The sequence below is a fragment of the Notamacropus eugenii genome, chromosome 6 (assembly GCF_028372415.1).
Source record: "Notamacropus eugenii isolate mMacEug1 chromosome 6, mMacEug1.pri_v2, whole genome shotgun sequence".
NCBI classification, from domain to species: Eukaryota; Metazoa; Chordata; class Mammalia; order Diprotodontia; family Macropodidae; genus Notamacropus; species Notamacropus eugenii.
In genome coordinates, this window is record NC_092877.1 from 304,674,919 (window position 1) to 304,819,097 (window position 144,179).

The 144,179-nt window shown below is 37.8% G+C and overlaps 4 protein-coding genes across 11 annotated transcripts; 1 reads left to right on the forward strand and 3 right to left on the reverse strand.

Moving 5' to 3' along the window:
* Positions 1 to 14,937: 14,937 nt before the first annotated feature.
* Positions 14,938 to 24,527, reverse strand: LOC140512375 (uncharacterized). Its single transcript, XM_072621513.1, has 3 exons — positions 24,464 to 24,527; positions 22,274 to 23,813; positions 14,938 to 20,849 (listed from the first exon to the last, which is right to left on the reverse strand). Exons 1-3 carry the CDS (start codon positions 24,525 to 24,527, stop codon positions 20,840 to 20,842), a joined length of 1,614 nt encoding a protein of 537 aa, XP_072477614.1. The 3' UTR covers positions 14,938 to 20,839.
* Positions 23,201 to 105,289, forward strand: CREB1 (cAMP responsive element binding protein 1). 5 transcript variants are annotated; one of them, XR_011968863.1, is made up of 9 exons: positions 23,201 to 23,333; positions 45,949 to 46,069; positions 49,169 to 49,315; positions 61,479 to 61,579; positions 64,570 to 64,712; positions 69,003 to 69,185; positions 71,210 to 71,360; positions 98,914 to 99,372; positions 102,594 to 105,289. XR_011968863.1 is itself a non-coding variant. In XM_072617397.1 (8 exons), exons 2-8 carry the CDS (start codon positions 45,956 to 45,958, stop codon positions 99,056 to 99,058), a joined length of 984 nt encoding a protein of 327 aa, XP_072473498.1. In that variant the 5' UTR covers positions 23,201 to 23,333; positions 45,949 to 45,955; the 3' UTR covers positions 99,059 to 105,289. The 5 variants fall into 5 exon arrangements, 3 of the variants coding, with proteins under 3 accessions (XP_072473498.1, XP_072473499.1, XP_072473500.1); XR_011968865.1 differs by lacking the exon at positions 102,594 to 105,289 and adding an exon at positions 97,643 to 97,769 and having other exon boundaries at positions 98,914 to 98,946; XM_072617397.1 differs by having other exon boundaries at positions 98,914 to 105,289.
* A 15,053-nt stretch (positions 105,290 to 120,342) lies between these two features.
* LOC140509661 (uncharacterized) lies at positions 120,343 to 123,244 on the reverse strand. Its single transcript, XM_072617400.1, has 2 exons — positions 122,744 to 123,244; positions 120,343 to 122,301 (listed from the first exon to the last, which is right to left on the reverse strand). Exon 2 carries the CDS (start codon positions 122,264 to 122,266, stop codon positions 121,268 to 121,270), a length of 999 nt encoding a protein of 332 aa, XP_072473501.1. The 5' UTR covers positions 122,267 to 122,301; positions 122,744 to 123,244; the 3' UTR covers positions 120,343 to 121,267.
* A 99-nt stretch (positions 123,245 to 123,343) lies between these two features.
* Positions 123,344 to 131,815, reverse strand: METTL21A (methyltransferase 21A, HSPA lysine). 4 transcript variants are annotated; one of them, XM_072617401.1, is made up of 4 exons: positions 131,500 to 131,815; positions 129,655 to 129,834; positions 129,152 to 129,263; positions 123,344 to 124,639 (listed from the first exon to the last, which is right to left on the reverse strand). In XM_072617401.1, the coding sequence occupies exons 2-4, from the start codon at positions 129,796 to 129,798 to the stop codon at positions 124,242 to 124,244; spliced, it is 654 nt and encodes a 217-aa protein (XP_072473502.1). In that variant the 5' UTR covers positions 129,799 to 129,834; positions 131,500 to 131,815; the 3' UTR covers positions 123,344 to 124,241. The 4 variants fall into 4 exon arrangements, with proteins under 4 accessions (XP_072473502.1, XP_072473505.1, XP_072473504.1 ...); XM_072617404.1 differs by having other exon boundaries at positions 129,655 to 129,907; positions 131,500 to 131,710; XM_072617403.1 differs by lacking the exon at positions 131,500 to 131,815 and adding an exon at positions 130,785 to 131,309 and having other exon boundaries at positions 129,655 to 129,907.
* Between the last annotated feature and the right edge of the window lie 12,364 nt (positions 131,816 to 144,179).

The following is a 144,179-nucleotide window of genomic DNA, read 5'->3' on the forward strand; positions in this document are numbered from 1 at the left end:
AACTCTTGAGACTTTTCTCAGTATTTGGGTAGGTGGAGGGATTGTACACACACACACACACACACACACACACACACACACACACATACATAGAGAGTAGAGGTTGAGTTGAATAAGAAGAGATGATATCCACAAAAAAAATAAAATAAAATAAAATAAAAATTAAGAGGTGAGGGAGGAAAATACTGGGAGGAGAAAGGGAGAAATGGAATGGGGCAGGCTATAACTCATAAAAGAAATTTAAAAAATCTTGTTCACTGGAGGAGAAAAGGGAGAAGGAGAGAGGGTAAAAGTGAAGCTTACTCTTCACATATGGCTTAAGGAGGAAATAACATGCTCACTAAATTTGGTATGAAAATCTATCTTATACTACAGGAAAGTAGGGGAGGAGGGGACAAGTATGGTAAGGGGAATGACAGAAGGGAGGGCAAATGGGAGAAGGTAGTAACTAGAAATAAACACTTTTGAGAAGGGACAAGGTCAAATGAGGGAATAAAATATAAGGGGGAATAGAGTAGGATAGAGGGCAATTTAGTTATTATTACACAACATGATTATTATGGAAGTCTTTTGCAAAACAACACATATTTAGTCTGTATTGAATTGCTTGCCTTCTCAGTGAGGATGGGTAGGGAGGGGGGGAGGGAACTTGGAATTCAAAGTATCAGAAACAAATGTTGAGAATTATTATTGCATATAACCAGGAAATAAGAAACACAGGGAATGGGGTAAAGAAATTTATCTTGCCCTACAAGAAAAGAGAGAAGATGGGGATAAGGGAAGAGTGGGGTGTGATAGAAGGGAGGGTACACTGAGGGAAGGGGTAATCAGAATGCAAGGTATTTAGGGGGTGGGGGAGGGGAGAGATGGGAAGGAAAATTGGACATGTTAAAAAGTGATGTAAAAGCAGTTAGTATTAAAACAATTGACTGAATTAATTACTGAGACTAAATCAGAGACATCCTTAGTTTGGGGAAAAGAATTTCAGTCTAAGTTTCCTGGAGGCAGGTAACCTTGGGTAAAATTTGGCATTGATGGAAAAGTTAAGGTTTTAATGGTAAATTTGTTTATGATTGTTATTTAATCAGGAACTAGAACATGTATAGAAAGGCATATAAGCCACTTAAGACTTGCCTCAAAAGATGTTCCTTAGCCAATGTGAAATTATAGTAATCTGAAACCTGGTTATTGGAACTTGCTATTTTTTTTTTAATTTAACTTTTAACATTTATTTTCACAACATTTTGGGTTACAAATTTTCTCCCCTTTTATCCCCTCCCCCCCCAAACCCAAGCATTCTAACTGCCCCTGTGACCAATCTGCTCTCTCTTCTATCCTCCCTCTCTGCCTTTGTCTCCATCTTCTCTTTTGTCCTGTAGGGCCAGATAGCTTTCTTGACCCCTTAACCTGTATTTCTTGTTACCCAGTGGTAAGAACATTACATTTGATCCTAAAACTTTGAGTTCCAACTTCTTTAGCTCCCTCCCTCCCCACCCCTTCCCTTTGGAAGGCATGCAATTCAATATAGGCCAAATCTGTGTAGTTTTGCAAAAGATTTCCATACTTGTTGTGTTGTATAGGACTAATTATATTTCCCTCCATCCTATCCTGACCCCCATTACTTCTATTCTCTTATGATCCTTTCCCTCCCCATGAGTGTTGACCTCGGATTGCATTCTCCTCCCCATGCCCTCCCCTCCATCCTCCCCCCCACCCTGCTTGTGCCCCTGTCCCCCACTCTCCTGTATTATGAGATAGGTTTTCCTATCAAAATGAGTGTGCATTTTATTCTTTCCTCTAGTGGAATGTGATGAGAGTAGACCTCATGTTTTTCTCTTGCCTCCCCTCTTTATCCCTCCACTAGTAAGTCTTTTGCTTGCCTCTTTTATGAGAGATAATTTGCCCCATTCAACTTCTCCCTTTCTCCTCCCAATATTTCTCTCTCACTGCTTGATTTTAATTTTTTTTTTTAAGATATGATCCCATCCTCTTCAATTCACTCTGTGCACTCTGTTTCTATGTATGTGTGCGTGTGTGCATGTGTGTGTGTGTGTACTCCCACCCAGTACCCAGATACTGAAATGTTTCAAGAGTTACAAATATTGTCTTTCCATGTAGGAATGTAAACAGTTCAACTTTAGTAAGTCCCTTATGACTTCTCTTTGCTGTTCACCTTTTCATGGTTCTCCTCACTCTTGCGTTAGAAAAGTCAAATTTTCGTTTCAGCTCTGGTCTTTTCATCAAGAAAATTTGAAAATCCTCTATTTCATTGAAAGACCATTTTTTCTCCTGAAGTATTATACTCAGTTTTGCTGGGTAGGTGATTCTTGGTTTTAGTCCTAGTTCCTTTGACTTCTGGAATATCCTATTCCATTCCCTTCGATCCCTTAATGTAGAGGGTGCTAGATCTTGTGTTATCCTGATTGTATTTCCACAATACTTGAATTGTTTCTTTCTAGCTGCTTGCAATATTTTCTCTTTCACCTGGGAATTCTGGAATTTGGCCACAATGTTCCTAGGAGTTTCTCTTTTTGGATCTCTTTCATGCGGTGTTCTGTGGATTCCTTGAATATTTATTTTGCCCTCTGGTTCTAGAATCTCAGGGCAGTTTTCCTTGATAATTTCATGGAAGATGATGTCTAGGCTCTTCTCTTGATCATGGTTTTCAGGTAGTCCCAGAATTTTTACATTGTCTCTCCTGATTCTATTTTCCAGGTCAGTTGCTTTTCCAATAAGATATTTCACATTATCTTCCATTTTTCGAATCTTCACACTATGTTCTGTGATATCTGTCTTTCTCATAAAATCATTAGCCTCCATCTGTACCATTCCAGTTTTGAAAGATCTATTTTCTTCAGTGAGCTTTTGAATCTCCTTTTCCATTTGGCTAATTCTGCTTTTGAAAGCATTCTTCTCCTCATTGGCCTTTTGAACCTCTTTTGCCAATTGAGTTAGGCTAGTTTTCAAGGTGTTAATTTCTTCAACATTTTTTTGGTTCTCCTTTAGCAGGGAGCTGATCTGCCTTTCATGCTTCTCTTTCATCCCTCTCATTTCTCTTCCCAGTTTTTCCTCCACCTCTCCAACTTGACTTTCAAAATTCTTTTTGAGTTCTTCCATGGCCTGAGCCCATTGGGTGGGCTGGGACACAGAATCCTTGATTTCTGTGTCTTTGCTTGATGGTAAGCATTGTTCTTCCTCGTCAGAAAGGAAGGGAGGAGGTGTCTTTTCTCTGAGAAAGTACCCTTCAATAGTTTTATTTCTTTTCCCTTTTCTGGGCATTCTCCCCAGCCAGTGGCTTGACCTCTGAATATTCTCCTCACACCCACCTCGCCTCCTGGTCCTCCCAGCCAGCGTTTGAGGACTGAGATTCAAATGCTGCTTCCCGCCTTAGGGCTTTTGGCGGGGGCAGGGCTGCTATTCAGTGTGAGAATTAAGTTCAGATGGTCAGGTCGGGGCAGGGCCGCCTCTCAGGCCCAGTTCCCTCAGGGGGTTTATGCACAGACCTTCCACAATGGATCCAGGCTCCCGCCCGCTTGGGGAGCCCCTGTCTGCAGCCGCCTCTCAGCTTCTATCTCCCGGGGGGCCCCGAGCCATGGGGGCACCCCACTCCCCTCTCAACCCGCCAAAGAGACTCTCTCACCGACCCTCGTCACCTGTGGGTGGGGGGCTTGTGCCGCCGCTGGAGATCCCGTCCCTAAAGCCTGCTCGGATCTGTACCTCTCGGAGCCGCGGCCGCCGCAGATCCGGGCTGGGCTCCGCGTCTGCAGCGCGATGGACCTTTTGCGAGAGGTTTGCAGGTCCCTCTGTGGGTGGAGGTACCCGCGTGGCCGCAGGATATCTCGATCCCGTAGCCCGTTAGGATCTTTTCCTCACGGTGTCGCGGCCGCTGCAGGGCTGCACTCAGTTCCCAGTCCCGGCGCCCAGTCCACAGTGCGAAGGACCCCCCGCGAGAGGTTTGCAGGTCTCTCCGGAACAGAAATCTCCCTCGCTCCAATATTCCGTGGCATCTGGGTGCAGAATTCACCGTGGGTTGGTCCCCTCTAGCCGTTCTGTGGGTTGTGAGTTCGGAGCTATGTGTATGTGCGCCTTTCTACTCCGCCATCTTGGCTCCGCCCTGGAACTTGCTATTTTAAGATGCTATGGAACTATTAACTGACTGTTCTTCTGAGTCTAACCCCAGGTATGGATAGCATGAAAGGGTCTGAGCCTCCAATCCATGATGCCAGTAAGCCTGTAAGATGCTGGTATGAACTGAAAATGGTGATCTCATGGGAAGGGTGGGAGAGCAGCTGTTCAGCCTGGGCTAATGTAGGATTCTGCTGACTCAATTTCCCCACTGACACTTGGCAGGCTTTAAGCCTGACTGAATGCAAGTTGACAATCTACTCCTGCCTGGAATTGACATGAAGTTGGGGAGATATAGTTTCCCTTCAGTGTCCCTACTCTTAGTGGCAATTTCCTATAGTCAAAAGGTCTATAAGCTTAATACGGTAGAAGAACATCCGAGATTAAGTGTAAAATTAAGCTATTAGGTTTAGGACTTTAGACCAACAATAATAAGTTAGGGTCCTTTAATTCTCAGTAATAGTGAAGAGACAATTAGGTCAAGGGCTTTTGAAGTTAGCATACATAGTTATTATTTGTGTCTCAGTTGGTTAATGTTAAAAAAAAAATTTGTTTGTGGTCTACATTGTAAATGCTTTAAAAGAAGTATCCCCTGACCAAAAGTTGGAATTGTTTTATGTGATATGAACTGTATTAAAAATTAAAAATTAAAAAAAAAACTATGGAGTCTGAATGCAGACCGAAGCATAATATTTGCTCTCCCTCTTTTTTTTTTGTTTCTTCTTTCTCATGGTTTCTTTCATTGGTCCTAATTCTTCTTTACATATTCCAGGCAGGAGTAGATTGTCAACTTGCATTCAGTCAGGCTGCCAGGTGTCAGTGGGGAAATGTCTCAGTAGCCAAAGAGCCTGTAATGTACCCTGTGGTTAACTGATCAGAACCAGGTAGATGTCTGCATACTCTCCACTCTCCCTCCAAGTCATTTCCATGGCATGGCATCACAAATTTCCCAGAGACAGGGTCCCTACAGGCTCTACTGAATCCCAACTTCACAGAAAAAATCCCAGATTCAGTCAAAAGGTCACACTTGAGGACCTAGATGGCCACATGTGGCCTCAAGGTTGCAGGTTCGTCACCCCTGACCTGAACCCTAACCCTAACCCTAACCCTAAATGCATGCACCTGGAAAGATAGGTTGAAGGCAGATTGTGAAGTACTTCAAATGCCAAAAAGAAGAATTTGCATCTTATACTATAAACAATGGAGAGCCACTGAAGCTTCTTGGGCATGAGACTGGCATGGTGAGACTTATGAAAGGTGAGACTCAGGGCCTAAAATGAAACACATGTGGACAGGAATATTGGGGCAAGGGGGAAGTGAGGGAAGAGTTGAAATGGAAAGACAGCTTTGGGTTCCAATCACCAGTTCCACTTTTAATAACTATACAACCCTAGACAAACATTTAATCTCTCTGAGTCTCAGTTTCTTTATCTGTAAAATGAGAAGGTTGGGCTAGATAATCTCTTAAATTCTTTCAGTTCTAAATCTTAGTCCAACCATCACTGGATATGATGGTCTTTAGATCACTATAGGAAGAGGAAGGGGAAAGAGGGATCCACATATCCCTTCAAAGAAACCACACATAAAATTGGCATGCTCTATCCTACTATACTACCTCTCTATTACTTGGTGCAGAGATTTCTGGATTACTTTTGCCTTCACTCTAGGAAATTCACTAAGATAAAAAAGTTATATCTTTATAGGAAGGAACTAAGTTCTGTTTCAGCTATATCTAGTCAGTCTCCTTTGTCTGATATCATAAGCAGGCAGATACTAAGTATTTAGTCATGAATCAAATAGGATTATAAGCATGCTGTATGGAAATTTCCAGAAAATATCAGAGTGAAGGATGTTAGGCCTTTACAACCTGTCTCCAACCAGCCTTTACAGCCTTATTATACATTCTTCCCTGGCACACACTCTGTTTGTCACACTAGCCTTTGAGTTATTTCTCATACAGAACATTCCATCTTCTACCACTTTGTACGTTTTCACTAATTGTCCCCCAGATCTGAAATTCACTTCTTCCTTACCTCCTTCTCTCAGAATCCCTAGTTTCCTTTAAAACTCAGTTGAAAGGCCATTTTCAAAGGAAGTTCCTAGAACTTCCAGCTCACTCCCACCAAAATTACCCCTGAAATCATTTTTCATCTACCCTACCTATATGGTCCTTGTACTTAGTTATTTACAGTCTCCTCTACTAGAATGGGAGGTCCTTGTGGGCAGGGCTTATTTTTACCTTTAATTCTATCCCTAGCACTTTGCCTGACACATAGAAAGTGTTTAATAAATGCTTTTTGATTAATGGTGAAAGATTCGGCATTGTAAGGTTTTTTTTTTGCCATTCTTTGTACAGGTATACCCAAGCAACGCATTAAGACTGAAATTAAATTTGTCAAAATTCTGTATTGTCAACAATTCTGTCTCAAAATATTGTAGTTACTTTTCAAAGCTAAAGTGCTCTGTTTCTTCTTCTAAATTACTAATTCCTTCAGGAAAGATACCACCTTTTTTTATTTCTTCATATTCATTAAGTGCATTTTGTTGACTAACTTCATAGAGTTAAAATCATCATAATTATGGATTTATGTGGGGCAAGTCAAAATGCTACTGTAGTTATATGTCAGGGTTTGTGATTGTCTAAAATATCTGGAATTTATGGGTGTTCCTGGTCTCACTCCAGAAACTGGGGGAACTTGGAAAAGCCTCCTTGAAGAAGGCTACGTTAGAGATGAGTACTGAAGGTAACCAGGGAAGCCAATAGGCAGAGGAAGGAGGGAGTATAGACAGGCATAGACAACCCTGCAAAGGCATGGAGAGAGAACTGCCAACTAGGCCAGAGTAGCTGTTTTATAAAGTGTGTAAGGCAGAATAAAGTGTAAGACAATTGGAAAGATAGGAGGGGATCAGGTTGTGAAGGGCTTTCAGTGCCAGAGTATTTTATATTAGATCATAGAAGTAACAAGGAACCACTGGAGTTTATTAAATGAGAGAATGACATGGATAGATCTAGACTTTAGGAAAATCCCTTTAGCAGGTGAGTGGAAGATTAGATTAAAATGGAGAAAGATAAGTCAGTCAGACCAAATAGAAAGTTATTTCAATAATCCAGGTAAGAGCATGTTGAGGGTAGGGTACAGTCAAGATGACAGATTGGAGGCAACCCAGCTGAACCCACTCAACATTCTCCTCTAAACAACTTTAGAATAATTTCTCAAATGAAATTTTGGAGCAGCAGAGTCAATAAATGGTCAGGGTGAGACATTTTTCCAGCTTAAGAAAACTTAGGAGGTTGGCAAGAAAAGTTTGTGACACTGGGGTGGAAGCCTGTCCAGAGCCCACATAGGTGCTGGCAGCAACAGCTTCAGCAGCTCTCAGCCCAAAGATGATAAGGGGCTCAGACAACTGTTCAGGAAAGAGATTACAGGGGACCGTTTGCTGGCACTGATTGACAACTCAATTTCCCATATGCAGTTCTCAGTTCTAGGGTAGGGTCTCAGTTTCAGGGCAGATAGAAGTAAACGTAGTAGTCACAAGGAAGCAGGGAACTTGGTCACAATTTGAAGACAAAAAGAGCACTAGTGCTTGTGGCTGCAGGAAAACCAAGGGCTCTTCCTGAGTACAGATCATCACACAGATCAGGAGAACAGGGACCACACCTCTCCCTGTATTACACCACCCTGAAAGCACCAAAAATTTGAAGAGCCCCCAGATCTAGGTCTGAAAATAGAAGCATAAACAAACCTAAAGCTTGGGACAATGTCTTATCATCCCTAGGTGAATAGAGCTCAACTTTAACATAAAGTTCAAAGTCAAGAAATAGGCTAGAAAAATGAGCAAACAACAACAAAAATGAGAATCTGACCATAAAAAAAACTATGATGGTGGCAGGGAAGACCAAGATATACACCCAGAAGAAAGCAACAATGTGAAAACAGCTACAAACAAAACCTCAAGGAAAAATACTAATTGACCCAAGTCCAACAAGAAGAGAGATAAGAGTAATAGAGGGAAAATTGGAAAAAGAAATGAGAGTGATACAAGCAAACTATGAAAAGAGAATTAACAGCTTGGTAAAAGAGAGACAAAAAAAAAATTATTGAAGAAAATCACACCTTAAAAAAAAGAATTGGCCTAATGGTAAAAGGGGCACAAAAGTTCGCTGAAGAAAAGAACTCTTTAAAAAGCAAAATAGGCCAAATGGAAAAGAAGGTAAAAATTTCACTGAAGAAGAAAACTCCTTAAAAAACAGAACTGGCCAAACAGAAAATAAAGGTACAAAATCTTGCTGGGGAAAATAGTTGCTTAAAAATTAGACTTGGGCAAGTGGAAGCTAATGATTCCATGAGACACCAAGAAATAGTAAAAACAAAGTCAAAAGAATGAAAAAAATAGAAGAAAAAATGAAACATCTCAACAGAAAAAGAACTGCCCTGGAAAATACATCAAGGAAGATTAATTTAATATTCAAATAAAAAAACTAAGCATAATATTTCAAGAAATTATCAAGAAAAACTGCCCCAAATATCTGAGATACAAAGAGTAAAATAGAAATTTAAAGAATCCACAGATCACCCCCCTGAGACTCCAAAACAAAAAATCTCTGGAATTATATAGCCAAATTCCAGAACTCCTAGGTCAAAAAGAAAATACTTTAAGCAGCTGGGAGGAGAGGGGCAGAAGATAGTTCAGAAAAACATGGCAAGACCTATATAAATTGATACAAAGTGAAGTGAGGAGAATCAGTATATCATTGTGCACAGTTAACACTTGGCTACTCAGATCAATACGATGATCCAAAACTATTCCAAAGGATTCATGATAAAAAAAAAAAATTGCTATCCACCTCCAGAGAGATAATTGATTAACTGAGTGCAAATTGAAGTATAATTTTTCACTTTATTTTTCTTGCTTTTAAAAAATATGACTAACATGGAAATGTGGTTTGTATGGTTTCATATATATATAATTGATATATTGGTTGCCTTCTCAGTGGATGGGAGAGGAGTGGAAGAAGAGGTTAGAAGGAGGGAGAGAATTTGGTACTCAAAATTTTAAAAGAATGCTTAAAATAAATAATAAATTTTTAAAATTTTGTAAAAGGAGATGATGGCCTAAACTAGGGTGGTGATATAAGTAGAGAAAATGGGATATAGACAAGATATGCTGCAAATGTAGGCAGAAGATTTGACAAGGAAATGGCTATATGTGGTGAATAAAAGAGAGGAGTCAAGAGTGACACCAAGATTGCCAATCTGAGTACTGAGAGAACAGTAGTGTCCTTGACAGTAATAGAGAAAGTTTGGAAGAGAGGGTTTGTGTAGAAAGAAAATCACTTCTGTTTTTGGACACTCTTGAGTTAGAGATGCTTACAGAGACTAGATTCAGTTAGGACTAAAAATTTTCTGATCTAGAAATAGAATCAAAAAGTCTGCAAAATTAAAAAAAACTACTAGTCCCTACAAAGGAAAATGTGTCTGCCTTCAAGTTATGTTGATAAGAAAAGATTTCCTGAAATGAACCTTTTCAGCAGTGAACACATAAAATACACCAACACATGGGATAAATTATTGCAATTTCCAACAGGCTCCTTAGAAAACTAGCTTATCAAACAAAGCACACAAGAATTCATCTGTCAGGTTCTGATTTCTCACTAGAAAAATACATACTAAGAGACTGGAAATCGTGTTATTAAACTTTTCAATTATTCTTGTTCTCACTTATAGCCCAGGAAGACATAGAGATAAAAGACTCTAGAACAGACCTGCACAACCTGGGGCCTGGACTGCTTGCGGAAGGTCAAAGGATTTCAAGCTGCCAGTGAAAAATACAGAAGAAAACATCCTTTGTATGTAGAGGAAATCCTTTGGCCTGCTGGTCCCAGGTTGTACAGGCCTGCTCTAGACCATCCCCCCTTCCCACTCCCTCAAAGAAATTTCTAAGACACTTTTATATCAGAGGAGATAAAACACATGTGTGCGTATGTATGTATGCATATGTGTGTATATTTAAAGATTAGCATCCAGAGACAGAAGTCACACCCATCTGACGAGTTAACCACACTTTATCTGGTTTTACTCTGATCATAATAACTCATATTTGTGTCTAGAATGGTGTCACTAGTAAATGTTTTAACATTTGGCTCTCCTCTAAAAAAAATTACATAGAAAATATTTTAAGTTTAATCTGAATTATTAGCATTTTTCCATAACTTTTTTGTCTAGAGATAATCAATAAAATAGTAAAGCAAGCCCTGATTTGTAACTTTTTTTCAACTTCAGATACAAAGAGAAAAGAAGAAAACCAGAAACTGAAATACAGAGTAAGAAGTGGTATAGTACCACTAACAGTGCCTTCAGGTGACATTCAGTTGCCTATTTGTAAAGTAAGAAGAGATGAGAAAGGAACCAGACCAAGAAGGGAAAGCTATAGAAGATATTAAGGGAGAAGAATAGACCTTGATAAGGACATGTCATGAAGTATATTGGGAAGCATGTTAAGAGACTGGATCTTCTCTCCTAATAGGACATTTGCTTAGGGTTCCCAAAGCTACTTCTTCCCAGGCCCCTGAAGGTCAAGTTTTCCCTCCCCCCCCCATCACCCATCCCAGGCCTGGTATTCAGAACTGGGGAAAGTGAAAAAAAAAGAGGATGGCCAAGCATTAGCTAGGTATTGGGGAGGGACGTAGGCAGAGGCTTCAGAGACTGTTTTATGACCCCCAAAGAAATGGGACTCATCCCCCTCCAGGCAAAGTCCCAAACACATCCCACATCTGATTAGGTCACAGACTGCCTTTTTCTGGGTTCATTTCCTGCTTTTTGTTTTCATCCTTGCTCATAGATAAGCAAGCAGTGATCACAATATGGACATGTCTATTGCTGGAGACAATTCTTTGAATTTAAGAGGTGTGCAGATTCTAGAGCCTTTGGTCAGTCAGTTGTCAGCAGGGGGAGTTTCTGAACCAAAGAAGGTAACCACTGACAGAGGGAGGAGCTTAACTCCCTAAGCATGATTGACAAAAAATATGAACCTGGAGGGAATTATCTGGACCACACATTCTTGGATAGGCATATAAAATGCCTATTCAACAGTCCCGCAAATTGTATCATGTCTTGATGTTTTAAGTATCAACCTGTCAGGAGAGAATAAACAGTTATGTTACTGTATCCTGTTTTAAGTCTTTTGCCAATGTATTGGGTCCTGGGTCCTGTACATGTCAAGCATCTCTTTTGCATAGAGGAAATAAACAGCTGTTCTATACCTGGTCTACATTGTACATCGAGTACCTTTTTATACTTCCTCTTTTGGGGAACCTCAGACATAAGCCTGAAACTTAAGTTTTAGGTAATTTTCCCCTGAAGTTCCAGGATGAGGGTGTAAACTAATGACTGAAAGAAAGAGCCTGATGCTTCTTAAGGTTGTAGGATCATTGATTTAGACATGGCAAAGGCCTTATAGGACACTGGGTCTAGCCCTATTAATTTACTGATGATGAAATTGAGGCTCTCCGAGGTTAAAAGACTTTTCTACCATCACCCAACTAGTAAATATCTGAGATAAAATGTTAATTCAATTCTTTGCTCCAAGTCCAGCACTCTATGCTCCGTTCCACACTATCAGTTTACCATTTTTTAGATGGTCAGGCTCTACCAAGAATGAACTTGGTCCCTGCGTGTGGAAAACAACTGAGAGGAGTCCCTTAGTGGAAAGGAAGAGGGCATAGCGCTCCAGTAACTCCATGGGGAGGACTTCAATTCAATCCTCCCATGCACACAAGACACACACATAAAAATACTTATGAATGGAAACTGAATGCTGTTCTATAAAATTAAGAATGGGCAAGACAGAAGCTAGAAGGCAGTGTGTCTGGCCCCAATAAATATAATGTCCAGCCTATGGCTAGTCTTAACTGATTGGAAGTATCTATACCAATATGGTCTATCACAATCGTAAAATGTTATATATCCTATACTACTATTAACAGAATTTTACTGAGGCAGTCACTAACATGGGAATGCTCAGAGCTATACAAAGCAGATGTACAGATGGGAGTGCCAGTAATCAAGCAGTAGTTTAATCCTTTTCAGAATGAGGAATGCTCTCTAAAGTGAGGTAAAAGCACAGTTTACATACATAAATCAACAGGTAGGGAAGGGGGTTGGGGAAGGTAGATTACAAATAATCACCTCGTAGGACCTGAGTGGTTTCTCATGACAAGCTCATGAGTCCACAATACAACAATTCTGGAGTCAAGTCTTTGGGGTTTGTGACCAACCCTACCACCCCCAGAGTTCTGTGATAGGAACAGGTTCTACAATCTTTGATTCACTTCAGGTAAGGTATGCAGGCACAAGAATGCAGTGATAGTGGAGTGTTGTTAAGGGTTTGATTGATCATTTCAAGCTGCATTATAAGCCTGACTCCCAACTCAGAGAGGAAGTTCTTGAAAAATCTAAATTATTAGTACGTTCATTACACATATCATATCAATTATGAAAATCACAATTCCCTTCATACCACATATAATGATTTCTGTTTATCATAAACCACCTCTTTCTCTCTCTGGTCCAGTCTCAATAAGAATTCTGAACATAGAAGTAGCAGAGACTTGGGTTCAAATAAAACCTCTCCCATTTAATATGAACAAGTCAGTTAACCACTTAACCTCAGTCTCCTTATCTGTAAAATGACAATGATAATACTCATAGTACTTATCTCACAGAGTTAGGACATAGGATAAAGATAAAAACAAATTGACATGTATACGTACATAATAAAAATATAGAAATATTATACATATATCCAGTTATGTCATGTATATTCTTTATATATACAAAGAGTGTCCCAAAAAATTTAGTGCAGTTTTGTGTCTTAGTGGCTTAAGACTATACTAAGACTTCTAGAACATTCTATCACATATACAATTAGGTCCTGATTGGTATGAATAATGAATACCCAAAAGTGGCCACATGTATTCAGATGTGCTCTGTTTGAAGTTATAATTATGTAGAATCTGGTCAATGGAAAAATGCAATACAAATTCATAAATTGACTGCTTCAGGAAATTAGGGAACAATATGTAGTACTTTAAAGTCTGCAAAATGATCCTGTATTTATCCACATATCAGTTTGTTGGAGTTTTTTTTTCATTCTGGACTTGTAATTTCATTAGTGAAAGGAACTTCTGGCGAGGAAACGCCATCTAAGGATGTGGACTCACAACTATGTTACAAGTGAAAGTGCTGAGGAGATACCTGGGGCACTGAGAGGTTCAGAGATTTGCCCAGGGTCAGTATGTGTTAGAGTTGAGACTTGAATCCAGAGATGTTTGATATGGGGACTAGATTTCTAATCATTAAATCATACTACCTCTCATGTCAGTCATTATCACTATTATTACTAAATCTCTAAGGCCCTGGGGGGCCACTCAGAAAAATAAAAGAGGAATGATTATTTACATGGCATCTCTACAAATACTTTTAGGGTTCCCAGTGGTGCCTCAGATATTATTACATATTAACTCCTCTTCCCCAGAACTGGATGTTCTAGTTTCCCTTTTACCTGTATTGAATATAGAAAATCAAGCAATAGAATCAGTAGATAGTCATCTGACCCTTCCCAGCCACCCACGTAGATGTTCTGGAAACTAATAGACAATGACCAGCCCTGCTTCTGGCACTTAGAAAGGACCTAGAAGCATACCTATCCCATGAAGTATACCCTACCACCCCCACACTTGCCCTGAAGTAAATCACTAGAAATTGTCCAAATTGTCTTCACCTTTGCAACAGAAATCGAATAACCTGCTCCCCCCACCCCCACCTCCCCACCCCCGCACACACACACTTGTTTGCCCACCTCTTAATGAAACTAGCGGTCAAGGAATTTAGTTTTGCTTTGGGATATGGGGTAAATTGTCAACTAGATAGGGAATGACATAATTAATTAATTTCCCTTAAGTGGTGATCATTTCACTAGGCCTATGATAGCCTGATTTCTTACATTCATCCCTAGCAAAGTTCTACTGTTCCTAAACTCTCTTTCATTCCGCTCTTCATTTATCATTTCATTCCATTCTTAAAACCAGATGATGTAGTGCCAAAAGGAAGAGTCCTATCTGTCAAAGATATTGCTATAAAGGGCTCAATAGTTTTACCCCTTCTGGAAGGAGTAACCTGCCTAAAATTAGGTACAAGGCTAGTTATAGTAGATGATTAACCAAATTAGACAGTTAACAATCAACAACTAGACTGTGAATTGACAGAGTTTGGCCATCTACCTGTGTTTCTCAATCCGACTTTCCCTTTTCTCTCCCTCTCTCTTTGTAGATTGGTCTGAGTCCATTGTTTCCTAAACATCATCATCATCATGCCCTCCATAAAAACTTTACTTAGAACAACTATAAATGTCATCTTTCATTATGCTTATGTCATTCCAATCATTTATTGCCAGCTAAGTGATCAAATGAAATGCTTTCATATAGACCTTCCAGGTTCCAGGGGCATATCTAATTGTGCAAAGTACCAAACAAAGTGATATGAATTCTATCTGTCCTAGGTAAAGGTTGATTTTCAAAATTTCAATTTACTTTTCCTGTAATGCTCACTACTTTCATTGATAACCCTCTCAGTAAGCTGGCTAGAAACCTTAACTATCCAGAAAGGTGCCCATGATAGTAGAAATAGCAACCAATAAGGTCAACCTTCCCACTAGGGAACTAGAGCAATAATAGTGACCATCTTAAAAAAAATTCCAAGTGGCATTGTCTGTGTTTTGTAAATACAGGAGAAAAAGAGAACACTCCTATAATCTGGGCTGTGCTAATAAAATACTTTATTACCTACCATGTGATGAGCCCTGTGAAGGATATAGAATAAAAAATTACTCCTGCCTTCAAGAAGCTTACAATGTAATTGGCAAAACCAATGTAAACAAATAAACCAATGCAAACAAAAAAAGGAGTGAAATGGACAAGATGGTATATAATCAAATGCCAGATTGTTTGGTCCAGATTATGAATGTTATAAGAATATAGAGAAAGGAAGATCAATGGGAAAACTTATGGTGATAAGAGGAAGACATAGAGTAAGGGAGGTTTGATCTGGGTAGCATTTCAATAGGTAGAAAGAAAAAAGGAAGGGTATTCTAAGTAAGAATGGACAAAGGTACTGAAGAAAGAATGAATGCCATATTTGTGGGACAGTGGACAAGCTGGCCTGAGTAGAAGTGTTAAGGAAATCAGATGGCATGGAGAGTAAAAGATAGAAAGTTAGCCTCAGAGTCAGGCAAACTCAAGTTCTACAGCTTCATCTGACATACTAGCTACATTATCATAGGAAAGTCTTTTATCCTTCCTGTGCCCAAGGCATCTCTCAAAAGCTTTGAGGTATAGACAGCTGCTAATTTTCATCAGTAAGAGGAGAGTTTTCTTTCGGGAATTTTCCTACACAGATGAAATCACAGGTCTGGACAACTGACAGAAAGTGATTTGAACATAGTATATCTTTTTTAATACCAATATTCTTCTGATGATATTGTACGGTTGAGCCATGGAAAATTAGAGTCTCTGCAGAACTGAATTTGAAAATCACCCATAGGCAAAGGTATGCTGGAGTCAGCACAAGCCATCTCATGAGAACCAATTGTTAAAAATTCAGTGTGAGCATTTATACCTCAGAAATCAGCACCTATGAATCAAGGCTTCTTTTATCTTTGATTTTTAGATTTAAGAAAAATGTTAACAAGGCAGGTTAAACTTATAATTGCATCCTACACACATTTGGGAGTAGGGGGGAGAGATCTAGTTGTTAAACATTTGCCAGCATACTCCTGCCCACAGAACAATGGTATATGATGGGTATAAACAGGTTGCAATATATTACAAAGAAAGAAATAGAAGAAGTGGAGTAGAGGAGGCAAGAATAATAAGAAAAAAATCATACTGTAGAAGTTGGTCAAATGATAAGCCAGAAAGTGTGTATATTCTATGGCTATCTCCACAGATATTGGGAGAAATACATGAAAACCCTAGCACATTGGATCAATGCCCTGTGGTGAATTTATAGTAAGATATGGAGGAGTCATACAAGATGAATACACACCATGGTACAATTGGAGGAAATACCCACATTAATAAGATTATCAATCCAATGGAATATTTGATTTTGAATTTGATAAATAGCTGATCAATAGTTTTCCCAAATTTTTTTCTTAAAAGAATTATGGACTTGACAAAAATCAACAAACATGAACATTTCCATATACAAAAATCAACGAAAGGAGAATACATGTAATAAACTTTGGGTTTACTCTCTCAACTCCCACAAGCAGACTGGGTTCCAGAGTAAAGGCAGTGCTCCCATCAGAGTTCTAAGGGTAAACCCTAAGGATTGGGGGGTATCCTTCTCTGACACTAAGGATCATGAGCCCCCATCCAGCGTATGCTCCTTAGTTAATTTTCCCCCAAGGAGTTGGAATACTTGGACTGGAGCTCAAGCCACAACAAGCCTGGAGCCAGGATTCTAGGCTGGATGTTGCTGGGACCACAGCAGAGAACCCCTGAGAAGCCAGAGGACTTGGAACCTGGTGGGAACAAATTTAGGCATTGAGTAAAACTGTCAACGTAACTAATTTCCCTCCCATCCCCAGATTGGAGGAGGATTATGAATCTCTAAGTGTTGGGGTTGTATGTTTGTTTTTGCTATACCTTTGAAGTAAATATTCCATTGTGAGTGCTAAGCTGATTGTTAAATGGTTAAATGAAACTGGAGTGCAAGGAATCCCTAAAATCAGTCAAAAATCATTTAGTATGTGCCAGGCACTGTACTTAGATGGAGACACAATACAAGCAAAAAGGAAAACAGTCCATGGCCTCAAGTTGCTTATAATCTAATAGGGGAAGGCAATACACAAAAGAAGCCTGAAGAGGGAAAAGGGGAAATCAGAGGTTATAAGGTTGCAGTGACATTATATTCACTGAGTTGCAACCAAGCAGAGCAGCTGATAGTAAATGAAGTTAGCTGGAAAATTCTGAGTCCTCAAAAATGGGAGCCCTTGGTTCATTGCTCCACCTTTCAGACTTCCAACCAGAGAGGAAAGGCAATTGAGCATGCTAAGATATTGTATATCAAAGCTGAATCAATTTTAGGTGATAATTGAGGTGAAATTTTAGATGATAAATTTATCCTGGTAGAAGCATGGAACTGGAATACAGGGGATCCCTAAATTTGGGGGAATATCAATGATGGGGGCTTAAGCCAGTGGCAGAGAGAGACTAGACAGCCCTATACACCTTGAGAAGGGTATGTGTGTGATTTGTAACATACTTGGCATTTGAGCAGGGTGGGGTAGGATAAACACTGTTGCATATATATTAAATACTGTAGTACCAACATTGCCTTGCTTGTTTGTATTGCCTAAACTTTCTTCTGAACTCTTCTGAGTATTTTTAATGTTTCATTTATATTTTTCTTTATTTCTTTGCATCTCTGCAACTACCCACCACTCACTCCAACCCTCTCTCTAAATAATAAAACCCTCTATTGTAACAAATAAACATGGTCAAACAAAATAATGATCAATGATTGTTGATGAAGCTGGTACCATGATGAAAACAGTTAAGAAAGGTTAAGAGGATGCAAAATGAATTGAGGGCTGAGGACAGTTCTGGAGTCAGAAAGGCAAGGTGGGAGAGTACCAGTGGGAGAAAAAGACAGCTATCAGATGTTTGAAAGGAAAAACTGACTGGGATGTGGTGATTCACTGCACATAAGAAATGGAGGATGAGTCAGTGACCCCTCAGAGGTTTCAAGTCTACGTGTCTGGGATGATGATGACACAGAAAGGAAAACTGGGGGAAGTGGTGAGATCAATTTTGAATATATTGGATTTGAAATGTGGTTGAGACATCCAAGAAAAAAAGAGGTCATAGGGACTTGGAGATGGGACCTAGAGTTCAGGTGGGAAAGAAGAGATCTGAAGATAGGTTTTTGGAAGTGACCAGTATTGAAAGAATAATTGAAACCATGAACTTGGATAAGCTCTTAACCAGTCAACAAGCATTTAAGTGCTTGGTATCAGGCATCAGGGATACAATAGATCAATCAACAAGCATTTATTAAGAGTTTACTTTCCAGTACCTTCCCAGTCACCAATGGAGTGAAACAGGGCTGTGTGCTTGCTCCCATGCTTTTTAGCATGATGTTTTCAGCCATGCTGACAAATGCTTTCAATGAGGCATCAAAGTCAACTACCATACTCATGGTAAGTTCTTCAATTTGAAAAGGTTACAGGCCAAGACCAAAGTGGAGGGAGTGTTGGTGCATGATTTTCTGTTTGCAGATGATTGTGCACTCAATGCAGCCTCTGAAGCTGAGATGCAAGAAAGTATGGATCAATTCTCTGCTGCCTGTGCTCATTTTGGCTTAATAATTAACACCAGGAAAACACAGGTGCTCCATCAGCCACCACCACACCATCCATACGTGGAACCATCAGTTACAACAAATGGAGAAGTTTTGAATGCTGTGGATAAGTTCATTTACCTTGGTAGTGTACTTTCCAGGGATGTACACATTGACAGTGAGGTTGATGCACACATTGCCAGAGCTAGCTCAGCGTTTGGGAGGCTCCAAAAAAAGGTTTGGGAGAGAAGAGGTATTAGACAGACTACCAAATTGAAGGTCTACAGAGCCATTGTGCTGACCTCATTATTATATGCTAGTGAAACATAAACAGTCTACCAGCACCATGCCAGGAAACTGAATCGCTTCCATTTGAACTGTCTTAGGAAGACTCTGAGGATCACCTGGTGGGATAAGGTACCAGACACTGAAGTCCTTGCTCGAGCTGAACTGCCAAGCATTCAAACTATGCTCCAGAGAGTGCAACTCCGATGGACTGGCCACATTGTTTGAATGTAAAATATATGCTTGCCTAAAAGACTATTTTATGGAGAACTTGCATTTGGCAGGTGATCATATAGTGGCCAGAAGAAATGATACAAGGACACTCTCAAGAACTTTGGATTTGACTGTGCAACATAGGAGACACTGGCACAGGACCAGTCAGCATGGTGTGCCCATATAAGAAAAGGTGCTGTACTCTTTGAACAAAGCAGAATTGAGACAGTACAAAGTAAACACAGGATGCGCAAATTTGGGATATCCACCCCAAATATTCAAATGGACTATCTGTGCCCAACCTGTGGTAGAGCATTCCAAGCTCGTATTGGTCTGATCAGCCACAGTTTGACACACTGAAATTTCACTTTATCATGGTGATGTCATTTTGGTCCTCTTCAAAGGCGAGGGACAACAACCATTAAGAGTTTACTATGTACCTGGTGGTCCATGCCCTTAGGAGCCTACATATTATTGGGGCAGAGATGAGAGAACAAGTATATACAAAATATACGTATGCATGTACATGTGCATACACGTGCATACACATGCACATACGTGTACATAGAAAGCACAAATATCAATCATTTTGGGGAAAGCAGTAGCAATAAGGAGGATCAGGAAAGGCTTCATGTAGAAAGTGGTACATGGGCTGAACGTCCAAGGAAAAAAGATTCTAAGAGGCAGAGATGAGGGGAAAAAATGCATTCTACTCTTAGGAAGATAGTCTAGCAAAAGCTGTTGATGGAGTGTTGTGTGGAAGGAACAATAAAAACAGCCAGTTTCGCTGGTCTGTAGAATGTGAGAAAGTGAATAATATATAAGGTTGGAAGGGTAAGTTGGGGACTGGTTGTAAAAGCATTTAAAACAGCAGAGAGGAGTCTATATTTGATCCTAGAAGAAATAGCTGTTAGTGTTTACTCGGTAGGGATTAACATGGTCTAGAAAAACCACTACAACAGTAGCTGAGTTTAGGACAGAATGGAGTGGGAGTGGGAAGACTCTTGAGACAGGAAGACCACTCTCAGAAGAGAGTGTAAAGAGGAGAGCAAAGGACCAAGGATTTTAAGGACAATCACAGAAGGCTGAAGGAAGCCTTCCTTCAATACAAATGAATGAGTAGTGTGGTTGAAGAACTAGGGAGAGAACTAGGAATGCATAATCTTAGAAGCCAAGAGGGAGAACTTCAGCATTTTCAACGTCAAATGCCTTCAAGGAGAGTAATTGAGAAAAGGCCATTAGAGTTAACAAAAAGGTCTTTGAGAATAATTTCCATAGAATGGTAAGGATAAAAAGGAGGAGGAGAAAAGAGAATAGGGTGGCAAGAACAGTTTTAGGGAAGTTGGTAGAGGGGGGAGCTGGTGAGAAGCAAATAGGTATAGAGAGGGTGAACCATTCCTTAGAAATGTTTTGACTAGGCAAGAATGCAAAGTACTCTTAGGGACACCCTCATTACACAACTAATCAATTAACAAGCATTTATTAAGAACCTACAACACCAGAGACACTGTATAGTTCTGGAAATATAACTAGCATTTACATAGCACTTTGAGGTTTGCAAAGGGCTCTACAAACATTATGTTGTTTGATTCTCACCAATTTGGGGGTAGAAGCTATTCTTATCCCCATTTTACAGATGAGGAAACTGAGGCTGAGACTAAGTCCTTTGCCTTGGGTCACACAGCTAGTTCATTAAGTGTCAAAGCCATAGTTGAACTCACGCCTTCCAGATTCAGCACTGGGTTTGACGAGGTTTAGGGGTGCTGCAGACCCCAAAATACCAACATGCGAGGTCCTGCTCAAATGAATTCAATTTAAGCCATCCTAAAGCCAAAGAAAAACAAAGTTTATTAAAGATTAGTCATATTGGGTTGATTCTTAAAGAGTCTAAGCATTTGTAACGTTTGTATTCCCAAGTGGGCCAGATAGAATCCCAGCTAGACAGAGTCTGAGCTGGATTGAGTCTGTGTGCCTTCATGGAGGAGAGCCAGAACTTATATACAGAAAGTCCATAGGAAAGATCTAGAGGTGGTCTAGTGGTCTGGGAGGAGAGTCTAAGGGGGATCTTGATAGAATTGGGGTAACTAGTGACATAATCCAGGGTGGGAAAGAGCTGGAAGCAATTGGCAAGTACCAGACAATGCAGGGCTTGGGTGGGAAGTAGGTGGGGCAATCAAGAAGTAACAGCAGATCTGAGTATGAAAGGCCAGGTTAAAGGAGGAGATTCAAGGAGGTTCCTAGAGTCAATACCCCATCAGGTTCACTGCACAACCTTGCTGCCTCAGAAGTAAAAGTGAAACTGTTTCCTGACTAAAGAAGTTTACATTGTTCCCATGTACAAATACAAGTATATATGTGAAATATGAGCTCCAAAGCCCATTGTATGGAATTCTCCTCTTTGTGGAAGGTCAATATCCTACACTTTTGTGAAGTTAGAAAGGGTAGCTTATCTGTTGAGATCTTCTGGCTTCCAGCTTCAAGAGAAAAGATGAACAATGCCCATCACACTTCAGGTTGCTGAAGGAAGAAAAAAGCTCTGGGGAAGAAGCCTACTTGCACAACCCGGTCATGTCCTGTATTCAACATTTGCTACACTTAAAGACTTCATGGAATCTCCTTTAGGAAATCTAGGACTCTTTCTTCTGGTTGAGCTGTCACGCTCCCCAATGGGAGAGATCCTTTAATCTGGATTATTTGGTATATATTTTCATATGAATAGTTTTTCTGACTTATGTTTTGTTATGAACTTGGATAAATGGATCTTTGCAACTTGTGTTCATGGTGCAACAAGTATTTGGAAGGAAGTCAAGCCCTTGGATGTGAAGTTTAGGGCTTTCCCCCTTAAGAAATAGCTATGAGTCTAAAAACTATGTTCCCTAGTCTTACAATATTTAAGGAAGCAGGTAGGCTATCACTGTAGCTGTCTGTAGGAGAACAGCAGTGTTGGCCAACCTCTGAGTGCAACCTCCTCCGGGCGGGAAGTGAAGCATCCCTTTGAGAAGCGTGGAAGCTGGAGAATGGAGCTAAGTGTATGCTGGTCTCCTTTACACACACACACACACACACACACACACACACACACACTCCGATAAATATGGGAGTCGGCCATTCTACATAAAGAATTTACCCAAAATGAATATTAGGTAATTTTGGGAGCCTAGTTATGAGCAGCATGAATTCCAGTTTTAAAGGAAAGCAGGGATTTCAAGTGGGGGGAGAGAAAGAGCCTTTGACCTGTTGAAGATTACCTCGGGAAATCACCCTCACAGTGAAGCAAGGCATCTGGATCAGCTACGATAACAAGAACAGCAAAGTAGAAGCCAGGGGTCAGCCGTTCAAAAAGTATTATTAAGCCAACTTCTAAATACTCTGAAGTTGGACCATCACCAGTACCGGGTCCAAGACACGCTGGTGGCTCACCCCGGGTCAATCCGGGCCGGCCAACAAAGCAGGCTTTCCGTTTCAGACAGGGCTCAGCAGATTGCCCACGACGAACGCCGGGACGTGGGGGTGGGGAATGTGGGGTGAAATCTACCAGGTTCACCACGTGTGGATTTCGCGGGGGAGGGGTAAGCACGTGTCTGGGAGGATGAGGACCCACCCCGATGCCCCCAAAGCACCGGCACCCCATTCCTGCGGCTGCCAGCGCAGCTCGGCATTCGAACGTTCCCGGGGTACGGCGGCCAGCTCCGTTTCCACGTGGAGAGACGTGTGTCCCTCCGCCGGGGTCAGTTGGCCAGAACTGCCCTAGAGTCCGCCGATTTTCCTCGTAGGAAGGAGAGAAGTGGGTAGGGTAGAGTTGCCTTAATAAGCCATAGCCCCGGAGGAATTCCCCCTTTCTACCGTTTTCTCGGGCCGCCAGGTGACAAACAAACGCTTCTTCCCTTCCCCTGCAAGCTGAGCCCCACGGGGTTAGCGCGGTAAATGCCGCAGCCACCTTCCCGCCTCCCCTCCCCCGTCGAAGCCTCTTCGTCGGGCCCGGGGGTTTCCGAAGCCGCTCGGCAAGTTCCGCCTCCGGAGCCGCGAGGCGGGGCCGCTCGGGCGTCTCCGGCCGAGTTCGGGCGTTTCCGTGCGCGGCCGCCGCTGCGCACTCGGCACTGGGCGGCGCTGGCTGGCTCCCTGGCTGCGGCTCCTCAGTCGGCGGCGGCTGCTGCTGCCTGTGGCCCGGGCGGCTGGGAGAAGCGGAGTGTTGGTGAGTGACGCGGCGGAGGTGTAGTTTGACGCGGTGTGTTACGTGGGGGAGAGAATAAAACTCCAGCGAGATCCGGGCCGCGAACGAAAGCAGTGACGGAGGAGCCAGTACCACCGGTAAGAGGAGCAGGAGGAGGAGGCAGGAGCCCGAGAGAGCCGGGGGGACGGAGGGGGGACGGGGAGGCGCCGGACACCCGCGCTCGCGGCCTTCCCCTCGCAGGAGGGGCCGCGCTAAAGATGGAGCCTCCGCCCGAGCCCGACCACATCGCCGCCGCTCTCGGCGAACAAAGAATAATGGCGGCGGACTGGAGCCAGCGGCGGCCGGGGCGGCAGCGACTCTGCCTGCAGCCAGCGGCGGCGCTCCTGGCGGGGGGCACCGGGGAGGGGCGCGGCGGGGGAGGGGGCGGCGGGAGCGGGACCCCCGCAGCCCGGCGGCCCCGGAGGGGTGCGGGGCGCCCGCGGCGGGGAGGAAGGAATGTGCGGGAAACCACCGCCACCCGCCCCCCCGCGGAGCCCCCCTCCCCCGCTCCCCTCCCCTCCCCCACGGCCACCCCCCGTACGCTCCCCACCAGGTCCTCCTCCCGCACCGCCGGGTCACTGGCCAAGAAGCGCTTTCAGGCCCCGGGAGTTTTTGTTGTTTTTATCCTTATTAATTTGAGGAGTGAGGAAAAGGAAGTTTTCGGGGCAGAAAGTGTTGGTGAAAGTGTTTGCTTCCTGAAAAACCCCTCTGCCAGGCCAGGTTCGGGGGGCAGGGGGGTGTTTGCAAAAAAAAGGCAACGTTTAACCTGCTGTCTCTCTGCTCTTTTGTGCAATAAAGTTCCAAACCAAAGGCACTTTTCGTATCGTATTTTTATTGCTGCTCTTTTCTCCTCACCCCGTGTCCAGCCGTCCCCTTCGGGAAAATTGTGAAGATTTTTTTCCTGCGCAGTTGTGATGAGGGTTAATGTTGCAGTTCGTTTTGGTTGACTTTCCCTCCTTTTTAAGAAGAGGGTTGGGGGGGAACTCCCCGGTGTGCGCTGACCCAAGTCTGTCTGTCTCGTTCTCTTTTTTTTTTTTTTTTAAACAACCAGGAAAGTCTTTTTTAGTTGTTAAAAAAAACTATTTTGTAAAAGGGAAGCCAAGGCTCGTAGGGCAGTTTCGAATTTAACCCTTTTTGAGGTAAAAAGTCACTTAAACCGTTTCATTCTGAAACTTGTCTTTTCCAAAAAAACATTTTTCTGAGTCTTTTTGGGATCGATGAACATCACCTTGTAAAGCGTTCTGTATCCTCGGATCTCTCCTTTCCACATTCCCCTGACCCCCCACATTCATGTTCGTGACAGAATTTAACTGTCAAAAGTGGAAGCAATTTAGCAAAGCCCCATAATTGTATGGTGGGGTTTTTTTTTTTAAGGTATTTATTTCCCTCTATGGCACGGTAGTCTTCATCGTGGAGTAAAAAAGCAACTTTTGTTTACATATTTTTGTTTCTCTTGATTTCTGGCAGGAAAAATGTCTTAAGTTCATTGGCTATCGGAAAAAAGACTTTTTTTTTAAACTTTGAGTATAATCTGTTTCAATCACCTGTATTTCTTCACAGCATTAAAGTGGGATTTCGGGTGAGAGTATTTGCAAGCTAACCTGTTTTCAATTTAGAATATTTCTGACCGACTGAAATTAAAATTTTTCTACATGCACCTTAGTTTCTTGATTTAAAATTGTCCTCCTTAGACTTACTGATCTAGCAAAAAAAAATGTATCCCTAAGTCTTTATAATTTGAAGAAACTATCAAACTTGAGGAAAGGTATTTTATTTTTCAAGATAAAATTACGTTCTTTATCCATTGATATAATTGGTGAGCATTGTCATCTGTAGCTAACATTCTAGACTTCATGGAAGTTGTGGTAATCACCTAATCCCGGAGCCTCAGTTTGCTAATCTATAAGTAAAGCAGGTACCGATCTCACAGGGCTGTTGTGAGAACCAAAGGAGAGCGTGTGTCAGCGCTTTTTAAATCTGAATGCTGCTTGAAAATCAGACTTTTTTACGGGACAGCTAGGCAATCCTCCTCCAGGATCACTCACACATGTACATACATATACACATATATGTGTATGTTTAAAACTTCATGTTCTCCCTTTGCCATCTTTGGGACAATTTATTTCAGTATTGGTTTTATTAACAGGAAACTTGATGAGGAAACTGCTCATAAAACACAGTGTAATAAACATTGTACCAGCCTGACCAGCAAATGTTAATATTTTTCCCCTTGTAAAAACTGAGGAAAGACTCATGTGTAAGCATTTTATTGCTCTTAGATTATTTTCTTGTAGTCCCAACCTAGAGTAATATGTAAATTCTTAATTTGAAGTTCTTGGGATTGTCTGAATAATATTTGAATGCACTTATGGTGCTACATTGAAATGATTTAAGTATCCTCCACAGTGTCTATTTTTAAACAATAATTTCTACCTATTGAATGGAGCAAAGCAAGTGTACTATAAGCATAAAAGAGGGGAAGTGTTCTAATTGGAATGATCCCAATGGCAAATTAATTTAAAGCTTTATTTAGTTTATGCCTTAGGGTTTTCCAATAGTTGGTTTTTGTGTGTATTTTTGTTTGTTTTTAATCTAGATTTAGAGATAACATATGGTGGGGAATTGTGTCAGTGTAACCTAAATAAAATTTAGTAATAATGTGATAATCAACTTAGGTAGACAATTTTAATTTTACTATTGGGATAATTCATATGTTGCGAATGGCGGGGTGACATTCTTCATCTCTACTTGATTCTGCAATCTTTCTGGTATGTCAGTTCTGATTAATTCTGAATATTGTGAAATGTCATAGACCCTTTGAATAGGTAGAGAACAGTAACTTTTTAGTTTTCTTAAACAAGTATGCATTATTTCTGTTTTTGCTTTGATAAACCACAACTACAGAAAAAAGTACATTTCATCTTTTCATATCCTAGTTGTAATTTCAGGTTGGAGCATTTATCTCCTTCATACTAAGCTAAAATTGAGTCCTTTGTAATTTTATGTGTAACATGTATCATTGTATGTACACATCCAGCCAACCATGCATGTGTATATTCTTGGGAAATGACTTGTTTGCACATTTGAAACAACAGTTCAATTATTTGAAGGTAAGATTCAGATCTATTATGTACACCTGCCTAATGAATGAAAAAATGTTGTTTTTTTTCCTGCTCTCATAGTGGGCCTGTTACAGTTAGTTGTTTACCCCAAGAAAACAAAATTAGGAACCTAACTTTCTAAAGCTTTTACTTAAACAGCAAAGGGATTCATACATGTTATGTACATATACATCTGGATTTTTAGGCATGATACCTTGTGAAAGGATGAGAGGACTTTTCCTTAAAAACTTTGAACTGATGTAAATCAATTGATTTTCTGAATTAAAAGAAACCTTACTTTCCACAGAAAAATTAATAAAATTGTTGTGGATAAACATGGGAAGTTTGGAGTATCACCATTTTTCATTCAAATTCATACAGAACTGTTTTCCCAAACTAGTTAATATTTTTGGTTGATCTGCTTTTTCTGTGGGATTTTTCTCTTTTGCTGTTACACAGAACACAACTTCTGTAAGTGGTAAGAAATAGTCATAAAAGTTCCTCAAACTTATTTTCTCAGCATTTTTATGTTTAGTGATCATTCTTCAAATGGCCTTTGCATGCCAGATTTTTTGATGATGTACCAATGTTTGTGTGGGTTTCAGAAAGATATTAGTGTGGTTTTCAACTTTGGTTCCCAAACAGACTGAAATTTTAACTTCTTTTGATATGTAAAACTCTACTGTATACAGTTTTTTCATCCAAGTATTTATTTTGGAAATCCATCTATGTCATATGACTCAAGAAACAAAAACCATTTATTCATGTTATACTTCAGCAATCCTGTGAACATTTTTTTTAATCCAAGGTGTCAGATACTTATAGTGCTATCTTTTGGATCCATTATTTCCTTTCTGAGTTTAGTAACGATTTTTATGAATAACATAATCAAGAAAAATGTATTATGTTTCCAGTTCTAAAATGATTTTCAATATGTGTAGTAGAAAGTGCTGAATTTGTCAGGAGACCTGAATCAAATGTCAACTCTTACACTTTGTTGCTATGTGACCATGAGCAAGTCACATGGAACTCTCTAGGGCCTTAATTTACTTATTTGTAAAATAGATTGGGTTAAATGTCTCTTTTCAGCTATAAGCCCTGTGATCCTTTAAGTGCAACTACCTTAATGCTGGGTCATTTGTACATGAAATTACATATGTTGAAAATTCATATTTTTAGTTTTATACCTATTTTTGCTTTAGCTAACAGTCTCTTATGTGATTTTTATTGTTTAAAACAATATCCTATACTAAAGGTGATTTTTTTTTTTGAGCACATTGTAATTTTTGCCCTTTGTAACAAATCTGCAAGCACAAGCATTTTTATAGGCTTTCTGATATATTTAAATGTTTTTTTCACTAGTGAGAGCAGCCTTGGGCTTCCTTTGGCAGGTGGTGGAGTTGTTTTCATTTAACTTATAAAGGGGACTTTGCTTGGTTATCTTGATAAGATGAATCAGTCAAAATTTGTTTACTAAGCACCTGCTACCTGCCAGATAAGATAACAGATTAGAATATAAAAGCTAGACAATTCCCCTAAGAAGCTTAACATGGGCAATCCTGTTTCCTGTTTTCCTTCATACTTTCATCACCATAGATTCACAATATTAGTTTTTGCCTACCCATTTCCTAAAGTATAGTTGTGTAACGATTGTTAATCTATGACATTGGTGCCACATAGCAACATAAGTAAAATATTGAAAATATTCCTCCTTCATCCTAGTATTTTACTTTTTTTCTTTTTGCTTCTGCCAGCCACTTTTAGGTACCAATGTAGCAGTGACATTGATGCTTAGTGTTAGAAACTGACCCAGTTTTAAAAGAACTAGTCTCTCTTTTGTTTTATGTAAATTTAATGGTATTTAATTGAACAGTCCAGTAAAAGTGCTATGCTTTATATTTTAGGCAGGGAGAAATCACCTAGTAGAAACATTAACACTTGGTTTTCTTCTTTTTGAACATCATTATTCCATAATACATTTTAGAAATTCAGGTAGTATCTTTTATCAGTGTCCATCTTGGATGGAGAAATAAAATAAAATAAGCGATGCTGGATCATAAGTGAGAGTAAGGACACCTAATTTTTTTTTTTTAAAGGCAATTGCTGTTAAGTGACAACCAGGATCACACATCTAGTAAGTGTCTAGGGCCAAATATAAACTCATGTCCTCCTGGCTCCAGGGCCAGTGCTGTATCTACTACTCTGCCACCTAAGTGCCCAAGGATACCTACTTAAAAAAACAACAACAACAAATTTTCAAGATCTTAAATTCAGTAGTCAGAACTATCTCAACCGTTAACCTGAAAATGAAGCCATTTGTCACCATTTTTTATAATCAGATTCTAGGTGGTGGTGTGTGTGTCTTTAGGACCAGGAAATAATAACAGTAGGCTAAGCAATTTACACATTAGAGGGCATAGTAGTCAACTGAAAAGAAAAGGCTAATAAAAGAGACTGATTAAATTATTTTTTAAGTCTTAGGAAGGAAACTTTCACCAAGTTTTGAAAGTTGCTACCAAAGGTAAAAATGAAACTCTTCCTTAAAAGCTCCAAAAATCACTGGTTGAACACAAGAGTAGTACTTTGTATTTGTGTAATCCTTTTGTTTTAAAAATGGGAAAAGGAGCACAAGTCAGCAAAACTAATCCACACAGCAGCCAAGTGTGACCTAAGGTACCATATTAAACACCCCATGAGTCCCTAATAATTTTAAAGCCACTTTTTGCATTTCATTTGATCTTCACTATAGTAAAGTAAGACAAGCCAATATTTTTCCCTGTCATAAATTGTTTTTTTTAATGGGCTCAGGAGAGGTGAAAGGATGTGCCAGAGGCCAATACTCTATGTAGTGGTAGAGCTCTACTATGCATTTCAGCAGTTTTATTTGATGAGTTAGTGATGTGCCTATTTGTTAGTGTTTGACTTTAACTGTGACATTTAGCTCTAGCTAAAAATAGTTTGATCTAGACTGAAGTAATTGTTCTTACCTGTTAATATTGGTAATGTGCCACTAGAGATTTAAAAAGATGCATTTTAAGTTGTTTAATAATAATTCACATTTATACAGTGTTTTAGTTATTTTAAACTATTCATAGTCATGCTGAAAGGCATTGTTCATTCAGGTCTACTGTACTCCTAAATGAACACTACTTTCAAATAAGTAACAATTATTTCTAGGAGCAGTCTGACCTAATGGAAAGAATACCAGACTTGGCATTAGGAACAACAGCTAGGGTTGAGTCTCCCTTTTGATATTTACTAGCTCTGTGACCAAGGATAAGTTCCTCAACCTCTTTAAGCCTCAGACAATTCTCCACAGTGTCGAAATTGTAGGCTTAGGTGTGATGTAGTGGAAAAAGAATGGATTTGAGTCAAGGACTGGGGCCCAGATTCTCTTATTCTTACCTTCCATCTCCTGCTATTGGTATTGTCTGGAGGAAGGCAGGAGGTATCCACAGCTTACCTCCCTCCCCCCTCAGAGAAGACTTCTACTTCTACTTCCTGCTCCATCTATCTGATCTGTAGCCTCAAGTGAGAAGAGTAACCTTCTATCTCCTGCTGCATGTGGCCTAGTGCAGAGGTGGCATGGCCTGGGGCTTGACTTCCATCAGCACTGGTGAGGGACAGCTTCTCCCTCATGCTAGTGTGATGTCCTATTCCTGCAGTGAGGAAATCTAGATTCAAAGAGGAGTGACGTTTCTGACCTGGAGCCTTCTACCTCCTGCTACAGCAAAGACATTGGGAAGCAAGGTTTCATTCTGCTGCACCATCTTCTCCCTGCTCTTTAGTCTTCAGAGGGAAGTGAATCCCATCTTATTGTATACCTTCTGTCTGGTACCTGTGTCTCTTGCCTGATCTTCATTTTCCTCTCGGAAGAAGGGCGGTGCTACTCAATGTTTAACCTATACTTGGTCATAACCCACACACCCCAGTAATATTGAATCCAAACGTTTTTCCCCACCATCCAATTGCTTATTCCCCTCCACTCTTTCACTTATTTTCCATCTCTCCCTTGCCTGGATCTTTACCTACTGCCTACAAACATGCCTATGTCTGTCTCAGAAAACCCTCACTTAATCCTTCTAATGTCTCTTATGCCCTTTGTGGCTAAACTTCCTTGAGAAGACCATTTACAATAGGTGCCTCCTTTTTCAGAAACAATTGTGTCCTCCCTTCTAACGTGAAAAGGTAAGACCAACCATTGATGACCGTTTTTGCTGCTGCAGCATTACAAATTACACAGAGCCAGGCCTGATGGTGCAATGCCTGTAATTCCTCCTGCTGGTGGAAACTAAAGCTGGTGGATCTTTTGAACTCAAGAGTCTAAGCTTCAGTAAGACTCAACCAATCAGTTGTCCCCACTAAATTTGAAATGGTGAATCCCTAGGGGTGGGAAAAGGTGGGGACAACTTCCAAGTGGCCTAAGGAGGGATGGATTAGCCCAGGTCCAGGGACCAATCAGAGTAAGTTAAGACCTGTCAGTAACCCTTGCACTTTCAGGCTATAGGAGGACCTAGAATAGAACCACACATGCAAATAACATAGACCACTAGTGAGATCTTGTGTTTCAGTATCTGCCTTCTGGGGCCAAGACTGGCAGTAACAGTTAATCAAAGTGCCATTTTGATTTACATTATATATATAATAAGATGTAAGCTTCTTGAGGGCAAGGACTACTTCATTTTTGTCTTTGTATGTCCAGTTACTGGCACACATAGGTGTTTAATAATTAGTCATTTTGCAGATTTTGCCTCATTGTTTATGCATGTTTTCCTTGTCTTCATACATGTCTTCCTATAGAGGCATTTAGAGCTAATGGGATAAGGAATAAATATATTTTTAGAGGGAAAACCTGTTTTAAGAATAAAGGTATTAGGATAGCCATTTTATTGACTCTTAAATCAGTCTTTATTCTGCCATCTACAGACCAACTCTGCTACATGGTATGGTGGAAAGAGAACGGACTCTGGAGTCAGAGAACCTGAACTCAAATCCCAGTTACATTTATATACTTAGATGTGCCCTCATGAAACTTGTAGGGTACATCTTGCCATAGAACCTATAACATTGTTTCATTTTTGTATGTTGCTATATAGTTTTACAGTGTTTTCTGTACAAAAATCATATGAAGTAGCAATAAGCAAGCATTTAAATTCAAGGCTCAGTGCCTTTAAGTGCTAGGGATACAATGACAATGAAAAATTTTCTTCATTTTTTTCTCAAGGAGCTTACATTCTAATGGGAGAAACAACGTCTATATTTGTGTGTGTGCGTGTGTACATACAGACATGCGACAAATGCAAGTGCTATTATTCCCATTTTAATGACCAGGAGATAGAATTTAGAACTGGAAAAAGGGTTGTTGGAGTTTAGGTTTCTTAGTCCATGAACTACTAAGTGGCTAGTCATAGCTAGTGGACCTGGGACTATAGTTAATATATAGTACAAAAGTCTAAACAAAGTTACTCTGGTTTTGTAAATTGTTCTGTCACGATAACTGTTTTATGTGAGTTTTTGTATCCTGCTACTTTGTTAAAATTATTGTTTCAACCAGCTTTTTAGTTGAATCTCTAGGATTTTCCAAGTATGTCATCATATCTGCAAAAAGAGAGTTTTGTTACCTCACTTGTCCGTTCTGATTCCTTAAGTTTCTTTTTCTTCTCTTAATGCTATTGCTAGTATTTTTAGTACAGTATTGAACAATATTGGTAATAATGGGCATCCTGGTTTCACTCCTGATCTTACTAGGAAGATTTCTAAATTATCCCATTACACATAGTGCTGTTGGTTTTAGGTAGATGCTTCTTAACATTTTAAGGGGGGGAAAGAACTTATACCTATTCCTTCAAGTATTTTTAATAGGAATGAATGTTGTGTTTTATCAAAAGCCTTTTCTGCATCTATTGATATAATCATGATTTTTGTTACTTTTATTGACACAATCAGAATAACTGGTAGAGGCTGGTAGTTAACATTTAAAAGTTCATTTACTATATATACATTACTATAAACTAGTAAAAAAATGCTTTGAGCTGGCAGAATTGTTACCACTTACTTGGAAAACACTTAGGGTAATAATCTTTAATGTAATAAATTGCTAAGTCAGGTCTGATACTCGTAAGTTTCTGATATATGCGTAGGATAATGAAGACATGCATATGCATTTCAGTTCAAAATTTCATAACATTGGATTAGAATAGTTTTTTTTTTACTTCAAAAACTAAACGTATTTGCCATAATGTCTGTATGCATTTAAGTTTCATTTCAGATTGGTTTAGGAAAGTATTATCATACCCTTTATGATATGCAGTGCAAAAGTTAAATGGTCTTCTCTGTTTGAATGGAAATTTTCTCTACTTTCTGCTTTATTAACTTAGCATTATCTTTATCTATGAAATGTGAGCAATATTACAGTTAATAAAATAGTGAAAGGTAAGCTACCAGGAACCCCTTTGTACATTAAAAGGAAGAGTTCTTCATTTCTTGATTGTCAGGAATATAGATTTGACAATGTTCTTGTACTCCAGCATTTTTTTTCACTTAATTTTCCCATGTCACTTTCCCACCCTTCTACCCCCATACTTTATTAACAGTTAAGAATATATAGAAAAAAATAAATTATTTGTGTAGATTAACTTTATGGGTTATCTATGGCCAATTCTCTTTTAAATTGACTCTTTCCTCCCCATACTAAGTATGCTCTTGGGCCATTTCCTCTTTCTATTCAACATGCACTTAGGCAAAGACAACTATACTATTAAGATAATTAGTAAGGTAAATTAGTAAACTTTTAATAATATTATCTGTTCTTTCAGATTGTTGGAGGCAATACAGAAACCCCTACAGCCAGGTAAAAACCCACAGTTTTTAGTTCTGGCTAAAGCACAAGTAACTTTGACTTTATACAAGGCACTTAATAATTACTGTGTTTTCTTATCTTTAAAATGGAAGTTATAAGATGTGTTATAAATAAAATCATTGACACAGTGGAAAGAACACAACTGAAGTTTAAACTGAGTTTTTATCCCAGCTATATCACTTTCTGTGTGACCCTGGGCAAGTCTCTCATCTTTTTGTAATCATTATGACTTAAACTCTTTTACACAATAGATGAAACATGTACAAACAGTTTTTCAAATTATCTTCTCTTCTTTCCTTATGCTTCCATGGCCCCTATTTTTTATTCAGTGCCCCCCAATTACACTCAAGGCTGCCACCCCACTGAATTTGTCCAGTGCTGGGAGGCAGTGGGGGGGGGGGAGCAGTGATTTCCCACTTTGGGAATCTTGTGATCTAGTCCAATTCTTTCATTTTACAAGTGAGGAAACTGAGACCCAAAGACAGGTAAGAAGATTTATCCACAGTTATCAAATTTAATTAATGGCAGTTCTGAGATTAAATCCAAACCTCTTGATTCTCAGTCTAGTTGGTTTTTTTGCCATCTAGTGGCGTTTCTTGACCCAGTGCCTTTCTAATATATTTCCTTTGGAACAAATTATAGGTTTCAGAATATAATAAGAATCTTAATTCAGTCCAAAATTATAAATTTCTGGTGATAATTAAGAATCCCAATATATCACAAAATATGCTATTCCAAAAATTTTTGGAATTAAATCCAAGCAAATATCAAATTAAATTTTCAGTGATTATTTTATGCCATTCTACACATACAGTAAACTAGAGTTATGAACTGTTACCTTGTGGGATCAGGTTTTTGTTTTTCAACCTATTACAAGCATAAATAATGGATAAAAAACCAATTGGATGCTGTTTTCCCTAGAGCATTCCAATTTTTTTCATACAGTAGAGTTGCTTTGTGATTTATCTCATGATAAACAATTTCCCTACTCCATTCCTTGCTTTATCTTAATTTATTTTATCCCAGACCTAACTTTAGGAGAGAGATAGCTAGATTTGTTATTTTGATTTAAATGGAAGGTTTAGGTATACACAAAGCAAACCTTGCTTCAATGTCAACGATGCTTTTGTCTTGATGAGAATAGCTGAAGTTATTCTAGTTGTTGACCAGAGAGCCTCTAGCATGTTCCTTCAGTGTTTGTGGTGTACTGTGAATGCACTCAGATCTTCAGTTTATACATATTAGCTTAACATCTTGTCTATGTACTTGGGACTTGCACCTGCTGTAAATGTTCTATCTGGCTTTTGGAATAATGAATGATAATAGAACCAAGATCCTGGAGCTAATATATTAATATTGAACTCATGCTCTTCAACTTTGCCCGATTGGTGAATGAGGAGTATTTTTCAGTATGGTTAGATGGTGAGCTGAAGAAAGGCAACAACAAAACAAGTACAGGAAAAAGCCAGAGATCTTTCTGATTGCATTTAACTTTCCCCGAGGTTATAATTCATTACTCAGAATTACCTACTGTACTGTCCTAGAGAAAGATGTTTTTCATGAACTTGGATTTTTAGAGAGTCTATGAAATAGAACTGACTGGATGCCCCCTGTTTGTTCCCTACCTTCAAACTAAAAATACTGAGTCATGCAGCATGTCTTTTAACAGCTCTTGGGGCAGAAGCTGGGGTATTTGCTTGATCACAGTGCTTAAACTTGGAAATTTACAAAAACCTATAAAATTTTCATAACAATATGAATTAATTCTCCTTCAAAGTATTTGCATGTCAATATTTCATTATGAACAGAATGTTTTCAGCTTCCACATGATATAATTTATGGGTAGCTACAATGGATAATAAATATTGATAAAAATAATGAAAATGTTGGGAGTTCAAAGATGAGCATATGCCTTGATCTTAGAAAGTAAGAAGGACACTTGGTAACATAATACAGTAACACACTTGTTGGTAGTTCTTGCTTTATAGACTTTACAACTCTCACTCTTTACATAGAGATAAAGTTGTAAAGGACAGAGAATTGAGTCCAACTGAATCACAGAGAGATTGTAACTTGCTCAGAGTTACACAACTATTAATCTAAGGCAAGATTCTTTCTAACCAAAGTCTACCTGACTCAGAATCCACTGCTCTGTTCTTGATGCTTTGTTCAGTTACTAAATATCTACTAGGTGGTATATGCCAGGGCTATTACGGAAATAAGTAAGATAAAGCCCTTCTCCTCAGAACTTGTCACATACATTTTAAAGAACAGCAGGCCCTAAACCCAGATTTATGAGATTGTTGCTGTCAGTAGGCTTTTCTAGCCATTGCATTATGAAGAGTACCAACCATCTTTTCCATAGCTCCTATGTGAGAAAACCTACTCAGACCAGATGTTCACTCATCCTCATGCTATAAGAGTAATACTACTTTTCTAGTTCCTGCAGTGTTTCTTTCCCTTTCCCCCTCTGCTCCATCCAAGAATAATCATAGCTCCCATTTATATGATTCTTTAAGATTTACAGTTTCTTCAAAACACCATGAAATATTATAAGTATTTGCCCTGCTTCTTGAGAAAGGAAACTAAGGCTAAAAAAGGTGACATGATTTGCCCTTAATGACCCAGCTGCTAAGTACCAGTATAGGTCTCCCCTAATTCCAAGTCTATACTGTCTCCACTTAGTGAAATCCCACTCCTTTCAGAGTCTAGCTCAAATTCCACCTATGTGAAGTCTTCCCCAACCACTGAAGCCAAAAGTGATTTTTGTCAACTATGAACTCTTAGAGCACTTATTGACTGTTATTTTATAGTGTACTTGATGATACAAGGCAGTAAATGATATCTTATCCTTAGTATAGCTTTGCTCCCAACTAAATCAGAAACCGCCTGAACAAGTCTATTTATTTACTTCCATGGAATCTAGCATACTACCTTGTGAGCCTAGTATTTGCTCCATATAAATCCTAATGACTGAACTGCTTCAATCAGTTGTTCTCCAACTGTAATTATTTTACTTGTATCATCAGCAAGCATCATTTTAGTATGCTAAAGGCCCGTAAGGAAATCTTTAGCTTTATCTTAATAAACATTTAAGTTAATGTTGTTTGCACAGACCTTGTTTTATTTTATTTGTTATGTGTTAACCATCACTCTTTCTAAAAGATAATGGCTTTCATATAGCAAGTTTGAAAAGCGTTTTGCATCTACTTTCTCATTCAGCAAATGCTGGAGTGAGTTGACCTCCATGGTAATAAATAAATAAATAAAAGGTTGGTGTTTATTTTACTTTGGTATTCTTTCTTAGAGTTGAGGAAACCAGGGCTCAGAAAGGTCAAGTGATTTGCCCAAAGTTACAAAGATAATTAATAGTGGCAGAACACACATTGAGACCTAATAACTTCAGGTCTGATGCTGCCCTAACAGCAGTGGTTCCCCATCTTTTTTAGGATGTGTATCCAATTTATACAATTTCAGAGCTCCTCACATGATAATATTACTGTCAGTAATATCTGTTGCCTAGTGAATTGCCTATTCTGAATTAATGATTTAAAATTGTTTCTGTATCCTAAATACAAGAGCATCTATTTGCATTTCAAAGATAGTAAAATATTCATGACTCCCACATGGGGAATCCCCAGTACTATACTAGACAGACCCTTCTCTAAAAAGAGAACATGCTACCAGGTGGATGATTAAAAAAAAAAGTGGTTAGTGAATAAAAATTAATAAAAAAGTTCAATTTCATTTTAAGATTTACTTTGGATATACATTTTAAAATATTAAAGATTTTTTGAGTTTGATTTAAAAAATCAGATTGCTGGTACTTCTAGGATTACCATCTCAAGTCAAAATCTGTAAAAGCAGGATAAAGCAAATGATAATGATGCCCTTTTCTTTTGCTTTGGGGGTTTTGTGACGTATTTTTTAGTAATTCAGAATTTGTTTATCCAAAAGTTTATCCCCCCTATATCATTTTAGGTGATTTGTTCTATTGTTAGGTATATTCTTCATTTTATAGATTAGCAAATGAAGGCTCAGAAAGATTAAATGATTTTTTTTAATACCTTAAACACCAATAATTAGTAGAGATAGGATTCAAATTCAGGTCTCTCCTGCCTTTTGTTGTTGTACTCTTTCCTTTATACTGACTATGATTTCCCTATATAGTAGGTAAATAAGGTCAAACCAGGCTATTCCATTTGGGGCACCACAGCTTACAAAGCAGGACATTGCAAACCTGGACAACAGCCTGGAAAAGACAATTGGAACTAGGAGGAGCCTCAGCTTTATGCCATATAAAGATTGGTGGAAGACTTAGGGGAGACACATCTGTTTATTTTAAAGGAATATTATGTAGAAAACAGACTTTGCTGTTTGTTTTCTCTAGGCCGAATGAGGGGTAGTGGGTGAAAATTCTAAATAGACAAACTTAGGTTTGTTGTATCTGAGGAATGAACTATTTTAAGAATGAAAGGATACCCATCATTGGAAGTCTTCAGACAAAGGCTTTTTTTTTTTTTTTTAAACAACTTATTGGGTATGTTGTTGTAGTGGAGTGTCTCAGTTATGGGTTGGACTAGATGGCCTCTGAACTTCATTTTTAACTGAAATTGTGATGATTCAGAATTTATTTTTTATGGTTTCATAGATTGAAAGTTTGGAAGACCCATAGGAGCTATTTAGTCCAGTCCTCTCAGTTTACATATTTAGGAAACTGGACCCCCAAAACAGTTATGTTTTGCCCCACTACCCTGCTCTTTGGTAAGAGCATCTGAGGTTGACTCATATCTCTAGTATTTTCCAGCTTTGTGATCTTGGGTATTACTGTGCTTCCTCTGCCACATCCTTTCCAACAGTTAACACTTTTCTTTTTTTATTTTCTTTGCTGGTGTTTTGGGTGGGAGGTAGGACCTTGTTATTTCATTTTTTTAAAATTAATTTTTTTCTTTACTCAGCATTTTTTTAAAAAAAGTTTGAGTTCCAAATTGTCTTTCTCCTACCCCTTCCCTACCCTTTAAGAAGATAAGCAATGTGATATCAATTATACATGTGAAATCATGCAAAACATTTTCATATTATCTGTTTTTAAAAAAATGAATAACTTACAATTTAATTTGCACTTTGGAGTTTGTCATTTCTCTTTTTGGAGATGTTAGTAGCCTTTTTCATCATGCATTCTTCCAAATTGTCTTGGATCATTGTACTGGTGCAAGTAAGTAAGTGTTTCACAGTTGATCATCATTATAATATTCCTGTTACTATGTACAGTGATCTCTGCTCATTTCACTCTGCATCAGTTCAAGGTTTCCCAAGTTTTCCTGAAACTATACTTTTCATTTCTTGCAGCAAATAGTATTTCTTCACAATCATAAACTACAGCTTGTTCAAACATTAGACAATTGATTGGCATCCCTTCAACTTCTAAATCTTTGCCACCACAAAAGGATTTGTTAAAAGTATTTTTGTACATACAGGTACTTTTCCTTCCTCTTTAATCTCTTTTGGATACAGACCTAGTTGTGGTATTGCTTGGTCACTGTTTCATAGCCCTTTGGGCATAGTTCCAAATTGTTCTCCAGTTTAAAACACCAACAGTTCATTGGTGTCACTATTTTTCTACATCCCTCTAGTATTTGTTACTTTCATTTTCTGTTATGTTTCCCAGTCTGATAGATCTGAGGTAGTTCCTTATGTTTTAATTTAGAGCGATTTAGAGCTTTTTTCATGATTATAAATAGCTTTAGTTTCTTTTGAAAACTGCCTTTTCATATCCTTTGACTATCAATTGAGGAATGGCTCTTGTTTTTATCAGTTTGACTCAGTTCCCTGTATATTTGAGAAACGAGACTCTATCAGAGAAACTTAATGAAAAAAAATTCCCATTTCCTGCTTTACTTTTAATCTTGGCTGCATTGGTTTTATTTGTGCCTTTAAGAATTTGGATGGCCTGTTATTTGGTGCCATTATGTTCAGTATTGATATTGCTTCATTGTCCATGGGACCTTGTAGCATAATGTAGTTTTCCTTGATTATCTTTTTTAATTAGGTCTGTTTTTGCTGCCCCTTCCTTTTTTACCTCAACTGAAACATAATTGATTGTGCTCCAGCCCCTTATTTTAACTCTTTCTGTTTAAAGTGTGTTTCTTTAAACAACATATTGTTGGATTCTGGTTTCTAATCCATTCTATCTGCTTCCATTTATGGGTAAGTTCATTCCATTCACATTTACAGTTATGGTTACTGTGTTCCTTGGTTATTTTTATTGCATTTATCTTATTAGTACTTTAGGATATTTTTTCCCTAGGGATGCTGATAGCTTTGTTTTCTTCTGAAAATTTCCTTTTCATATCCTATAATCACTATCTATGGGGAAATGATCCTTTTTCTTATATATATATATATTTGGCATAATTGTTTTTCTACCAAGTCTTTGTTATATAAAAAGAATCAGTAAACATTTTTATTTTTCATTTTCACCATTCATTTCTACAAGATTTTGAGTTCCATGTTTTCTCCCCATCTCTCCTCTCCCCCACCCCAAGACACTGTGCATTCTGATTACCCCTTCCCCCAATCTGCCCTCCCTTCTATCCCTCCCTTCCCTTATCCCCATCTCTTCTATTTTCTTGTAGGGCAAGATAGGTTTCTATACCACATTACCTGTATTTCTTATTTCCCAGTTGCATGTAAAAACATTTTTAACATTCGTTTTTAAAACTTTGAGTTCCAACTTCTCTCCCTTCCTCTCTCCCCATCCATCCCCACTGAGAAGGCAAGCAATGTAATATAGATCATACATGTGTAGCTATGCAGAAGACTTCCATAAAAGTCATGTTGTGAAAGACTAACTATATTTCCCTCCATCCTATCCTGCCCCTCATTTATTCTGTTCACCCTTTGGACCTTGTTGCTCCCCAAAAGTGTTTACTTTTAATTACCCCCTCCTCCCATTTGCTCTCCCTTCTACCATCACCCCACACCCCACTTATCCCCCTCTCCCCTACCTTCATGTAGTGTAAGATGGATTTTCATATCAAATTGAGTGTGTATGTTATTCCCTCCTTAAGCCAGACATGATGGAGAATAAGCTTCACTTCTTTCCTCTCATCTCCCCCTTTTCCCCTCCATTGAAAAAGCTTTTTGTTGCTCTTTTATGAGAGATAATTTGCCCCATTCCATTTCTCCCTTTCTTCTCCCAAATACATTCCTCTTTCACCCCTTAATTTTATTATTTTAGATATCATCCCTTCCTATTCAACTCATCCTGTGCCCTTTATATGTATCTAATTCCTCCAACTACCCAAATCCTGAGAAGAGTCCCAAGAGTTACAAATATTATCTTTCCATGTAAGAATGTAAACAGTTCAGCTTTAGAAAGTCCTTTATGGTTTCTCTTTGCTGTTTACCTTTTCATGATTCTCTTGATTCTTGTATTTGAAAGTCAAATTTTCTATTCAGATCTGGTCTTTTCCTCAAGAATCCTTGAAAGTCTGTTATTTGATTGAATGACCATTTTTTCCCCTGAAGTATTATACTCAGCTTTGCTGGGTAGGTGATTCTTGGTTTTAATCCTAACTCCTTTGACTTCTGGAATATCATATTCCAAGCGCTTCGATCCCTTAATGTTGAAGCTTGTAGATCTTGTGTTATTCTGATTGTATTTTCACAATACTCAAATTGTTTCTTTCTGGCTGCTTGCAATATTTTCTCCTTGACCTGGTAACTCTGGAATTTGGCTACAATATTCCTAGGAGTTTTTCTTTTCAGATATCTTTCAGGAGATGATCAGTGGATTCTTTCAGTATTTATTTAAATTGTCTGTTCTAGATCTGTTTTCCAGGTCTGATTCTTTTTTCAGTTTTTGCTCATTTCTCCAGCTCTTTATTTGTCTTTTGAGCTCTTTGTCAAGGGAGTTCTCTGCTTCCAGTGGGGGGGGGGGGGGGGTACTGTCAGCTGCTGGATCCCCCCACAATCTGTGGGCCTAGAGCTCCAGAAACAGTGGCTGCAGCTGATGCTGCTGTGGCTGCCACAGGTTCCTCCCTGCCCTGGGGCTGGGGCCTGACCACTCCACTCTCCTGTACTGGTCCCACAGGCTTTTCCCACTGACCTTCCAGTTTATCCTCAGCATTTTGGGGTCATGAAGTCTGGAAACCACCGCAGGTGTGGGAGATTCACTCTTCCCAAGACCTACTCAGGTCCCCTCTGTGCACCCATGGCCCACACTGCTCCCAGCATAATGCAATAGACACTTGCCAGCGACCTTCCTGGATGTCTTGGGCTTGAAATTGCTTCACTCCGTCATTTTCTGGGTTCTGCAGCTCCAGAATTTGTTTAGAGACATTTTTTACAGGTATTTGACTGGATTTGGCGGGAATGCTCTAGAAAGGCCATGCTGTTACTCTGCCACCTTGGCTCCACCTCAATAAACATTTATTAAGCACCTCCTATGTGCCAGGCAAAGTTTATATAAATAGCTCCTTAAGAATTATTTTTAATGTTATTCCCCTTCAACTAATTATTAAGCAGATGCTTAATAGGCATTAAGAATAGGTATTCTTCAAGGCATTGAGCTATCAAATATTGACAACACAAGCATTTTAAAGCCCTCAAGGAGATCATATTCTATTTATAATACAGCATCAATATAGATAAATATAAGTGTAGGGAATGAAAAGGAAAGGAGATCTTAACAGCTTTAGGAATATTTGAAGAGGTAGAGCATAATATTAGCTGAGGGAAATAGTGGCTAGGATCATGAAAGATTTCACAAGGGAAGGGACACCATAAGGATTTTGAAAAACAAAACCATTCATTTGAGGAAGAAAGTAGGAAGAGGACAGATGTAACTGATACCTGAATGAGTGTAGAGAGGAATGAGACAGCAAATTGAGTTCAGGAAAACAGCTAGTAGTGCAGTTTGTCCAGAACACGGAGTACATGAACTGAAATAAGATGAAGTGAGGCTAGAGATACAGGTTGGAGTTATAGTGGGGTCAGGAATTTGTGTTTTCTTGTAGAGGCAATATGGAATTACTGCAGATTTTTTGATCAGTGGAATGAGTTGGTTTGACTCTGCCTTTTATTAGTATATTTTAGTAATGACTCATTATCTGTTATTGTGTGTGAAAATGCCACTCATTATGAGTACGTTATTCATTTGGGATGTTTTTTCAGTGTGGTGGATATGAAAATGTGCTGACTTGTCTGTACTTATGGTCTTAGATGTGGATGTGTGTGTGCTTGTGTGTGATCCACATTTGTTAGATAGTGTGGTGCAGATGTGGAGGCAACTTTGATTGTGAAACTGTTTTTTATCTTAGTCCCATGTTCTCACCAAATGAACTAAGTAACCAACAAAAAATAGAATAGTGAAAACTCTAAAATACTTAAAGGTTTTTTTTAACAAATAGAAGTGGGACTGCTTTTTTTCTATTCAAGGCTCCTAAATAGAAAATTCAGATTTGATTTTCCTGTCAATAAGAGGTGATAAAGACTGAGAGGTCGCATAATTCATTTGAAAAGGCATTGCTACTATTTAAAAATGTGTGTATCCTAAATAAGTTGGAATGTAGAATCAGTAAATACATACACATATTACATTTACTCTTTTGCTGAGATACACCTTAGTAAATATTTCTCACATCTATTAATATGTTTCATTTTCATAAGTATTAGGAAAGTAGGAAAAATACATATACCTAAAATAACAAGGAATATTTGATTTAGTCATTCTGTGCTAACTAAGTACTTTACTATATTTAGAAGGGAATTTTAAAATGTTATGGTTTCTTTCCTTAAAAATCTTACCAGAAACCTAGGCAAGTCACTTAATGACTTAGTACCCTAACACAACTCTTAAGAGTACTAGTTGCTTCAGAGAAGCGCCTAAGAGACAGTCAGCAAACCCACATTCCAGTTCTGACTAGCTAAGTGACCTTGGACAAATCACATAATCTCTCAAGGCAACTTTCTCTTTGCCAACACTGACTATAAATTACACAGTTAAATACTGACCAGAATGGAGAGAGGTTTTCCTCATTTGAGAGTACCTATATTATTGACATGACAGGTTCAGTGCCCCCCAAATAAGTAACAAAATAAAAAAAACCTAGCCTGTGTAAAACTTATTTGTGAATGTATGTCAGATGCAAGGATTTGTGATGACAGTGTACTACAAGTCAAATAGTATTTCAGTAATGATTGCCTATAAAAACACCTGGTTAATAAGCCATCAGAGTTACAGTTTGAAATTTATTCTTAATGCTTTTAATTTCTTCAGTGTTGGAGGTGAAATGAGGTGTTCTTGGTTGACTTATGATTCATTTTACTCTCAAAATACTTATTCATTCCTATAAGTAGAAATATTTCTACTTCCATTTTAATTAGTTGTCATAAAATGTTACTTCCATTGCTAGAAAAAGATATCTTTAAGATAAGTAAGTATAATACTGAAGAGCAAGCAGTACATTGTAGTGATGTAAAGTGCTAAGCAAAATTATTTAGTTACTAATTCATAGATATATAATTGGGAGTGATCATTTCGTGCCATTTTCTCTTAGCTTTAGTTTCTTCATCTATAAAATGGAGATAATAACCACACTCACAGGATTCATTGTGAAAACCAAGTGTTGTCATGCACATAAAAAAGTACTTTGCAAATGTTAAAGCACTACTAAGCATCAGCTGTTAGAAATACCTGGAAAAGAGACAATCCTTCCTTAGAAAGAGAGAGGGATTGTTTCATTCTAGGCATGGTGTTTCCCTTATGTGCACAGTACCTGATATAAGATGGGCTTTTAGTAAATGTTGGTGAAGTGATTGGTTGTTACTCATTAGATCTACTTCAGGTCTGAAATAAATTTGAATTAACATAGCGTTTTGGGTATATATTGTACCTGAATTTCAACAGGACTTATGAGCAAATCACTTAGGATATTATGTGAATTCCTAAGCAGGTTGAAAACTCAAAGCATATTTATTAATATTTGTTCATTTAAATTGAAATACACAAGTGAGTTATCAACTGAGTCTTTAGTCCTGGACCATTTATATTATAGATAATTTGAATAAAGACACATAAGCCATGCTTTTCACATTTGAAGGTTACACAAAGCTGAAGCAATAAATTGGAATGTGGAATCAAGATTCAGAAAAATCCCTGGAATGATAGAGTGAAATCAACAAAGCATTACTTAAATTAGGATATATATAAATTCTTTTTCTTAGGTTCCAAAAATTAGTTGTACAAATACAGGATTTGGAAAATGGTTTGAGATCACTTCTTGTGGGAAAAACTTGAGGATCTTAGTTGACTATAAGCTACGCTATATATATGGAATATAGTGTGGTATAACTGCCTAAAAAACTGATACCTTGTTAAGCAATATCAACGGAAGTTTGCTGTTCATATCAAAGGAGGCTATAGTCCCCCTGAATTCCACACTGGTCTAACTAGGTCTTAAATAATTTATGCAGTTGTAAGACCCCCGTTTTAAGAGGAACCAATAACAAAAAGCAAAATGCTTGTGGCATTTTTCAGAAAAAGATTGCCAGTGGTGTAATGGCAGTTGGAAAAGACCTAAATTTGGAGTCAGAAGAACTGGGTTTAAGCCCAGGCTTAGCCATTTTACTAACCGTGAGCTAGGCAAGTCACTTATCAGATTCCAAGTTTCAGAATTGTGAGGGAAACACTTTATAAAATTTTATAATACATAATATGCTAGATTTAGTAAGATCCTTGAGTGTAAGAACCATTGTTTTTCATCTTTCAGCACAGTGCCTTAAATGTGTAGATGGTTAATAATTGAATTGAATTTGTTAGATGTTATATGAGGAATAGTTATAAGAGAGGGAAATGATACCTGTAATAATAGTCTTCAAATATTTTCTCATAAAAAAGAAAAATTAGATTTATTTTGTGTAACTATAGAAAAAAGAATGTGGCTCATGGGATGAGGGAGGGAGGAGTTACAATAAGCAGATTTTTGACTTGGTATAAAGAAAAACTTTACAGTAATCAAAACTGTCCAAAAAAACAGAATGAGTGGATCTTGTTACTGAATTTTTCTCATCAGCAGATTGTTTAAGCAGGAGCTATGTAATCAATCATCTGGCCAGAGATGTTTGTAGATGGTATTCCTGCATTTGGTGGGAGATAGTAGATTGGACATCTAGGGTCCTTTAAACCCTCTGACTTGCCCATCCTATTCCTTCTCTGTCTCCTACCACTGCTTCTAGGCATTGAATTCCCTCCTTCAAATGACATCAGTCATGGCACCCAGATTCTTACACACTCTCATTCATGGCCTTGTGCCCTTTCCATCCCTTATGAGAGCTCTGTCTACTACTTAGTCTCCTTCCCCCCACCCCATCCCACCTGCTTCACACCTCATCAAAATATTTTCTACGCTTCAGCTCCAAGATGAGGAATGAAGGAAGAGAGTTTCTTCTGCTATCTAGGACTAGCAGGAAAATTGTATTCCTAGCATCCCTATTTCTGAGTTACAACTCCAAACCTATTTTTATATAACAGTAATTAGAAACTACATAGTACTTTTGCAATGTTTCATAAAGTAGGTTTTTTGAGATAGCTGGGAACCTAAACACAATTATTAGCCTCGTTAGGCAGAACTCTAAACAACTTTTCACAAATGTTTTTTGAAAGACAATCCATTCATAAATCAGGAAATGCTTATAGAACCATTAAAAAGACACATCAATATTTAAGAATATATTTTACTGTGATTATAGGTACTAAATGACCATGGAATCTAGTGCAGAGACCCAACAGAGTGGCGATGCAGCTGTAACGGAGGCAGAAAATCAACAGATGGCTGTACAGACACAACCACAGATTGCAACATTAGCACAGGTATAAGATAATTTTGGAATTTTTATTAAGCTGTATAATTTAAATATGTTTTGGATTAAAAGAAAATAAAATTTTTAATGTAGTGACATACCTGGACTGAATGGAAAAACATGAAATTTTAAAAATTATTTCCTTTAGATAGGCATAATTCTTGTAAACAACTGTTCATAAAGCAAAACTGAAAAGTACCCATTGTTATACAAAGTTTAATAATTCTACAGTTACAATTTTTAAATATTCTTTTTTTTTTCCTAATATTTATAAAATGCTGTATTCTTTAGAGGAAAATGCTATTCTTTTTTCATAGTGCTCATTTCTCTGGAGTACTATTTGTATATAACCCAGAAGACAGAACAAAATAATAAGGAACGTCATTATTTTATTCGAACAAGTAAGTTTCCAAGATAGTAGTTTCATACCTTTTGTCTACAAACAGAAAATAATACAATATGGTAGATAGTGGAGTAGTTTATAGTAGAAAGACTTACATTAAATTTCATTTCTGATAGTAGTCTAGGTTATCATGGACATGACATTTATTTAGTTCATGTGAACCATAGTTTCCTTGTTGGTATGATGATGATGATGATACAGTTAGCATTTGTATAGTATTTTACGGTTTGCAGAGCACTTTTACCAGTAATATCTCACTTGATCCTCACAACAACCCTAGGAAGTAGATGCTGGTATTATCATCTTTTTTACAGGAAGGAAATAGAGGTGGTCATAAGTTAAGTAACTTGCCAAGGGTCACACAGTGAGTCTGAAACTGGATTTGTCCTCAGGTGTTCTGGATTCCAGTTCTGTCACTACCTACTGTACCATCCAGCTGCCTCTGATAATCACTATATAGTATCTGCCTTATATAATTGTTAAGAGATTTGGATAAGGGAGTGGACATAAAACATTTTGCAGACTTGAAGCACTGTATAAGTTAATCATTATTAAAACACATTTTAACTTAGTAAATGTAAGTGGCATATGAATAAAGGGCCAGCCTTGGAGTCAGAAGTTCAAGGGGTAATGTATTCTTACTACATACCTCTTCTGTGTACTGACTGGCTGTGACCCTGAGTGAGGCACTTAAACTTGCAGTGCCCTAAGCAGTAATGTAAGCCTGGAAGTTGCAAACACTTGCCCTTTCATGTAGGTAGGAATTTCTTCAGCTTCTGTTGGGGGGGTGAGGGGAGTTTAGTTGTTACATAGCAGTTAACTCACAAGTCAAGACCAAAAAATAATCCTCTATAAAGTATTGTCTTTTTTTTAACTTCCTTCAAGCCATTTGTATTTGCCATTCTATCTATGAAATTATATTTTCATAGGCCTGTTAATATATAGTCATTATGTTTTCCCCAAATTTAAAGTGTCACCTTTTTCATTCACCCCTCGAAGTTCTTAAACTTATGTATTCTGTTGACATCATTTTCTCCTTATGTTTCTCATCACTGTTATTCTTTAATATCAAGAAAAAAAGCTATTAATGATCTTTTGATCATTATTTATACATATAAAGAGACTTTAATATAAACTCATGAATAGAGATACATGAAAAGCATTATGTCTAGGCTGAAATTCACCCATTTCCATTGTAGCTCTGTGTGTTTTAGCAAGTTACTCTCTAAAACCAAGTAAAAAGAAGAATCTTGTAATTGTATGTTAGTCCCAGACTAACAAAGAACTTTTAACATGAGTTTATTCCCTCCCTGTCTGCTGATCTACAAGGGAGCAATATTGGACTCATTTGTAATAAAAAAAAATTTTATATTAACTAAATGATTAAAAATTTATTGAAGTTACATATATGACATATAATAAATCTTTTGTTGTAAATTTGTTTTAGAAACATTTAACCTCTGTTTGAGAGTAACTTTGTTTCTTACAACTTTTAAAAATAATTTTTAATAATATAAAAAATTTGTTTTTATATTTCAATTACTTGTTAACATTGTCATTGGAGATGTCATTTTTAAGCTAAACCCAAAGTTTGGAACTGTGCAAAGTGCTTCATTTTGTTCCTGCAGCATCTGCTGTAGGATCAAATAATAGAAAAAGAAGAAACAAGTATATTTAGTAATTCTTTAAAAAATTACATTCCATAACTTTCCTTACATGTAGTAAAGTATTTCCCAATTGATGTCATATTCTCATTGTTGAAAATAATGGTAGTTTTGAAAATGAAAGGTACAGAAGAAAGAGTTTTAAAGTTAGAAAAACTGGTTTTAAGACTTACTGATCTTTTCCACTTCTGTGGTCCAAAGAAAATAACTTACTCTTGGTAAAACAAAGATATTAGTACTTGGCACTTACAAGCTCAGGAGTTGTTGTGAAGATAGTACACAATCAGAATTTCCAAGTTGGAAGTAATCTTTAAAGGCCATCTTGTTCAAACCATTCCTGAAAAAAGAATTCCCTTTGAGTCATATCTGATAGGGAGTAATCCATTCTTTGATGACCTTCAGCAAAAGAGATCCAAGGTAGCATATTCATTCCACCTTTGTACAGCTCTTATTATTAGGAGATTATTCTTTACATCAAGCTTGAATTAATTTCTTTACAACTTCTATCCATTGTTCCTATTCCTGCCCTCTGTGGTCAAAAAGAACATTTCTGATTCCTCTTCCATGTGACAACCCTTCAAATACTGTTTCCCTTAATTTTCTTCTCCAGCCTAAACATCTCCAGTCTGTTCAACTATTCTTCATATGTCATAAACTTGAGCCCCTTCTTTGTCCGGTTCTTCGTTTTACTGCTACCCTTTTTAACGCTGGAGTCCGAATTAAACAGTTTTCCAGCAGTGCTTTAAGCAGAACAGAATACAAGAGAATAACATTCATTCATTCAGTAAACATTTATGAAGGACTTTGTTAAGTGCTATGTAATAAGCACTGGGCTAAGACATTGGTCACTGCCACTTATAATGTAGTCTGTAATTAGCTTTTTTTACTTCTGTATCATACTGTTGGCTTATTGAACCTGTAAAATTCACTGAAATCCCTAAATTTTGTCACATGAACTGCTATCTAATAAAGTGCTACATGATTTTGAGCTACTGTTATTAGCCGTAATGTATCTGTTGTAACATTTTCTCCATTTTTGTAGGTTTCTATGCCAGCAGCTCATGCAACTTCATCTGCTCCAACAGTGACCTTAGTGCAGCTCCCTAATGGGCAAACTGTTCAAGTCCATGGAGTTATTCAGGCAGCCCAGCCATCAGTTATTCAGTCTCCACAAGTCCAAACTGTTCAGGTATGCATATTTCAATCTGCAAATGTATAAGCTGCACACAACCTTACTGGTCTCTTTTTCTTTTAAAAACAGAATTAGTGATAAATACAAACTTACCAAAAAAAAATTGGTAGTGTGGTTTTCTCTTGGAGTAAACGCTTGTTTCCTGTTGGCCAACATCTATTATCTTGTACCTAACATACTTTCCAAGTAATGTAGAGATAGAATCAGACCAGGCATTTCATCATTCAACATGTGGCTTGGTTAAGGTATTGAAGAGACAGTTATTATGGTATTAAGTTTTGATGCTAACTTTGACTGACTTCAGCCCCTCCTGTAAGTGAAATGCCCTTGCTGCAATTAGAAGGGATAGCAGAAAAACAAGTTGTCTAAGAATGAGAATCTCAGGGACCATGCTCATAGATATCTAATTAGGTTGAGTATTTAACATCCTTACAAGATGCTTAAAAAAAAAAAGTACTGTTGAATACCCATCAACTGAGGAAATGGCTGAACAAGTTGTAGTATATGGTGGTGATAGAATATTGTTGTACAATATTGTACAGATGAACAAGATGCTCTGAGAAGAAACCTGGTAATACTTACGTGAACTGATACAAAGGAAAATGAACAGAACCAGGAGAACATTGTACATAGTACCAGCAGTATTGTACGATGATCAGCTGCAAATAATCTATCCGTTCTCAGCAATACAATGATTTTTAAGACAATTGACAATGACTTACAAATGAAAAACGCCAACCACCTCCAGAGAAAGAACTGATGGAGTACGAATGCAGATCAAAGCATATTTTTTTTAAACTTGATTTCCATTTGTGTGTTTTGTCTGTTTTCTTTCACAAAATTACTAATATGGAAATGCTTTGCATGACATAACAGGTAATGATCTATATCAAATTGCCTTCTGAAGGAGGGAGGGAGAATTTGCACCTTTAATTTTAAAAAACATGTAAAAAATTGTTTTTCCATGTAATTGGGAGGGAATAAATAATAAAGAGAAGTATTAGCAAAACACACACAAAAAAATTTTTAAGTACTATTATGGCCTCTCAGACTTAAAACACTTTAGCCCTTCCAAGTGCAGCACTGCTTTAATATCATTGATTTAAGTATAAAAATGAGCCAAAAAGAAAACAATGAAAATGATTTTGAAAGATAAGGTTCTGGATGAAGATATTAGAGGTCAGATGCTGTGAAGACTCTTCTCATTGATATATCACTAATATTATCTTTTTGAAACAATAAAAACATTAAAAATAGAAAACAATGAACAGCATCACAAAAATAAATGAAATTGACTATATTTTAAACATACAGGAGAGGACTAATAATGACTCACATGAAGCCATTTCACAGTTGATTATCTTTGTGCAGCCAGGACATAAAGTGATTAGAGAAAAAGTCAAAATCTATAGCAAGTGAATATGAAGCTACTGATGCTCCATCTGATCTGTTTTATGGTGGTGACACGTGAAAGTGACTAAGGTAAAGATATTAACTTTGATTATCACTATTTTTTAAGGAATCTCAGCCAGTATGAAATGGTTGCTCAAATGAGGAGACCAAAAAAGCCCAGTTACTCGCCAAGCAGTTATATTTTGCCTAAGCAGAGATGTAGCAACCAAAATCAACACTAGCTTAGAGTATAAAGTCATTTGCAAAACATTACCAAGGAGGAGAAAGGAAAATTATAAACAGTATCATCACATGAAACAGCAAGAAATTGTCAAATAAATTCAAAGAAAGTTTTATGTAAGTGCTGTCTAAGCTAAATATTTACAGGGAACATTTGCATATGAAAGTAAAGGATCTAAGATGCCTATCTGAATTAGAGGTACAGACTTCACAGTTCCCACATAACGTACTCCTGATGAAATTTACACTATACTGAATATTAAGAAACTACAGTCAATGACTTCTTCCACTCTAAAATAGCATAAAATGTCAGCCAGAAAGACTCCTATGAGCAGGATAAGATTATCATGATCATAAGAAAGAGTGCCACTGGCAAAACCAGTCCCTATGTAGGCTAATAAGCCCTGTTTCCCAACGTGATCAGTACCACAGAAACCTATAACACTGTCCAGAGGCATCCCCTGAGAAAGCTCCAGGTTGGAGACCTTAGCTACCCCAAAGAGTGGTGGCTCATTGACTGGGAAAACCCAAGCATCTAGGGGTTTGGTGGTTTCTGGTACTCTATCCTGCAATACCATAGAGGGCTCTGCAGATCCAGCACTCTGAATCTCAAAGATCATAAGGACCTAACTCTAGAAAGTAGAAGTCAGCACAAAAACCCCAGGGGACCCAGGGCATCATCATTTCAAAATGTAAAGGTAGAGAAATGAAAAAATCAAGAAAATACCTGCCATTGTAAAAAAAAAAAATTGTAGAAATAAAGATCTCTCAAAAGGAGTGTGTAACTATTTAACAACTGCAAGCAATAATGCAGAAGAAAAGGTGGTTTTTCTACAAGGACTATCTGAACACCTAGAAGGAATTGAAAAACTTAGAAGCAGAATAAAGAGCTTTGAAGAGAAAGTGGTAAGCCTTACCCAAGTGACCACCTACCTTAAAACTAAAGTAGACCGAACAGAAAACAGTGATTTCATAGGACAAAAATAAGAACATAGTCAAAAGATTAAAGAATAGAAGCAAATATAAACATACCTGACATCAAAAACAGCCAACCTGGAAAACAGATCAAGGAGAGATATTTAAAAAGTCATTTAGCTCCCCCAAAACCATCCTTTCCTCTCATCCCCAACCATGCCAACCCTCAACTAAAAACCAAGAGAAATTTTAAAAGGGTAAGGAGGGGGGTAACAACCTTATAACAAATAAGCATAGTCAGTCAAGCAAAATGAATATACACAGTGGCCTTGTCCAAAAAATGTATGTTTCCTTCTGCATCTTGAGTACACTGGCAAAAAGGATGAGAGAATGAAATAAAGTGTGATTGAGAATATCTTAAAATCATGGTTATAAATCTTTAAATGGTTTGGGAAGATTTCCGGCATAGCAGATGTGTTCTTGATATAGGTTCTATAGAATGATATAGGCAAGAAATATTCCGAATGAGAGGCAACAGATGGATTGTGATGTATACTTATAGAAGGAGTATATATACTGATGAGATTGTGGTTTTATTAAAGTAAATATGGTGATGAATAATACTACAAGTGTAGAACACTTTACAGTGTTAGCCTAGTAACTATAGAAGAGAGGAAGAAAAAGAGCAGGTGAAGTTGTTTTCTGGTTACGTTACAGTATCATTTATTACTAGTTTGTGTAAACAACAAATCTACAGGGAAGATCTGTGAAAATCAGATCTTCAGGTCAGGTATTACACTGGATATTTGTGATGTTGTACCAGTGGAGGGAAGTATAATGCCAGTGAGATCCAAAATCTGCTGAAATAATAATTTGCCTCTTGAAGAAAGACAACCCATTCCACTGTATAAATGCACCTAACTTCAATGTTAAATATATAGCATGTCATGCAATGATTTTATTATCCGCATATAGAATAAACTAAAATTTTATTTTTAAATGAAACACCTTGGTGGAATAATTATAAAGTCATAAATTGAATTAAAGAGCCCTTTGGGACGGACACAGGCTAATAAAGTATCAGGGATAGCAAAAGGTAGTTATAAGCAAAAATTTGATTAAGGCTGTCACCTTTAGACACCTTAAGAGACTATATGAAAATCATAAAGTAAAATTGTCCTGATAGCATAGAACTGGAGTGCAAAATAGAATTGTAAGAATCCACCAGCCACCTCCTGAAAACAATCCCAAAATGAAAACTCCTAGAAATAAGATAGCCAAAATCCAGAACTCCCATATCAAGAAGAAAATTCTGTGAGCAGCTAGAAAGAATTCAAATACCATGGACCTATAGTCAGATCACAAAAGATTTAGTATCTACCATAATAAAAGAGCAGAGGATCTGGAATATGATATTCCAGAATGCAGAAGAGCTATGATTTCAACCAAGTATACCTACCCAGCAGAACTAAATGTAATCCTGCAGGGGGTAGAAATGGATGTTTAATGAAATAGAGGACTTCCAAGCATTCCTGGTGAAAAGAGCAGAACTAAATAGAAAATCTGAAATTCAAACACAAGACTCAAAGAGAAGCTTAAATAGGTAACCTGGAATGAAAATTATGAGAAACTTACTAAATATTAAAATGGTTTTACATTTTTATATGGGAGGGTGATGCATGTCACTCTTAAAAACTTTATCATTATTAAGATAGGTATGAGTCTGTTATATTGGGATGATCTCAAAAAAAAGAATGAAAGGCTGAGGAAAAAAGATGTATTGGGAGAGGAAGAATGGGGAGAATTTTCTCACATGAAAGAGGTGCACAAGGAAGAGTTTTTACATTGGAGAGAAAAATGAGGGGGAGCAGGCAGCACTTGAACCTCACTCGAATCTAAAGAATCCATCTACACATATAGCAGGTTATAGATATTTTATCTTATCCAACAGAGAAGTACAAGGAGCTAAAAGGGGGAGGGAATACAAGGGATAGGTAAATTAAAGAAGTCAGTGATCAAAAGATAAAGATAAACAGATTTTTTAAAGTGGAGGACAAGGTTAATAAAAAAAAAAATAGGAGAGGATAGAGAAAAATACACAGTTAGCAATCGTAACTGAATTTGAATGGAATTGACTCACCCATAAAAGCCAAGAAAATAGTAGAATGGATTAGAAACCAAGATCCAGTAATATGTTGTTGACTGAAGATACACTTGAAGATACACTTGAAACAGAAAAGCATACACAGAATTAGATAAGGGACTGAAGTAGAATCTAGTATGCTTCAATTGAAGTTAAAGAAAAAAATAGTAGGGGTAGCAATCATCTCAAAGAAGAAACAAAACTAGACTTAATTAAAAAAGGTAAACAGAGAAGTTAAATTTTGCTAAAATGTACCATAGGCTGTGTCATGACACATAAAATGTGTCAAGACTAAACATGCAACAAATAACATAGCATCCACATTCTTGCAGGAAAAGTTAAATGAATTACAGGAGGAAATAGATACTAAAACTATACTGGTGAGGGACTTGGATAATCTAACCATAGAAGAAGTAAGAAAGAAATCAAGGAGATAAATAGAATTTTAGAAAAGTTAGATAGGATACAACTCTGGGAAAAAATGAGTGGGAATAGGAAGGAGTATACACCTTTTTTTCATGTGTCACCCTCACAAAAACTATTAGGATATGAAAACTTCACAAACAAATGCAGAAATATTAAATACACCCTTTGGGGGCCATAAAGCAATAAAAATTACATTTAATAAAGGACCTTAGAAGCATAGACTAAAAGTTAATTGGAAAGTAAATAATCCTAAAGAATGAGTGAGTCAGAACAAATCACAGAAACAGTTATTTCATTAAAGATGATGGCAATAATGAGACAGCATAACAGAATTTGTTGTGGAATATCGCTGCAGCCAAGGCAGTATGAAAGGAGAAATTTGTATCTCTAGATACTTAGTAAGAGAGAGTAGATCAATGAATTAGGCATTTGACTAAGAAAATTAGAAAAAGAAGAAAAAAACCCCATCTAAACCCTCGAAGAAAAATCTTGGAAATCAAAGAAAAGATGAATAAAATTTGAAAGTTTTAAAAAAAGTTGAATAAAACTAGGAACTGGTTTTGTGGGGGTAAAAAGACAAAAAAGTAAACCATTAATTTTATTTTTAATAATAAGAAAAATTACCAGTATCTAAAATGAAAAGGTTGATTGCACCATCAATGAAGATGAAATTAAAGCACTTATTAGGAATTATTTTGCCTACTTAAATGCCAATAAAACTGACAATCTAATTGAAGTGGGTGAATATTTATAAAAGTACTAATTACCCAGTTTAACAGAAGAGCAAACAAAATACTTAAATATCTTAGAAAAACAAATTGAGCAACCATCAATGAGTTCACTAAGAAAAGATCCCCAGGACTAAATGGACTTACAAGTAAATACTACCAAATGTTTGTGGAACAGCTAATTCCAATACTATATAAACTATTTGAAAAAATAGGTGAAGAAATTTCCACTAAATTTCTACCAAATTCTTTTTATGATGCAAATATGATTTTGATAACCTAAACCAGGGAGAGCAAAAACAGAAAACTATAACCCAGTTTGCCTAATGAATGTAGTGAATATTAGTACAAGGAAATAAAACATTAAAATTTAAAAATATTAATTATGAGTATTAAAATATTAGCAAAAAGATTACAGCAGTATATCACAAAGATCATATACTGTAAATAAGTGATGATATTTATATCAGGAATGCAGGCCTGATTGAATATTAGGAAAACTTTCAGCATAATTGGCCAATATTAATAACAGAAACAACAAAAGTAATGTTTATATTAGTAGATGAGAAAAAGTTTTTGACAAAATATCACATCCAATCCTATTTTTAAAAAAAACACTAGAAAGTATAGGAATGAATGGAGATTTTCTTAAAATGATGAATATGATATTTCTACCATTATCTGTAATGGAGATAAAGAAAAAGCCTTTCTAGTTAGATCAGATTGAAACAAGACTGTCTATTATCACCATTATTGCGCAATATTACATTAGAAATATTGTCACTCATAAGACAAGAAAAAGAAATTGAAGGAATAAAAATAGTCATTGAAGGAATAAAACTTAATACTCTTGGCAGATGATACGATGAGAACTCTACATGAATGGAAAATCTTTTTTTTTTCTTGTGAGTAGCTCTTTTACTTCTATTATGATCTTTGCTATGAAGAACAAATATTCATTTAGAACTTATTGTGAAATATGGTGTAAGGTATTGATCTATGCTTAATTTCTACCAGACTTCTTTACAGTTTTCCCAAAAGGTTTTTATCTAAAAAGGAGATTTTCCCTAATTTATGTTTTCCATTTAAAAAACTGGGTTCCTGAGTTCCATTGTTTCTGATTCTCTTTTGTGTAGTCTATTCCATTCATCTATTTCTGTATTCTTAACTAATAACGGATGGTTTTGATAATTGCTGCTTTATAGTTTGAGCTCTGGAAGAGCTATTCCCTTTTTCTCCCTAAATCTTTTCATAATTTCCCCTACTATTCTAGATCTTTTACTTTGCCAAATGAATTTTGTTATCATTTGACCCAGTTCTGTAAACTATTCCCTTAGTACTTTGATTTGTATAGTATTAAAAGAGTTAATTCAGCTTGTCAGTATTATCATTTTTGATATATTGGTATGGCCTAGCCATGAGCAGTGAATGGAAAATCTTAACGAGAACCCTAAGAGAATTCAGCTAAACTAACTGAAGTAATTAATGACTTCAGTGAAATTACAGGATAAAAAATAAATCCACTTCACTGTTTCTGTGTATTACCAACAAAGTTCAGCTGCAAAAGATAGAAAAATTCCATGTAAAACAACTACACACAGTATAAAATATTTGGGAGTCTACCCACCAAGAGGCAGAAACTCCATAAACACAATTAGAAAACACTTCATACAAATAGAGATATAAAAAACTGGAGAAATAGTAATTACTCATGGGCAGATGGAACCAATATAATAAAAATGACAGTACTACCCTAAATTATTTACTTACTCAGTACCATCCCATTCAGACTACCAAAGAAGTATTTTATAGAGCTAGAAAAAGTAAATTTTTAAAAATTCCTCTGGAGAAACAAAAGGTCAAGAATATCATGGCCGTCAATTAAAAAAAAAAGTAAAGGAAGGTGATCTAGCAATACCAGTTCTCAAACTATGCTACAAAATACTAACCATCAAGGCAGTCTGGTACTGGATAAGAAATAGGGTGGTTGAGCAATGTAATAAATCAAGTGTACAATATACAGAAGTAAGTAACAATAGTAATCTGGTGTTTGAGAAACCCAAAGATCCAAACTATTTTCCTGAGAACTCACCATTTGATAAGAAGTGCTGGGAAAACTAGAAAGCAGTTTGGTAGAAACTAGCCATAGACCAACATCTCATACCGTATAAGCTCAAAATGGGTATATGGTTTAGACATAAATGGGGAGATAGCATAAGCAAATTAGGGAACATGGGGGGGAAATTACCTAGCAAATCTATGGATAAGAGAAGAAAAAGTTTATAACCAAATAAGAGATAGGGTCATGGGAGATAAAATGGGTAATTTTGATTACATGAAGTTTTTGTTCAAACAAAACCAAATGCAGCCAAAATTAGAAGAAAAGCAGGAAACTGGGAGGGAAGAATAGAATTTATAGCAAGTATTTACAAAGTTCTTATTTCTCATATATATAGAGAACTGAGTAAAATTTATAAAAATAGGAGCTGTTCTCCAAATTGATAAGTAATCAAAGGATATGAACAGGCAGTCTAAAGAAGAAAAAAAATCAGTTATCAGTAGTCATATACTGATTAGAAAAATGCAAATTAAAACCACTTTGATGTACTGTTTCACAACTATCAGAATGATTAATATGACAAAAAGAAAATGATGAATTCTGGGGTTGATGTGGAAAAGTAGGTACACTAATATATAATATGTTGGGAGAGCTTTGAATAGGTCCAGCTGTTGTAGAGAATAATTAAGAACTATGCCCAACAGACTAAAACACGTATGTATGTATACCCTTTGACCTAGCAATACTACCCCAAAGAGATCAAAAAAAGGTTAAAAAAGACCCATTTGTACAAAAATACTTATAGCATCATTTTTTGTAGTGGCAAAGATTTGAAAATTGGGGGGATGCCCATCAGTGGGGAATGACAGAACAAGTTGTAATGGATTATTATTGTGATATAAGAAATAATGGAGATAGTTTGAGGAAAAAACAGGAAAGACATATATAAATTGACAGAAAGTGAAGTGAACAGATCTAAGAGAGCATTGTACTAAGTAACAGCAATATTATAACAATAAACAACTGTGAAAGACTTAAGCTATTCTGATCAGTTCAGTAAACCACAATAATTCCCAAAGGCTTCTGATGAAAAAATGCTACCCACCTCCAGAAAGGTGGATAGAACTCAAGTACAACTCAAAGTATATTTTTATTTTGCTTCCCACCCTCACAGAAATGGCTAATGTGGAAATGTTTTGCATGATTTCATAGTAGGTATATTTCTTGCCTTCCAGTGAGGAGTGGGAAGATACTGAGGGAAATGAGTAAAGGTAGAGAATTTGAAACTAAAGAAAAAAAAGAGAGATTTTTCATTTTGTTTTTTAAAAAAATTAAATGAGACCGGACAAGGTAACAAACATTTGTAATCCCTGCTAATTAGGGAGGCTGAGGCTGGTAGAGCTCATCTGTATTCAAATATCTAAGAATTTCAAAGGAGGCCCAGTCAAATGTCAACTTTTATTCTAATGTGATGGCTGTATTTAAAATTGTGTCTTAAGAGAGTACATTCTTGAAAAGTTGACTTCAGGGCAAATTTCTGTGAAGAAATAAAAATTAAATTGATGTACCATATTATGTGGGTGGAGAACATCCTCTACATCCCTGACTTGATTTGATCAGACTTTGGAGTAATGATGCATGGTTTAATGTCAAGGCCGGCCAGGGAATAATTTTCCCTCGTTAAGGTCAAGGTTTAATCTCTGCACATTAGATTTAAGGATGAAGTATTGAAGATCTCAGTGGGTAGTTTAACCAACATTTTAGAAGTCAGGTTTTTTGTTTTGTTCTTAAAGCAAAAATATCAAACTATTGACCCCTTCCAATATTTACAGTGAAGTAAATACTATACATTTGTATAACATTCCAATGACTACGAAGTCTTGTTTTTGCATGACTTCTGTGGGGCTAAGTGACCCAAATACTAAAAAGACTGGTCCTACACGTTTAAGGAATAGTTTACGATAAAGAAGAAAAAACAGGCATGGTAATAGTATTGAATACTACAAAACATAGGTGAGTGTACTTAACTGCTTATGCTCATGCTCACAAAAAGAGTTCTAGCAAGTGGGAATATTATTACATGATTAAGAGCAGACTTTTTGGTTAATAAAACAAAATGAGACACCTCCACTTTCCAAAATGGAAAGTCATCTTCTTCTCTTTGGAAATCAAGGCCAAAATGGTTCTATTTTTAACTTTACCTAAACATTCAGATAAGTTCTAGCAGCATTTAACCCATGCTTCTGGCCTAAAAGTAAGCACTTTCAAAGAAGGCAACATAAATAAGCAAGATCTTGGACTCAACTCAAGGCAACAGTCTAATGTAGCAAGGTTGGTTTACCTCAGCTCAGTCCTGGAGCTTGCTGAGTTGCTTCTTTCCTCTCATTCCTATAACTCTGCCCTCTTCACCTGCTTCTCCTTCACCTACCCTTACCAGCTTTCCGTCATCCACATAGAACTTGGAATTGAAATATTTGTAAGTACTTGGCATATTGAAGTACAGCCTACAGTGTTCTCTAAACCAGGCAGGACTAGCCAAGCCAAAGTTCCAACCTTGCCATTTACTTCATGCTGCCTATGAAATATGGCAACAAACCTTACACTCTCACAGCCTCATTTTCCTCTTTTGTAAAATGGAAAAAATCTCTGATACACCAGCCTCAGAAAGGTGTTATATAGATTTACAATGTGTATAGAAGCTGTTTTTTCAACTATTACATAAAATTTAAGAATCACTGGCTTCTAGTTCTGTGCCTAATAATACATTTCTGACTTTGGACAAGTCGCCTTTTTTCCAGGACCTCAGTTTCCTCATCTCTAAAGTAAAAGAATGGTACCAAATGGCTCTTAAAGTCCCTTCAGCTTTAGACCTAGATTCTAGTATGCGTCCTTTTCCACTAAAGCCCCATTCCTAATGTATCGTCTTGTTGTGAAGATAATTGTAGATTTTAGATAATACATCACTAGAGCGTTAAGTTTTGCCAGGCTGGAAAGGCTTGGCATATAAGCTCAGTGATAGGCTATACCTACTTCAAGGACAAGCTTAGTAGATTTGGAGAGGCTTTCCCCCATATTGGCTGGTGAGCGTTGAATTTTTGGCCACTGCAGTTTTTAAAGAACATTTTACAAAAGAGTTGTGATCTACGTTGGTGGAGGGGGTGCCTCCATTACCAAAATCATAGATCCTTTGAAGTATTGGAGTTGAAATATTATTTATCACAAATTGAGTTTACTTGCTAAGACTAATTTCCAGAGTATAACATGACTATTCCTCTTTTCATCAGCAGCTGTCAATGTCCATTAGTACATAGTATAGTTCCCGTTACAAATAAGAGTGTTTTATGTGATAAATAGACATTATGATCAGGTATAGAGTTGTACCTTATTTTATTCTATTTATTGATTTAAATGAAATTGAAAGTTTAAATTTTAAAAAGCATTTGTTAAACTTTGTGCCCAGAACTCTGCCCAGAGCTTAGAATACAAATACAAAAACAAGCATGCCCTCAAGAAGATTGCATTCTGATAAAGGGAGACAACATATATAAGAGAAGTGTTGTCCAAAGATGGGTATTTTGGTTTGAAAAGTTCCAGGCATTATGAATGGAGCTATAGGAGAGTAGATCGACATGCCCTTTCTAGTAGCACTGGCAGGATTAATTTTATTACAGTTCAAGAACTAGACATCTATCTTGGAGGTGAAGAGGTAGGTTACGCGTATACATGGTAACTGGCAAGAAGAGCTTTGAAAGTCAGATGAAACAGGGCTTGTAGCTTGATTGGGTAGAACTGGCCTCTTGACATACTCACCAATCAGAACAGTGGAGGTCTCTCCTCCCCTCGAACCTCCCTGGGAGTTCTAGAGCTAGAAAAAGTCTACTGTCTAAAGGATGGTCTTGGTGGCCAGAAAGTAAAATATGAACAGATAATAAAAATCAATCCATTTGTAAAATCGTGTAATTTAGAGCTAAAAGGAATCATAGCTTCAAGAGCCTTTCATTTTACAGATGAGGAAACTGAAGCACCCAAAGTTAAGTGATTAGTCTACTCAAGATTAACTTCCTTCTTTTGTTTCAGTATGAAAGTTGAATTTAGGTAAACTTTTAACAAATTGTGTTTGCCCTCTACATGGTGAAGGGACTGAGACCAAAGAAGTCAGGGTTAATCTTTTTCATGAAACCCTTTTTTCCATCTGAAACCTGTTGCTTACATGTAAAACAGTTCAATTGAAGTGGTACCTTTTTTGTTTCCTTTTAGATTTCTACCATTGCAGAGAGTGAAGATTCACAGGAATCAGTAGATAGTGTCACAGATTCTCAAAAAAGAAGAGAAATTCTTTCAAGGCGGCCCTCGTACAGGTACAGAAATTCAAACGAGTTATTAAATCTCTACTGTATATAAGATGTTGTGTTTAGAGTTTTTGTGTTAGGAAATTACATACAACCTCAGCTCTTTGGGAGTTTATGTTCTCCTGAAAATAATGGACACCATCTTTAGAATTAAAGGCTTAGGAATGAAGACTTTGAGTTCAGTTAGTAGCAGAGCAGTTCAGGACTCCTTTTACAAAACTACTTTACTATACAAATACTACTTCAGGCCCAGGCCCCTGGTGACCTTTGATCTTCGAGGATCACCCTTGCTCAAATCATAAAAGAAGGAAAGTTGCACAGATTCCCTTGCTAAAATTGACAGTGGTGATAACCTTTCTGCTTTTTTGTTTTTGTTTTCTGTTGTGTAGGGGATAGATCTAGACCTCATGTTTTCAGCCTGAAAAAACCCCAGTGGAGAAATTTTCTCTACCATTGTTGATGAACATCATTTATTCAACTTAGAATCTTAGAGAGTTGTCCAGGTCACTGAGAGGTTAAGTGACTTGCCTCTGGTCACGCAACTGTTATGTGTCAGTGACAGAATTTGACTCCAAAACCGACTCTGTCTGCTATGCCATATTGCTTCTCATTACCCTATCTAATGTTATTGGTCATCTCATTTGTGTGCGATTCTCTGTGCTCTTTTGAGGAACTGGAGAATAACTGGTGCACCTTATTTGTAATTTGCCCAAAGGCAGATTAGTTCAGTTCATTTCTTCAGAACCAAATTCAGGTTCCTCAGTGTATATTTATAAACCAATATTGAAGCCTTCAGGAATTTTGCTTAACTTAATTCATTCTCTTCTTCAACTGGGTGTATTGTTTACCAATTTGTGGTCAGTCTCATTTTTCGTTTCCTGTATGATATATCAGCTTAGCATTATAACTTAAATTTTTATGCATCTCTTAAGGCCAGGTTATGCTGTATTTTTTAACATGAAGCATATTAAAATGGGCAATGAGATCAAGTTGTACGTATTTTTTCTCTCTAGCAATAATATTTACTTTAAACTACAAATTCTTTACCACCCCATTCTCTCTTTAATTTTTCTTAAATCTGGTTTTTCAACAAACTTTGAAGAACTTTGAACAAAGTTTCTTTCTCAAAGATCATATTGTCAAATCTAATGGCTATTTCTGAGGCTTTATTCTGCTCTCAGGCTATCAACTACATCTATTTTCTTAGAACTTTTTTTCTAAACAAAATATTATATTTGGAGTTAAAGATCCTGAGTTAAATCTCAGCTGTTTTTTTTATTCTGACTTTGTGGTCCTCAGTTTCTTAGTCTTTAAAAAGGTTCAGGGTTATATATACCCATGGCAGCTAGATAGATAGAGTATGCGACCTGGAGCCAGGAAAACTCAATTTTCTGAGTTCAAATCCAGCTTCAGACACTTACTAGCTATTTGGCCCTGGGCAAGTCATTTAAGTCTGTTTGCTTCAGTGTCCTCATCTATAAAATTGCTGGAGATCTTTGCCAAGAAAACCCTAAATGGGGTCAAGAAGAGTCAAGCGCAGCTGAGAAACAACTTAACAACAAGTATAAATTCAGTAACTTCATACGTACCTTTCAGTCCTAAATCTTCTGTCCTGCCTGAATTCCGTGCCTGTACTAACCTACTTCTCTTATCTTTCTAGTTGCTTTTGCTTTTTCTCTAGCTTATTGTTCCTCTTGCTTGGACGTTCCATAAGGTTTATCCACCATTGTTGTTCAGTTGCTCAGTCCTGTCCAACTCTCCATGACCTCATGAACCATAGCAAGCCAGACCCTTTTATCCTCCTCTATCTCTTCAAGTCTGTCCAAGTTCATGTTCATTGTTTCCATGATACTACCTATCCTTTTCATCCTCTGCCATCCCCTTTTCCTTTTGCCTTCAGTCTTTCCTAACATGAGAGTCGTTTTATTTGTCCAGAATATTTCAGCTTCAGTATTTGACCTTCCAGTGAATAGCCTCAATTAATTGCTATAAGTATTGACTGATTTGACCTCCTTCCTATCCAAGGGACTCTCAAAAGTCTTCTCCAGCACCACAATTCAAAATCATCAATTCTTCAGTGCTCAATTTGCCTTATAGTCCAACTCTCACAGCTATACATTGCTATTGAAAAGACCATAACTTTGACTGTATGGACCTTTGTTGACAAGGTGATATCTCTGCTCTAGTATGCTTTCCAGATTTACCACAGCTTTCTTTCCAAGGAGCAAGCGTCTTTTTATTTCAGGGCTGCAAGTTACCATCTGCAGTGACCTTTGAGCCCAAGAACTTCCATTTCTTTTCCTTCTGTTTTCCAGGAAATGATGGGACCAGTTGCCAGAATCTTAGTGTTTTTTAATGTTAAGCTTCAAGCCAGCCTTTACGCTGTCCTCTTTAAACCTCATCAAGAGGCTTTTTAATTTCTCTTTACTTTCTGAAATATGTTTTTTCATGACTCCAGGCCCAGTGTTCTATCCATTGTGCAACCTGCCTGCCATCATTTATTTTCCATATGTTCTCATCCTCAGAAAACTCATTGCTTTTGGCTTCCCCTGTCAATAATTATAAATTTGTCACCATTCAGCATGTAACTTTTAAAACAATGCTGCTTGTCTGTGCTCCCCTTTGGTCTTTTTGTTGTGTTTGCATTTTTTTACACAACAGAGCCAGTATTAGAACCCAGGTCTTTTAACTTCAAAACCAGGACTCTTTCCACTGCATCAGGATGTCTCCTCACAGTAGTTTACTTTGTGACACAAACTATATGAGACCTTTTTCCTTTGATCTAGAATTTGTGTATTAACTCTTAACAATTTTTTTCGGAGTTTTTTGTAATATGCATTATTTAGTTAGTAAATCTCCAGATTCCCAAATTTGTAGTCAGTCATGACTACTAGTAACTTTTTGTTATTCTCTGAACTTTCTTTTTTGTTACCTTGTGTTTATCTAGGGCACTTTGTTTTACTTTTATGTTGATTTGTATGACTTAACTATTTTTCTAGGAAAATTTTGAATGACTTATCCTCAGATGCACCTGGAGTGCCAAGGATTGAAGAAGAAAAGTCTGAAGAAGAGACATCAGCACCAGCCATTACAACTGTGACCGTACCAACTCCAATCTACCAGACTAGCAGTGGGCAATACAGTGAGTAATCCACATTGATATCTAGAGAAACTAAAAGAGGAGTAAGTGACTAAATTCTCCTTGAGTTTATAAAACGTAAGCAGCATGGTTTTCCAGGCTAGCTGTTTACATTTCCTTTGCTGTTGTCTTCCGTATAAAGGGCTCTGTTCTGGGGGCAACAGTGTGGCACAGCCTGAAGTTAGGAAGATCTAAGTTCAAATATGGCCTCAGACACTTACTATAGCTGTATGACCTTGGACAAGTCACTTAACCCTGTTTGCCTCAGTTATCTCATCTGTAAAATGAACTGGAGAAGGAAATGGCAGACCACTCCATTATTTTTGCCAAAATAGCTCTAAATGGTGTTATGAAGAGTTGAACATAATTGAACAACAGCAAACTGTTTTCTGAAAGTGTATAGTTGTAACTAAAATGTGTAGACATAAGTTTACTTACTCATTTCAACAAAAATTAAGCACCTACTGTGTGCTAAGTTATGGAGATTCAAAGATGAACAAAATAACCCCTATTTTCAGTTCTTCAAGTATAAAGAATGTGTTCAAATAAAGGAAACCTGTTTTGAATGCATTTAAGACTTAAGAGTAATCCTTCCCCCTTTTCCTCTCTAAAAATGAGTTCTTTCCCCAAAGTGTAGTTTTGAAAAGGACTCCATCTCTGAATTTTTACAGTTGATTGCTGTGGCTTCCATATTCAGATCTATCCCTAGTGTAAAGTAATAGTTGATAGAATTCTATTTGGTAATATAGTGGATCCAAACATAGAAGAATATTGAAAATAAGAGGACCTGCTTTTTGCTTCTCAGATAAAATTTATCTTGAAAAATTCAACATTCCTTTACAGTGAATATATTTGTGTTGTCCAGTTCTCTCACTTAGACCCCTTCAACTCCTGTTCTTTTTATACAAAACTCGGTGCTGCCCATCACTTAGCTTCTTTTCATACATGTCCCTAACTCCCGAGTGGTGTAGCTAAGTTGTTTGGAATAGTTTGTGTCTCAACAATGATTAGAAGTTCACAGCTCGCCAGGCTTGAAGTCATGTTTTCAGCCCAGGTACTATTAGTTTTCTAGTATCTCTAATTTTAAAAATTGTCACTCTCCTAAGAAATAATCTTTAAAACCTAACCCTTCCCCACACAGACCTTATCAATCTTGCTTATTGCTTTAAGAAATCATTTTGCTTTTCCTAATTGAAATTTTTCACAAGTTAAAAGGAACAGAGTTTTAAAATAGCTTTAATATGAAAAGAAACATTTTCCTTTATTCATTACTTAAATACTTTAGATTAGAAAGGCAGAGATTTATAGAGAAGGGAAATGAACAGAATATTTTAAAAATAAAGTACTATCCTTTTTTTCAGAAGTTTTATAATATGTAATCATAGCAATAATAAACTGATTACAGCCATTATAATCTGTGTCATATCTGCCTTGGTATTTTAATTGAAGGAAAGTTAAGTGACGATGAGTTAATCACAGGGGTTGGGGGAAAAAGTGAAATAATGGATAGGAATATGATGGGAGGGAGTTTATGTGTATTCTTTTTTCAAGGTAGAGGAAAAATAACAGTCAAGAAGGGAGACTGATTGACCAATGAGAGAAGAATATAGAGAATTCATTATACCTTATGTCTTTCTAGACCATAACACTTTGTGCAAAGCATAATCACATCCCCTATTCTTTTAGCCCAACTAGTTTAGGTGACTTACTGAAAGTTGTACAAGTATTGTCAGTCAGGATTTATTCCCACGTCTTCTGACTCCAAAGCCAATACTCTTAAGAAAATGGATGATGATGCATTCTATTTATCCTGTTCAGTATAGGGAAATTGTAGTTTTTATCATTGAACTAACCAACTGAGATGTTTAAAAGAGAACTTGGGAAAGTTTCTTTCACCTAGTAATTTTACAGAAATATTGCACAGATATGAAGCCGGAAGGGACTTTGGATGCTATCAAGGCTACTTCTCTCGTTTTATACACGAGGAATTTGATGCCTACTGTCATGTGCCCAAAATTATAGGTTTATCTGATATACAAATTCTCTCTCTCTTTTTGGATTCTTTTCTCTTTATCTCTCTTGTATAGTTATCTTCTGTTAAATGAGCAGGATTATACCCTCTAACCCCAGTGATTTCCTAGTAATAATTACTATGATAGCTTGATTTTTTTTTTTCACCCAAGTAAAAAGAGTCTAGCTAACATGGATATTAATTCATTGTTTCCTCTTCTTTAGATCAGTGGTCTGCAAAGTAGGGGACATGTACACTAAGAGTATTTTGTCATGAATGAATGAAACCATTTATTAAGTGTTTTCTATAGGTCAGACACTTATTGTTAAGTGTTTAGGATATAAATTACTATTAAAATAATCTCTTTCCTTAAGGAGCATCCATTAGGGGAAGGTAACATTTGGTGGCCAAGAAAGTCTTTGACAGACATGTCAGAGTGATTGATGATTCGATTCATAGGACAGTGATTGATAGGTATTATGGTGACAGGAATTATAGTGTTGATTTGATTACTGTTCATTGATTTCATAAAGTTGTACTTTTAGAACTAGAAAAGACCTTAGAGCTATCAGTCTAACCCCTTCATTTTGGAAACTGAAGATCAGAGAGGTTTAAGGACACAGCTAGTAAAGTGTCTGAGACAGGATTCAAACTATACCTCTCATATAGAGTTGAAAGGGGGCAGGGACACTGGTATAAAGGGTACTCACTGAGATTGGGCAAGAGAACGTTTTTCCATTTGAGCCTAGAGTTGCAGAATCAAAGACTTGTTATGATGCCAACAACTCTGTGATCAGTGAGAGATGAGGCATATCTTACCCTGCAACAGTCAGTCATAGTTTTGTGTCCAATATAATTCAGCTACCCCCATCACCCACTGTCATATAATACTTCGTTATTTCTTCCTCCCCCACCACTGGCAATTAAAACTTAACCACTATCCAGGAGAATGTAGCCAATAAGTTCTGTACTTGTACACTATCTCCGCTCACCCCACTCCCCTTTTAAAAAATTTTTTACTTTTTATGTCTTATACATAATTATTAACATAATACTTATTATTGCTATATAAAGCAATTTATGCATAAATAAATACTCATATTGGGGCTGCCTATTCAAACTGTTTTATTGATGAGATAGATAACCAAAAAACTTGGAGACTACTTACTTAGAGATTTGTATTAAAGCTTGAAGGTAGGTTATTTTCTTGTAAGAAACAAGCTAGTATCAGCAGTCGTCATGTATACATAGTAATCTTTGTATTTCTGCTTGTTTGGTTAAATTTTAGTCCTATCTTAAAAATCGGGTTGCCTGAAACTCATTTTCTGACTTCTATCCCTTGAAAGAATTACTTAAAGAATAACTACCACAAAATACTGTGTTTAAATTAAGTAGGAAGAAGGACTTCTGAGGATCATTTAAGATTGGTAGTTTAGTTTATCCCTCCCAAAACCCCCTAGTATTTATTTTGTATTTATTCTGGGTCGGGGTATTATATGCACCTGTTGTCTTCTCCAATAGAAGGTAAGGTCCATGAAAGGAAACATTTTTGTCTTTACTTTTTAATGCCTGGCATGGTGCCTGGCACATATATTTAATAAATGCTTGTTGATTTATTGGTTAGTATTTAGCCACTCAAGGTCTTCAGTGTTGATTTCTAAAGAATATCTTTGCAATTTTCCCCAAAACCATTGTTTTGCTTCACTACTGTAGTCATTTTTTGACTTACAGTAACAAATGATTTGGGTTTTTTCATTGTGTCAGTTAAGTTCCAATTTTATGAACTAATAAAAGTGGGATCACAGAAGCAGCACTTTTCAGTATTTTATGAAATATTTACCTTAGAACAGCCCAGTGAGATAGCTAGTACAAGTATTATTCTCTCTGTTATAATAATAACAATAAAAATAGTGACATACCTACATATCCCTTTGAAGGTCTTGAGCGTGCCTTTACAGTTACTACAGGTGAGTAATTATCTTGGGTGCTCTTTTTGAATAACACAGATATGATTACATTATTTTCCTTCAGATAATTGATAGTTAATAATTACATTAACAATGAAATAACGAGCATGGATTCACACCTTTGTGAGAACTCTTCCACATATAATTCAGAAATGGTAGAACATTTCTTTTGACATCGCATTTACTGTGATAAGGTTTTAGTTACAGTAAATGTTTGATGTTTTTTGGTTTTTACTTTGTTTGTAAATATATGTATATTGTAGTCTTTTATGGATGTTATTTTTATTTGTAACAGTAAAATTCTTTGGGTTTTAGTTGCTATTACCCAGGGAGGAGCAATACAGTTGGCTAACAATGGCACAGACGGGGTACAGGGCCTGCAAACATTAACTATGACAAATGCAGCTGCCACTCAGGCCAGCACTACCATCCTGCAGTATGCACAGACCACCGATGGGCAGCAGATCCTCGTACCTAGCAACCAGGTGGTTGTACAAGGTAAGAACATTTTTAATGTGTTGAGATTATTCCAGAAGATTGTAACTTGATAAACGATAGCAGCGAAAGTAAGTACCAGTGTAAGTCACTGGTGGAAAGAATGCTCCGAACTTAAACTTTTATTTTATTCATCATAGAGACTATAATATTCTTTCTAAAATGTTTCAACATTTCTATTGGACCATAATGTCATGGCACAGAAACAAGTATTTAAATGCCAGGCTTTAAAATGTGGTCTTGCTTTCTTATTGTTGGAGCATATTCAGGGATGTGATGTCATGTCATGTCATTTCACTAAAAGTGCACTGAATGAAATTATTTTCCCATTGATTTGCTGTGACTTAGGCAAGTCCTTCCTCTACTCTGTGTGTCAGTTTCCCCTTCTGTAAAATGAGGAAGTTGAACTAGACGATTTTTAAGGCCCTTTTCTGCCTTAAAATTTTATGATTTTTCCCTGAAAAAAGATTTTACCACCTTTTCTTTTTAATTAATGTTCAGGGATTGCTTACTAAAATACTTTTTTAAGCTGAAAAATCTTGAGCATTCATGTCAAGATTATGGTAATCATATGAGTTTTGTTTCCATGATTCTGTAATAGTAATATTTAGCTTTGTTCCTTTTGAGGACAAATCCAGTTTCATCACAGAGGAAATTGAATTCTGTCAACTTCTGGTTTGAAAAAAACCTATATTTCTCTGTATTTTGGTTCTAGAATTCTTATAAGAAGAATTGGTCTTTTTGTTTTTGGTTTTTAGCCATATGGGTCTTTTAGGAATGCTAGTTCATGCCATGTTGAGAATATAAGTAGTTGACAGTAGAGTTTAGATTTAATTTGTCATTTTAAAAGTAGAGCTTGTAAGTTAGAAGAATATATGCTAGACCTATCACTTTTATTTCCTTAAAAATGTTCCATTGCAGATATAATTCTTTAATCCTTATGTCAAGCAGTAACTATTTTCCCTTTTCAACTTGGATGTTTTCCTTTTGAGTAATTCTAAAAAATCACATACATATTTTCTTAATTTACTTAAAGAGCCTAGGCAGTTTACAGAACATATCCTGTTACTGAAAAGAATAACGTTTTGAAAAACAATATACTGCATATTAATGGGAATAAAACACCTTTTCACTTTACATGCAGGTACTCAAAAAATGTAAAGCAGGATGTCAGTGAATTTGAATTCTGAACGTCAGTTTGAAGATGGTAACACGTCTTAGTATATAAATCTTAACTTTTCTCCCCCAAACTACACATTTTAATTGGTACTGATAAGGTGGTGGTAGGTCTGGGAGCAAACAAATAATTCATGAAAACTTCGGAATTCTTTTAAATTTCTTTTCCTTGGGAGTATAGATACTATGCCTAGTTTAGAAGTGATTTATTTGGAAAGAATATTGGTTTTGTTTCTTTCCATACTCATTGGTTATTTTGGTTAGTAAAATACAATCTGAATTTATTTACCAATTAAAACAGTGTCTGCGTGATTAATTTAGTTGTCTCAAAGCAACAATACTTTTTGGTAGTGTAAGTTTTGTTTCATTTTAAAAATTGTAACATTTGACCATAACACTTTATTTTTTCATCACTTTTGCTACATTTGAAGTCTTGGTTGTTTTTAACATCCTGTCAAGAGATTCTGCTTGGAATATTAAAATATGAATTTACCTTTATCAAAAGAAGGCATTGAGGACAATACTCACTGTCTCAGAAGATCATCTAAGCTATTTTCTACTTAACTTTTAGATCAGAAGTTGGTAAGCCTGTTAACTGAATAGAATTACCCTTCAGTGAAAGAAACATGGCAGTACAGGTCAAATCCTTTACCATTCAAGTGGCTTTACTCATTGATCCATTAAATTAGGAATTAGTTTCCATTGATGACCCAAACAATGCCAGAGTCCTCTAATCCTCTGATCCCATTTTTGTCCTTTGTCATGTTTATAGTGATGCTAGTTTAACAGTTGCATATTGCAGCGCCTTAAAGTCTCATGCCTTGTATCCCTATTTTTTAATTTCTTTTCAGCTGCCTCTGGAGATGTGCAGACATACCAGATTCGAACAGCACCCACCAGTACCATTGCACCTGGGGTTGTTATGGCATCATCGCCAGCACTTCCCACTCAGCCTGCAGAAGAGGCAGCACGAAAGAGAGAAGTTCGTCTAATGAAGAATAGGTATGTAGAGTGCATTAACTTAAATTTAGTTAAAAACCATTTGAACCTTTAAATATGCTGTCCCTTGTGAATGATGATAATACACATTTTGTTTTGCTGGAACTGTACTATTAGCTGTTTCACTCACTTCTTTCTGCCTGCCCTCACGTGTGACCAACAGCATGAATTTATTAGATAACTTATTATACGTATAGTATATATGCAGAGTTTTCATCTTTCTGTAGGAGCTCTGTTTGAGGAATCAGTTGTATAGATTTTATTTCCTTAACATTATGCTCTAACCATATGGACTAACTGAAACTATTTTCTTTTTACAAGTTGGAAGACATGAAGGAGATTTGTATGTTTTATTTTCCCTGATAAATACATTAACTTTATAGATGTATCACTTTATGATTGGCATATAAGTACAAGGTCTCACACTGTGATCATTTTACCATTATTGATGCTGATTCAAGTAATAACACTAATTCTGTGCATGTACAGTGTCTAATATGATCCTGAGACATAAAATGAGGTGCGCATCACAAGCCTTTTGTCCATGCTTTCTTATTTTTTGCAGCTTTTGCTCACATCTTTAGATAAATTCTCCTGAGGATTGCCATCCAATGTCCTAGGTAGTCTCTTCTGATTTTAATATCTGGAGTTCCAAATACAGCACTTGAATTTTCCATCCATCTCTCGCTATAAGACCACACACTATAAATTGGACACTTATCTCTCAGGTGTACATGTTCTTTTTGATGCTATTTTTGCTCCTTCTTATTTGCTTTTTGGTAATGTACTGAAATTCTGTTTATATTGATACCTCTTTGCATTACTATGTTACTTTTAAGTTGGATTCTTATGGGATTAAGATATGCCATGATTTACAACCAGGTGTTAGTAATAGTACCTCAGGTAGTGCTTAAAAGTTTATAATCATCATAACCCTACGAGATAGAGTACACAGATGTTACTGTACTATCTTACAGGTGAATAAACCTTCGGTCAGGGTTAGTGCCTTGCCTGTGTTTAAAGCTAGCAAATACTGGAAGTGGGATTTGAACTCAGCTCCTCTGACTTTAAATCAAGTGCTCTTTCCCTTGAAATACAGTGTCACTGGGAGAATTTTGGCATTGAAGAGATGGGCTTTTATGGCAACAGAATTCAAGATCTTTGAAAACACTCTGCAGTTTCCCATTTGTTATTCAACCCTGTTTCTTCCTACCATGTTCTGGAGATGGGAGACCTCTATATTTGCATTGCATAGAACGTTATTATGTAATAACTGAATACATTATATATCTAGAGTGTCTGTCCAAGATTAATACATTGCTGAACTCAATGAATTCCCATTCGCTAGTCTGGGTAATACATGTACCATTTTCATTCACTTTGATTTAACCATCTACAGAGGAAGAATAATGTCTGTTGTTGGCTTTTACTGTGGGTTTCACTGAAGAGACTTTGTCAGGTTCTGGGGTCCTGTGCACTTAGTATAATATTCCTTTGCAAATTGCATTTTTGAGAACATTACCATCCATAGGGATTTGTTTTCTTTGACTTCTGTGGAAGTCATCTTCTATGACACTACAAGAAATACCTCAGATGAGTTTGTCTTCCTATTTTGCACATTTCTTGATATAATTATATTCAGATTATTGACCCAGATTATCTCTACAACCTCATCTGGCATATTTTCTTATGAAATAATTTCACATGGAAAGCACCTTTTTTTTTCTTTTTTTTTTTTTAGGAAAGCCTTCAAAGTTATATTTTGTTCTACTGAACTTTTTAACTTTTGTTAAAGTAGAAGAAAAAATTGAGAGGTTTTAAAGTCATTTTTATTTTATTAATTATTTACCAATTATGTGTAAAAATGTTAACAATTATTTTTAAAATGTTGAGTTCCAAATTCTTTCCCTGTCCTTGAGAATGCATGCAATTTTAGCGCATGCAATTTTATATCAGTTATACATAAGTCATGCAAAACATTTCCACATTAGCCATATTAAAAAGGAAAACACAAAATATAAAAGTAAAGTTTTTTACAAGTTTGTTTCAGTCTGCATTCAGAGTTCATCACTTCTCAAGAGAAGTTTTAAGTTATGGAGGAATGGACTCATGAAGAAACTCTAGTCAGGTGGCAGGGGTATTCATGGTAAAGTAGGAAAGTCACGTACTACTAAAAGAGTAGTTAGTATTAAGTTATCAGTTATCTAGTGCCATATTAGGCAGTCTCTGGAGATGAGCTTACTTCCACCCATTCTTGATAGGATATCTGGAGACAGAATCTGATCTTCCCACTTGGCTTGATACCTGCTGGTTATAAGCTGTATTATAGGAGTATTGGGAACCAGGTCAAAATTCCTACCTCGGGACAAGGTGTCTCTTCCTACCAGCTCTTGTAATTCAGTGCTAAGGGGAATGAGCCACTATTCCTGCTGGGCCACACTTAGAATTTCTGGCCACTCCTAAGACTCATTGCAATTGCTTATTAAATCTTTGTACCCCTGATCTATTACAGTGCCTGACATGAATGGAATTACTAAGTAAATGTTTACTGGATTTAATTAAAATCAACAAACACTAGGTATAGCAGGCTCTTATAGTCTATGTACCTCTTCCACATGTGTGACCGTGATGTGATCTAGCATAGCTAAGTCAACAAGCATTTTAAGTACCTACTAGTAGTAAACACTTTAAGCTTCAGATTTGCAGAACACTACAAATATTCAGTCATTGGATCCTCATGAAAACCCTGAGTGGTACATACTTTTTTTATTCCTGGTTTACGTATAACAGAACAGAGGCCCATGGTAGTTAAATGACTTAACCAGTCACAAAGCTAGTAAGTATTCAGGCTAGTCAGTTTTCCTTTACCCCATGTCTAGCTCTATTCCCTCTACTACATAACTGCCTACTATATGCAAAGTCTGCTAATTGCTAAAGATACTCCCAGAAAGGCTAAACAGCCCTTTGACCTTAAGGAGCTTATAATCTAATTCAAACAACCATGTACAAATGAGATAGAAACAAGATAAATTGGAGATATCTCAGAGGGAAGACATTGTTTTGTTGGGGTGGGGGGAAGGCATAGAAATTGTTCTGCCTAAGTCTCTCTGTTCTCATCTTACATTTTCATCCTCAGTGTGAAAATTATAAAAGAAATTGGAAAGTAAGCATATGGGTAGGGTTTGGGTTTTTTTATGTTCCTAGGAGATGTCTGTCCCAATATAAGCACCAGTTATGGTATTTTAGAGATCAATTTTCAGGCTATTTTTTGTCTGTGCTGTGAATTTCTTCAGTTTGTATTTGGCCTGGTCTAGACACTCTTTCATATTTAATCTGATTAAGTTACACTACTGTCTACTATTTCTCACATGGTCTGTGAACTGCAGATGTGATGGAGCCCAAATATGGCTCTTTTCTGTTTCACATGTATTTGTTGTCCTCTTTCTGGTTTTATTTTTTAAATGCTCTCAATGGCTTATGAATTGTCATGTCATACTACTGGCTTATTTTCCCTTTAACACTTTTCATTGTTTTGGGAGGTGATGCTTATAGTATTTTCAGCCTTCTTTGTAATGGTTTGCCATTACTGCTTTTCATTGATGTCTCTTTCTCCTTGGCAAAGAAAGCAAATATTTGCTGAGTATGGCATTTGTGGGTCATTGAATAACTCTCCTGAATACACAGTTATTTCCAGAATTACTCATTCTTCTTGCGTCTTTTCTTTCTGATTGTTGCAAATTATAAGTTGTTTTTCCTAGAAAGAGGATTAGTAACTTTATTTCCCTTGTTGTCTCTTTTCTACTTAACAGTGATAAAATTTGTATCATCTCAAAAGCCCCTGGTCTAGCCTTCAAGATTCTAGATTATCCATTTTCAGGCTCATATAGGCAGTTCTGACTCTTTGGCCTTTTCATTGAACTTGAGAGAAAAATTTTTTTTCCTTTCTCTATGAATCTGCTAATATGGGTCTGCCCAAGACAGAGACTGCAGTCTGTTACTCTGGGTTATACCCCAGCCACTCCACAAACCATCCCACTTTTTCATTGAGGATCATCCTACATTAAAATTTGGTGTGAATAGGGTGGTGTTTGTAGGGGAAATCTCATAATTATTAAAATACGACAGAATGACCAGCCTACATGCAAGAAGTATGAAGAAACAAGGACTTCTATATACCTGCTCTGTTTCTGGCTTTGAATACGGAGGGGGCAGACCATGGAAGCCAGGAGCCCTGATCACCCTAGAAGTCAAGGTTATTGTGAGAGACATGATAGTTAAAGCCTGAGCCAAGCTTCATCTTAGCATTTGCATTCTGGAGGTTGTTTTGGTAAACTCGGGCATGCCTAGGCCTGACACATAGTAGGCACTTAGACTAAATGTCTCTTAATTCCTTCTGTAGTATTTCTGGCATCATCCTGCAACTTTGACAAGGTATACTCAGCAAACAATAGAATTGGCAGCAAGTGACCTCCCAGCTGGGAATCATGGTTGAGGAAGTACCAGCCGCTCCAGCCCTAATCGTCTTTCCTTGTATGTTTTCATCCTAATAACCAGAATTCCAGACCATAGGTCTTTCCCCTCTATTCATTGACTGTACCCCTCCCATTCTGCTAGTACTCTGTCTCCTTTCCTGTCTGTTCCATGTGTATTTGGATTGAAAAGGAAGACTTTATTTTTTGCTCAGTGTTACTCTCTTCCTAATAAACTGCTGCTTCCTGTTCTCCCACCCACATTTCCAGAGCTTCATTTCTTGTTTTCTAAGTCCCTGGAGCCTAGTTACATTTTTTTCCCCCCCACTTTTAACATTCATTTTCAAAGAATTTTTGGGCTCCAAATTTTCTCTCCCTTTGTCCCCTCCCCCCCCAAAACACTGAGCATTCTAATTGCCCCCATCTCCACTCCGCTGTCTTCTCCATCATTCCTCTCTGCCCTTGTCTCCATCCTCTCCTCTGTCCTGTTGGGCCAAATAACTTTCTATACCCCTTTATCTGTATTTCTTATTTCCTAGCGGCAAGAACAGTACTTGACAGTTATTCCTAAAACTTTGAGTTGCAACTTCTTTTCCTCCCTCCCTCCCCTCCCCCTCCCTTTGGAAGGCAAGCAATTCAATATCGGCCAAATCTGTGTAGTTTTGCAAATGACTTCCATAATAGTCGTGTTATATAAGACTAACATATTTCCCTCCATCCTGTCCTGCTTCCAATTACTTCTATTCTCCCTTTTGATCCTGTCCCTCCCTGTGAGTGTCGACCTCGAATTGTACCCTCCTCCCCATGCCCTCCCTTCCATCGTCCCCCCCACCCTGTTTATCCCCTTGTCCCCCACCTTCCTGTATTGTAAGATAGGTTTTCATACCAAAATGAGTGTGCATTTTATTCCTTCCTTTAGTGGAATGTGATGAGAGTAAGCTTCATGTTTTTCTCTCACCTCCCCTCTTTTTCCCCAAACTAAAAAAAAATCTTTTGCTTGCCTCTTTTATGAGAGATAATTTGCCCCATTCCATTTCTTCCTTTCTCCTCCCATATATTTCTCTCTCACTGCTTGATTTCATTTTTTTTTTTTAAGATATGATCCCATCCTATTCAATTCACTCTGCACACTCTGTCTCTATGAGTATGTGCATGTGTGTGTGTGTAATCCCACCAAGCACCCAGACACTGAATAGTTTCAAGAGTTACTAATATTGTCTTTCCATGTAGGGATGTAAACAGTTCAACTTTTATAAGTCCCTTATGACTTCTCTTTGCTGTTTACCTTTTCATGCTTCTCTTCATTCTTGTGTTTGAAAGTCAAATTTTCTTTTCAGCTCTGGTCTTTTCATCAAAAATGCTTGAAAGTCCTCTATTTCATTGAAAGACCATTTTTTCCCCTGAAGTATTATACTCAGTTTTGCTGGGTAGGTGATTCTTGGTTTTAGTCCTAGTTCCTTTGACTTCTAGAATATCCTATTCCATACCCTTCGATCCCTTAATGTAGAAGCTGCTAGATCTTGTGTTATCCTGATTGTATTTCCACAGTACTTGAATTGTTTCTTTCTAGCTGCTTGCAATAATTTCTCCTTGACCTGGGAATTCTGGAATTTGGCTACAATATTCCTAGGAGTTTCTCTTTTTGGATCTTTTTCAGGTGGTGATCGGTGGATTCTTTCAATATTTATTTTGCCTTCTGGTTCTAGAATCTCAGGGCAGTTTTCCTTGATAATTTCATGAAAGATGATGTCTAGGCTCTTTTTTTGATCATGGCTTTCAGGTAGGCCCATAATTTTTAAATTGTCTCTCCTGGATCTATTTTCCAGGTCAGTTGTTTTTCCAGTGAGATATTTCACATTATCTTCCATTTTGTCATTCTTTTGGTTTTGTTTTGTGATTTCTTGGTTTCTCATAAAGTCATTAGCCTCCATCTGTTCCATTCTAATTTTGAAAGAACCGTTTTCTTCAGTGAGCTTTTGAATCTCCTTTTCCATTTGGCTAATTCTGCTTTTGAAAGCATTCTTCTCCTCATTGGCATCTTGAACCTCCTTTGCCAATTGAGTTAGCCTATTTTTCAGGGTGTTATTTTCTTCAGCATTTCTTTGGGTCACCTTTAGCAGGGAGCTGATTTGTTGTTCAAACTTTGCTTGCAAGTCTTTTATTACTCTTCCCAGTTTTTCCTCCACCTCTCTATCATGATTTTGAAAATTATTTGGGCTCTTTAAGACCTTTTCCCAGAACTGATCCCATTGAGTGGGCTGGGATGTAGAAGCACTGACTTCCGTGTCTTCCCCTGATGGTGAGCACCGCTCTTCCTCATCAGAAGGGAGGGGAGGAGAAACCTGCTCACCAAGAAAGTAACCCTCAGTAGTCTTGGTTTTTTTCCCTTTTCTGGGCATTTTCCCAGCCAGTGACTTGAGCTCTGAATATTCTCCTCACACCCACTTCGCCTCCTGATCCTCCCAGCCCACGCTTGGGGTCTGAGAATCAAATGCTGCTTCCCAGCCTCAGTGCTTTGGGCGGGGGCAGGGCTGCTATTCAGTGTGAGATTAAGTTCAGGTGCTCAGGTGGGGGCAGGGCCACCTCATGGGCTCAGTTCCCTCAGGGGGTTCATGTGGAGACCCTCAACAATGGATCTGGGCTCCTGCCTGCCTGGGGAGCCCCGGTCTGCTCCCACCTCCGCCGTTGCCCTCCGAGGGGGCCCGAGCATGGGGGCACCCCACTCCCCTCTCGACCCACCAAAGAGACCCTCTCATGGACCCCCGTCACCTGTGGGTGGAGATCCTGTCCCTGAAGTCCGCTCGGATCTGTTCCTCTCGTTGCTGGGGCCGGTGCAGGGCTGGGCTGGGCTCTGCGTCCGCAGCGCAACGGACCCTTTGCAAGAGGTTTGCAGGTCCCTCTGGAACAGAAATCCCATCCACTCCACTACTATGTGGCTTCTCCTGCTCCCGAATCCGTTGGTGGCTCTTTACTACAGACACTTCATGGGCTGTGGGTTCAGAGCTAGCATATTTGTGTGTTTCCTAGTTACATTTTCTAACCTATGTCTTACTTGCCCAGGCCATATTTGTGGCTGAGGGGTTTGTAGACTTGTCCAGCTTCAGGCTGTTCAAAGTTAGGAGGTTTATGTATCAAAAGTCATAGCCATAGTGTTCTGTTGACTGTCATCTCTGCCCAAGGAGTTTCCCCATACCATGGTGGTTTCTGCTTGCTGCATAATCTGCTGCGTAAATCCATGTTGCTAATCTATGTGAAATCACCTACACTTCTCAGTGTCAAGTCAACAAGTATTTCTCTGCTTTCTTTATGCTGAACATGTGCTAAGGAAGAAAACCTTTCCTCTCCTTAAGGAATTTGCATTCTAATGGGGGAGGACAGTACAAAAAGAAGCTGAAAATATTGGGAGCAATGGACTTGGGGGGGGACTCACAGAGGAAAACCGGTAAAAAAAGAAATCTGGAGCATTAAAAGTAGAACCCAGAGCAATGAATGTGGAAGGCCTGGTGCTTTTTCCTAAAGTGGAGATTTGGGGGAGGGAATAACCAGAAGAAAGAGCCACCAACACAGTGGGATCAGTCTCCCATTATGAGAAGGCAGGTCAAGCATGGTGGCAGAGGTGGAAATTCAGGAAAAGACATCAAAAGGGAATAAAGAAATGAACTTCATTGACCTCCAGCCCTTCCTTAAGATAGAGGTGCTTAAGAGGAAATGACCAATCAGAGGAAGGGACCGCAGGGTCAGGAATCTCTCACAACAGAAATGGAGGAGTCTTCTACAATAAGGAAGCTGCTAGAGTATAATGGAGAGGCAGTTTCCATTTGCTTTTGATGTATTTTCAGTTCAGTAAACATTTTTTAAAGGTCTTCTATGAACCAGAAACTGCTAAGCCCTGGGGATGCAAATAAGAAAAGGAAAAATAACTCTTGCCCTTAAGAAACTGACAGTTTAATAGGGGGAAGATAGCAGAGGGTACTTGTCGTGGGCTACCCTGCACGGGAGCATTTTGCTCAGTGGAGTTGAAACCAAGTAGAGCTGCAGATACAGGGTGGAATGAGCTGCAAAGTCCAGGTTCTGCCCTGTATGTAAAGGAAAACTTGAGGTAACCATACCTCCATGCTACAAACAGGGAATAGTCTATAAGTAGCTTTTGGCTTAGGTTGTGGAATGATGCTGCACTGAGGTTTTATTACAACTTCTAGGTTTCTCATGGTTCATGTAGGATTTTTTTTCCCTTTTTCTTCTCACCTTTGAACTGGAGTTTTAAGTTTATCTCTTATCACCTGGTTTTATTGACTAGAATGAGATAGTATTATGGTTTCATCAACAAAATGACAGCCTTCCCCTGCCTGTTTAGGTGCAGGTATACAATTGAAGTCTGGGGAAGAAATAGTCCTTATAGGAGTTGAGGTTCTGACATTTGTGGAGAGGATAAATCTGGGCAACTTTTCTTCTCATCTCGTCCATTTATAGTAGCCTTCATCCTTCTTAAATAAGTGACTCAGATTTATCTCCTAAAATAAGATAAAACTGAAGTGATGTGACTAGTCGTAGGATAGCTGGTATATGGACAGTGTGGTCATTTTTGTTACCTAATTCAAAAAAGGAATGTAAAACACTTGGGATCACTTCACAGTTATCAGCCTTTTATCAGTGATAGCTTATGTAAGTATTTTCCTACTCTGCTGTTTCTTCTCCAATTTCATCATTTACGAAAAACTTCTTAGAATTTAAAATAGTTTATTTTGTCTTTTACTGCCTATCCCTTATTTGTTTGAGCATTCTATCTATAACCATTGTTGTAAAATAATTTAATTTCCTTCTTTTCTCATTTTTGTATGCTTCTAGGAACATTTCTGAACAAGTACTTAGGGATTCATTAACCTTTTAGAGAGGTAGCTTGGAGTAGCTTCTAGAGAATTGTACTTGGAGTCATGAAAGTTTAAGCTTCTGACACATACTGACAGTTAAGTCTAGGAACTCATATAACTTCTTAGCGCTCTTAGGCAACTTTCTGCCACTATGAATTGCAGACTCATGTAGGTAAAGAGAGTGTCTTCCTCCATGAAATCAAAATCTTGACCAAAAAAAATTAACCCATTTAGCATTGTTACCAGCTGCTTTTTTATGACTTTGATAAGATGTTAAAGACTCAGCTAGATTAATTGAGGACACTCAACTGATACCTGATTTCTAAGGAAGGAGAGGATAGAAGGTGTTTTCTTTGCTTCGAGATTCTTGTTTCTTTTAGGACTGAGTCTCCTCATCTAGTCCAAGCAAAAAATCCCACTGTCAATTAGTGTGGGAGCTTTGGCCTTATCTGTCTCCAGCCTGAGCCAGTTCATGCCTCCTAAGACAACCTGATTCATCCTTCTACCCCCACACACCCCCAACTCACCATATTAATACCAGATTTAATTAAGCCACTCATTCTCCCATAGCCCACTGCAATTCAGAACTCCTAGGATCAAGAGATCCACGATTCTCAGCCTCCCCAGTAGCTGGTACCACAAGTGTACATCACCTTTTCCAGCCAAATTCTCTGTTTAACTTCGGGAATTGTTCCTTATTAACCATCTTATTTTTGAAGCACCTCTCACTCCATTTACTATATAATCTGTCATTTCTAAGGTTTTTCTGGGGACAAGGAAGAAAAAGAAGAGACTTAGATTTGAAAGAAGACCCTTTTTACCTGACAACCCCTCTGCTATGTCAAGGCTACATAATCCTAAAATAGTGTCCTTTCAGACTCTGGTTTTCAAATTTTATGTAATTCTTTCCCCCAAAATTGTCATCCCACATTTTTCGTAAAACCATGAATGCAGATCATTTCAGTTCATGTTTTATTCAAATAAAGAATGAACTGCTCTTGTTCTAACATCATACATTTTAAGCATGTAATAAAAATCTAACATGTAGTTGGGCCTGAAGTCAGGAAGACCTGAGTTCAAATTCAGCCTCAGATGTACCAGCTGTGTGACCTTGGGCAAATCACTTAACATCTGTTTGGGTTAATCCAATGCAGAAGGAAATGGCAAACCATTCTTTGACATGAAAACCTCAGAGATAGCATGCTCCACAGCGTCATGAAGTCAAACACAACTGAACAGCAACAACAAATAACATGTAACTATTAATAAAATCTTTTATGAATATCATATTTATAACCAAAAAATTGTAACTGTTTGTTTTAGTGTCAAAAATGGGTTAATTTGAGGTCACAAAGTGCCTCAATGTGGCACTGACATTCTCCTTTATTTTTCATTTTATACTTTATTTTTTTACATCATCTACATTTCCCATTATCCTTTCCTTGACATGTATGCTTATCAAGACTATGAATATTTTGGCCACTTTATGCATAATTCCAGATTTCTTCCCATAATGGCTGTACTAATTCATAGGAGAATCAACGGTGTATCAGTGTGTCTGTCTTCTTGAAACCCTCTCTAACAATTATTCTTTTTTTTTTTTAATCTGCCAGTCTACGAGATTAGTTCTGTTAAACATTGTTCAGATAGGATAAGACCAAAATATATTATCATGCTTTGAGTTCCTTATAATCTCATATTTAAGAATATCTTAACCTTTAAATTAAAATGAGAATTACTTTTATAAATCAAGCAGGTGATTATTAATAAGTAGGTCCTTTTTTTGTTAATAATTAATTTGTTTTTTAGCCATCACTTTCAACAATCAGTGATCATAAATTGTTCTCCCTAACCCTTCCCATGAAAGCATGCAATCTTATATGGGTTGTACATATACATTCTTATTAAACACATTTTCACATTAGTCATGTTGCATAGAAGAATTAAAACAAATGGGAGAAACCACAAGAAAAACAGAACATAACACAAGAGAAAAAAGTCTGCTTCATTCTGCGTTCTGAAGTTCTTTCACTGGATGGGGATGACATTTTGCATCAAGAATCCTTTGGAAATGTTTTAGGTCCTTGCACTGCTGTGAAGGGCTAAATCTATTATAAAGAGTCCTCGTACACTGTGGCTATTACTGTGTATAATGTTCTCCTGATATCACTCAGCATCAGTTTATGTAAGTCCTTCCTGTCTGAAGTCTTCCTGTTCATCGTTTCTCATAGCACAATAGTATTTCATTACATTCATATACCATAACTTGTTCAGCCATTCCTCAATTGATGGGCATCCTCTTGATTTCCAGTTCTTGGCCACCACAAAGAGTGCTGCTGTAAACGTTTTGGTGCACATGGGACCCTTTCCCGTTTCTATGATTTCTTTGGGATACAGTCCTAAAATCTATATTGCTGGGTCAAAGGGTATGCACATTTTTGTAGCCCTTTGGGCATAGTTCCAAATAGCCCTCCAGAATGGTTGGATCAGCTCCACCAACAATGAATTAGTGTTCCAACTCTCCCACATCTTCTCCAGCATTTATCATCTTCCTGTTCTGTCATGTTGCCAGTCTGGTAGGTGTGATGTGGTATCTCAGAGTTGTTTGATTTGCATCTCTCTAATCAATAGTGATTTAGAGCATTTTTTCATATGACTCTGTATAGCTTTAATATTTTTCTCTGAAAACTGTCTATTCATATCCTTTGACCATTAATCAGTTGGGGAATGACTTGTATTCTTGTGAATTTCGCTCAGTTCTCTATATATTTTAGAAATGAGACCTTTATCTCAGATGTTAGTTGTAAAAATTTTTTCCCAGTTTTCTGCTTCCCTCCTAATCTTGGTTGCATTGGCTTTGTTTGTACAAAAATTTTTCAGTTTAATGTAATCAAAATTATCCATTTTGCATTTCATAATGTTCTCTATCTCTTGTTTGATCATAAATTTCTCCATTCTCCATAAATCTGAGAAACTATTTCTTGCTCCCCTAATTTGTTTATAGTATCAGTCTTTATACCCAAATCATGTACCAGTTTGGACTTTATTCTTGCGTATGGTACCAGGCATTGGTCTATGCCCAGTTTCCGCCACACTTTCCCAGTTTTCCCAGCACTTTTTGTCAAACATTGAGTTCTCATCCCAGAAGCTAGGGTAGTAAGTCCTTTATTTTCAGGGGGTAATGGCAGGTTTTAAATCTGGAAACATTTTGAAAAATTTAAACTTTACTATAGCTCCAGCTTTTCATAGTTATTTTTATATTTCTCGATCAGGGTATGAATTTGAGGACCTTGAAGTTGATTTATTTAGACTATTCAGTTGTGCTTTTTGTTTTTTCCAAAAATATTTGCCAAATAACTAAGTATCATGAGGAAATTTGTCATAAAATTCAAATGCTTTATCTTTATTCTTGGCACTAAAAAAAATGTAAAAATGTTTTTGGCTTCCCAAACCTTTTCAGTTTTGGAGCCCAGCTCATTGTTCATCCCTATTGTCTTATTTTTTGGAAAAGCTCTATTGAATGTGTCCATTCAGATGCTTATTGAAAACTGAGACATAAACAGTCTTCATCCATCTGATCTTTCCTGTGTAGATGGATAGGCTGAACTCAGCGATTACACATCTCTTCTAGGAAGGCTCCACTTTGTCTTGAGATTTGATGCACTTAACATAATTTGTTCAGCAAACAGGAACCAGAAGGACTCACCATCCACAGGAATCCCTGCTTAACTTGTACTCTATACTGGAAACCTCTTCTATTACTTTTGGCAAACATACAGCTCTTTGTTTTATGTCTCGCCTAATATTTGAAGAATTGACATTGAAATTTTTTTCTATTGTTACATCTGCTAAGGAATCTTAGATGCCCTTGACATATGGATGGGAGACACTTTGTTGTAAAAGAACTTATAAAAAAAATGGTGTTTTGTTCTACTCAAATGCTTTTTCATAATCAAAAAATTAAGCAAAAATGGGATCTTGCTCTCTACATCTTTCAGTCAGTTGTAAATAGCAAAGACATGTATTGTTGAATATTGTTTGCAAAGGCTTGTTTGTTTCCTATTAAATACCCTCATTAAGGATATCCTCCATTTGTGTATAACTCACCCTTCTCAAGCTTCCTGTTAACAGCAAAGGGCCATTTTTTCCAATACAGACATTTTATTGGTGATGGTAAATGGCAGTGAAATTTGAAACACCACTCACTGTCCTTGAAGAGTTCAGGATGAGCATAACAAAGAGGCTAATGTAGATGGAGGCATGATGGGTGTGAGCAAGCTTCAGTATATTAATTACTAAGGAGAAACTCTGAAGAACCATAGTAAAGGATGTCATCAAAAAGACAGAAAGAGAAAATTAATTGATCATATGGCAAAGAGAGGAATTACAGGTGAACAGTCAGGATGCTCCACAGATATTATTGTGATGTTGGAACAAAGTGAGGAACATCTTACCCACGTTGTATGGACCTCCAGTCCAACACAACTTTGGGGAAGATGTGGGTAAGAATGGGCAGAAATAGATGAATTGAGATCTGCAGCACTGGAGGAAACTCCAAAACTGATCAGATTCCAGATCAGTTTGAATAAGAAACATTGCAATTTTTCTTTTAGCTCAGACAACCTTCGAAATATAGTGACATAAGACAGCATATGTCACAGTAATGTGGAAGCGCCCTCTTCTTTGCTCCTATATTGTCACACAGTGAAACTTTCTATGACTTTTGTAACAAATAGCAAAACTATATATAATGCTTCACTTATAAAGATGAGGGGGTACAGTTAGTGGACCCAAGCTCAGTATGGATCAGCAGAGTAATGTAGCCTTCCTGCCACCCCCCAAAAAATGCAATCTTGGCCTGCATTAACAGGAGCATAGTTTCTAGGAATAAGAATGTGACAGACCCACTGTACTCTGCCCTAGCCAGATCTGATTTGAAGCATTGTTTTCGGTTTGGGGCACTACATTAAAGGAGAACTGTAGATAAAATACAGCTTAAGTAAAATGTAGAAAAACTTGAGAATGTCTAGAAGAGGGCAGTCAAGATGTTGAAATGCTGTGAATCTTTGTTGTGTGTGTGTCCTTTGTTGCTAAAGAAGACCATGCCATCAGAGAAACGATGACATGACTTGCACTTGACTTTGTTTTGAGTGAGGGAAGACTATGCAGGTCACCAGCCTCACTTCTCCTCCAGAGCCATCTGAATCCAGTGACCAGATATTCATCAGTATGACTGGAGATGGCCCAGGATGAGAATCTGCTAAAGGAACTGAGCGTGTTTATCCTGAAGAAGAGCAGGGAGTCTTGCTAGCTATCTAAAAGTAACTGAAGAGCTGCATGTGGAGATTGGGCTAGACAATACAGTGAGGCCGTAGACTGATAATGAGAACTATCCAAGTGTAGAATGAATTTCCTCAGGAGGTTATGGGCTCTGCTTCTTTGGAATCTTCAAACTGAGGCAGGGGTGACGACTTTTCAGGCATATGACAATAGGATTTCCTTTTCTGTATGGGTTGAACAAGATGGCCCCTAAAGTCCCTTCCAACTTTTAAATTCTATGATTTAAAACTACTTTGTTCTGACATGAATTAAGCTCCATTAATACAGAGTTCCATACAATTCTCCCACATTATATATAATTTTATTTTTTTTCCCTATTTTGAAAATTCAGTTATATTGAAAATTCTTCTTGATACGCATTGCTATTAATAGATTTGCAAAGTTAAAATGTTTCAGCAATCAGTACTCTATGAAACCAAGTGAGCATCTTAATGTCATTACACCTACTGTTTTATCATTTTGTTTTGGAAAATAACCAAGATTTTGATTTCTCAGTTAATTGATCAAAAAGGTCTTCAGACATAGGAGTAATTTTCCTTCCCAGTATATTATATGCAGTTGGCACTAACTGAAGCTATTTTGCATGATTCACCAAGGAGTTTCATTCATCAACATAGCAACAGCTAAATATAGCAATACTTCTATCACCAAATTTGGCTTTTTCCACTTAAAAATTCTGTATGAACATCCTTATGTGACATAAACAAGCTTTTTAGTTGTCACAGATTTTTTTTTTAGGCTTGTTTTTGCAAATTAAAAGATCTGATATTCTCTGGAAAGATTCTTGTATTGCCAGTGTATTCTGCCTGTATACTTTGATCATTTAACAGAAACTTGCTATAAGTCAGGCATTATGCTGAGTGTGGGGAAGTAAAGAAATACAAGGAAACAAAAATAGTACCTGCTCTTAAGGAGCATACATTTTAAAGGGGGAAACAACGTGACTTTCCAGGTGAATACAGGCTATAGAGTCAGTGAAAGTAATCTGAAAGGGGAAGGCACATGAGGGTGGTAAGGAAAAACATTCTTCAGAAAGTAGGATTTGAACCAAGTCTCAAAGAAGGTTGGGGAAACCAAGAGGTAGAGGTAAAGGGGCAGTGATTTTTCAGGCATTGGGAACTGCCAGTACAGTGGCATAAGTCAGGAAATGAAGTGTCACGTATGTTCAAGAAACTACAAATAGGCCAGTGCAGCTGAAGGCTGCAAAGATAGGAAGGGTTTGTATTCTGAAGAGCATTTTGTATTTGATCTTGAATTGTAATAAGGAGTGAATGGAGCTGCTTACGCTTATTTGGGGCTGGGGAGATGGCATGGTCAGACTCACACTTTGGCAGCCAAACGAAGAATGGCGTAGATTGGGGAGACTTGAGGTAAGGAGGTTAGTTAGAAGGCTCTTGCTGTAGTGCAGATACAATGTGACAAAAGCCTCAACTGGGGCTATGGATGTATTTATTGGAATTAAAGGGATATCTATGAGAGATGTTGTAAAAGTATTGTTAATGGGTTGGATGAATTGAAAGTAAGAGTAAGAATCAAGAAGGACCCCTAGGTGCAGACCTAGATAACTGCAAGAATGGTGGTGCCCTTGACAGAGATCGAGAAGGTCAGAAGAGGATAAGATTTGAAGGGAAAGGTGAACAGAATATTCTGTTTGTGAACATACTGAGTTTGAAATGTCTGTGGTTCATCCAACATAGTTCAGTGTCATTAAACATAGTTTAATGTTTTCTGTATCTAAAGCATTCATGCAAAGCAAACACAGTGGTCTTTCTTTCTCATCAACAATACTATAATCCCAGTGATAAATATGTTTGTTGTATTTTCCAGATATGGGCTTTTTACTTGGTTTTTCGGTATTTTTGCTATGTTTTTGTAATTTTTGTAATTTATCTATTACCTTTACTTGCTTCAGGTGTCTCAATAACTTGGTTATATTATATTATCCTGAAAGACCTTGTTTCTTATTTTAAAATTGAGACAATAAAAAATTTAAGACAAATTTATTTATTCACAAGTCCAAATGATTATCTATGAGTACTTTCAAGTTATTCTCATTATTTTTAAGTTGAAGTTTCAAGTGAATCCAGGTTCATGTTGCACTTATGTTGAGAAATAATGTAGTACTTTTTGATTCTGCACAAAGATTATTTAACTTTTAGTTTGCTAATTTCACATTCATGTACTGCATTCATTTTGGAGCAGATTCATTTGTCTTTGGCTAATTTTTATTGACCTTCATGTGCTCTTTAATGAATTCATTGGAAGTTGTACCCAAACACCATATAATCTTAGCTATTATTTCACATCTCCCCATGAGAGAGGGGTTGTGCCCTCTGAAACTGGCGTACTCCACAGTTTGGAAAATTATGCTTTAAAGGAAGATAATTCATAACTGAGAGCGGGCAAGAAATTGAGTATTTAATACCTACTATGTGCTAGGCACTATGCTAAGCACTTTTTTTTTAATCCTCATTTTACAGTTGAGAAAACTGAGTCAAAAAGGGTCACACAACTAGTATGTGTCTAAGGTATTAATTATCATAGGATCATATATCTAGAACTGAAAGGAACATGAGAAGCCATGTAGTCCAACAGCTTTGTTTTACTGATGAAACTGAGGCCTAAAAGTTAAGTGATTTGCATAAGGATATATAGGTAGTAAGCAGCAGAGATGATTTTGGAACCCCTTTCTTTGTATTCCTGTGAGTACAGATAGCTGTCCCTACACCCCCTTCCTTCTCTCACCCATCCTCTCATAACTAAGTTGTACCTCTATCTCCCTCCCCTCCTCCTCTCAGCTCTGTGAGATAGAATGAAATGAATGTGATATATTTGCTAGCATCTCTCTCTCCCTTTCTCCCATCTGAACTACCACCACCACCACTACCCCCACATTCACCCCTTCAAAAAAAGTTTTTGAAAAACAGAAGAGGCGTATTTTTTTTTAGCCCCAAGATACCAGCTATTCTCACAGGAAATAGTATTAACATGGTATGGATATTAGAGGTCACTGACTTCAAAACTACAGTGAGGATATGTAATATAACAACAGAAGATAGGAAAAATTAGTTCTGATTCAAATTTATTGCAAAATATAAATAAAGCAAAAAATTTAAATTATTGACTGTGTTTCCTAAAGATCAGTCTATACTAACATATATGGCAAAGAGGTCATTACTGTTTAAAAATATTTAGCAGTTCAGACATCTGTTTTCTCATTCTTTTAAGTTTTCATACCCATACTGGTAGGTGTAGAGAGCCTACTCATATTTTCATACAATGAGCCAAGTGTAGTTGGATGATGTGGGCCATTATCAGTCAAGTTTTAGACTTGATATTGTCCTTGCAGTATCTGTGGACAGCTTGAAAATCAGTCTTCAACAACAGCTTTGGTCACCCAAACACCTGTGCCTTCAAAACTCCCTCTACCACTCTAACTACTGACTTTCCCTAGTTTTGTTTAAGTCCCAACTAAAGTCCCGCCTTCTACAGGAAACCTTGCTCAATTCCTGTAAACTTCACTGTCTTCACTCTTAATTCTTTTCTACGTATCCTGTATAGAGCTGGCCTTGTGTATATTTGTTTGCATGTTATTTCCCCATTATATTGTAAGCTCTGTGAGGGCAGGGACTGTTCTGGTGTCTCCAGTGCTTAGTACAGGGCCTGGCAAATAGTATGCACTTGATAAATGTGTAGTGATTCATTGATTTCTTATTTAATCAACTAAAAACTGGAAGGATCAATGGTAGCCTCCAAGAGGACAGGGATTTTGAGACCTATAGACAAGTTGGTTTTAATTTAAAATCTCTTCCTGTATTATCTCCTAATAAAAGTGTTAGATAATTCTTAGACACTTTAAATTCAGGTTGGTTTTTTTTTTCTTAGAAATTTACGTTCCATGGAGAAGCAAGGAATAGTGTATTTATCAGATCTATGGAGAAGGGAAGAATTCTTTACTAAAGGAGAGATAGAATGCATTATGAAATGCAAAATGGATAACTTTGATTACATTAAACTGAGAAGTTTTTGCACAACCAAACCCAATGCAACCAAAATCCGGAGGGATGTAGTAAATTGGGAAAGAATTTTTACAGCTAAGCTTGGGGATAAAGGCCTCATTTCTAGAATGTATAGAGAACTGATCCAAATGTATAATCATACAAGTCATTCCCCAATTGATAAATGGTCAAAGGATATGAACAGGCAATTTTCAGAGGAAGAGGTTAAGGCTATCTATAATCATATGAAAAAATGCTCTAAATCACTATTGGTTAGAGAGATGCAAATCAAAACAACTCTGAGGTACCACATCACACCTATAAGATTGGCAAACATGACAGAACAAGAAAATGATAAATGCTGGAGAGGATGTGGGAAAGTTGGAACACTAATTCATTGTTGGTGGAGCTGCGAGCGCATCCAACCATTCTGGAGAGCAATTTGGAACTATGCCCAAAGGGCTACAAAAATGTGCATACCCTTTGACCCAGCAATATCGCTACTAGGACTATATCCCCAAGAGATCATAAAAATGGGAAAGGGTCCCACATGTACAAAAATATCTATAGCAGCACTCTATGTAGTTGCCAAAAACTGGAAGTCAAGGGGATGTCCATCAATTGGGGAATGGCTGAATAAATTATGGTATATGAATGTAATGGAGTACTATTGTGCCATAAGAAATGATGAACAAGAAGACTTCAGAGAGGCCTGGAAGGACTTATATGACCTGATGCTGAGTGAAAGGAGCAGAACCAGGAGAACTTTATGCACAGCAACAACCACAGTGTGTGAGAGTTTTTTCTGGTAGACTTAGATTTTTGTAATAACACAAGAACTTCTTACCAAAAAAAAAAAAAAATCCCAATGGAGGATCTCAAGGGAAAATGCCTGCCACACTCAGAGAGAGAAATATGGAAGTCACTCACATATTGTAGCAGATCATGTTTGTGTATGTGTATGTGTTTGTGTATCATGTTCTGATTTGTTATACGATTTCTTTCATTTATCTTAGTCTGACTACATAGCATGACTATAGTGAAAATATACTCAATAGGAAAGTATATGTAGAATCTATACAGAATTGTATGCAGTCGTGGGGAGGGAGGGGGGGAGTGGGGGGTAGGTGGGGGGGATAAAATCACAATTGTATGGCAGTGATAGTTAAACATTACAAAATAAAAAAAAAAAAGAAATTTACGTTCTTACAGCAACAGCAAGAGTTCATATATTTTCAAGAGAATTCCAGCAAACATTCTTTTTAAAAAAAATTTAATTTTTTTAAAAAGAAATTGAAAAGAATTCACTATTTGGAAAACTGTCTATATAATATACCATTTTAATGACAAGAATGACCAAAAATCGAAAATATCAATTCATGCAGTAAAAGTTTTGACCAGATTCAACATCTAATCTTGTTTTTAAAAAAACACTAGAAAGCATAGAAATAAATGAAAATTTTCTTAAAATAAGTAGTGCCTATCTAAAAATAAGTCAGTATTATCTGTAATGCCAGTGAACTAGAGACCTTTTCAATAAGGTTAGGGATAAAGCAAGCTATCCACCAAATATAAAAAAAAGAAAAAGAAATTTAAGTTCTAGAAAAAATACTTTGTCATTTTAAGTTTGTTTCATACACATTAAAACTATAGTGATTAATGTATTCACCTTATTGATTTTCTTCAAAGAAATGGTATATTAACTACTGTCTCCTTATCTGCACTGGCCACCTGTCTTTTAATTTTAATTATGCAATTAAACTTGATTTTTAAAGTGATAAAACCAACCAAAGTTTCTTCAGCATTTTCTTTCACTATAAATTAATGAAATTTTTGTCTAAATGGCTGCTCTAAGAAGAATGTGTTTTTTATTGCAGTCTTCAGTCCCTGCAGTTGAAAGACACTGCATTTCTATCATTGTAGCATTTGTATTCTTAGTAGTTACTTGCAAAACCCAAAAAGGTGTTGTAACTTTTGCCATTTTCTTTTATTTCGTTTACATTTTTTTAATAATACTCCATGCTGTAGATTCAGATATCCCAACCTCTTGTCCTATTTTAGAGTATTCTGACTATATTCATGTCATTTAATTACATCAAATTTTTGTTTGGATTCAATATGACAAGACTTTTCTTTTTTGTATTGACAGTGTTCCCATCAGAAGTATTCTTTATGTCCATTCTGTTAAGGGCTCTTAAAAAAATTCATACAACTATTGGTATTGTAATACACAGCAGCATAGCATATCCACACATGACAAAAGGAAATGCTGACTGTAGACTAACTTGCATGCATTAGAATAATTGAATTTTGGTCCACGTTAAATGTAACTTGGTATCATTTTACAATTTGTACTAAATCAAATTTTGCTTTATTTGAACTCAAATTAATCGTGACCTAAGTGTATTTTGTAGTATGAAAAAAAATTGAAGCCAAAACAGATTCTGGCGTGTCTGTGGTCTTACAATCAATAAAAACTTAAAAGCTCAATTCCTATGCAAATTATCCTCATTAGTAAGTTGTACAAGGATGTACATATATATATTTATATATATATATAAGGCCCTATATACTTTTTAACTGTCTAACACTTAAACTTTTCTTAGATACAGTTTCCTCATCTACAGATGGAGGATAAGAGTAGTGCCTGCCTCACAAGGTTATTTTAAGAATCAGATAAGAACACATATGCAAACTTTAAAGTACTGTATAAATGTTAGCTTCTTATTTAAAAGCCTAGTTAGCTAGCTCATGGGGAGACTTTTAAGTAAGGCATTACCTAGTTGGTACCGCCATTTACCTAGTAACAGCTCTGTGAATTGTTGCAATAGCACGTGAGGAGAAATTAATCGCTTCCAAGGAGCAAACCAAACCTGTAAAACAACGTCAGAAAATAGTATTATTAATAAATCAGGTATTTACTAAACACTTAATGTGTGACTGGGACCTTTGGGAATACAAAAGAAACAGACATGAGCCTTGCCTTCAGGGTTGTAGTTGGGAAAGCAAGATTTAACTATGTGAAACGTCTAGAAAACCAAACATTGTGTAATGAAATTTAGCCACCTACCTCTGTGTATGTGTCTATTTGTTTATATTTATGTGTATATATTATCTTCCCTAGCGGAATGTAAACTCCTTAAGGAGAAGGATAGTTTCATTTTTGTCTTTGTGTATCTGGCATATTACTTGGTACTCAGTAAGCACTTAATAAATGTTAATTGATTGGTACAAAATCCTGGGTTCTACTCCTAGCTCTTAGTTTCCTATTGTGTAAAAATGAGGAAATTGGGCTAAATGAACTTTTATGATCCTGACTAGCTCATGTGCCTCTCAGATTCTTGAGGAAAGAATCATTTTCTCTGTTGCATGGCTGCTTAAAACTAGGTTGGGGGACTCGAGGTGCACTTGCATCCTTGTATAAGTACCTTCTTTCTGGGCTGTGAATTTTCTTGTGGGGAAGAGAGAAGACTGAGAGTAGAAAAAAGAGAAAGAACGGACAAGGTGAGACCTGGCCTATGCAGGAAGTTCTTTCATTATCTCAGTAAGTTTTTTTCGTACACATTTCCAGTTTTTATCCTTTCAAATCATCTTTGTGCCTAATATTGGAAAATCATTCTTGATTCCTCTCTCCCTTGCATCCAGTCAGTTGCTACATCTTGTCCATTCTGCTTCCGCTGCATCTCACATTCCCTCTATTCTGAGCCAGCTCTCACCCAGACCTGTACAACAGCCAGCCAGACTAGCCACTTACTGTTTCTCTGACCTTGGTAGTCTGTGTCCTCTCTGCTTTCTCTTGCTTCTGTAACTTAGAATCATCAGTTTGCATCAAGGACCATCTCAGGTGCCACCTCTTAGAGGAAGCATTTCCTAATCCTCCTAATTGTTATACACTTTCCCTTTTCTATCACTTGTTTTTATCTATTTGAAACCAGGGACTGTTTCTCATCTTTCTTTTTAATGCTTAGCACTATGCGCAGGCATTTGATAAATCCTAATTTAGTTGCATATTGGCATGTCAGAAAATAACATTTAATATGTTAAAATTGCTTTATTACACAACCAATTCTGTTGTTACGTGCACATTTGCACATATATATTATATATATACACACATGTGTGTATATAATGTTCTATTGCATGAGAACAGCTGTACTGTTATTTATCTATATTTGATTATGCAAATAAAGTAATAGCATAATGGTGGGGAAATAAAATTAAGACTTTGAAAATTCTTGGGGTTTTTTTAATCCATTGCCTCTAACTTATCAGTTATCTGCATCATAGTATATCCACAAACAAGTATTTCTACCAACTTGTAAAAGTCACCACTTGATTTTATTTAATTTCTTTGTTGACATTCTTGAAAAAAGATATTTAATTTTGTAGCTAAAGTTATTTCATTTTGTCTTGATTTTATTTAATTTCTTTGTTGACATTCTTGAAAAAAGATATTTAATTTTGTAGCTAAAGTTACTTCATTTTGTAAGTAAACTGCAAATGAAGGATGTGGACAGTATTATCTGATGCTAATTACAAAAGCTAATTACAAAAAAATAAAGTAATGAATTGGGGGGGGCAGGAGGAATGTTGAGGGTAGACTCTATGTCAGCCTCTGAAACTGATTGTCCTAGGAACTGAGCATCTAATTTTGATTTATTATGATGACAGTTCTATAACTGATAGAAAAGAAGCACTGAGGGGAACTGCTACTTCTGAATTAAGTTTGACTGCTAGTTTAGACTAACTAGGAAGAACTGGTTAGTATTATGGGAATGACATGAAGCTGGGAAAAAGTAACTATCTTAGCTAAGGAAAGGTTTTGAAACATAAACATGTACCCTAAGTTTTTGAAAAAATCAGATTGTTAAAAATAATAATGCATAATGGTTGTATTTCAGTTCCGTGGACAGAGATTGTAATAAGGAAAAAGTGGCTTGAAAGATGGGAAGACTTTTTAAATAAAATATAATTCTGACTACACAGTTGCTAATAATCCCAAGAGAAAGGCTGCTAAAGAAACCAATCAAGTAGTAGTATAGGGTATTCTTTAATGAGTTCAAACACGAAAGATAGGAGGAAAAGTTAGAAAATATAATAGTGTTGGGAAGAATAAAGGCCAGAATGAACTAAAGCTATTTTTTCTTAGTGTTAGAGATAACAACAAGGAATGGTTTTTAGTTTTCTTTGAAGCACGGAAATGAACAGGGAATCAATGGGCTAGTGGTTGTAATGCCAGTGACTTGACCAAGAGAAGGTAGAACTATTTCGTTACCACTTCTCAACCAAGAAAGGTCTTTCAAATAAAAGAACTTCCAAAAGATTATTCTGAGGAAGAGCTTCCAAATAAAATGGTTAAACTAAACATGTTTAAAAGAGTTGAAATTCAAAGAGATAGTAAGATAGTAAGAAGATATTGCAACTTTAAATGAGTGGCTTCTTTCCCGGATAAATTTCATTGCAAGTTGTCCAGAAAGAATTTATGTGTGACCCTGAAACCGCTGCTGGAAGTGCGAAACCTAGAGGGGGATCAAATATATTCAGCAGAAAGTGGTAAATACAGACTGTTGCTGTATTATATATATATAAAACTATCTGATTGGTTTCTCCCCCCTCTAGTCCATCCTGCACACTGATAATCAAGTAGTTTTACTTAAGTGTCAGTCTAAACATATGACTACCTGCACTGTGTAATTCAGCTAAGCTTCCCCAGGACATTCTACCTTCTGCTCCCATGCCTGGGGTGCCCCTAGCCCTCCTACCTCAGCCTGAATTTCCATAAGATTCAATACAGACACTCTTCTACGTGAAGCCTTTCCTGATCACTCTTAACTACTACCGTGTATTTAACTACTTTGTGTACATTAGTATTTCTTAAGTTTTTTGCTATATTTATGAATTTTGTTTCCCCCATTAGAGTGTAAGCTAAGCTACTTGAAAGTAGAGATTGTTTTCATTCTTTGTCCTTGTGTCTGTCCCTCCCTCCCATCCCGTCACATAGGAGGTGCCTAATAAACATCTACTGTTATCAACTGACTGATATTCTGGAAACAAGACTAGTAAAACTTGTTGATTCTCACTGAAATTCTAGGAAAGATTATAACCATTTTAGGGAAAAGTTCATAAGTTTACTTTAGAGCAATTCTTACAAACCTCATTTCCTTTTTAAGAGAGTTTTTAGATTTAGGTCATGGGAATGCTTAGACATAACAGCAAGACATCTGACAATATCATGAAATTCTTGGAGAAAAGATTGAGAAATGTAATGAGTTCTTGGGTTGAGGTTTTAAGAAACCTTGGAATTCCAAAGGGTGGAGTTCAGTAGGCAGTCAATATCTTCTGGGCATGAAAGACAGCCTATGCCAAGGCAGGGAGATAAGAGGGTGGGAAGCCTTGAATAAGGAATAGCTGGAATGTAGAGTATCTAAGAGAGAAGGATGCTGACGTTGAAGGACTTTAAAAGTCAAACAGGCAGAGTTTGTATTTTATCCTGTAAGCAAGAGTGCATATTGGAACTTCTGGAACATGGCCAAACGTAGTAAAGAAAGAAACTGGATGTAGGGAAAACAGTTCAGAAGCTCATCATTTCACATAAAATTGCTTCTTATTCTTAAATGAAAATTTTTTATTAACAGTTACTAACTTTAATGTTAAAAATAAAGTCCCATAAATATACCTAATTTTTGAGAATACTTAAGTGTAAGATAGACCTTACTTCCAAGCAGTTTTTATAGGGGGAGAAACCATTTTAGTTCATTAAAAGCTTACTACAAGTCAGTAGTTCTAAAGTACAGGTGACTTTTTTTTTTAAAGTGAGAAATGCAGTAAATCCTTGTCCTTTGCATAACTTTAACAAATAACTAACATTTTTCATGGGACTGCATTTTAGGGGGAGTATTGACTATCTTGTGAAGGAAGAACAGGTTGATGAGAGATATGGAATTTATGACATGAGAATAAATTACAGGAACTTAGGTTTAGACTGGAAAAGTAAAAGAAATCAAGGGTACCCAGTCCCTATATTCAAATGTTTGAAGGCCAGCCTCCTGTAAAAAATGATCAATAGCTTGAATGGTTGAAAACAGCAAGAGGAATAAAGCAAAGAAGGATGCAATTGTGCTTTGTACACAGGAATTGGATTTGGTGAAGACAGAAACAGTACAGAGAGAAAAAGTTTTAAAATAGACTTTGGGAGTATTATTATTTATACTTTAATGTATTCACATTAAATTCAAGCATTTACTAAATGCGCTCTGTTTGGCAGGCACTGGACATTTTTTTAATGTGCTTTAAATTGATTTATAAAACATTTTCCTCACAACAACCCTGTAAGATAAGTAGTACAATTTGGAGACAGGTTGGTGGTTTTAGGGGATGGAACATTGGACCTTAGAGACAGGAAGACCTGAGTTCAAGTATGACCTCAGACATTTACCCTGGGCAAGTCCTTTAACCTCTGTCTGCTTCAGTTTCTCATTTGTAAAATGACGATAGTCATAGAACCTACCTCCAGGGTTGTTGTGAGGATTTTTTTTCTAATGAGAGAATAAAACATTTTGCAAAGTTTAAAGTGCTATATAAATACTAGCTATTATTACCCCGTTTTACAGATGAGTAAACTGAAGCAGTGAGATGATAAGCGATTTGCCCAAGGTCTCAGTTGTCAGAGCCAGCACTCAAAACAGTTCTCTTAACTCCAAGATCAGTGCTTCTTCTGCTATCAAGTACCAAGATCAGGTACTTTTACACCTAAAGAATTATGCTGGTGTGCTGGAATAGATTTGAAGTTTAAATAATACTCAAAAATTTTCAATTGCAAGTATTTTTCAGGTATGTTTTATCAGATCTTCAGAGTAAATGGCTTTAAGCTTCATAGGCAAATTAATATCTTGTGCCATGGGAAAAGACAGTGTTGTATAGTGGATAGATATATTGCACCTCCAAGTCACAAAGACCGAATTTCAAGTCCCACATGTGATGGCTGTGTAACCTTGGACAAGTCATCTGACTTCTCAGTGGTCCAGGCCACTCTCCTAAGACTAGAAGTTGCCACGACTGTGGCAGATGGGCATTGACAGAGAAGTTTCTGCCCTAGGAGTTCCCCATCCCAGTGAAATCAGAGGTCCAGAGCCAAAATTAGGAAGAAAATTGGGGAGGCAGGCAGAGCTGACACAGGGCATGGTTAAGGAAAAAACCATTTGGTAATTTTCAAAGAGAGGTTTTTTCTGAGATGATGTGGTGACCAAACTTTCTCCTTATGCTACTTATACTATATATTGACAAATTGATATCACTAGCATTTATTTAGCTTCTGCCATGTGCCAGGCAAAGTGCTAAGCACTGTGGACACAAATAGAAGTGAACTAGAGAGTCTCAAGGGGCGTACTGCAGTGGTGAAGACAACACATCACAGGGAGATTGAAGGGAGGGGTTAGGGCTATGATACCATGTGTTGGGTGGTGGCCAGGAAGTGATAGTTGGTTCTGGTCAGGATAAAGGGAAAGCTCACCTATCTCAGTTGTGCCTGCTGCCAGAGTCCAAATTTAGTGGACATGATGGCCTAAGAGAAGGGAGGTGGCATAATTTGGAGCTAGTAGGTGGGAGGTAAGATTGGTATTTCATTATTAAGACCATTTTAGTTCATTTTGTATTTTAAAATGTCTAATTCATGAAACTATTTTTCAAAATGTGTTCAAATCTACTTAATTTAGTCCAAAACAAGCTCCCATAAAGATACTTTGTATGATATATTTTTAAAATAAAATTTTACTGCTATTTCTTGATTTTAATCTACTGCCTTTCCCTCTGTATCCCTCCATCTATCTTCCTCTCAGAGAGCTATCTTTGAATTTTTCTTTTAAATATTCTTTTCTGTTTGTAGGGAAGCAGCACGTGAGTGTCGTAGGAAGAAAAAGGAATATGTGAAATGTCTAGAGAACAGAGTGGCTGTGCTCGAGAACCAAAACAAGACGCTGATCGAGGAGCTGAAAGCACTCAAGGACCTTTACTGTCACAAATCGGATTAATTTTGGATTTTCGTTCTCACCTCACTCAGGTGGAGAGAATGACTGGTTCATGCACAGCCAGAAAGACAAAGTAAACTTTTATTTTCTAAACAGTTCTCTTTTTTTCTATGCGCAAAACTGCCTGAAAGCAACTACAGAATTTCATCCATCTGTGCTTTGCATTAAACTGTGAATATTCAGACACCTGCCTCCACTTCTCCCCACCCCAAGAAATTGTCATCTTCCTGATCATGGAGAAGAGACTTCTGGTTTTTATCCCCTCTACACTCTGCAAGGAGTAGTAATTTGTTCACTTGTTGAATTGCTGGGGGAAGGTGAGAAGAATTTTTTTTTTTTTTAATAATTTCAAGGGTTTATGCTGAGCTCCTTGATTGCCTTAGCAATGGAAATGTCCCCTCTCCCCTTCCCCCCACCCTCCAGCCTCTTGAAGTATATGTGGACTGAATGCAGAAAGTAAGGTGCAATGAAGACGTGATGATTGCCAAATTGACCTGTATTCACTGTAAATTATTTAAATTTGTTGCTGATGATATGCCCCAAAAGGAGGGATTTATATATAGAAAAAAATTAGGAATTAATTCACAGAGTTTCTTGTGTATGTTCTGTCCTCTGATTTCTGCAATGCTCACAACTCATTTATATCTGTCAGGCGCTGGGGGCTGGCTCTCTTTCAGGGCACTCCCTTCTTAATTACAATTCTCTGTGTGCTGTATTTTGAATACATTTAAGGAAGTCACCGAGTGAATGATACATGGCATACCCTTTAGATCAAAAGTGAAGTCCAAGGTTAACCAATCCAGGTGGCAAGAGCTTTTTAATTAAGGCATTATTAGTGAAGAGAACTGTTAAAGAATAAAATAGCCCCTTTATATTAAACAGATGTTTTTATGGATATTCATGTTCGTGGCTTCAGAACAGTAATCATTTACTATTTTTAAACATTTCAATACCTGCTCTTTCCCTCTGCACTTAATATTTTATCATTACCAAAAAAGCCTTCAAGATGCTAAAGAGAAAAAATGAAATACTATATTAATAAAAATGAATGTGTTGTAGGAAAAATGAAATTAATTTTAAAATAGCCCATTTAAGTATAAGTTTACACCAGGTGAATCTTATCATTGAAAGCGATAAAAATGTTATAAGGACATTCAGAAAAGCATCAGTGTTAATTTATGCATGCATTTTTTTCAGTGTAATGTCTAAGAGTGAATTCTATTATGATATTTGGATTTCATTCATTTAAACATACACACTTGCACATTCAAAACCACCAAAGTCCAGAATTTTTGTTTTTGCCTTGAAAGGTTAATTATGCTTAAGGCTTTCCATATGGCATGTGATCTTTGTCATTTGATAAAGTAACTGCATATCTAAACTCCTAAATAAGAAATGTGTGTGTGTGCATATCACACAATAATTATCCAATAATTCTTTGAAGTATTCATTGCTAAATTATTTTCACTAAATCTACCTGAAATAAAATTAATATTCGCCTTGTTGAAGTTGGTATGATTCACATCAAATTGTTAAGATCATTGTCACAGTATTTGCAGTTATGATTTTGCATTCAGTTTTATAAGAGAGTTTAAGAGATACTAAAACTGGTAGGACTATTATTTTGTCTTCGGTCATCACCATTTGAAATTAAATTGTGTTAGACTGTTACTATTAAATGCAAAAGTCATGTCGGCTTTTACTGGATCAATTTTGAAAAGCAATATTTTAAGCTATAAATGGCTTATTTGTCTTGGGGGGGTTGTTTTTTAACGTAAGCAGAGTGGGGAAACATCATTAAAGAATGTAGCTTTTTAAGTGATATAGCTTATAAATGTGGATGCATTCTCGAAATTCTCAAGGCTTTCAAACAGCTTAAAAATGTAGTGTTCTACCTGACTGAGCTACTTGGACAAATAATGTATTTTTTTTTAATTGGCATTTTAGTGTACCAATGTGTCATTCCTCAGTATTGGCCATAATGAAGAATATAAGTGAATCCAAGGACTTGTTTTCATGATAAAATTATTTCTTATTACTTAAGTGTTCAAATACGGGATTCCATTAAACGTTTTTTACAAACTGTAAATAGCCTAGTGCCTAGAAAACTGATTCTCCCCCCTAAAGGGGAGTACCAACAACAAAAGTTAGTATGTCTCAGTTTATTAGGAAGTTAATTGACAGTTTGCCTATCTTCTGGTAAATAATGGCAATCATCATAATATTATTTATTGAGTCATGAAGAATGACCTAGCTCTTTTCACCTTAAGGATTGTAACACTGAATTGAAATCAGCAACACAGTGTGGTGAGGAGAAAAGAGATATACTCTTAAGATGAACTTACTGTAGATCTTTGGATGTGTTTGACAAGGATTTCAGTTTCCACAAAAAGAAATCAGGCTACTTTCCTTCAGGTTGCTTTTTAAAACAAAATTTAGAAAAGTTTAGTTGTTCAAGAATATAACTGAGAATTGAAGAATCTCTGGATATTTTCATCTAGAAAGTAATTTTTTAAAAGAAACCCACACTGAAATAATTTTTAACCAAGAACACATATGGCTACCAATAACAGATGCTTTACTCTTTGTTTTGGCCAAAAGGGAAAGAAAACATAGGAATCTGTACATATGTTGTAGAAAATAGCAAAATTGATATTGCTCACTTTGCAGATTAGGGCTTGTTGGCACTTTTTTCTGTAGGACAGATCAAGTCTAATAAAAACTAAATGTGTAGGGGGATTTTTTTATATCTTAAAAGTTATGTGTTTTGGAGCTTTGGTAGGGTTTAACAGAAGTGCAGGTTAGAAAGGGCTAGATCCATTATTATGTTCACAGTACAAAAATTTGGTTTCAAATTTTATTGTATTTTACAGAGCAAAGTACCAGGCTGACAGTTGTGATATTGTCAGAGGTGCTCTGTTAATTTAGATATTCTTGGAAAAATACATATGTATAATATATGTACATATATATATATACACACAGTATATAATCTGAAGCTCTGAGAGCTCTTAATAAAAGTCAGGAATGCTGAGTATTATAGTCTATTGAGGTCAGATACAGCTCGTACATTTTTGTGTGCTGTTGCATCCCTTTTAGTAGTGTTTGGATTGTGTTATTCCAGCACTCATGATTGCCTTTTTTTATGTTCTAATTACTCTTCCAACTCTTTTGTTTCTTTTTTATTGTTAGTTCAATCTTAGACTGATACTTATAAATTATGTTTGTACTTGCCTGAAAACTCCCCCCAAAGTATTTTTTTTTTATTTTATTTTATTTTGTGTGTGTGTGTGCTTTGTCTCTGGCAGCTATAATGATGGTTAAAAAAAAAAAATTGGAAGATTTCTTTGAAAAGGAGCCACTGGTTTTCTTAACCATTCTGGGGAGGGATTCAAGAGTTTCATTTAGGCAGAATGTTATCAGAAATGCTGTGTTGATGATAGTCAGCAACATTGCTATGATCTGAAAGCACAATTCCAGTCAGGCCGGCTATCTGAGGAGGAGTCATCTGGCTGATGTTTCTCTCTTCTCTTCTCAGGCCCAATCCCCGTACCACACCAGGAGAGGTGATATTTGGAATCATGCAAAGGCTTAGGAAAAAAACAACAGTGTTTGGTTTAACAAGGATACTTTATTTACTTGAAGTGTTTTTAAAATAGATTTTTCTTTATGTACATTAAATCAATTTTTATTTTAGGAGCAGTTGTCATCAGCACAAACTGGGCTCTAGTTATTTAGAAAATTTAAAGATTATTTCTTTTTGCAATTTAAGTAGACCTAGTATCTTAAAGTTAAAATTTTGAAGTCATTTCAGGGTTCAGGAATAGTGGAAATAATACAACTTTTTAGTAAGTTTTGGGAGGAACTTCTCCCTTTACATTTTTTGAGCTCTGAAAACTGTTAGTGGATTATATTCCATTGACCTGACACAAAAGTTGTATATTTATTTGGGTTCTTTTTACATTCTATTCTTTGTAAATGTTTGGTATAAATGCACTTTTTAAAAAAAACTACCCAACTTCTAGGAACTTGGGTATTGACAATATGAGAAGAAGCTTCTTTAGCAAGTAATCAAGAATTGATTGTCCATCTTTCTCTTCCTTATGATTAAATCATGTGACTGTTTTTTTAACAGATATTTTGTTTGAAATATTAGTACCTGAAGATTAGTCTTGCATTAAAGGTGCTAAGGTGGGAGATTTGTCAGGGCCACTAAATAGAATAAAGACTGGCTCAAATTCTATCTTATTCTCATTCAACACAGAGCAAATTGAATTGTTTTCTTCTGACAAAATTTTCCCCCCATTTTTGTTTTTCCCCAACATTAAGACTCAATGTGATACCAAAACAACCATCTGAATTGCATTTAAGTAAGAAATTGATAAAAGTACTTGTCATTGTGTAAACCAAATAAAATATTGTGCTGAATTTTTCACTCTGAATTCATTGTGTTCAGCCTAAATCTGATAATATATTTGAAAAAAGTCTAATGCAAGTGAAAGAAAAATAAAATTTACTGACCTAGAGGCAAAAGGTGCATGGAATAATTTGTTCATTCATTTGTAAAAAGCACAACTAGATTTTTTTGGTAGGCAGCAATGAAGATAAATTGATGACCTAGGTATATATCCTGAATATTGTTAATGTTGACTTTAGCAATTGACTGTAACTATATGTACTAGGAACTGGTTTCCTTCACTTTTTAGACTCAATGATTAGAAGAGGGGCTTGAACATATCATTAAGCGGAGCCAGTTTGGAAGGATTTCAAATAAATTAAACAGGGTGCTGAAGTTCCATCTGTCTCATCTGCTTTATGATAAGTTCACATTAATTAGTGAATGTAACTTAAGCCTTTGTATGTGTCCTCAGGGGCAGACAGATTTTAAGAGGGACCAGATACAGTGTGAAAGGAGTGAGTGTATTTCAGGTGTTTTAGCTTGAAATTTATTTTTTAAAAAATATAAAACTTAAAAAATATGGTGAAGCCTGTAAAATAAGTTGATATTATCAACAGGCAGAATTGTTTAGCACAGAAGTAAAAAATATTGACCTGTCTGCTGCATTCTGGTACTGTGGGTGCAGGTCCTAGATGGGGGGGAGGGGGAAATGGGGGGGTTAGTATATCATGACAATTTGGGGGTTTTTTCTCACCTGCAAATAAAAATCAGTAGTCCTCAGGAAATGTCTTTGGAAGGGTTGGAGTAATAGGTAAATCAGTTAACCTACTTGGAGTAGGTTTGTCTACTTAAACATGGAATTTTCTAGATTCAGCCTCAACTGCCTGAGGGGAGGGTACATCTAAGATGATTTGAAATTGGTGAGGAGAGGTGGAGAGGAGATCCCTGAAAATAAAGGTCTTCTGTTAGTTGGCCAAATAAAGCAGTCTATCGTGCTTGGGGGCTTTATTTTATTTTATGTTAATTGGATTGGTAAAATGCTCTATAGAATGTGTATTTTATCCAGATGCCACTCCATTTTATGTATGTAATAAAATTATTTATATTAAAAGTGGGAGAGTAAATTGTAGAACTTGCATATGTCTGACCTTCAATATTTCCTGCTAGTATGGATTTATTAGGGGTGAGTAAGAGTGCTGGGTTATCAGTTGTCTATGTAAAGTTGTCCCTGCCTGATTTATTCACGTTTTGGTTGTCATCACCAAGAAAGAATTATTTCTACTCCAAATTTATAATTTAAAACATTTAAAAAAAAAAAAGAATATCAGGGAAGTTTCTAGAGTTGTTTTTGTTTTAGTTTGTTTTGTTTTTTAAGAAAATTAAGGTAAAGATTACTTCAGTCCATTTCTTACTGTACCCAAAACCATCAGCACAGAACACAGGGTATTAATCTTAATATTTCTCTTAATATTTCTTTTGGAGTGGATTAAAAATAAAGAACTATATTGAGAAAAAACAAGTTTCTATTAAAATTCCCTACATTCTAGAAACATCCCTGTTTTAACTTTTTTTTACTTAAATCTTTTTTGTGCTTTATCTATGTAAAAGAAAAATGTACTGAGTTATAATGCATTTTATTAACACTATGTACATATTAGCTGCTTTGTGTTTCAGAATGGTAGTAATTGCTTTGTATATTAAAGTGATCCTTGTGAATTTGTGAATTGTCATAAAGAAGTGCTTTTTCTTACTGTAATCTTTGTGGTATAAACTGTCATAATGCCCTTTTTACACCAACATTTATGTGCAGTCACATAAACATGCTTTTAAAAATGCTTATGTCTCTTTTTTGGGAGTGGAATTAACACATATATTTTTTTAAACAGTAGTGACAAACAGTATTCTCTGAGCTTTATATATGTTCATTTTATTAAGTGAACAGAAATGCTAATAGGAGTGTCATGTAAAAGAAATCTTGGGTAGAAAAATAACAGAAAACTGTAGTAGATCTTCTGTTGCCACATTTCATTGTATGCCCATATTTTAAGTACAAGATTCTCCACTGGGATACAGTCATTTATATTAAGTGAATTGAAGGTATTAAGTTATATGGATTGTGTGTGTAAGAGAAGTGACCATCAGGAATATTGTAGAAGGAATTATGTCAGATTGGACTAACTAGATACACTCTTAAGATGGCACTTTAAAAAGTTTGATTATTCTATAATCATGACATTAAAGTAATAGAGGATAATTTCTTCTTTAAAGATTTTTTAATTTTTCAACTTTAGGGAAAATAACATGTTCAGTAATTACAGTAATTTTTCTGGCCTCACTTTTCTCCCTTCAGCAATCTGTCTCACTCTTGAATGGATTTCCATTGACAGCTTGCCAGATCTTTATCTCCAGTGACCCTCGCTCTCTGTCCAGTCATGCTAGCTGGATCTATTAGAGGTTCAAGTTAGCCCATCTCAGACTTGACTGATTGACACAGTAGCTATGGAAGCTCTTCCCTGCACCAGGTACACTGGCTCCTTCCCTCTCAGCAAATAGCCATCATCTACTTCACTGAGAAAATTAGGGCTACCCACATGTTTTTCTTCCATTTGCTCTAATCTTTGAAAAAAGAAGTGGAAATCTGTGAGAAAGCCCCTCTCCACTCCATTCTTGCCTATGATGCTATCTCCTAGCCTGGCACAACAGTTCTCATGATGTGGTCCATGGACCTTTTGAGTTCCCAAAACCCTTTCAAGAGATCCATGATAATAGTATGCCTGTTACAATACTCATCTTTTTTCCAGCTATGCCTGGAATTTCTTCATATATAATTAAACCAAAACAATATCATAACAGATTAAATGCAGAAGCAAAAATGAAAATCTAATATTTTCAATTAATCCCAGGCATTAGAGAGATTTGCAAGATACGTTCAAACAATGCTACTCTTCACTAATTTTTTTTGTTTTCAAAAATACAATTTTTCATCCAAAAATTATATGTGATGGGTTTGTTAGTGTTATTTTTAAATGAATTCATAAATACCAATTTTAATTTCCACCATGACAAATATTGATAAGTATAACCCACATAAACAAAACGTCTTTATGGTCTTCAATTTTTAAAGAGATCTCAAGACCAAAAGTTTGAGAACTACTCTCCTAGAGCTTACCCTTTATATCTTTCCACTGCTCTCATCTTTGTCTTTTTAAGATTTAAATTTATTTTTAGTTTTCAACATTCATTTCCACAAGATTTTGAGTTCCAAATTGTCTCTCCATCTTTCCCCTCCCCTTTACCTCAAGATGGTATGTATTCTGATTAACCCTTCCCCCAGTCTGCCCTGCCTTTTATCATCCCCCTCATCCCTTTCCCCCCTTATTTTCTTGAAGGAAAAGATAGATTTCTATACTCCATTTCCTGTATATCTTATTTCCCAGTTGCATGTAAAAACAATTTGTTAATATTTGTTGTTAGTTAAAACTTTTGAGTTCCAAATTCTCTCCCTTCTTCCCTCCCCACTCACCGCCATTGAGAAGGCAAGCAATTCAATGTAGGCTATACATACGTAGTTATACAAATCATAATAGTCCATGATAGTCATGTTGTGAAAGACTGTATTTCCCTCCATCCTAACCTGCCTCCCAATTATTCTATTTTCTCCTTTGACCTTGCACCTTTTCTAAAGAGTTTGTTTCTGACTACCCCCCTTCCCCAATCTCCTCTCCCTATCATCTCCCCTCTTATCCCGTTCCACCCCACTTTCCTGAAGGGTAAGATGTGCAATGGAGTGTGTATGTTATTCCCTCCTTAAACCAAATCCTATAAGAGTAAGGTTCACTCATTCCTTCTCTTCTTCCCCTCCACTGTAAAACCTTTCTCTTGCCTCTTTTATGAGGTAATTTACCCCATTCTATCCCTTTCTCCTCCCAATATGTTTCTCTTACCCCTTAATTTTATTTTGTAGATATCATGCCTTCATGTTCAACTCACCCTGTGCCATCTATCCATCTATCTATCTACTCCAACTACCCTAATACTGAGAAAGGTCTCATGAATTACAAATATTTTTTTCATGTAGGAATGTAAACAGTTCAACTTTAGTAAGTCTTATGATTTCTCTTTCCTGTTTACATTTTCATGCTTTCCTTGATTCTTGTATATGAAAGTCAAATTTTATATTCAGCTCTGGTCTTTTCATCAAGAATGCTTGAAAGTCCTCTGTTTCATTGAATATCCATTTTTTTCCCCTGAAGGATTATACTCAGTTTTGTTAGGTAGGTGATTTTTTTTTTTATTCTGGAAAACTTTTTATTGTAGGTGGAGTGGGACAGCTGGACACAGTTCAGACGATTCCAATTTTGTTGGCAATATCTAAAGTATCATAGTCTGGAGCAAGTGAGATGTAGGCTGCCTTCTTTCCATCAGCAAGATCAGTGTGTTGGCCTTGGCTACACTGATGTCACACAACTTCTTTACCACCTGCTGGAGCTGATGTTTTGTTGGCCTTGACATCCACAATGAAGACTAGGTTATTGTCCTCAACCTTCTTCATAGCACACTGAGTGGTCAAAGGAAACCTAATGATGGCATGTTGATCAAACTTGTTTCTGTGAGGGGCACATTTCTGAGGATATTTGGTTTGCCTCCAAAGTCTTAGTGTTTTGGGTCACTGGAATGTGGGGGATGTTCAGATCTTTTTGTAGCTATGGACACCTTTCAGCACCACTTTCTTGGCCTTCAAGGCCTTGGACTTAGCTTCTGTCTTAGGGGGGACAACAGCTTCCCTATTTGCCATTCTGGGGGAAAGGGTGGGTAGGTGATACTTAGTTTTAATCCTAGCTCCTCTGACCTCCAGAATATCATGTTCCAAGCCCTTCAGTCCTTTAATGTAAAAGCTGCTAGATGTTGCATTATCCTAATTGTATTTCTACAATTTTCCCCCATCATTTTGTTGGTTTTATAGCTCTAGAATTTGTTTAGAGTCATTTTTTTTTACAGGTATTTGGAGGGCTTTGTGAGAGAGCTCAGGAAAGTCCCTGCTTTTACTTCGCCATCTTGACTCCTCCCCCCTCATCTTGGTCTCTTCTGCTAGCTCCCTTCCCTTACCCTATACACAAGCTAAGGCTCCCACCATCTTACAGTTGACCCTGTCATCTCCTTAAGCTAGCATCCTACTTCTCTTGACCTTCACATCCAAATTTCTAGAAAAAGTTGTCAACACTCATGGACTTCTTATGTCTTCAATTTCTCAGTCCCTTCCAATCTGGTTTCTGATCCCAGTACTCCAAAGTTACCAAAAATCCTTAGATCTCTTTCCAGTAGAAGGACCTTAAATATTAGACTAGGAGGTTTATCCCATTAACCACCTGCTTCGTCCTCCATTGGCTTCCAAGGCACTTCTGACTTGTCCTAATGTCTAACTGGTCTTTCTATTTACTTTGCTGTGTTCATTTATTTGTCTTTTATTCTCTGTGTAGCTGTTTTCCAGTTATCTCTCTGACTTCTTATTCTTTAAGAAAGGAAAGAAAGAAGCATTTATTAAGTGCCAGCATTGTGCTAAGGGCTTTGCAAGTATCTCATTTGATCCTCTCCACAGCTCTGGGAGGTAGGTTCTATTATTATCATCCCCATTTTACAGTTGAGGAAACAGGTGGACAAATGACTTGCTTGGAGTCACGCAGCTAGTAAGTGTCTGAGGCCAGATATGAACTCAGGTTCTTACTGACTGTCCACTGTGCCAACTACCCTTGATGATCTTATCTGTACTTATGGATTCAGTGATATAGATAGATTGATCAAGAGAGAGATAGCTATATCTATATCTCTAATCTAGCTCCTTAACTGAAGTTGCACATCTCCAGGATTCTAATACCTTCATGTCCCATTGGTATGTTCAAAATAGAACTTGTCCCTCCTCCAAACTTCCCCAGTCTTCTTATTGAGAGAATCACCATCTTCTCAATCACCCACATTACATCCGAGTCTAAATTGACAGACTGCCCTTTATTACCTCACCTCCTTGCTTCCAGCCAGACCAATTCTCAAATTTTATCAATTCTACCTCCCGCATATCTAACAGACACGACTATATTGTCTCTGCTTACATGGCCACTCCTCAAGCTCAGACTGATCTCTCCCCTGAACTATTGGAATAGCTGCTTTGATTAGCTTTTCATGCTTCAATCTCCAATTCATCTTCCATACAATTGCCAAAGTAATGTTTCTAAAGCGTAGGTCTGATCATGTCAGTCCTGCTGAAAAATCTACAATAGTTCCCTTTCTTCTAAAATAAAAATTTGTTGGAGTTGGCATTTAAATTTTTCCACAATGTGGCCCCAATCTGCCTTTCCAGATTCACCTTTATACCCTCTGTTCTGGCCAAATTTCATCTACCCACAACTAAGCTTTTCCCCAATTCTTTTCGTTTATAGAGGCTGTTCCCTACGCTGGGTAGCATGCCCTAGTCCTATTCCTAAGACTAAACTTATGGCACATGTCCATTGAAAGTTTCTCTTCTCTCTCCTCAACCCAGCACAGTTCACAGAACTCTCTTCCTCCTCAGATTCCTTCCCCATCAGAGATTAAACTCCTTGAAAGCAAGTACTGTGCTTGCTTTGGGGTGGGTTTTTGTTTTCACTCAGCATAATATATTGCGCATCGTATATAGATATTTCAGTGTTTGGAGGTTTTTTCACTAATGCCAATAAATGTTTGTTAAACTCCTTATTACTACACCTTGTATAGTTACATTGTAGTTACAGGGCTGTGTTTCTTGCCTTTGTAGATAGTTGCAACCTAAGAAGCTCCAACATAAGAATACATGCAGGATATTTTGGACTATGCGATTATTAAACTATGTAAATGGAGAGCAAGGAGTTCAGAAGCAAGAGCTATTATATGAAATAACAATTAAAGTATGTTTTTCCATCCAGTCCAACTCTTCATGACCTCATTTAGGGTTTTCTTGACAGAGATTCCAGAGTGGTTTTTCATTTCCTTTTCCAGCTCATATTACAGATGAGGAAACTGAGACAAAGAGGAAGTGACTTGCCTAGGGTCACAACTAGTGTCTGCAGCAAGATTTGAACTCACAATGATGAGCCCTGACTCTTAGGCCCCAGCACTGTATCTCCTGTGCCACCTAGCTGCCCTATAGCTAAGGCACAGATTAGGAATACTAGGACTGGGAGACGTATTCAAATGTAGCACTGGAGTATCCAAGGAGATAAAATGAGTCTAGTAAACATTAAATGCCAATTATACAGAGGTGTACCTGAAGGGCCCAATTGTTAAGTTTTTTTTAATACCTTGGAAATGGCAGCCTACAAAACAGGGCTTGATTTATTGTTTTATTCATTGAAAATATGTTAAGAATGCTGATTCAGTTTAAAAGCGTATCTAGTACATTTTTTCCCCCAGAGATGGGGAGGCTAAGAATATCTCTCTCAAGGAGCATACAATCTAGTAAGGGACACATAGGATGTGTACTATAACACAAAACAGATTGTCTTAAGTGCCTCCAAAGAGAACTTTTAGTATGGCAATTTAGGAGAACTTGATAGAAGAGGGAATTTCAGTAGGACTTTGAAGACTAGGTAGGATCTCAGCAGCAGAGATGCAGAGATTATACTGGGTGAAGAGAAGGGCATGAGCTATGGCAGAAGTGGTAGCACATGTATGCACGGTGCATTCATAGAATGGCAGTTAGTTCAGGACATTTTAAGAGGAATACTTGGAGTTAATGCTGGAAATGTCGATTGGGACCAAAGAGTAGACAGCTGTAAATGTCATTCTGTGGAGCAGGAGAAGATTTAGAAGCCTTGGGGGCCTCAACCTTCCACAGATTCCACTCATTCAGAAAGCTATCCTGCATACAAGTATTCAAAGACAACATGTCCAGAACTGATCTGCATATCTCCCGCCATCACAGTACTCATTATCACTGGCATGTATTACTAGAAGAGTCTTTAATTTAAAACCTTTTTTTATTATTTTTTATTTTTCAGTTACTTTCACATATGACTATACTATCCTTTCTCCTTTCTCATACAGAGAAACCTTCCCTTGTAAGAATATATGCAGGATATTTTGGACTTGCGATTTTTAAACTAACGTAAATGGAGAACAAGGAGTTCAAAGGCAAGAGCTATTTTTATATGAAATAACAATTAAGGTGTGTAACAGAGTAACAAAGACTTGTAACAAAGACTCAAAAAGAGAAAAAAAGATCAACCTAATCACCATATCAGCTGTGTCTGATAGTACATGCTACATCTCAAATGTAGTCCCCCACCTCTTTTTCAGGGAAAATCTTGGTTATTATAATTGTACAGCATTCAGTTTTGTTTTATTTATCTATTTATCTTGTCATTTTGTATCATTTTCTTGGTTTAGCATACTTCCTTCACTCTGCATCAGTTCGTAAAAGCCCTTTCAGACATCTCTGAATTAGCTAGCATTCATAGCATAGTATAGCATTCATTCATTCAGCTTTAAGATTTCCAAAGAACTGTACATATTTTTTGATACATAAAAATCCTGTGAAGTAGGTGTTATCCCTATTTTACAGATGAGGAAACTAAGGTGGGAATATTGTGTCTCTCCCAGGGTTACACAATATCAGGGGCCAGATTTGAACTCAGATTTTCCAGATTCACAGCCCATCACCTAGTTACGTGTTCATATGTGTTGTTTTCTCCAGCCCAGTAATATCCCATTACATTAATGTAGCACAGTTTGTTTAGCTATTCCCCAATCAATAGGCATCATCTTTGTTTTCAGGTCTTAGCCATCACAAAGTACTGCTATTAATATTTTGAGCTATATGGGATTCTTCTGTCTTTTACCTCCTTAGAATATCTTTCAGAGGGTATGGTTATAACTTTTTTTTACATAATTTCAAATTGTTTTGTAAAATGTTTGCACCACTTCAAAGATCCCCCAAGAGTATATCTGTGTGCCTCTTTCCATATTCCCTTCTGCATGTGATAACTTCTTCACTTCCACTCTCTACCCCTCCAACCCATCCTTTACAGGGCTACCAGAATAGCTCAGGTCATATGAGTGACTCAGAAATCTTTTTAAATTCCCTCTTGCTCTTGGAAGAAAGAGTTCAGACTCCATTACCAGGCATTCAAAACACTCCACACCCTGATGCCATCCTAACCTCCATAGCTTTATCTCATACTAGTCTTTGTGCCTACAGTGCTCCTGCTACATATGACTGTTCACCATCTTACGTGTATACATTTGGCACTCTCTACCTTTGCTCACACTATTCCCTAAGCCTGAAACACCACCACCACTCACACTGCCAAATAGACATCTGTATCCACACTCTCCCAGTCAAATTTCCACCTGATCCTTAAAGTCCAAGTTATACAAGCCCCAAGCCCTTCCCCGATTCCACCATACCTCTCATGCACCTGAGTATTATTTTGAGTTTTATCTTTAAGAAGTAGTTCCCTCCTAGATTATATCTCCAGCACTTAGCACTTTGCTTGGCACATAATAAGCGCTTAGTAAACACTTGCCAATTTGACTAGATTGTAAGCTCCATGAGCTTGTCTTATTAAAATTTTGTATCTTTCCTGTCTTCTCCCGTACCTAGCACAGGACCCTGAGTGTAGTAGTTTCATAATAAATGTATACAATTCCCATTATCTGATACACTGGATTATCATTTTGTATGAATTCCTCATGTTTGGTTTTCCACAAGCTGACCAAAAAAACGCCAAAGAATTGTGAGCCTTCCATTACTATTTGTAAGCTAGAGAAGCACAGAAGTTTTATGAACAGACTGTTAATTTTTTAAAACCTCTATTAATGTAACTTTGGCTATTAGGAATAGAGGTTCTCTTGGTCATAGGTCAGTAAAATTTCAAAATTCCAACAACAAATCTGAGAGGAGTTTTACTAATCTCACTTTAAAGTGGGAAAGCTGAGGTAGCAGGAAATAAACAGAAGAAAAACAGAGTCCATGCTTTTCTTTGGGAAGTGGTGACTACTAATCATTTTTGTATCATCCACAAAATCTCATAAAATACAATGCAAAGCAGTAAATATATATTGAGTAGTTATTTATTGAGTACATAGACTATCTGATCGGGTGCTGAAACAAAAGACATATAAGACATAATCCCTGTCCTCAAAAAATTTTAAGTTGCGTTTTGGCAAAAATGGCCATTTTCCGCCTCAATCAGCTAACTTTTCAAATATGCAGATTGTCCCAAAAGTTTTAGTGCAAGACTGCCTTAAATAAGTACTTTCAATGCTTCCTTACTAAAATATTGCATTAGGACTTTTAGGATGTGTGTTTCATGTACTACTTTAGGACTCACCTATTTATTTATGTCTGTCCAAAAAAAAGTTAATATTTGAAAGATAGAGGCTTATGCATAGTTTTTACAGAGCTTTTACTTTTTAAGGCCTTTACTCTCATTCTATTTTCCAAATAGTTAGTATAGTAAAAGATACCTCTTGCTTACCACCCATAAGCCTATTTCTTTTCATGATTTATTACAAACCAGCCCATCAAAAATTCTTCTTACCTCAAGTCCTCTGGGCACCTGCCTCCTAAGCAAAGTATGGATTCAGTTAGCCAGGCCTATTATACTGGAGGCCCCTGGCTGCCTTGACATCAACCTTCTGAATATTAAAAGATCCTCGATGACCATGAGTACCAGTCTCAGAGGACACAATGGTGGCACAGTAGCAGAATCAGACTTGTGACAAGGCATTGGAGAGAGAGCTCCTGGGGATGATGATCCTGGTTAGTGTTTGATCTATGGAGGTGAAAGGTGAACTGGCTCATTAGTAGCCTAAAAACTGTTTATGTCCCATGAAGCCTTGAAAATTAACCTCCCAACTAATTGTACTGGTAATGATATTACTGATTTCTAGTCTAATCATTCTAAGACTCTTTATTATTGGCATTCTCATTTCTATGTGGGAATAAACTACCTATTCTGTATTTGGAAAACATTCTGCCTGTCTGCAAAACTATTACCTCACTTTAGCCCAAATCAATAGCGTGTCTAGTGCCCATAACCTGAGAAAGTGTAGGAGTTGCACTGGAAGCCACTAATTTTATTTATGTGAACATTTTGTAAGGATGGGTTGGCTGTTTTTCAGATTTTTATCTTTTAGACCTTAAAATGTTTACATGGACTTTTGCCATTTTCTCATGCTATCCTTTAATCACACCTGGCTCATATATAAAGAATTTAAATCTTCCACAAACACATACGTGTCTAATAATATGCAGCAGTGATATAATCTAGCTTATTGGACCTGGATACAAGATATCTGAGTTCAAATCTCAATTTAGACATTAACTAGGTGAATTTAGACAAGTCATTTCATCTGAGCCTCAATTTCTTCTTGTGTAAAATGAGGGGAATTAGATTATCTAAAGACTTTTCCAGCAAACCTTGGATCCCACTGTCCTCTGCAGGTGAGATAATATCAATGATAACTAAGCTCTCTTCTCCCTAAACTCACCTTTGGATGGCAGCCCTTATATTCTCAGGACCAGAGAAAGTATGGGAGTTTTAGAAGTAGAGGTAGAATTTGACAAATGAATGCATTTTCAAAATAAAGGAAAAAATACTTGATGTTTTTCTTTTTATTTTTTTAAATTAATTTATTTAAGTTTTCAACATTCATTTCCATAAAATTTTGGGTTCCAAATTTTCTCCCCATTTCTCCCCTCCCCCCACCCCAAAACGACAAGCATTCTAATTGCCCCTATCACCAATCTGCCCCCTCTTCTAACATCCCTCCATTCCCTTATCCCCATCTTCTCTTCTGTCCTGTAGGGCAAGATAACTTTCTATACCCCATTACCTGTATTTCTTATTGCCTAGTTGCAAGAACAATACTCAACAGTTGTTCCTAAAACTTTGAGTTCCAACTTCTCTTCATCCCTCCCTCCCCACCCATTCCCTTTGGGAAGGCAAACAATTCAATATAGGCCATATCTGTGTAGTTTTGCAAATGACTTCCATAATAGTTGTGTAAGACTAACTATATTTCCCTTTATCCTATCCTGCCCCCCACTGCTTCTATCCTCTCTTTTGATCCTGTCCCTCCCCAAGAGTGTTGACTTCTAATTGCTCCCTTCTCCCACTGGCCTCCCTTCCATCATCCCCCCCCCCCCCGCTTATCCCCTTCTCCCCTACTTTCCTGTATTGTAAGATGTTTTCATACCAAAATGAGTGTGCATCTTATTCCTTCCTTTAGTTGAATGTGATGAGAGTAAGCTTCATGTTTTTTCTCTCACCTCTCCTCTTTTTCCCTCCACTGAAAAGTCTTTTACTTGCCTCTTTTATAAGACATAATTTGCCCCATTCTATTTCTCCCTTTTTCCTTCCAATATATTTCTCTCTCATAGCTTAATTTCATTTTTTAAAGATATGATCCCATCCTATTCAATTCATCCTGTGCTCTGTGTGTGTGTGTGTGTGTGTGTGTGTGTGTGTGTGTAATCCCACCAACTACCCAGATACTGAAAAAAGTTTCAAGAGTTACAAATATTGTCTTTCCATGTAGGAATGTAAATAGTTCAACTTTAGTTAGTCCTTTATAATTTCTCTTTGCTGTTTAACTTTTCATGCTTCTCTTGATTCTTGTGTTTGAAGGTCAGATTTTCTTTTCAGCTCTGGTCTTTTCCTCAAGAATCCTTGAAAGTCCTCGATTTCACTGAAAGACTATTTTTTTCCCCTGAAGTATTATACTCAGTTTTGCTGGGTAGGTGATTCTTGGTTTTAATCCTAGTTCCTTTGAGTTCTGGAATATCCTATTCCACGTCCTTCGATCCCTTAATGTAGAAGCTGCTAGATCTTGTGTTATTCTGATTGTATTTCCACAGTACTTGAATTGTTTCTTTCTAGCTGCTTGCAATATTTTCTCCTTGACCTGGGAACTCTGGAATTTGGCCACAATGTTCCTAGGAGTTTCTCTTTTTGGATCTCTTTCAGGAGGGAATCGGTGGATTCCTTGAATACTTATTTTGCCCTCTGGTTCTAGACTATCAGGGCAGTTTTCCTTGATAATTTCATGAAAGATGATGTCTAGGCTCTTTTTGTGATCATGGCTTTCAGGTAGTCCCATAATTTTTAAATTGTCTCTCCTGGATCTATTTTCCAGGTCAGTTGTTTTTCCAATGGGATATTTCACATTATCTTCCATTTTTTCATTCGTTGGGTTTTGTTTTATGATTTCCTGGTTTCTCATAAAGTCATTAGCCTCCATCTGTTCCATTCTAACTTTTAAAGAACCATTTTCTTCAGTGAGCTTTTGAACCTCCTTTTCCATTTGGCTAATTCTGCTTTTTAAAGCATTCTTCTCCTCATTGGCTTTTTGAAGCTCTTTTGCCAATTGAGTTAGCCTATTTTTCAAGGTGTTATTTTCTTCAGCATTGTTTTGGGTCTCCTTTAGCAAGGTGCTGACCCACTTTTCATGCTTTTCTTGCATCTCTCTCATTTCTCTTCCCAGTTTTTCCTCCACCTCTCTAACTTGATTTTCAAAATCCTTTTTGAGCTCTTCCATGGCCTGAGACCATTGAATATTTATTTTGGATGTTTGGGATACAGAAGCCTTGACTTTTATGTCTTTCCCTGATGGTAAGCATTGTTCTACCTCATCTGAAAGGATGGGAGAAGATATCTGTTCACCAAGAAAGTAACCTTCTATAGTCATTTTTTTTTTCCCTTTTTTGGGCATTTCCCCAACCAGTTATTTGACTTTTGGGTCCTTTGTCAAGACTAGGGTATACTCTGGGAATCTGTAAAATCTCAGTTCCTCCAAGGTGGCACAATCAAGCTTGTACTGCTCTGGGCACAGGGAGGGATCTTTGTGCCCAGAATCTTAGCAGAGTTTCCTCTCCACAGCCATCTGGCCTCCAGTTCCACCGAGCCAGCACTGGGGTATGGGATTCAGTCAAGCTGTGGGGGCAGGGCCACCATTCAGTGTGAGACGAAGACCAGCTCCTTCAGGGCCTCTACACAGGGGCAAGAATCTGCTCCTCAGTGCCCCCAGGGGTTTTTACGATCCAACAATGGTCACAGGCTGCTGTAGGGGCTGCCATGAGAACTGCTGCTGCCTGCCCGATGTGGCCTCTGCAGCTGCTGCCTGAGGCCAGAGCTATAGGAAGATCCTTCTCCCTTCCTGGACAGCTGAAAAAACCCTGTCACTGACCTTTGGCGCCTGTGGGTTAAAGGATCTGAGAACCTGCTGCTATTGGGACTGGGGATTCCACAACTGGAGATTCCACCCCCGAGGGCTGTTTGTGAGCCACGTGGCCAAGGCTGGGCTCCACTTTGTGTCCGGTGCAACAGACAACAGACATTTCCCATGGGCCTGTCAGGTCACCCTAGGCTGGAAATCTCCTCCACTCTGTTGTTCTCCAACTCTGTTGCTCCAAAATTGGTTGAGAGTCCCTCTCTACAGGTATTTTATGGGCTGAGTGGGGAGAGCCTGCATTTTTGTGTCTTTCTACTCCGTCATCTTGGCTCCACCCTGCCCTGCCCCCTGATATTTTTCTTATAAGAGAAAGTCAATTGGATAGTGAGTCAAAATGCTGTGACACAAGATTTTTTATTCTGACTACAGAAACAGAACTAAAACACTAAATTCCATCCTGAGCTTTATACAACTATATTCCTATGTTATTTTATGAACATAAACTGCTCTGAGCAACAGTGCCTGGAACTTTATAAGTGCTCACTGACACATAAAACAGTCTGTTATCCAAGGACTAAATTACCCAGTCTTTATATCATCCAAGCTTATGCCCAAGATGGTTTTGAATTTTAATCCCCATCTCTAAAGGTTGATCCTTTAGATAAAATCAGGTCCTGAAATATTTTCAAAGAAGGGACATTTACTGTATATATATTTTATATCCATAGGTGTTTGCATGTTGGCTCCTTCATTCCAAGAGATCTCCTTGAAGGCAGCCTTTCTTTGTATCCCCAGGGCTTAGCACAGTGCCTTGCACATAATAAATATTTGTTGACTGACTGGTGGTTTTAAATCTGTGTCTCCTTGTTCAGAACTTGGTTTCTTTTTAGTTCTACTTGAAAGAGAATCTTTTGGCTCCAGCATCTGATAAAGTAGGCAAGTTAATAGGAAAACTAATGAAATTCATAATTTAGACAGACTCCCAGTGTCACCAACTCAATAACTGACTCCAACTAGGAAAAGATCTAGTATAGACCCTCAGTGAAATATCTTTTCATTCTGGAGTAGTCCAAAGTTACTTAATTTAATTTTTCATATATATGTATGTGTGTATATATATGTATGTATATATGTGTATATGTATGGATATATATACATATATACACACAGAGACATATGATTAATTAACAATTTCTAATTTCAATATACAAAAGAGGGTGTTCTCTTTTCAGAAGGAAGGAAGGAGAGAAGGAAGGAACAAAGGAAGGGAGGAAGGACAGGAACGACAAGAAGGACAGGAAGGACAGGAAGGAGGAAGTAAAGGAGGGAGAGAGGAAGAAAGAAATAAAAGAAAAAAAGAACTCTACTAGCCAGTCATTTTTTTCAGGCCCCAGGTGTGGGGCACTAATGCCACCTTGTGGCTATCACCACAAAATACAAAAGAGTTGATCAGTTACTTCCTAGAAGTTGTAACTTCAGTTTAAGCATAAAATGGAGGCTTCGAAAATTTGGAAATTAGATTATTGATATTTTTTTACCTAAAACAATACTGTAAAGAGAATGAATTAAAAAAGAACCCCCAAAAAGTGTTGTGAAACTTCCATTTCTTTTTTTTAAGTTTTCAACATTCATTTCCACAAAATTTTGAGCTCCAATTTTTTCTCCCCATCTCTCCCCTCCCCCCACTCCAAAACACCTTGCATTCTGATTACCCCCTTCCACCAATCTGCCCTTCCATCTAACACCCCTCCCTTCTCTTATCCCCATCTTCTCTCTTATCCTGGAGAGCAAGTTAAATTTCTATATTCCATTACCAGTATTTCTCATTTCCCAGTTGTATGCAAAAAAATTCTCAACATTTGTTCCAAAGACTTTGAGTTCCAACTTCTCCTCCTTCCTCCCTCCCCGCCCATCCCCACTGAGAAGGCAAACAATTCAATATAGGCTATATGTGTGTAGTTTTCCAAGTGACTTCCATAATAGTCATGTTGTATAAGACTAACTATACTTCCCTCCTGCCCCCCATTTCTTCTATTCTCTTTTTTGACCTTGTCCCTCCCCAAGAGTGTTTAATTCTAATTCCTCCCTCCTCCCATTTACCCTCCCTTCCATCATCTCCCCTCTCCCCTGCTTATCCCCTTCTCCCCTACTTTCCTGTAGTGTAAGATAGGTTTTCATACCAAATTGAGTGTGCATGTTATTCCCTCCTTGAGCCAAATGTGATGAGAGTAAGCTTCACTTTTCTCTCTCACCTCCCCCCTTTTTCCCTCCATTGAAAAGTCTTTTTCTTGCCTCTTTTATGAGAGATAATTTGCCCCATTCCATTTCTCCCTTTCTCCTCCCAATATATTCCTCTTTCACCCCTTAATTTTATTTTCTTAGATATGATCCCTTCCTATTCAACTCACCCTGTGCTCTCTGTCTCTGTGTGTGTGTGTGTGTGTGTGTGTGTGTGTGGTGTGTATAATCCCTCCAACTATCCAGATACTGAAAAAAGTTTCAAGAGTTACAAATATTATCTTTCCATATAAGAATGTAAACAGTTCAACTTTAGTAAGTCCCTTGTGATTTCTCTTTCCTGTCTACCTTTTTTTTTTCTCCAACCAGGATGCCTTTTTTTAAAATTAATTTTATTTTCAGTATTCTACAATCACTACCATATAACTTAGATATTTTTCCCCTCCCCTCCCCCTACCTCCCCCCTCCTCCCCAAGACAGCATACAATTTTATATAGGTTCTACACATACATTCCTGTTAAATACATTTTTACTATAGTCATGCTGTGTAGAAGAATTAAAATGAATGGGAGAAATCATATAACAAACCAAAACGTAACACAAAAGAAAATGATGTGCTACATTCTGTGATTGAATTCCATAGTTCTTTCTCTGGATGTGGATGGCATTTTGCCTTAAAAGACCATTGGGAATTTTTTTAAGTCCTCGCATTGCAATGAAGTTCCAAGTCTACCAGAAAAAACTCTCACACACTGTGGTCATTGTGGTGGCAAAGTTCTCCTACTTCTGCTCCTTTCACTCAGTATCAGATCATATAAGTCTTTCCAGGCCTCTCTGAAGTCTTCCTGTTCATCATTTCTTAAATCACAACAGTATTCCATTATATTCATATACCATAATTTATACAGTCATTCTCCAATTGATGGGCATCCCCTTGATTTCCAGTTTTTGGTCACCACAAAGAGTGCTGCTATAAATATTTTTATACATGTGGGATCCTTTCCCATTTTTATGATCTCTTGGAGGTACAGTCCTAGAAGTGATATTGCTGAGTCAAAGGGTGCATACCTTTTTTCGTAGGCCTTTGGGCATAGTTCTAAATTACTCTCTAGAATGGCTGGATCAGCTCACATCTCCACCAACAATGAATTAGTGTTCCAACTCTCCCACATCTTCTCCAACATTTATCATCTTCCTGTTCTGTCATGTCCGTCAATCTGATAGGTGTGATGTGTTACCTCAGAGATGTTTTAATTTGCATCTCTCTAATCAATAGTGATTTGGAACATTTTTTCATAGGACTATAGATATCTTTAATTTCTTCCTCTGAAAACTGCCTGTTCATATCCTTTGACTATTTATCAACTGGGGGATGACTCCTGTTTACCTTTTCATGCTTCTCTTGATTCTCGTGTTTGAAGGTCAGATTTTCTATTCAGCTCTGGTCTTTTCCTCAAGAATCCTTGAAAGTCTGTTATTTGATTGAATGACCATTTTTTCCCCTGAAGTATTATACTCAGTTTTGCTGGGTAGGTGATTCTTGGTTTTAATCCTAGTTCCTTTGAGTTCTGGAATATCATACTCCATGTCCTTCGATCCCTTAATGTAGAAGCTGCTAGATCTTGTGTTATTCTGATTGTATTTCTACAGTAATTGAATTGTTTCTTTCTAGCTGCTTGCAATATTTTCTCCTTGACCTGGGAACTCTGGAATTTGGCCACAATGTTCCTAGGAGTTTCTCTTTTTGGATCTCTTTCAGGAGGGAATCGGTGGATTCCTTGAATACTTATTTTGCCCTCTGGTTCTAGACTATCAGGGCAGTTTTCCTTGATAATTTCATGAAAGATGATGTCTAGGCTCTTTTTGTGATCATGGCTTTCAGGTAGTCCCATAATTTTTAAATTGTCTCTCCTGGATCTATTTTCCAGGTCAGTTGTTTTTCCAATGAGATATTTCACTTTCTCTTCCATTTTTTCATTCTTTGGGTTTTGTTTTGTGATTTCTTGGTTTCTCATAAAGTCATTAGCCTCCATCTGTTCCATTCTAACTTTTAAAGAACCATTTTCTTCAGTGAGCTTTTGAACCTCCTTTTCCATTTGGCTAATTCTGCTTTTTAAAGCATTCTTCTCCTCATTGGCATTTTGAACCTCTTTTGCCAGTTGAGTTAGCCTATTTTTCAAGGTGTTATTTTCTTCAGCATTGTTTTGGGTCTCCTTTAGCAAGGTGTTGACCTGCTTTTCATGCTTTTCTTGCATCTCTCTCATTTCTCTTTCCAGTTTTTCCTCCACCTCTATAACTTGATTTTCAAAATCCTTTTTGAGCTCTTCCATGGCCTGAGACCATTGAATATTTATTTTGTATGTTTGGGATACAGAAACCTTGACTTCCATGTCTTTCCCTTATGGCAAGCATTGTTCTTCCTCATCTGAAAGGATGGGAGGAGATATCTGTTCACCAAGAAAGTAACCTTCTATGGTCTTATTTTTTTTCCCTTTTCTGGGAATTTTCCCAGCCAGTTACTTGACTTCTGAGTTTCCTCTCCACCCCCACCTCACCTCCAGATCCGCCCAGCCAGTGCTTAGGGGCTGAGATTCAAATGCTGCTTACCAGCCTCAGGGCTTTGGATGGGGTGGGGCTGCTATTCAGTGTGAGATTAAGTTCAGGTGCTCAGGTGGGGGCAGGGCCACCACAGGGAGCTCATTTCCCTCAGGGGGTTTAAGTGGAGACCTTCAACAATGGATCTGAGCTCCTGCCTGCTTTGGGAGCCCCTGTCTGCTGCTGCCTCCTCTGCTGCCTCCCGAGGGGGCCTGAGTTATGGGGAATACCCCACTCCCCTCTCAGCCAGCCAAAGAGACCCTCTCACTGACCTTTTGCGCCTGTGGGTGGAGGGACCTGCGTGGATGCTGGAGATTCTGTCCCTGAAGCCTGCTCTAATCTACTCCTCTAGGTGCCGCGCAGCCAAGGCAGGGCTGGGTTCTGCTCCAGGTCCGGTGCGTGACGGACCTTTGGTGTCAGTTTTTCAGGTCTCTCTGGAACAGAAATCTCCTCCACTCCGTTGTTCTGTGGCTTCTGCTGCTCCAGAATTTGTTGGGAGTTCTTCTTTACAGGTATTTTATGGGCTGTGGGTTAGGAGCTGGCATATGTGTATCTTTCTACTCCACCATCTTGGCTCCTCCCCCGGCCCTATTCATTTTTTAAAAAAAAACAACACACATGATCTAAAAATTGTTATTTGTGAACAAAGTCTCATTTTTCATCAAATCTCTATACTTAAAAGGGCAAAGCAATGAAATGTAAAACCATCCTCCTCTATTTATGTTACACTACCACATTTTGGTTTTCAATATGACCTGCTATGCACTTTTTGAAAGGCCCCACAGAAATATGCAAAAAACAGAATAAAAAAGGTAGGTTATGAAGAATTAACCATAACCATTTCATCAGAATCTAACAAATTCAACAAGCAGTTCATAAAAAGGTAAAAAATGATTTATTTTCTTAGCTAAAAGCTCATTTTTCAAAACATATAAAATATCTGTTAATCATTTTATTATATTTTTATGCAAATGAAATTACAAGTATAATATGTTCTAATTACAAATTGCAGCCACTAGACAAAAGTAGAAAAAACCCACACAGAGCCAACAAAGACAAGGGAATGTAAAAACAAATTTCTTTCACATTCTGAAAACTCTACATTAAACACTGAACATTTCACAGTGAATTCTAAGTCATTTGTATAACTCAGCCTCCCCACATCTACATGAGAGGCAGTCTGGCATATAGAACTGTCCCAAAAGCCAGGATGACCTGGGTTCATGGGCCAGCTCTGACCGAGTGAGTGGGTCACTTCCCCCTAGGGCACTCTGTAATATAAGTTTCAGGAAAGGTGCTGACCTGTGTTGGTAGAGGGAGTTTCCTTCCCTAGAAGTCATAAGCAGTGAAATCATAAATCATAGGTCCATCATATTATAGTGGCCACTGAAGTCACACTGCTGAAATCATAAATCACAGGTCCATTAAATTACAGTGACCACTGAAATCATAAATCATAGGTCCACTACATTACAGTGACCACTGAAGTCACACCACAGAAATCAGAAATCATAGATTCAGTCTCTATCCCTAAACATCATCCAGATGTGTCTGAGCACCTGTCCATAGAAGAACTCCATCACTAGACTGACGACACAGAAATGCTTCATTCTTCTGACTTTGATCTGCCTGAGAAGATATTACCAGATAAAGAGTTTGGTTCAAACAGTGACAGAGAGAACTACATACAATGCCACAACATTAAGTTCATAATCTAGCACAATAAATAGTACGGTAAGCATGTCTACGGCAAATACTTCTGACTACACTCTACAAGTCCTCCTTGTGGCTTCTCCTGTGTGCTTTATATATGTGTACATCCTTCTCGACGTCATAGTGAACCTCCTGCACAGTGAAACGTTTTGCCAGCATCTTTAAGAAGTTGTGATCCCGTTCATATCGGATGCGACAGGACAGAAGGATGATGGAATGGTCACTGCTCAGATGCTCCAATGTGTGAAGGAGATCCACAAAAGTCTCTTCCAGGTAGATGATGTCAGCCCCCAGGATCAGGTCAAACTCTCCTGGTGAGAAGGTCCCCAAGTTTTGCCCCCAAGTCAACTCCTTAACTACAGCTTTTGGTTGTATATTATGAGGCAGGTTGGCTTGAACATTGGACTTGAGAAATTCTAATGCTATTTTCCGATCTGTGATGGTCACATGAGCACCTAGAATGTGGGTAAAAGAAATAGCCTCGTGATAAATAATGTCCCCCTAATTAATTAATTAGTAATTGATGTTCCCTAATTAGTAATTAATGTTCCCAACAGCTTTTCTAATAGGTAGGTAGGCAGGCAATCAGGTATGGTAGAGGAGAGTCATTTTATAATCACAGAATTTCATTTGGTCCAACCCATACCAAAACAAGTAGGCCTTCTACCTACCTGTCATTATTATTGTGAACAAATGCTAGGGCTTAGGAATGGCACACAGTAGGTGCTTAATAAATGTTTTCCAACTGACTGATGGGGGGCATCCCATCTCACTTTTTGCTAGGAAGTTTTCCTTACTTCAGTCTGCCTCTCCACAGCCTCTACCCATCACTCCTACTTCTGCCCTGTGGGGCCAGGCAGTACAAGTCTGATGCCCCTTGCATACCACAGCCCGTCAGGTAACTGAACACTGCTATCACGTGGCCCATAATCTCATTTTTGTTGTTGTTCAGTTGTTTCGATTGTGTCCAACTCTTTGTGGTCTCATGAAGTTTTCCTGGCAGAAATACTGGAGTAAGTAGTTTGCCATTTTCTTCTCCTGCTCATTTGACGGATGATGATATTAAGGCAAACAGGGTAAAATGACTTGTGCAGGGTCACACAACTAGTAAGTATCTGAGGCCAGATTTGAACTCAGGTTTTCCTGACTCTGGGCCTGGTACTTTATACACTATCTCTATGTCCTTTCACATCCTGGTTTCTAATCTATCATTCCATTATGCTTCTAAGTTAATATTCAACTCGAGATAGGGACTGTTGTTCATGGCCAAAAATTCTGCCATTGGTAACATTATTATATAGATATATCAGCTGTTAACCTATTTTATACGTGTTTTGCTAAGTGCTTCAAGATAAAATTAGAGTGTCCCTAAAAGTCCCCTGGAAACAGATAACCAAAAATCAATGAAAGAAAAATAATTTGTAAGTTTAGGAATGGTTAAAGCAGAGGCTATTAGCACGGCATCTGTGAACTTTTAAAAATATGTATATTGCATATATAGTGCTACTCATGTATATGTAAACTTCAACAACTATTTCAACATAACTGATTTTTCTTTGTAATCTGATAGATTTTATGTTATGCATTTAAAAACATCATTCTGAGAAGGCATCCGTAAGCTTCACCTGACTGCCAAAGGGGACCATGACACAGAAAAAAGTTAAGAAACTTGATTCCACAGGTTCCTTCCCATCTACCTAAAAATATTCCATCCTTACCTTTTCCAAATAAAAACACCTACCCTAACTTTGTTCTGTGTAACCTTGAGCAAAATTCAACCTCCTTTGTAAAATGAGGATAATAATAGTACTCTCAGAGCTTTTATTAGGATCAAATGAGGTAATGTTTTTAACGAGCTTAGTTAACACGGTGCCTGCACATAGTAGACACTATAGAAATGGTAGTTGTTATTATCGCTATTGTTTATTACCCCCTAAGCTATTGTGAGTATCTCCCTTTTTTCCCCATACATCTCAAGACTTCTAGATTGCACAGTCTATAATATTTTTATTGCCCTGCTAACCCTAACCCAAAAATGCAAATGGAGTGCTAACAAGAGCATGGTGAAGATTCATGGGATGGTGTAAGGGTAATTATGAGAACTAAAGATCTTCCCCACTTATTAATGGGCCTGCTTTGAAAACCTAGATGGTGGTGCTTCTCTCTCTGGTAACTCTGTATGTATGTAATGGTCAGATGGTTGGATATGTCTGCTGATCTGTCATGTATTTGCTTTATGGTTGGACAGTTGGAACCTCTGTCTATTGATTATCATTTCTTCGTATTTTCTCTGAAAAGTCAGGGTCTGACGGTTTCCCCTGAACTAAGTGAATGATATATGTTCTTGATTAAAGCGACTGTTGATCCCTCAAAAGTTGCTTTCCTTTGAAAAGACAATCTAAGACCCTGTACAGCAGACCCTCCTGTGTATGTTCAGGTGCCTGCTTTTACAGATGGGTATGGAAGCAAGTGAAACCACAAGCTAAGAGGCTAGGATATGGGATGAAGAAAAGATCTAGACACCAAGAGAAGAGAGGAGAGCAGGTTGAGTAGCAGCGATATAACAAGAGAAGCTCATATTGGAGAGGGTTGATCTGGGTTTTAAATCTTGGAAAATGGAGTTAATTGCAAGGAATGATAAGGTTCAATGGAGTCAGGAGATAGCCAAAGAACAGAAAATCAAGGTCAGTTACTATGAAGGAAAGTAGGCAACATGGTGTAGTGGAAAGAGTCAATCTGAGTTTGTATATGTGTGTGTATATATATATATATATATATATATATATATATATATGTATATATATATATATATGTCTATGACTATATGTGTATGTGTGTGTACATATATTTGTGCACATATATATGTACACATACATACATAGGTACATACAAATATTTATAGCAGTTCTTTTTTGGAGTTCCAAAGTACTGGAAACTAAAGAGGTGGTCATCAATTAATTAGTATTGAATCATTGAATAAATGATGACATATGAATGCAACCAGCATTAAATTTTGAAAGACTTAAGAATTCTAATCAGTGCAATGATTATCAACCATTATTCCAACAGGTCAGTAAAGAAGAATATACCTTCCTGGGGGAGAGATGGGAGGGAGGGAGAATTTAGAACTCAATATTTTTTAAATGAATGCTTAAAATATTTTATATGAATATTTAACAAAATAAATAAAAATATTTTTAAAAAAACTCAAAAGAGAGAGAAAATACTAATCTTCTCCTGATATAGAGGTGATGGATCAACATATGGAATAAGATGTACATTTTCAGAAATGGTCAATACAGTCATTTGTTCTGCCTGACTATACTTATTTGTTACAAGGGTTTTGGTTTTGTTCTTTTTCTATTAGGGGTTTGGAAAGGTGAGAGGGGAAAAAATTAAATGCATAACAATTGAAATTTTAGTTTTAAAAAAGTGCTCTGTAACTATAGATATTATATAAATAAATATAAACTATTCTTATTGGAGGGCAGCTAGGTAATGCAGTGGATCAAGTGCCAGGCCTGGAGTCAGGAAGACCCGAGTTCACTTACTAGCTGTGTGACCCTAGGCAAGTCACTTAACTTCTGTCTGCTTCAGTTTCCTCATCTGTCAAGTGAAATGGAGAAATAAATAATAAAGCACTCCAGTATCTCTGCCAAGAAAATCCCAAATGGAGATCAAAGAGTTGGACACTACTGAAATGACTCAGTGTTGTTAATGGAAGGATTATCTGCATGGATATTGAAGTCTTGAAGACAAGTACAAGGGATGCAGTGGAAAAGGACTTTGAGCTAAGAGTTGACATAATGAGGAAAATAACTTGAATCTTTTATTAAAAGCTAATGAGAGGGAAAGGAGGTGCGGCTGAATGATGGCGGCAGAATACCAGTCTGGAAGGGGCAATAAGAAGTGTTTTGGGAAACTTCCCTTCACACACAGGGGTGGGGAACCAGTGACCTCGAAGTCACTTGTGGCCCTACTTGGTCTTGGGTCAACTTAACGACCTAGAGGGCTTGCATGTGACCACAAGGGCACAGGTTCCTCACCTGTGGGGAGCTAGGAATAACCCTCTCTAGGGGAAAGTCATTAAAACTGGGCAAATCCAGTTTTAGTTAATAAGAAAGGAGGAATGCTCATGGAAAAGGTGGAAGATGTAGGAGAATTTTAGAAAAACTCTCCTAGAGGACACAGTGGAAAGGATTTAGGAGATTTAAAGAGAATCTCTTAGAATGTCCAATAAGGTGGGGGAGCAGGGAGCTGAGTAGCTCCTGGATAGAGTAACAATCCTGGAATCAGAAAAATCTGAGTTCAAATCCAACCTCAGACACTTACTATCTGTGTGGGAAAATCACTTAACCCCATCACAACAAATAAATAAATGTCTAATAAGGGTAAGAACATGGAGGAAAAAATCAAAGGGAGATGGTAACTGCAGAAAACAGGGATAAAGGAAACAGAGGTGGCACAGTGGATAGGGAGCTGGGCTTGGAGTTGAAATGACATGAGTTCAGATCGAACTTCTGACCCTATGTGACCCTGGGCAAATCACTCTGTTTGTCAGTTTTCTCTCATCTGTAAAAGGAGGGATAATTAAAAAGCACCCACCTCCCAGGGTTGTCACGAGGACCAAATGAGATAATATTTGTTAAGCGTTTGGCACATAGGAAGCACTATATAAATGTTAGCTATTATTACTGTGGTCAGAAAATTGTGGTTATTGAAGGAGTTTGTGGGTGTGGTCAAAAAATAATAATAATAACCTGCTACTGGCCCATATCCAGTGAAAAAAATCAAGGTTCTTCCAATAATCTTAGTGGTTTTTAAGTTATTAAATCTTCCAGGATACCCTTTCTGATTGAAACCTGAGTAAAGAAAACGGCCAAATCAAGAAAATGAATCCTATAAACACCTGGTTTTTTGGGTTCACTTTAAACACCATGGGAACTTGAAAGAACTGGCAAACTTACCTAACAAAGCAGCCACAATGCCCACTAGACCTGTTCCCGCTCCTAGCTCCACTGCAGAACGTCCTTGAAGATCAAAAGCCCCCATCTCCAGGTAAGTACAGAGAACCACAGCCTGGGCCAAAAGAGAAGACTGATCAAGGGTCATACTATGTGCATGCATACACAAAGAGGGGCCCATGTTTTTAGGACTGTAGGGAAAAAGGTTTGGGGCACTTCAGATTTGAATCAGGTAATCTGGTAAAAATTCCATAAAAAAAATGTCAGAATGGCTGGCCAATGAGCTTGCGGTCCATGGTCTGAGTCTGGGTTCTGATTTTACTGCTAAACTTGCTGTCTAATGCAATCCCTGGGAAGAACAAAATCTTTATCTCGCTTGGCCTTACAGGTTCATCCTTAAAATATAAAGGAGGGAGAGTCAAATCTCCCCTTCCTCAATTGCTTTCAGCAAGTTTGGAGGCCTTTGGTAGTTTTTAATGAAACATAGAACCCTGAGGTATACATACCGCATCCCATACCACAGCTGCCACACCCAGTTGCTTCCAATCCTGGTGGATCTGGATCATGTGGTTTGCAAACATATAGGTGGCCTTAGGTTTGTGGAATTTCTGTATCCCTATTCCTTCTGAGTCGTAGGGAACCAGAGCCATTTTGCCTTTAGTTCATCTGGATGATTTGCCTTCAGTCTATTAGGAAAGAGAATCCTATATAAAGCTCTGTCCTGGGAATCACAGTTTCAGACCCAAATTGAAAGGATTTCTTAAAGGAAAAAAAAGAGTTGTGAAAATTAAAGACTGTAGGGTTTGTTTCTGGTTTGAAATTTATGCAATGAAAGATGGAAATGCATCAGATGGGTTTTCTTCACCCTAATTGTCCCAACAATCTGGATCCCTCTGTGCTCAAGGAAATCTCTCCAGTCCTCTAAGTCCCCTCTAAATATATGATCCTCAAAAATTAACTATTCACTTTTTCTACTTTTATCTTTTAAATGTCTTCACTGATACATTTACCTTTTAAAATCATTTTTACTTCCCAATGACCTCTCCTTAGAGCAATTCTAATCATAAATTAAATATGGCCATATGAAATAATTCATCACCTCATTCCTTTCTGAAAATGTATATGCCCCATTTTCCCATCTGAGAGGCTGTGGTATGGAGGACCAGGAGATGGGCCCAGGTAAACCTGGGTTCAAGTTCCACACCTGATACATGCTGACTGAGGGAATCTGGGGAAGTCTTGGTGCTGTTAAACTCAAATGTAAAAGTGCCCCTAATCTGGGGGATAAGGGGCAGACCGCAAAGTATTGACTTGGTTTTAAAATGGAAATGCTACCTAGGTCTACTGTATTTTTATTTTGTTAAATATCCCTCATTACATTTTAATCTGGTTAGGAATGGCTATTATAATATATGATAGCTTAGGTCGGAAGAGAAAGCCAGGGATGCGGTAAGCGATGTGGACAGACTGACCGAAGGTTAGAAATGGACCAAAAATGTTTACTGTAGGAAAATAAAAAGTTCAATGTGTTGGAATATTTACAACTGTAAAAAGTGAAGTGAATGGTTTCAAAGAAACTTGGGAAGGCTTGCATGAACTGATGCAGAGTGAAGTTAGCGGAACCAGGAAAACATACATGCATATCCTTGTGAGGACAACGAGACGGACGGACGGACGGCCAGATTCAGGGGCCCAAGGCTGAAGCCAGCGAGCGGCCCCGGGACCCAGGGGCTCCGGCACCGGCACCGGCAAGGTGGGGACAAAGGCCCGCTTAATGGCCTGGCCGCCCACGTCCTCCCCTCTGGGGCAGAGAGCTCCGCGTGTGGGCTGGCCCAAGGCGGAAGGCTGCGCCCCAGGAGCCGCGGGGCTCCCCGCAGAAGGCAGCGCCCCGGCCTCCACGGCCCCTCCCCGCCAGGCCCCGCCGGGCTCCCCCATGGGGGGACCTTCTCTACGTAAACCGAGGGCGCCCGTCCCGGGCCGGGAGCCCAGAAGCCGGGTGCTACGGCAGCCCTGGCACGCGCGGGCGAGCTAAGGTGCGCTGAGCACGGGGCGGAGAGCACAGAACCCGTCCGGGCCCCTGAAGGGGGTCCGGGGTGCGAGGGCCGGGGTCAGGCGCGGGGCCCCGGGGTCAGGGGCCGGGGTCGGGCGCGGGGCCCCGGGGTGAAGGGGCCGGGGCCGGGCGCGGGGCCCCGGGGTGAAGGGGCCGGGGCCGGGCGCGGGGCCCGGGGTGAAGGGGCCGGGGTCGGGCGAGGGGCCCGGGGTGCAGGGGCCGGGGCCGGGCGCGGGGCCCCGGGGTGCAGGAGCAGAAGGCCGGGCAGCTGCGGCCGGGCCTCCGCGCCCCGCTTCCTTACCAGGCTCGCGGACGGCCCGCACGGCTGTTTTCCCCGCCTCCCGGGGCTGACTGTGTTCCCTCGGTCGGCCTTAAAGGGCCAGGCGTCCGGGAGGAGTTCCAGGGCTTGCAGTGGGATGGGGCCGACGGAGGGGGGCAGCTCTGGCAAACCGGCCAGAACCGAACCACCCCGCCTCTGATCTAGAGGCTGGGCTGTACAAATAGGGCTACCTACGCCCGGCCCGTCGACAACACACCCAAACACCAGAACGGCAGGTCCTTGCGGCCAGGCCCTGTCCCTCTGTGTCTTGTATCCCCAGGAGCCGCACAGAACGCCCTAAATAAATGCTACTTAATTTCTTGATGCTCTAGTGATGTCATTGGGGTGCATGCTCCCTAGCCTTTGGTCCTCGAACGTCCAGTGTTATTTATTCCTTTCTATAAATCCTTCCTATGAGCAGATCAAGAACAACGGGGACCAAACTGCCAACACGAACAGATGTGAAAGGCAGGGACTCTGATCGATACAGTGGCCAACGGTGATTCCAGAGCCCTCAGAGGGCAGGGACTAAACGCATAGAAGAAGCAGCCCCACTCTTTTCTATACATACATGCATGCATACATACATAGGTAATTTCCCCCCAATTACATGTTAAAGCAGTTTTTAACATTTTAAAAAAAGGTTTTAATTCCAAATTCTCTTTCTCCCTCCTCTCCCCTTTCCCTGAGACAGTAAGCAAGCAATCAGATATAGGTTATATGCCTGCAGTCCTGTAAAACTTTTCATTTTGTAAGAGAAGATTAGAAAATGAGAAAAAGGGAGTGAAAACAGCATGCTTCAGCCTGTCTTCAATCAATATCTGTTCTGTTTCTGAAGTTGGATGGTATGCTTCATCAGTCCTTTGGGATTGTCTTGGATCAGTGTCACTGAGAATAGCTCATTTATTCAGAGTTTTTCAGCCAACAAAGTTGCTGTTACTTTGTACACTGCCCACTTCACTTTGTAACAGTTCATAGAAGTCTCTGAAAACATCCTGCTTGTCATTTCACATGGCAGGATAATTTTCCATTACAGCCATATACCACACCTTATTTAGCCATTTCCCCAAATAACGGGCATTCCTTCAATTTCCAATTCTTGTTGTTTCTTGTTTTTTGTTGTTTGTCCTTCATTCTCAAAGCAGACCCTGACATCAGGGAGGTGATGCCATGACATGCAAGTGGATTGGATTTAAGTGAGGGAGGGCTGTACAAACAGGTCCTGTTTGAAGCCCCAGTTTTTTGTTGGCTGTTGTTTTTTAACAAGGTCAGTATGGGAATTTGTTTTTCTTGATGAGGCATTTTTATTACAAAGGTTTGTTTTTCCTTCCCATTCCTGGGATGGAAGTGGGAGAGAAAATAAATGCTTCATTTAAATAAAATTAATTTTTTAAAAAAGAGTTTACTATAAATGCTTCATAAAGGATCTACCCAACAGTCTTTGGATCTTTCTGTGGGTTTTAAAAAAATTGGGGGGAGTTCTACCTCAGCACTAGCGTTTTCCAAAATTTTGATAGAGCCTTTACTATTTGCCAGGTGCTGGGGAGGGGTGGGGTGTTTATTAAACCTTATGTGAAATACACAAATATAAAAGCAAATACTGTCTATACCCTGAAGAAGTGTACAGTCTAATGGGAGAGACCACTCACCTAAAGGACTAAGTGACCAGGGAGGGGCCCTTTGGTCTAGAAAGTTACAAGATGTTGAGTACAGCAATGGGTAAATAGATTGACACAATCTTTGAGACAGCAGTGGCAGAGTGGATTTATGCATGATTTTAGAATGGGAGAGGGGAAAGATGTTTCAATAAGACTATGAAAGAGATGGCCAGAGACTGGAGAGTAGAGGGGAAGTGTGTTAGCTGGGTCATTCTTGAAATATAGGCCTGGGAGAGATAGTCAGCAGTCGGTACAGTGGGGTCCCAGGACAGAAGTATTTCCAGGTAGCAAAATGTTTGTTGAAGTCAGAGAGGACATAGTAAAGTGAAGCAAGGTGAAGTCGTAAAGCACTGAGCTTAGCTGATCAAAAGATATTAATGGATGAACAAATTAATGAAGTAAATTTAATTAATTCATGAGGAAATACGCAAACTTGCATCTGAATTACCCCAGAACTCAGGGTGATGAGAATGACTATAATAAGTCAAGTTGTAGGCTGAAGGTTCTCTAGGAAATGAGGTTGTTTGTGATCAATGGAATCACATTTAGAGCCTGGGTCTCATCACAACAGTAGAGAGATAAGAACGTATATTATAGAAAAGGGCTAAAGTGGAATCTTGTGAAGAATGCAAGAGATCCTTTGAGAATGCTCTTTGTTCAGCTCAGTCTGAGGGACCAAAATGGATGAGAAAGCAGCTATTTGCCAACAATCCCAAGGGCTACAGCTTGCCCATTTAGTGATCTGAATAGGACAATCAGAACTTTGAGAGGAGAAGAAAAGGTCTAGAAAAGCTTTGGAGGAGAGTGAGATAGTAAAGAATGAAAAGATTAAACCTCTAGCAGTTATGGGGAGGAAATGCTCCCATGCAAGCAACTACCCCACCATCTGTCTTCCCCTCCAAGTCCTTCAGCATCCAAACTTAATAAATGGAAATGGGGTCGTAGGCTTGTGGAGAAGGTCTGAACCACAGCCGTGCCAACTGTGATAGGGGTTCGTCATACTGGCCTACTTATGGTTAAATAGCATTAAAAAACAGGACTGCTGGATCCTAGATTTGGAGCAGTAAGACTCACCTTTCTCTTCACCAACTGCTGACCAACTGCCAACGTCCTGGGAAGCAATCCTTATGGATATGGGACTTGGCAACTGCTTCTGGGGATGTTGTAACCATAGCTACTGAAGATACAGAAAAGGGAGCTCTTATCATGAAAGTACTTGGTACTGTCCAATGGTTCAACGTCAGAAACTGATGTGATTTTATCAGTGGAAATAACATTAAAGAAGAGGTATTAACATCTACTTTGCATCCTAAGGACTTGCAACTAAGATTGATATGTATTTTTTCCTTCATTAAAATGTGATCTCTTTGAGACCAGGGACTTTTGCATTGATATCCCCAGTGCTTTGCCCATAATGAACACTTAATAAATACTTTTTCATTTTATTCACTCGGTCACACACGGAATGACTAAGTCAGAATTTAAACTCCCATCTTCTCATTTCAAATCTACTACTCTTTCTAATGCATTCATATATAGCATTATTATAGCACATTCTAAACCATATATCCATGGGAAAAATTCATAACAGTAACAGTAAAATACCAGCATTATAGAATGTACAAATATAGAATAGATGGGAAAAGTGGTTATAAATTGAAATTATTAAATCAACAACATTCTCCAACAATTCAACCTAGCTCCCCTCACAGATGAATGAAGGATAGCACAGTAATGCTAGAACTACAGTACCCCCCTCGCGCATCTAGCCAAGGAGTTTAAGCAATTAAAGAGAATTAACTAATGCTCTCAAAACCCCAGGAGATATGTAAAGGATGTATCTGTTACTTCATATAGGGCACCAGAGACACTCTGTCCCACAGGCAGGAACTCAGAAAAACTACTCCAGAGTTAAGGCACTTAGCAAGTCAACAGCTCTTCAAGAACATTGCTCACAAGCCCCCACCAGTGTATTTACATTTGCCCACTCAGAGGATACATTATTTCAAAACAAAAGACATTTAATCAAACAATTTGCCCCCTTCCCCAAAAAAAGACAGAAGGGAAAAGCCATAGTTTGTGACTTCAGTTTTGAATAGGATATGTACAGATATGTATATATGCATGTACACATATATGTCATTGCCAGCAGCAAAATCACATATACCCCAGAAGGGAGGTGACATGCTCATGTAACAACAGTAAAGATAAGAGATAGTTGGACAGCCCAACTGTTGCATGAGTAGGTCTCTAGTATATTGGGTCAATCTCCTACTGAGGATTTATGCAGGGACATGGAATATAATTTTCCAGGATAAGAAGGATGTGCTACAATTAGCACCAAAGGATAGGGAGTACTCAGACCAGTAACAGTATAGATTTATCCAAGTACAGTGTGTGTGTTTGTGTGTGCGCATGTGCGCACATGCACATATAATACAAATCTATAGGTGTATCTAGCATCATTCCAGTTCTATAGGTGAAGAGACTGAGACCCAGAAAGTTTAAAAGACTTGCCCAGAATTAAAAAACTATCATCAAAAGAAGGAAAGTCAGGAACTCTCCTGACTTCAAGCACTGTTCATTCTATTACAATGAAGAGATTTTGAGTGATGGAGCTGAGGAAAACTCTTAAGAATACTAGCTATTTTAGGTTATGACTTTGTGACATATATTTTGGCTGCTCAGGGACCTTTTTGCTTACTTGTTTTCACCTACATTCCGAATAGTCAAGGTTGCCAAATTATTGTTTGTCCTTTGTTTTCTAAGAGGACTAGTGACATCCTAGGCTGATATCTTGACTTGTGCTTGAATTGGATTGAAATGAGGCAGAGTTGCACAAAGTCTCAGTCTCATTTTCTCTTCCAGAGTCTTTGAAGTCTAGTGGCAGGACAAAATCAAGACAACAGACAATGATCTAGAATGCAATGGATGACCTTGGCATCTTAGACGTCTGACCAGACTCTAAGCTCTCCACAGCACCTGTTCAGTTGCCTTCATGGCCATTGGAACAAATTGTTCTTGTCTGCCTATTCTGCCAGGAGAATTCTTCATATGCTTCGGGCAGATACCACCCAAACTCACCAATGGGTCTGAGGCTCATTGGTTCCTAGTTTACCAGAGCATCGCCACTATACATGCTACAACTTCTTGGAGCCATGGGTGAGATCTGAGTGCCAGGTAGAAACCAAAGGTAGATTAGCAGCCCTGAAAAGGTATTGGCAAGTCCTCACACCAGAGGCACTAGTCTTTCTTGGTACCCATCCACCCCAGGTTGCCAAATAGGGTTGGTTAGATAAGTGAAATGTTGCTATAATTTCAAAATGTAGCAGTACAATTCTGTATCCTGGGGTGTGTTGGTAAATATTTGACATTCAGATCTGGGGATGGGATCAGGGTATACACAAGATACACTTTTAAGTTTAACCTGAATTATTAACATTTTCTCCATCACTTTCTTAAGTCCAGACAATCAACAAAACAATAAATCAAGCTCTGATTTGTAGCATTTGCCAATTTCCAGAGTGTTAATGCTCACACTGAAAACTTAACAACCAACTCTCCCAAGTCACCATTTACCTGAAAGAAATATCTAGAGTGGCCAATGTAAAGCTTATCCTAATGTCCCAAATTCCTTCATGTCCCTCAAAAGTCTCAATGTGAAGTTGAAAAACAAGATAAGGAAGGATGCTGGAGTTAAAGACAATAATCCAGGACAGCCTGGGAGCAGTAACCTCACATTTAACTCAGAACTTTCACAGCCAGACCAGCAACCTCGCTATCCTCCCAGATACCCTCCAAAATGGCATCAACTGTCAAGGATCAGCTTATCTTGAATGTCCTAAAGGAAGACCAGATTCCTCAGAACCAGATCACTGTTGCTGGGGTTGGTGCACTTGGCATGGCATGTGCCATTAGTATCTTAACAAAGGAATTGGCTGATGAACTTGCCCTAGTTGATGTAATAGAAGACTAACTAAAGTGATAGATGATAGATCTCCAAAATGGCAGCCTTTTCCTCAAAATGGCAAAGATTGTTTCTGCAAAGACTACAGTGTGACTGCAAACTCAAAACTGGTCATTGTTACAGCTGGGGCACATCAACAGGAGGGAGAAAGTTGTCTTAATTTGGTCCAGTGTAATGTGAATGTCTTTAAATTCATCATTCCCATTATTGTTAAATGCAGCCCTAATTGCAAGCTGCTTATTGTTTCCAATCCAGTGGATATTTTGACATATGTGATCTGGAAGTTAAGTGGCTTTCCTAAAAACTGTGTTATTGGAAGTGGTTGTGATCTGGATTAGGCTCATTTCCATTATCTAATGGGGGAGAGACTTGGTGTCCATTCTTCAAGTTGTCATGGTTGGGTCCTTGGGGAACATGGAGACTCCAGTGTTCCTGGGTGGAGCAGTGTGAATCTTGCCCGTGTCTCTAAAGAACCTTCATCCTTCTTTGGGAACTGAGGCTGATGCAGAGAATTGGAAAGATCTTCATAAACAGGTGGTTGAAAATACTTACGAAGTAATCAAATTGAAGGGCTATACTTCCTAGGCCATTGGTATGTCTGTGGCAGATCTGGCCGAAAGCATTATGAAGAATCTTAGGGGAGTGTATTCAATTTCCACCATGATGCTATATGGCATTAATGAGGATGTCTTCCTTAATGTCCCATATGTCTTGGGACAGAATGGCATTTCAGATGTGGTGAAGGTCAACCTGAATCCGGAGAAGAAGAGCTGTTTAAAGTAGAGCACAGTTACTCTTTGGGGAATCTGAATCTGATCTTTGGGAGCTGAAATTTTAAAACCTTTGAATGTGATGCCATCAAGAGAACATGACAGGGGTTGAAAGGTTATGTATGATCCACTTTTCAAATAGGTCAAATCCTTCCTCTGATTAGTGACTAAGCACCAGAAATGTAAAACCTGTGAACACACTCTAGTTTCTTACTAAAGTTAGAAATGGGGAATAGAACCCTGTTGTAGTTAGTATATGATACTGGATATGTCTTGTATAGTCTCAGTGGTTGGTGTCAAGTAGAGCCAGTATGCCACAGGTATATAAACTACCTGCTTTGTGTGTAGGTGCTATGGGTTCCCTTAGGTCCAGAAGACAACACTCCTGGTTACAGAACACCATACAGAAGTAATTCTTTACTGATGCATTCATTACCTTTATGCTCCTCTCCATTAGGGCACTACATCATGGCCCCATGTATCACCTTTCCAGAGGACCTGATTTTTGTCTGCTTATTTATATCAATAGTTGTAAATTTCCATATTATATAAAAAGATATATGTACAACAATGCAAGCAATTCCTCATGTCATACTAACCCTAAATACTGAATAAACAACAAATAACTGATTACAAATAAAACAACAATCCAGAACCTATAAGGTGAACCAAGGAGGAAATCTGAGGAGTGGGACCTCAGACACTTGGACATCAGACTATCCACCAGGGCAGGTGAATAGATTGGAGTTTAATCTTTTTTTCCCTCCCTTTTTTTATCTTTCCTTTTTGTTTCTACTTCATCTCATTTGGTTATTTTTGTTTGTTTTTAATTTTTTAAACTGTATTTATTTTTTCTTTAAAATTAGAAAACAAACAATTTAGCAAAAATTAAACAAAAACCCCTTGAACAGTTAAACAACATAAAAAAGCAGTTGAGAATGATTTTATAGGCAACTATATTCTTTGCCTATAATATTAGATTCATATTTGTAGGATCTGAAATCCTTTATAGTTTATGGTAAAGTTATCTTTACAACCCTATAAAGCAGGTAGTCTAAGTATTATTTATTACCTGTCTTAAAGATGTGGAAGCTGAGGTTTGGAGAGGTTAAGTGATTTGTCTATGATCACATGATAGTGTCAGAGCAGGATTCAAACTCAAGCCTCCTGGTTTTAGGTCCCACTCCCTCTATCCACCCCACCTTGCTACCTGTCATTATTAGCTGTCAATGGAAGATATGAAGACCATCTTCCTAGGCTTTAACAAGTTAGCATCAATATTGTTCATTTCAGTTACTGTAAGTCTAACTGCTGTTTAATGGTATCTTTTTTAATGTTATTTTTTGGTTCTGCCTTTTCTCTCCATATCATTTCAGTTCTTCCTATTTTTCTTTCTTCCTTCCCTCCTTCCTTCCTTCCTTTCCTTTTTCTTTCTTTTTCCTTTCCTTCTTCCTTCCTCCTTCTCTTTCTTTTCTTCCTTTCTTTTTTCTTTCTCCTTTCCTCTCTTCCTTCCTTTCCTTCTTCCTCCCCCTTACCTTTCATCCTTCCTTTTTGTATTTTGTATTTCTTATGGCTCAATAATATTCCATGGTATTTTTTTCTTTTATTTAGATTTTCTTTCCCCTTCTGTTGCCTTCTTTTTTCTCTGTAATCTCTCCTCTGTTTTTGAGCTGGAAAGGAATTCCATCATGATCCAATCTCTAATTTAATAAATGAGAATTTTCATACAGTGACTTTACCAAAGATGGTGTTAGTGACAGAGCTTGACCTTGGACTCAGGCCTCCTGACTCTTGGTCAAGTTTTCTTTCCTTTGCACCAAATTCCCAGTGTTGTTATTTATATTCCATATTATGTTATATTACATCATTTTTGTTAGTCCGTGAAACCTTTGGAGTGTTGCAATGAAAAAGGCCTACATTTAGAATCAGAGTATCTGTTGACTTGGATATAGATTAGCTGGGTGATCTGGACTGACCTCTCTGGCCTCAATATCTTCCATCTGAAAAATGCGAGGACTGGGCTAGGAAGCCTTTTCTCTCCCTTTCGGCTCTAAGGCCTCTAATCCTCCTGCTACCACTAGCAGGATTGTCACATTTTCTTTTGTGACTACTCCCCCTCCCCTGCCTTTCCTTCACTAGCTTCCCCCTTGATTTACTTTACTCCTTTCTTTTTTCAGGCTTCACTACCGTTTGGTTATCTGTCTTCTTGGCTGCCTTTTCTTCATTCTCTTGTCTCTACATTCATTCCCTTAGTAGTGAGCCAACCCACAATTATGGGTTCAAATATATCCACACGCATACTCTGGTTCTCTATTTCTAAATGTCTTCAGGATGTTGCTACTTGATGTCATTATATCATCTCACACTCTTTTTAGCCTGCATTGCCATTTTCTTTTTTGGTTAACTCTTCCTCTCAGTTTGGCCAATTCTCTCAATAGCAGCAACCTTCTTGATAACTGGTGGCAAGGGAAGGGAAGGGGAAGGGAATGAGCATTTATTATGCCCTTGCTATGTACCAGGTACAATGCTAAGCACCTTGCAGATATTATCTCATGATCAGCTGTAATACTAACCACCCCTAGAGAGACAACGATGAATTCTGAGTGCAGAGTGAAGCATACTTTTTCCACTTACTTTATGTTTCTTGCTCCCCTCCCCCACAACATGGCTAATATGGAAATATGTTTTATGTGAATTTCATATGTATAACTGATATCATACTGCATACCTTCTCAATGAGTGGGGAAGGGGCTGAAGGGATGGGAGAATTTGGAACTCAGAATTTTTATAAATGAATGTTAAATAAAGTATACATGTTTTGTTTTTTTTAAATCTTGTTACTCAGAACAATTACACAATATAACACAATTATCTCATTCAATCCTCACAGCAACCCTGATAGGTAGGTGCTTTTAGCTGAAGAAACTGAAATAGATGGAAGTAAGTGACTTGCCCAGGATTACACAGCCAGTAAGTGATCTGAGGCCAAATTCGAACCCAGGTCTTCCAAACTAAAGGCCCAACACTGTGCCACTAGCTGCACTATAGTCACTCAGACTTAAAAGCTGGAAGTCATCTTCAACATTCCCTCTCCATCATCTTTACCAGTTCAGTTCAATAAATATCTATTAGGGGGAAAGGAAATAAACATCTACTGAGCACCTATTAAGTACCTAAGGTATTGTGTTTTATAAATATTACCTCATTTGGCCCTCACAACAACCCTGTAGGACAGCTGTTATTATTATCATGATTGCCATTTTACAGTTGAAGAAACTGAGACAGGCAGAGGTTAAATGACTTGCCCAAGGTCACACTGACAGTAAGGATCTGAGGTTGGACTTGAACCGCACCACCGAGCTGCCTTCATATTAAGAACCCACTCCATCCAGAACAGGCCATCAATGGAATTTAAAGATTAGATAAAGCATAGTCCCTCCTTCATGGAGCTTATAGTAGAATAAAGAGATGCAATACGTATACAGATAAATATAGGAATAGGGTATGGACTTGTGACTTCACTGGTGCTGGGAACTCCCAAATGGGGAAGTTCCCTTTACCAATACGACTTCAGAGTTTTACAGGGTTACCTACACCACTGAGAATGATGACTTGTCCAGGGTGGCACAGTCCATAGATCAGAAACAGTACTCCGACCTGGGTATTCCTGACCAGGCTGCCTCTCCGCCGGTCCATGCTGCCCCTACAGATTAAAAAAGCATGAGATAACACACAAGTACACCAGAGACCTGTAAAACAAAAAGTTCCCTGGGAGACTGAGGGAAAGGCACAAGGACGAGGAAAACTTCTGGAAAAACAGCCTGAGCAGAGGGAGAGGTGGGAACGGGCGAGAAGGGGTGTTCAGAAGACCAAAAGAATGAGCTAACCAGTCTGGCCAAAGCACAGGATATGCCAGGAAATGGGATAAGTCTGGATTGATGAGACAGTTCCAAAGGAAGGAAGTCCCTGAATTCCAGACAAAGGAGTTTGAACTTTACTCTCCAGGGAATGGGGTTCCACTAAGGACATAGGGACGAAGTTGTGATAATCTGGTGATGGTAGGATGACTTGGAAGGGAGAAAGAGTAAAGGGAAGGAAGCACAATGAGAGGTCCCAGGCATTCACATGCACTTGGTTTTCCAGTTCTCTCTGAAACTTACCATGCAGTATAGTGATATGAATATCTTATCCCTTGACTAAATGGTAAATTTCACAAGGGCAGGGACCATGGCTAAAATGCTTGTCCAAACTTCCCCAGCATTCCTTACACATAGTGGCTGTTCAGAGAATGTCTAGTGATTTTGTCTCATCCTGAAACTTCCATCAGCAGGGTCCTCCTTGCCCTGGAATTTCCAACCATCCCCAGGGTCTTCTCAATCTGGAATATACCATTTAAAGTCAAGACCCCTCTTCTTACACTGTTAAGTTCCTCCTGGGGCCTCCAGTTTGTGGAGAGACTCAAGCTGGCTTCCATTCCCCTCCCAACCCTGGCTTCCAAACTTCATAGCCATGCCCCTGAGCTGGGTACCTTCCTTCCTCTCCTGCTTCTCCCCACCCCCAGCCATTTGTGGGTTGCCTTTCCCCCCCCCCCCATTAAAATGTAAGCTCCTTCTTGGAATTGTTTCTCTTTTTGCTTGTATTCAATCTCACATTGCCTCCTGGGCCATCTCCAATCATCTTGATAAATATCAGGCCACTGAACCCAGATGGCTCAGGAGAAGAAAGTGAGGTTAGTGACCTTGCACAGCCCTCCCTCACTCAAATCAAAGTCAACTGCAAGTCATGTCATCATCTTGATGTCATGGTCCTCTTCAACAACAAAGGACAAACGCAGCAACAACAATATGTATATATATATTAGATATATCTCATATATAGATATATATATAATATTTTATCTAATAATCTTGGACATTAGTTCCATGCTAGCCGTTTTTTTCCATTTCCAGTACATTTCTTTGGCAAAGAAGTTAAAAAATTAATTAGAAATTGAGAATTAGCCTGTATGTCCTCAGAACCTTTGTCAAATTAATATTTAAATCCAGTCAAGTCCCTGTATTGAAGTCAATTGTTAAGAAAAATACCTTGAGTTCAAATAGTTTTTTAAAAAATTTAATTGAGGTAAAATATAAAACAATTAAAGTCTTACTTTTATTTTTAATTCCAAGACCTTAAAAAAAAGCTCCATTTTAACAACTCAATAAACAGTTTCTAATTCTAATTAACTACTTTTGTAGTTAATAAATGTGGGTGGATTTTTGTTTGCTTATAAAACTAATGCCATTATTTTGAACCTTGCATCAAGCTTTTTACTCTGTTCTTAGGCAGATTATGTCCCCTAATTTGTGTGTGGGCTGGCTCATTTGTAAATGAAACTAGCTATTTTAATCACATAATCCTTAACATGTAATATGTACATTAAAGTGTTTCCCAACAGTCTTAATAGTTTTAAATAGCTTTAAACTGAAGTATGTTTTTTGAGACACCCTACATAGATCTATATGTATGTATAATATATTGTTGTTCAGTTGTGTCCAATTCTTCATGACCCAATGGACCCAAAGCATACCAGGCTTTTCCATCCTCCATTGTCTCCCAAAGTCTGTTCAAGCTTATGTTTGTGGCTTCCTCAATACTGTCTATCCATCTCTTCTATCCCCTTTTCCTTTTCCTTTCAATTTTTCTCAACTTCAGTCTTGTTTTCTTATTATGTGACCAAAGTATTTAAACTTCAGCTTCAGTATTTGTCCTTCCAATGAATAGCCTGAATTAATTTCTTCAAGTATTGACTAATTTGATCTCCTTGCTTTCCCAGGGACTCTCAAAAGTCTTCTTTAGTACCACAATTCAAGAGTGCTAATTCTGTGACGCTCTCAGAATCATACATTATTACTGGAAATATCCTGGCTTTGACTATATGGACCTTTGTCAGCAAAGTGATGCCTCTGCTTTTTAGTATGGATGTGTGCACTACATGAAGATAAAATGCAAAAAAAATGTTACTATGGCATTGCCGGATCATTTTGGTAAAATTACAATGCAGGTATTGTACCATGATTGACTGTGAATGACTCAGGTCTTCTCAGAAATCCAATGATCCAAGACAATTTCAAAGGATTTAGTATGAAAAATGTTATCTTCCTCCAGAGAAAGAACTGATGGAACCCGAATGCAGATCAAAACACACAATTTTTCACTCTTTTTCCTGTTTTTTTTCTTGGCCTGTATTTTCTTTCACAATATGACTAATGTGAAAATGTTTTGCAT

Excerpts from the sequence above, each read along its gene's own strand:
- CREB1 (XM_072617397.1), top strand. The coding sequence starts at position 45,956 with ATGACCATGGAATCTAGTGCAGAGACCCAACAGAGTGGCGATGCAGCT. Across the intron at positions 49,316-61,478 it reads CACAAGTCCAAACTGTTCAG|ATTTCTACCATTGCAGAGAG; the intron begins GTATGCATATTT and ends GTTTCCTTTTAG. Across the intron at positions 64,713-69,002 it reads GACTAGCAGTGGGCAATACA|TTGCTATTACCCAGGGAGGA; the intron begins GTGAGTAATCCA and ends TTTGGGTTTTAG.
- LOC140509661 (XM_072617400.1), bottom strand. The coding sequence starts at position 122,266 with ATGGAAGTCAAGGTTTCTGTATCCCAAACATACAAAATAAATATTCAA.
- LOC140512375 (XM_072621513.1), bottom strand. The coding sequence starts at position 24,527 with ATGAATGTGGGGGGTCAGGGGAATGTGGAAAGGAGAGATCCGAGGATA. Across the intron at positions 23,814-24,463 it reads GATACAGAACGCTTTACAAG|TGACCCGGCGGTGCGGGAGG; the intron begins GTGATGTTCATC and ends CTTCTTGGCCAG.
- METTL21A (XM_072617401.1), bottom strand. The coding sequence starts at position 129,798 with ATGGCTCTGGTTCCCTACGACTCAGAAGGAATAGGGATACAGAAATTC. Across the intron at positions 129,264-129,654 it reads CAGCTGTGGTATGGGATGCG|GCTGTGGTTCTCTGTACTTA; the intron begins GTATGTATACCT and ends CTTTTGGCCCAG. Across the intron at positions 124,640-129,151 it reads CATTGTGGCTGCTTTGTTAG|GTGCTCATGTGACCATCACA; the intron begins GTAAGTTTGCCA and ends CCCACATTCTAG.